At 42.1% G+C, this 144179-nt stretch overlaps 1 protein-coding gene across 1 annotated transcript; it reads left to right on the top strand.

Moving 5' to 3' along the window:
- Nucleotides 1-75934: 75934 nt before the first annotated feature.
- LOC121540521 (barH-like 2 homeobox protein) lies at nt 75935-79957 on the top strand. The gene is made up of 3 exons (XM_041849456.2): nt 75935-76522; nt 77574-77799; nt 78982-79957. Exons 1-3 carry the CDS (start codon nt 75964-75966, stop codon nt 79292-79294), a joined length of 1098 nt encoding a protein of 365 aa, XP_041705390.1. The 5' UTR covers nt 75935-75963; the 3' UTR covers nt 79295-79957.
- The last annotated feature ends 64222 nt before the right edge of the window (nt 79958-144179 follow it).

Below are 144179 nucleotides of genomic sequence, written 5' to 3' on the forward strand. Positions count from 1 at the left end.
ATTCGCAAATGGAAGAAACACAAAATAACTGTCAATCTCCCTCGGCCTGGGGCTCCATGCAAGATCTCACCTTGTGGAGTTGCAATGATCATGAGAACGGTGACGAATCAGCCCAGAACTACACAGGAGGATCTTGTCAATGATCTCAAGGCAGCTGGGACCATAGTCACCAAGAAAACAATTGGTAACACACTACGCCGTGAAGGACTGAAATCCTGCAGCGCCCGCAAGGTCCCCCTGCTCAAGAAAGCACATATACAGGGCTGTCTGAAGTTTACCAATGAACATCTGAATGATTCAGAGGAGAACTGGGTGAAAGTGTTGCGGTTAGATGAGACCAAAATCGAGCTCTTTGGCATCAACTCAACTCGTCGTGTTTGGAGGAGGAGGAATGCTGCCTATGACCCCAAGAACACCATCCCCACTGTCAAACATGGAGGTGGAAACATTATGCTTTGGCAGTGTTTTTCTGCTAAGGAGACAACTTCACTGCATCAAAGGGACGATGGACGGGGCCATGTACCGTCAAATCTTTGGTGAGAACCTCCTTCCCTCAGCTAAGGCATTGAACATGGGTTGTGGATGGGTATTCCAGCATGACAATGACCCAAAAAACACGGCCAAGGCAACAAAGGAGTGACTCAAGAAGAAGCACATTAAGGTCCTGGAGTGGCCTAGCCAGTCTCCAGACCTTAATCCCATATTAAATCTATGGAGGGAGCTGAAGGTTCGAGTTGCCAAACATCAGCCTCGAAACCTTAATGACTTGGAGAAGATCTGTAAAGAGGGGTGAAACAAAATCCCTCCTGAGATGTCTGACCTCTGTGATTGCCAACAAGGTTTTTGCCACCAAGTACTAAGTCATGTTTTGCAGAGGGGTCAAATACTTATTTCCCTCATTAAAATGCAAATCAATTTATGACATTTTTAAAATGCGTTTTTTCTGGATTTTTTTGTTTTTATTCTGTCTCTCACTGTTCAAATAAACCTACCATTAAAATTATAGACTGATCATGTCTTTGTCAGTGGGCAAACGTACAAAATCAGCAGGGGATCAAATACTTTTTTCCCTCACTGTTTATGCAAATTTCCATCATATATACTGAGGCAGCAGACTTTATTTGTGTAATTCTCAAAACTTTTGACCACGACTGTACATACATACACATACATATACACATATATACATATAAATACATATACCTACATATACAGTTGAAGTCAGAAGTTCATATACACCTTAGCCAAATACATTTAAACTCAATTCACAATTCTTGACATTTAATCCGAGTAAAAATCCCTGTCTTAGGTCAGTTAGGATCACCACTTTATTCTAAGAATGTGAAATGTCAGAATAATAGTAGAGAGAATTATTTATTTCAGCTTTTATTTCTTTCATCACATTCCCAGTGGGTCAGATGTTTACATACACTCAATTTTGTTTTTGGTAGCATTGCCTTTAAATTGTTTAACTTGGGTCAAAACATTTCGGGTAGCCTTCCACAAGCTTCCCACAATAAATTGGGTGAATCTTGGCCCATTCCTCCTGACAGAGATGGTGTAACTGAGTCAGGTTTGCAGGCCTCCTTGCTCGCACACGCTTTTTCAGTTCTGCCCACACATTTTCTATATGATTGAGGTCAGGGCTTTGTGATGGCCACTCCAATACCTTGACTTTGTTGTCCTTAAGCCATTTTGCCACAAATTTGGAAGTATGCTTGGGGTCATTGTCCATTTGTACGACCCATTTGCGACCAAGCATTAACTTCCTGACTGATGTTGAGTTTGAAGGTAGGCCTTGAAATTCATCCACAGGTACACCTCCAATTGACTCAAATGATGTCAATTAGCCTATCAGAAGCTTCTAAAGCCAAGACATCATTTTCTGGAATTGTCCAAGATGTTTAAAGGCACAGTCAACTTAGTGTATGTAAACTTCTGACCCACTGGAATTGTGATACAGTGAATTATAAGTGAAATAATCTGTCTGTAAACAATTGTTGGAAAAATTACTTGTTTCATGCACAAAGTAGATGTCCTAACTGACTTGCCAAAACTATAGTTTGTTAACAAGAAATTTGTGGAGTGTTTGAAAAACAAGTTTTAATGACTCCAACCTAAGTGTATGTAAACTTCAGACTTCAACTGTATATACATATCCGTTAAAAAAATTACTTTCCAACCCCACCACCCCTTACCTAATTGGAGTGAACTAGTGAACAACAACGCTTAGGCCTCTACTTCCAGCTTATACATACTATATACATTTTATGGACACAGTCAATTTTACAATAATTCTATTTTGTTTGTTTTTACTCCTCTACCCTCAACCTTTCTGATCATTTTCATGATGTCCATCCGGTTTGCTTCTATATGCCATATCTTTCAAACTGCTCTCTTTCACCAAAGTTCTCAACCTATAACCTATATACTTATTATGGACACAGTATGCTTTACATTAGTTATCTTGTTGTTGTTAGTTGTTATTAGTCCTATCCTTCAGCTCCATTCAACACCTCCCATCTATCTCTTAATACGGTCCATATTGGATTTCTATTTGCCATATATTTTTCAACTGTACTGTTCTGTTTCACAAAAGTTCTGAACCCTTCTATTCTCATTGTTTATACAGATTGTAAATTGAAAATAAACATTTTTGCTAAAAGTATTATTATATTATTGATCGATTGACTATGACTTTTCAGATCACCCAGTAGTGCTATCTGCAGGGTCAGCTCCAGGTAAAAATTGCAATCCTTCAGCCATTCCTGGACCTGTGACCAAAAACAAGCTACAAATGGACAGTACCAAAACACATGATCTAATGATTCTGTCTCTTCGCAGCAAAATCTGCAGAGCTGGGAAGATTGTATGCCCCATATAAATAACCTTCTATTGGTAGCAAGAAATGTGTATAATAATTTAAATAGAAAAATTATAAGTTTTTAATCCGGCGTCGTTTTGAGTATCCGTTCATTTTTTAAAACATTTTTTTTACATTTTTTGTCATTTAGCAGATGCTCTTATCCAGAGCAACTTACAGTTAGTGAGTGCATACATTTTTCATACTGGTTCATAAAAACTATGCCATGGAATCGGTACGTCAAAAATCTCTTCCCAACTATTTTGCAATCTATATGGGATGGCTGTCAATCCTTTGGTCCTTAAATGAAACTGGTATACTTTTTTATTTATCACAATGTTCTTTAACCAATTATGTTCTTTAATGCGGGGCCAACAGACAAGTTCCTTACTTTCTCCCCCTTCCACTGTCCTCCTCCATTTTTGCGGTAATGCTGCAATTATTTGGTTGTAATTTTGGGTAGAGCAGACATTTCCATGTTTTTGTTAGCTGCATGTGCGACATAACTCCACCAGTCCCACCTATGATATAATTTATGAAGATTTGCGAAACATTTATTCAAAAAATAATGTTTTTTTAATCAATTAGAATATTTGGGTTTAACCACAATATTTGTTGCATTATTTGTTCTGTCGTTTCTGGATGATTAAATTGAAATTGCAACCAACTTTCTATGGCCTGTTTTAGAAATAGTGATATTTGGGAGATGATTTCCTTTTCAAATAACTGAAAGTGAGAGGTTGTAATCTGAATAAAGGGAAAAAGGCCATTCTTGAACATGGGTGAGACAATCTTACTAATTTGCTAGAGAACCAGTTCAGATTTAAGTATACATTTTGTATGACTGAAGCTTTTAGTGGTAGGTCTAATGCTTTAATATTTAATTATTTATGTCCTCCGAATTCATATTCATTACATACAGTGAGGGAAAAAAGTATTTGATCCCCTGCTGATTTTGTACGTTTGCCCACTGACAAAGACATGATCAGTCTATAATTTTAATGGTAGGTTTATTTGAACAGTGAGAGACAGAATAACAACAACAAAAAACGAGATAAACGCATGTAAAAAATGTTATGAATTGATTTGCATTTTAATGAGGGAAATAAGTATTTGACCCCTCTGCAAAACATGACTTAGTACTTGGTGGCAAAACCCTTGTTGGCAATCACAGAGGTCAGATGTTTCTTGTAGTTGGCTACCAGGTTTGCACACATCTCAGGAGGGATCTTCTCCAAGTCATTGAGGTTTCGAGGCCGACGTTTGGCAACTCGAACGTTCAGCTCCCTCCACAGATTTTCTATGGGATTAAGGTCTGGAGACTGGCTAGGCCACTCCAGGACCTTAATGTGCTTCTTCTTGAGCCACTCCTTTGTTGCCTTGGCCGTGTGTTTTGGGTCATTGTCATGCTGGAATACCCATCCACGACCCATTTTCAATGCCCTGGCTGAGGGAAGGAGGTTCTCACCCAAGATTTGACGGTACATGGCCCCGTCCATCGTCCCTTTGATGCGGTGAAGTTGTCCTGTCCCCTTAGCAGAAAAACACCCCCAAAGCATAATGTTTCCACCTCCATGTTTGACGGTTGGGATGGTGTTCTTGGGGTCATAGGCAGCATTCTTCCTCCTCCAAACACGGCGAGTTGAGTTGATGCCAAAGAGCTCCATTTTGGTCTCATCTGACCACAACACTTTCACCCAGTTCTCCTCTGAATCATTCAGATGTTCATTGGCAAACTTCAGACGGGCCTGAATATGTGCTTTCTTGAGCAGGGGGACCATGCGGGCGCTGCAGGATTTCAGTCTTTCATGGTGTAGTGTGTTACCAATTGTTTTCTTGGTGACTATGGTCCCAGCTGCCTTGAGATCATTGACAAGATCCTCCCGTGTAGTTCTGGGCTGATTCCTCACCGTTCTCATGATCATTGCAACTCCACGAGGTGAGATCTTGCATGGAGCCCCAGGCCGAGGGAGATTGACAGGTCTTTTATGTTTCTTCCATTTGCGAATAATCGCACCAACTGTTGTCACCTTCTCACCAAGCTGCTTGGTGATGGTCTTGTAGCCATTTCTTTGTCTTGTAGTCATTTCTTTGTATGTGGGCAAACGTACAAAATCAGCAGGGGATCAAATACTTTTTTCCCTCACTGTAAATAGGCCTGTTTAATTTTGTCTGGCTTGCCGTTCCAAATAAAATGGAATATGTTTTTCTCATATAATTAAAAAAACTGTTCGCTAGGCGTAGGCAAGACCATAAACAAATAGGTAAACTGGGATAATACTAAAGAATTAATCAGGGTGATTTTTCCACAAATAGACAGGTATTTACCTTTCCATGGTAGAAAGATCTTATCTATTCTTGCTAACTTTGTATTAAAATGTATTGGCATGAGATCATTTATTTAATTTGGGATATGTATTCCGAATATATCCACATTACCATCAGACCATTTTATTGGTAAACTACATGGTAATGTAAAATTTGTATTTTTCTGTGATCCAATACGTAATATAGTACATTTATCATAATTTGGTTGTAATCCAGAGAGGTTAGAAAATGTATCTAGATCCTCTTTGAGTCTGTGGAGGGATTCAAGTTGTGGATTTAAAAGAAAACATGAATCGTCAGCGTACAATGACACCTTTGTTTTTAAGCCCTGGATTTCTAATCCCTTGATATTATTGTTGGATCTGATTTTAATAGCTAACATTTCGATGGCCATAATAAATAGATATGCCGATAGTGGACAACCTTGTTTAAAACTTTCGGAGAAATAGCCATTAGTTACTATTTTACACCTAGGGTTACTATACATGATTTTAACCCATTTCATAAGAGATTATCCAAAATTGAAATACTCCAGGCATTTATATATAAACTCCAGTTGTACTTTATCAAAAGCCTTTTCAAAGTCAGCTATGAATAGCAGGCCTGGTTTCTCAGATTTTTCATAGTGTTCTATTGTTTCCAGTACTTGTCTTATATTATCTCCAATGTATCGTCCATGTAAAAAACCTGTCTGATTAGAATGAATGATGTCTGACAATACCTTTTTAATTCTATGCACTATACATTCCGCTGTATATTTTGCATCACAAGAATTTGGTGCATTTATCCCCATATTCCATCCAGTTTGCTTTATTTTTATAATAAATTACACTTTCTCAATTTCTTTTTGTTTTTCCTCTAATTAATTCTGAGCCTCTATGTTACAGTTGTTATTGCTATCTATCTGTTCTGTTAGACCTTCTATTTCCTTTGTTAGTATGGACTCTTTTGACCTGAATTGCTGTTGTTTTCGATATGTGTACTGAATTGCATGGCTTCTAAAGGCACATTTAAAAGTGTCCCATACAATAAGGGGATTTGCTGTACCTATGTTATTTCAGAAAAATTCAGTTATAAATTCCTCTGCCTAGTTAAAAACAAGTAATCATCCAATAGGCTTTGATTACATTTCCACTATCCTCGCCCACGTGGAAATTCAGTAAGAGTAATGTATATGCCAATTATATGATGGTCCGTCCGCATTCTGTCCCCTATCAACACTTTTTAAACTTTTGGTGCCAACGAGAATGACATAAGTCAAGACGACTAGCTTGATTGAGTCTCTGCCATGTATATCTCACTAGGTCAGGATATTTAAGCCTCCATATATCTACTAGTTCTAATGTATCCATGACATTCATGATTTCCTTAAGAGCATGAGGTTGATCGTTTGTAGTGTGATTTCCTTTACGGTCCATTGAGCTATTTAAAAGAGTATTATAATCTCCCACAATAATAATGTCTTGTATTGCTTGCAGGGTTGATAATTTATTATACAGTGGGGAAAAAAGTATTTATTCAGCCACCAATTGTGCAAGTTCTCCCACTTAAAAAGATGAGAGAGGCCTGTAATTTTCATCATAGGTACACGTCAACTATGACAGAGAAATTGAGGAAAAGAAATCCAGAAAATCACATTGTAGGATTTTTAATGAATTTATTTGCAAATTATGGTGGAAAATAAGTATTTGGTCACCTACAAACAAGCAAGATTTCTGTCTCTCACAGACCTGTAACTTCTTCTTTAAGAGGCTCCTCTGTCCTCCACTCGTTACCTGTATTAATGGCACCTGTTTGAACTTGTTATCAGTATAAAAGACACCTGTCCACAACCTCAAACAGTCACACTCCAAACTCCACTATGGCCAAGACCAAAGAGCTGTCAAAGGATACCAGAAACAAAATTGTAGACCTGCACCAGGCTGGGAAGACTGAATCTGCAATAGGTAAGCAGCTTGGTTTGAAGAAATCAACTGTGGGAGCAATTATTAGGAAATGGAAGACATACAAGACCACTGATAATCTCCCTCGATCTGGGGCTCCACGCAAGATCTCACCCTGTGGGGTCAAAATGATCACAAGAACGGTGAGCAAAAATCCCAGAACCACACGGGGGGACCTAGTGAATGACCTGCAGAGAGCTCGGACCAAAGTAACAAAGCCTACCATCAGTAACACACTACGCCGCCAGTGACTCAAATTCTGAAGTGCCAGACGTGTCCCCCTGCTTAAGCCAGTACATGTCCAGGCCCGTCTAAAGTTTGCTAGAGTGCATTTGGATGATCCAGAAGAGGATTGGGAGAATGTCATATGGTCAGATGAAACCAAAATATAACTTTTTGGTAAAAACTCAACTCGTCGTGTTTGGAGGACAAAGAATGCTGAGTTGCATCCAAAGAACACCATACCTACTGTGAAGCATGGGGGTGGAAAATGCATGCTTTGGGGCTGTTTTTCAGCAAAGGGACCAGGACGACTGATCCGTGTAAAGGAAAGAATGAATGGGGCCATGTATCGTGAGATTTTGAGTGAAAACCTCCTTCCATCAGCAAGGGCATTGAAGATTAAACGTGGCTGGGTCTTTCAGCATGACAATGATCCCAAACACACCGCCCGGGCAACGAAGGAGTGGCTTCGTAAGAAGCATTTCAAGGTCCTGGAGTGGCCTAGCCAGTCTCCAGATCTCAACCCCATAGAAAATCTTTGTAGGGAGTTGAAAGTCGGTGTTGCCCAGCGACAGCCCCAAAACATCACTGCTCTAGAGGAGATCTGCATGGAGGAATGGGCCAAAATACCAGCAACAGTGTGTGAAAACCTTGTGAAGACTTACAGAAAACGTTTGACCTGTGTCATTGCCAACGAAGGGTATATAACAAAGTATTGAGAAATTTTTGTTTTTGACCAAATACTTATTTTCCACCATAATTTGCAAATAAATTCATTAAAAACCCTACAATGTGATTTTCTGGAAAAAAATTCTCAGTTTGTCTGTCATAGATGACATGTACCTATGATGAAAATTACAGGCCTCTCTCATCTTTTTAAGTGGGAGAACTTGCACAATTGGTGGCTGACTAAATACTTTTTTTCCCCACTGTACTTGTAGCATACATGTACATTTTTTTGGTGGAAACCACTTTTCTTGTGTGAAACGCTACAAAACAAACTGCAGATACCCACGTTGCCCTTTAATTAAACCCATTAAACCCCATATGAAGGACAATAAAAGCCATACTACTACATACTATATACAACTACTAATACTACAACATACTACTATATTGATAATTAAAGTACTCATACGGTGCATTCGAAAAATATTCAGACCCCTTGACTTTATCCACATTTTGTTACGTTACAGCCTTATTCTAAAATGGAATAAATAACAAATTTGCCTCATCAATCTACACACAATACCCCATAATGACAAAGCGAAAATAGGTTTTTAGACATTTTTGCTAATTTATTAAAAATAAATCACAGAAAAACCTTATTTATTTAAGTATTCATCACCTTTGCTATGAGACTCAAAATTGAGCTCATGTGCATCCTGTTTCCATTGATCATCCTTGAGATGTTTCTACAACTTGATTGGAGTCCCCCTGTGGTAAATTCAATTGATTAGACATGATTTAGAAAGGCACACACCTGTCTATATAAGCTCCCACAGTTGACAGTGCATGTCAGAGCAAAAACCAAACCATGAGGTCAAAGGAATTGTCCGTAGAGCTCCGAGACAGGATTGTGTCGAGGCACAGATCTGGGGATGGGTATCAAAACATTTCTGCAGCATTGAAGGTCCCCAAGAACATAGTGGCCTCCATCATTCTTAAATGGAAGAAGTTTGGAACCACTAAGATTCTTCCGAGAGCAATCGGGGGAGAAGGGCCTTGGTCTGGGAAGTGACCAAGAACCCAATGGTCACCTGGACAGAGCTCCAGAGTTCCTCTGTGGAGATGAGAGAACCTTCCAAAAGGTCAACCATCTCTGCAGCACTCCACCAATCAGGCCTTTATGGTAGAGTGGCCAGACAGAAGCCACTCCTCAGTAAAAGGCACATGACAGCCCGCTTGGAGTTTGCCAAAAGGCACCTAAAGGACTCTCAGACCATGAGAAACAAGATTCTCTGGTCTGATGAAACTGAGATTGAACTCTTTGGCCTGAATGCCAAGCGTCACGTCTGGAGGAAATCTGGCACCATCCCTACGGTGAAACATGGTGGTGGCAGCATCATGCTGTGGGGATGTTTTTCAGCGGCTGGGACTGCGAGACTAGTCAGGATCAAGGGAAAGATGAACGGAGCAAAGTTTAGAGAGATCCTTGATGAAAACCTGCTCCAGAGCACTCAGGACTTCAGACTTTGTCGAAGGTTCACCTTCCAACAGGACAACGACCCTAAGCACACAGCCAAGACAACACAGGAGTGGCTTTGGGACAAGTCTCTGAATGTCATTGAGTGGCCCAGCCAGAGCCCAGACTTGAACCTGATCAAACATCTCTGGAGAGACCTGAAAATAGCTGTACAGCGATGCTCCCCATCCAACCTGACAGAGCTTGAGAGGATCTGCAGAGAAGAATGGGAGAAACATCCCAAATACACGTGTGCCAAGAAGAGTTGAGGCCGTGATCGCTGCCAAAGGTGCTTCAACAAAATACTGAGTAAAGGGTCTGAATACTTATGTGAATGTGATATTTCATATTTATTTATTTTATTTATATTTCTTATTCTAAAACCTGTTTTTGCTTTGTCATTATGGGGTATTGTGTGTAGATTGATGAGGGGAAAAAACTATTTAATACATTTTAGAATAAGGCTGTAATGTAACAAAATGTGGAACAAGTCAAGGGGCCTGAATACTTTCCGAATGCGCTGTATTATACATAGTAAAACACATTTTACTGGTTTTCTTTTTGTGGAAAACTGTGAAACTTTTCTTATGTCAAATCAGCAGATACTTTCCTTACGCTACCAAACAGCAGATACCCAGATATGTTGCCCCTCAATTAAACCCATTAAAGCCCATATGAAGGGCAATCAAAGCCATATGAAGAGTTTGTCACCGCTGTACGTCCCAGATCTGTGGCTTTTTCCCATATCACACCCTATTCACAATATAGTGCACTACTTTTGACGACAACCCTATGGGGCCTGTTCAAAAGTAGTGCACTATATAGGGAATATGGTGCTATTTTGGACGCATTGTGTGTGTTCCTGCTGAATGTTTACGGAGGTAATTCAGGTTAAGGACCTTGGATACACAGCACAGGCCCACCTGGGAACACAACCTTCTGGTCACAAGTCTACTGCTGTGCTCTATTAAGCAGCCCTGTGCTAATTGGGCTGGGGTATAACTCATAGGATTTTATATGTAATTAAATCTACACCACAGGCTTCTGCTAATGACTCCCATGGTTGTATGTAAGGTGGATGGCAAATACATAGTAAAAAGCAGTATATATGCAGTATAAAAACATCGTTACTGCTCATCACTGCTTGTATATTCAAAACAATGCTTATGGAAAAAGACATACCCTGTAATTATTTTGTAAATATGTACAGTGGGGGAAAAAAGTATTTAGTCAGCCACCGATTGTGCAAGTTCTCCCACTTAAAAAGATGAGAGAGGCCTGTAATTTTCATCATAGGTACACGTCAACTATGACAGACAAATTGAGAAAAAAAAATCCAGAACATCACATTGTAGGATTTTTTATGTATTTATTTGCAAATTATGGTGGAAAATAAGTATTTGGTCACCTACAAACAAGCAAGATTTCTGGCTCTCACAGACTTGTAACTTCTTCTTTAAGAGGCTCCTCTGTCCTCCACTCGTTACCTGTATTAATGGCACCTGTTTGAACTTGTTATCAGTATAATAGACACCTGTCCACAACCTCAAACAGTCACACTTCAAACTCCACTATGGCCAAGACCAAAGAGCTGTCAAAGGACACCAGAAACAAAATTGTAGACCTGCACCAGGCTGGGAAGACTGAATCTGCAATAGGTAAGCAGCTTGGTATAAGAAATCAACTGTGGGAGCAATTATTAGGAAATGGAAGACATACAAGACCACTGATAATCTCCCTCGATCTGGGGCTCCACGCAAGATCTCACCCCGTGGGGTCAAAATGATCACAAGAACGGTGAGCAAAAATCCCAGAACCACACGGGGGACCTAGTGAATGACCTGCAGAGAGCTGGGACCAAAGTAACAAAGCCTACCATCAGTAACACACTACGCCGCCAGGGACTCAAATCCTGCAGTGCCAGACGTGTCCCCCTGCTTAAGCCAGTACATGTCCAGGCCCGTCTGAAGTTTGCTAGAGTGCATTTGAATGATCCAGAAGAGGATTGGGAGAATGTCATATGGTCAGATGAAACCAAAATAGAACTTTTTGGTAAAAACTCAACTCGTCGTGCTTGGAGGACAAAGAATACTGAGTTGCATCCAAAGAACACCATACCTACTGTGAAGCATGGGGGTGGAAACATCATGCTTTGGGGCTGTTTTTCTGTAAAGGGACCAGGACGACTGATCCGTGTAAAGGAAAGAATGAATGGGGCCATGTATCGTGAGATTTTGAGTGAAAACCTCCTTCCATCAGCAAGGGCATTGAAGATGAAACGTGGCTGGGTCTTTCAGCATGACAATGATCCCAAACACACTGCCCGGGCAACGAAGGAGTGGCTTCGTAAGAAGCATTTCAAGGTCCTGGAGTGGCCTAGCCAGTCTCCAGATCTCAACCCCATAGAAAATCTTTGGAGGGAGTTGAAAGTCTGTGTTGCCCAGCGACAGCCCCAAAACATCACTGCTCTAGAGGAGATCTGCATGGAGGAATGGGCCAAAATACCAGCAACAGTGTGTGAAAACCTTGTGAAGACTTACAGAAAACGTTTGACCTGTGTCATTGCCAACAAAGGGTATATAACAAAGTATTGAGAAACTTTTGTTTTTGACCAAATACTTATTTTCCACCATAATTTGCAAATAAATTCATTAAAAATCCTACAATGTGATTTTCAGGATTTTTTTCTCATTTTGTCTGTCATAGTTGACGTGTACCTATGATGAAAACTACAGGCCTCTCTCATCTTTTTAAGTGGGAGAACTTGCACAATTGGTGGCTGACTAAATACTTTTTTCCCCCACTGTATTTATTTCATGACACACTAAAATCATAACCAGAGGATTGTTCTGTTTCATATGGATTTAAGATATATTATGCATGAAGATTCAGGAAATGTATGTGTCTTGTTATAATCATGTTATATTATTATATTATTTTATAGCACAGTAAAATAATCTCATCAGGAGGCTACTGCTGGCAGATGAGAAATTTGTTGTGTAACTATGTAGAATTGAATCCCCGATTTATGTTAAATAGTTGTAATACCAGTCTGGAAATGAGCAAGCCATGCATTGTTATGGACTTGTCTGTTTAACATTGATGGTGCCTTTCAATTGTCTCCGACAGGTTATCTAACATTACTCACAAAACAGTACGTGTACAGGAGCTTGAATATCGTCAAAATGCACCCTGTTGATGTGTTCGCTCAACTTATTACATAAGTCTTTGTGATATTTGTGAGTACAGTACCATATGTCTGTACTCACTGTCACTGTATGTGTGACACCCGTGTTACAACTCTCATTTGTATAATGTTTAGATTGTTTCCTATGCGTGTCATGCAGCATCAGGGTCTGCTTTAACCTCTGAATGTTGACTGAACCGTGAGTAATTGGGTGGTCAGTTCCTTGGCTAATTAGTGTAGTGTTAATGTGTGATGCTTCCCTGGGGTCTCTGTGGTTTGTGTGTGTGGTGGGGGCTGGCATGGCTGTGTGGTTAAGCCGCTGCTGACATTAGCCCATGGGCAGCCTGGAAGGAGGTGGTAGCTAGCCTTTATCTACCACTCAGTGAAGCAGACCCATCACCCATCCACTCAGTCCCTACCAGGCTGGTGGGTGTGGTACAGTAGACTGAGGGCTCCCCCCATTCAAGATCCTCAATGTCCTAGTAAAGACGCAATGACGCAGACCACACAGGGAATTCATGAAGCTATAGAGAGAGAGGCTGCATCACAAATGGCACCCTATTCCCTATGGGCTCTGGTCAAAATTAGTGCACTATATGGGGAATAGGGTGCCATTTCAGACCCAACCCTTAGTTTCTCCTCTCCTATCCTCATCCCTAAACGCATCAGCTCTATGATATCCTGACAGGCACATAGGCCACGCTCCGTCCTCCCAGCATGCTCTGCTCTCTGACCGCTGGCAGACCGAGCGAGTAGAGCCCAGAGCTGAGGGCAGGCAGGCTGCAGTGGCGCGCAGACAGCCGGATGTTGGCGTGAGGTGCCTTGCCAAGTGCCCTTGCTTGTACCATCATGGATGTTGATTTCAATTAGCTCAATCACATGTTCCCAGATTGACCTTTTCGTTAGGACAGCCAGGGCTGCACTCATTTATTCCAGTTCTCTCCACATTCACCACCAACGCCTTGGGGGGCTAGCAGTGTTAAGTTGTGTGGATGGTTGGTATTTGTGTGGCTGCCGGCGATGGTATCTCCTCTCTCCTCCTCCGATCCTCAGTTAGGTTGGCCAAGACATTTCAGCATTTCAGCTGCGGTTTTCCAAGGCTTGTTGGTCAGCTTGACGACCACCAGAGGGGAAGGATGGAGGGTGAGGATAGTAGGCTAATGATGTAAAGGACTAGGCTGGTAATCAGTCTGAGCAGTGGCTGGTCCTCTCCTGGCGGGCTGTGTGGTTAATGACTGGTGCTGGCAGGATGGTGGTGGCGGATTGATTGATGTGGCCTGTTCTCACATGCAGAGCGCTGTCATGTAGACCCCACTGTGTAAACACAGTCACCGTGGCGATTATCTTAGCTCCTTAGACCCTGGATTGGTCAATGGCCAGGATTGGCTAGCTGAAACGTTGCCCAGAAACAGACAGGTAGGTTGGCTAGCTGAAATGCTGCCCAAAAAGCAGACAGGTAGCCTAGCATGTAGCTAGCTCACTGCAGCTAATGAAATGCTGCCCTAAAACAGACAGGTACAGGGTTTCCATTAGCCGGCAATAGCCAGCTTTTGGCTGATATTTTTTTTTAAAGCCAATAAAATAAACTGTTGCAGCCAAAATGACAGGGAGAAAAAAAATCCCATTGCAAAATAATGTAAATACCAGTCGATGGAAATACATTTGACCATTATGCTTATCGGTCTATAGGTTCATTTGCATAATTTAGTGGAATTAAATTGGCCTGTGTGTATTTTCGTTAGTCATCATGTATCTTATTTATCCAGCACAACTGTCACAAGTGCACAGCATACAGAAACTATTTTGAGCTGGATTTCTCCTGCAGCTCCTCAGCTGGTTGCTGCTGGAGCAAAACATCTGCTTTTATAAGCCCAGTCATTGAGCAACAATTCTAAATACAATTGCGTGTTAAAAACAATTTTGGTGCATGATTAAAAATAGCTACTATTTTTATTTCTCAACTGGTAATTGGAGCACGCTTCCCATTCACAATTCAAGTGCAGGCAACAGGCTATCAGCGAGTCACCCACCACTTTACAATGTGAACTGGAGGCAGTATTCGTTTTTAAAACATACTTCATTGTTTGAAACCTGAATGTTTTATTTCATATTATGAGGCATGTCTTAACTTGCTTCAAAGTAGCCTTTTGGCAAAATCCGACCAAGGAAACGTGGAGGCAATTATTTTATAAAGACTTCATAGGCGCGTGAGTTTCAAGTTTAGGGAAGCTTACATTTTATCCTACAATTTCTACCATTCTGCGTGCCAGTTATGATTTTCATATGTGCATTTCTGTGGAACAGTTTCATTTCAATAATAACATTTTAATTTGTCAAAATCATTGTCACGTGGTTAATCATAAAAATCTGAATTCAAATGATCAAAATTGAAAAGTTAAAAGTAAACTAATGCAAGATCACCAGCCTTGGCCATAATGGACACATTGATACATCGTGATCCATTGGATTGGTGGCTAAAGAAATGAGCGCATGCAACTCAAAGCCTATAGGCAAATGCAGCAGTAGGGTTATAACGTCCATTGCTCTTTCACACTGAGGATGGTGATTATCGAGGGGGAGATTATTGGAAATACTTTTCAAATAGTTTACTGTGAGGAACTATAGTTTTACTGTGAGCAACTATAGTTTTAATATATTATAATTCGCAATGGATGTTTAAAAACACTTTCTTACATTTCCGCGCAGCAGGCCAGGTACTTCTATGCATGCTCCCTCAACATTATCAGGACAGAGAAACCAGCCACATGTGCATTGCTCACATGGAACACTCCAAACAAAAGACAATAAAAAAATTGACAAATCTCGTAAAAGATGGTTATGAAATAAACCAAAACTTGTTTCTTACAAGTGTAGCAGGTTGTGGACCCTGCAAACAACGTTTCCACTCTGAGAATGAGAACGGTAAATGACTGTAATTAATACATGCTTTAACAGAAATGAATGTAACCAAATTATGAGGATTAATGGTACACTTACTACTGGTGACATATGTAATTGGGAATTAATCAAAATAAAAAATCTAAGGGCAAACAATTCACACAATGAAATAATGACAGCTGAGCCATTCTGGAGAGAGACTTACCTATATCTTTGCCACACACCAATCCCCTTCTTGTCTCAACTTTTTAAATTATACTCAAGACACATTATCTTCACACATATTTTAGATGCTTTTCACTGATAGCCGCAACTCAATAATCAGCTAGGCCTATTGCTACGCGCACTGCCAAAGTTGAGGGCTTCCCAAGTACGCATAGGCGTCCTAACAATCCACAGCAAAACTATTTAAGAAGCTAATGATCTTTGATTCCTCTGTGGCTAAGTCATGCTTCTGGTGAATTATTTTGAACGATTTAATTTATTTCTGTATAGACAGTAATTACATAATTTTGGCATACAGTGAGGGAAAAAAGTATTTGATCCCCTGCTGATTTTGTATGATTGCCCACTGACAGTCTATAATTTTAATGGTAGGTTTATTTGAACAGTGAGAGACAGAATAACAACAAAAAATTCCAGAAAAACGCATGTCAAAAATGTTATAAATTGATTTGCATTTTAATGAGTATAAGTATTTGACCCCTCTGCAAAACATGACTTAGTACTTGGTGGCAAAACGCTTGCTGGCAATCACAGAGGTCAGACGTTTCTTGTAGTTGGCCACCAGGTTTGCACACATCTCAGGAGGGATTTTGTCCCACTCCTCTTTGCAGATATTCTCCAAGTCTTTAAGGTTTCGAGCCTGACGTTTGGCAACTTGAACCTTCAGCTCCCTCCACATATTTTCTATAGGATTAAGGTCTGGAGACTGGCTAGGCCACTCCAGGACCTTAATGTGCTTCTTCTTGTGCCACTCCATTGTTGCCTTGGCCGTGTGTTTTGGGTCATTGTCATGCTGGAATATCCATCCACGACCCATTTTCAATGCCCTGGCTGAGGGAAGGAGGTTCTCACCCAAGATTTGATGGTACATGGCCCTGTCCATCGTCCCTTTGATGCAGTGAAGTTGTCCTGTCCCCTTAGCAGAAAAACACCCCCAAAGCATAATGTTTCCACCTCCATGTTTGACGGTGAGGATGGTGTTATTGGGGTCATAGGCAGCATTCCTCCTCCTCCAAACACGGCGAGTGGAGTTGATGCTAAAGAGTTCGATTTTGGTCTCATCACCCAGTTCTCCTCTGAATCATTCAGATGTTCATTGGCAAACTTCAGACGGCCCTGTATATGTGCTTCTTGAGCAGGGGGACCTTGCGGGCGCTGCAGGATTTCAGTCCTTCACGGCGTAGTGTGTTACCAATTGTTTTCTTGGTGACTATGGTCCCAGCTGCCTTGAGATCATTGACAAGATCCTCCCGTGTAGTTCTGGGCTAATTCCTCACCGTTCTCCTGATCATTGCAACTCCACGAGGTGAGATCTTGCATGGAGCCCCAGGCCGAGGGAGATTTACAGTTCTTTTGTGTTTCTTCCATTTGCGAATAATCGCACCAACTGTTGTCACCTTCTCACCAAGCTGCTTGGCGATGGTCTTGTAGCCCATTCCAGCCTTGTGTAGGTCTACAATCTTGTCCCTGACATCCTTGGAGAGCTCTTTGGTCTTGGCCATGGTGGAGAGTTTGGAATCTGATTGATTGATTGCTTCTGTGGACAGGTGTCTTTTATACAGGTAACAAACTGAGATTAGGAGCACTCCCTTTAAGAGTGTGCTCCTAATCTCAGCTCGTTACCTGTATAAAAGACACCTGGGAGCCAGAAATCTTTCTGATTGAGAGGGGGTCAAATACTTATTTCCCTCATTAAAATGCCAATCAATTCATAAAAATTTTGACATGCGTTTTTCTGGATTTCTTTGTAGTTATTCTGTCTCTCACTGTTCAAATAAACCTACCATTAAAATTATAGACTGATCATTTCTTTGTCAGTGGGCAAACGTACAAAATCAGCAGGGGATCAACTACTTTTTTCCCTCACTGTATATATTTCCATTTACTTCCCTTTTGGATCCACCACTATGCCATTTCTCTCCTGTTCAATTGTATTTCATATCAACTTTCTTTTGTTGTCCAGAAGCCAAAGGCACAATCCATTAGCAAACCATTCTAATTGTTGCATCTTTAGATTCCCCCTCTTTCTAAGTTTCTTACAGACATTTTCATCTCTGTCACATATGGAACCTCTATTAGGTGCACTGTTTAGAATGGTGTTTTCCAGGTGCACTGTTTAGAATGGTGCTTTCCCGCAAATTGCATTTTGGCAAATATTCAAAAAAGATGTTTTATTGGCTGCTTCATTACATGAGTTGCATGTTCTGTTAAGACTCATTACCATAATCTAAATGTGATTTCTGTCATTCTGAGCACCCTGGTTGGACACCCTAATGGGTTATGCACCCAATGCAAATGGGTCCGGTACATTTCTCAAATGGCCGGTAAATTAAAATGTTCCTGGTCACGTTGTCCGGCGCCACATTTTCCTAATGGAAACCCTGACAGGTAGCTAGCATAGCTCAAAGGAGGGTTGTTAGCTAGCTACCTGTAACACTGCCAAACACAGATGGGTAGCTAACTATTTGATTGAATCAGCGGCTGTGGTTGGCTACCTGAAACGCTACTCAGAAACAGACAGGCAAGTAGCTAGCTCACAGGACTGTTCTTATAGGGATGGCTACTTAAAAATAGATAGTTAGCTAGCTGTATCAGTCACTAGGGTTGACTAGCTGAAACACTACCTAAAAACAGACGGGATAGCCTAGCCAGGTAGCTACAGTATAGCTCACAGGAGCTGCTGAAACACTACCCAAATACAGGAAGCTAGCTAGCTCACTAACACATGCATTAAATACTAACCAGTGGCGGTCGATGCCGTTTAAGATGAGGGAAGACGCTAAAGTTTTTGGTGAGCATGACTTTATTTCTATTACAGCATATTGGATGACTGTCATTCATATTCCTAGGTTTTGTATTGAAGTCAATGTACACAGAGGAGGACGTAAACTAGCTGTCCTCCGGCTACACCATGGTGCTACCCCACAGAGTGCTGTTGAGGCTAATGTAGACCTTCATTGGAAAACAGTTAGTTTTAATCAATTATTTGGTGACATGTGAATATCTGTTTTATAGTTTTATCTAAAAAGGATAACTTTTTTTATGTTTCACTATTTTTATTTTTATGAAATTCACTGAGGAGGATGTACATGTTTTAACATGGTCACCATTAATCTCAAGGAGTCAATTAAGACATCAGGAGCCCAACCAATGGCCACGGGGGCCACAGGAGCCCCCAACCCAAATGAAAATGCGTCCTGGGTCGTGTTCAGTAGGTACAAAATAGAAGGAAACACTCCGAATCTGAAACATTATTGGGTAAAAAAAAACATTGACAGCACCCCTTTTTATGTGAACAAATCTTTCCATACATATTTGCCCATTGTAGATGTGCTCAGAACGTTACTTTTTGTACCTGAATGCCAACATATTGCTGAGATAAAGGTACTCAAAGTTGACCTATTTTGCATACTCCAAAATACTATGAGACATCCATGTCTTCATCACTGGAAAAGATAAACGGTTGATCATTTAAAAGCTTACAAACAGGGTTGTCAAACTATTTTTCAAATTTGTTTCATATTCTCATTTGTTGTAGCTTACCCTATTTTACATCATCTGAGGTTTTTGTATTGTGCCCGCCATCGGTTGAGACAACATGCTCTTGAATACTGGTTGGGTGTCATGTTTTGGCTGGTAAATGTGCTAAAATGGGAATAAAATTGACATTCCTACTTTCAAATGGTACCACAAAGATGGTTGGAGGTCCACACATCATAGAATGTTGACTTGAATGGGAATATCTGTTGTTTAAAATTATACTGTCAATCCTCCATAGGAAACCTATTGACATCATAGAAATATAGATAATGGAATAGACATGACCATTTAAGTTGACATTTAACTGTGGGTGGACCGACGGCCATCTTTGTGGTAGTTATTAGAAGTAAACATTTCTATTCAATTAAAAAGCTAAATTGCAGTGGTCTGAAGAGATAGATCCATTCTATGAATTATATTTATATGATTGAAATGACACCCACCCTGTATTCAAGGGCATGTTGTGTCTCAACCAATGGCAGGCACAACACAAAAACCTAAAGTAGGGTCTACTCAAAGCTACAACATATGTGAATATGAAACAAATCTAAGTTTACACGCTTTTAAATAATTGACATTAAAAGTTAAAACATTTCAGAATTTGCATAGAAAACAACATTTTCTTCCAAGATATCAGGACATATTTTGACAACACTGTTGGTAAGCTTTTAAATTATATCAAACTCAACCGTTTATCTTTTCCAGTGATGAAGACATGGATGTCTCATGGTATGGTGGAGTATGCAAAATGGGTAAACTTTGAGCACCTTTATCTTCTGAATGTTTTGACATTCAGGTCCACTTCTTCCATGGGCAAACATATATGGAAAGTTTTGTTTAAATCAAAAGGGATGCTGTCAAAAAGTGATTGAATTCAAATGGATTCACCCTATTGTTAAAGAAAATGTTTCTCAATGACTTACCTGGTTAAAGGCAATAAATGAAACCGATATGAAACTGTTTTGTCCAATAAGAAACTGGTGAAATAGAACATGAAGAAAGATTGAGGCGCCATTAGAGGAGATCTCATATTAGCATTATCACAGTTATTCAGCAGCACTTCAAGGTACACATAGCATGGCGAAGATCTTACTGTAGCCAATAGGGCATTAATGGACGGATAGCATATCTGTTGTTAGAGATGCAGAGGTTATTGCAGTGTTTTTTACAGAAATATATTAATGAACCCAGGTGGTTATTCAAAACACATACAGCAATTTGGCTTGATGATGAAGATGTTACCACTCCATAATCCCCTAGCAGATATCCGTTTACTTGTGTGAAATAGTATCCTTCTCTTTCTTTCCTTTTCTTTCTGTCACTAGTGCCTTTGTCATGGGCACAGCAGGCTGTAGATAGAGATGTCAAATTGGACCTCTGAGGTCGTAGGGTCAGAGAACCTCTTCACTACTGTTGACCTAAATCCAGACAGATTTAGCCACTGTCAATGGCACACACACACACACACACACACACACACACACACACACACACACACACACACACACACACACACACACACACACACACACACACACACACACACACACACACACACACACACACACACACACACACACACACACACACACACACACACACACACACACACACACACACACACACACACACACACACACACACACACACACACAGACTGTCAGCTTCTCTCTGACTTGCCCCCACTACTCCCCTTTTGTGATTGCAGACAGACATAATGAAGATATCACTTTCAGATTTTTGACCCCTGTCATCTTTTTATTGGTTAATATTCAATAATTATAATTATTTGGACAATGAGTAAGGTCAGGATATTGAGGGCTCAGCCCCACCAACCTCTTTTGTGATCATCACAGACAACCATAATGAAGAGATCCATTTTTGATTGTTGACCCACGTCTTTTTTTATCTAATAGCCAAGTAATACTCAATATTCAGATTCAGGAATAATCCTTAGGACAAAGGAGTGAGATGAGGACATTGAGGGATAATTATTTTTTTCTTCACATTGTCAAAGACGGGCTGTTTAAAAAAAACAAGTCTATCCATTTGCCTGTGTAATCACATTAAATTGCTTGTAGCTCATTTGCAGATTGTTTGTTGGACGAGACAGAGCTGAGACAGTTTACCAATTTGACAGCTTAGTTAGTGTTCCGGGGAGCTGTGAAATATCACACTTCATGTTTTTCAATTTGAAAGCCACACATAGAGATGTGAAAAGGAGAATCATCAAATAAGAAACAGGCTTATTTTGTTCTTCAGTGTACACCTCCTTACATTATCTCTTAAATCTAGTAAAACAAAATGCACTAAATCACCACATCAACACTATGTACGAGGTAAGGATACATTCTTTGTATTTTACCTTTATTTTACCAGGTTGTCCTATTGAGGTCAGAAGGCCTTTTTTTCAACAAAGACATGCTACACTATCAGATTCACAAAAATGCAAGAAGTGTGTGACAAATCGCACACTGTCACGTCGCAAAAAACAACCTCTTGCTTCCTCACCACCAGGTTTTTCCTCCTCCATCCCCGCCTATGTCTGAATGTGTTCCCCAGACGGTGTGGGTGGAGGTCAGAGGTCATTGTCACTGTGTACCCAGGTCTGCAAACAGCTCATTAGCCAGGCTGTAGTCTCACTGGGGACAGGGACAGAGCTCCTGGGAGGGACTCTCTACCACACACAAACTTGCTACCCCGCCGCTGCGCTGATACCTGGTTTGTTTAAAGCCCTCACAGGGGACTCCTTCACTGTGTTATTTCTATTGTTTGTCTGTCTCATGTTTAATTAATAACTAACTCCTGTCAACCAGGTGTTTACACACATGCTGTAACATCATGAAAAAGACAGAGGAAGAAAAGGCAATGTCATGATGATGAGCTTTGTTTGTTTAAATGGTGCGATCTGATTATTCTGTATTATTCTAGCCGATTAACGGATGTCCATATAAAGCAAATAATGCATATGACTGCAAATATCTATTATTTTTTTCCTCCATTAAATGTGCATACAAATTGTGGCCAATAAACAATGATTTAAGAACAACTATTGAATCTAGTTGAATGTACACTACCAGTCAAAAGTTTGGATACACCTACCCATTCAAGGTTTTTTCTTAAATGTTTACTATTTTTGACATAGTAAAATAATAGTGAAGACATCAAAAATATGAAATAACACATATGGGGGTGGGGTGGGGGTGAGGGTGTATACAAAAGATAGCCCTATTTGGTAAAAGACCAAGTCCATATTATGGCAAGAACAGCTCAAATAAGCAAAGAGAAACGACAGTCCATCATTACTTTAAGACATGAAGGTCAGTCAATACGGAACATTTCAAGAGCTTTAAACATTTCTTCAAGTGCAGTCGCAAAAACCATCAGGCGCTATGATGAAACTGGCTCTCACGAGGACCGCCACAGGAATGGAAGACCCAGAGTTACCTCTGCTGCAGAGGATAAGTTCATTAGAGTTACCAGCCTCAGAAATTGCATCCCAAATAAATGCTTCACAGAGTTCAAGTAACAGACACATCTCAACATCAACTGTTCAGAGGGGACTGTGTGAATCAGGCCTTCATGGTCGAATTCCTGCAAAAAGAAACCGCTACTAAAGGACACCAATAATAAGAAGAGATTTTTGGTTCCAACCGCCGTGTCTTTGTGAGACACGGTGTGGGTAAACGGATGATCTCCGCATGTGTATTTCCCACCGTAAAGCATGGAGGAGGAGGTGTTATGGTGTGGGGGTGCGTTGCTAGTGACACTGTCTGTGATGTGATTAGAATTCAAAGCACACTTAACCAGCATGCTACCACAGCATTCTGCAGCGATACGCCACCCCATCTGGTTTGGGCTTAGTGGGACTATCATTTGTTTTTCAACAGGACAATGAACCAACACACCTCCAGGCTGTGTAAGGGCTATTTGACCAAGAAGGAGAGTGATGGAGTGCTGCATCAGATGACCTGGCCTCCAGAATCCCCCGACCTCAACCCAGTTGAGATGGTTTGTGATGAGTCGGACCGCAGAGTGAATGAAAAGCAGCCAACTAGTGCTCATCATATGTGGGAACTCCTTCAAGACTGTTGGAAAAGCATTCCAGGTGAAGCTGGTTGAGAGAATGTCAAGAGTGTGCAAAGCTGTCATCAAGGCAAAGTGTGGCTATTTGAAGAATCTCAAATATTAAATATATGTTGATTTGTTTAACACGTTTTTGGTTACTACATGACTCCATATGTGTTATTTCATAGTTTTGATGTTTTCACTATTATTCTACAATGTAGAAAATAGTAAAAATAAAGAAAACCCTGGAATGAGTAGGTGTGTCCAAACTTTTGACTGGTACTGTATATAAAATCTATTTAGGAAGTAATAATACATCATTCTTGACTTAATTCAGGCCATAAAGAGAGGAAATGCAGAATGACCACAGAATGAATGTAATACCGGGATTTCCTCCCATGCTCCCCATCTCTTGCAAATTACCACAATTAGAACCAATGTTTCTCACTATTAGGGATGGGCGGTACACCGTATTTTACTATACCGTATTGATGCATGGACCGGTTTGAGTTTCTACTTTATCTTGTACAATGGTATTTCAAACCTATCGACTGTGTGATCACGCTCTCCGTAGCCGATGTGAGTAAGACCTTTAAACAGGTCAACATTCACAAGGCCGCAGGGCCAGACAAATTACCAGGACGTGTACTCCGAGCATGCGCTGACCAACTGACAAGTGTCTTCACTGACATTTTCAACCTCTCCCTGTCTGAGTCTGTAATACCAACATGTTTCAAGCAGACCACCATAGTCCCTGTGCCCAAGAACACTAAGGTAACCTGCCTACATGACTACCGACCCATAGCACTCACATCTGTAGCCATGAAGTGCTTTGAAAGGCTGGTCATGGCTCACATCAACACCATTATCCCAGAAACCCTAGACCCACTCCAATTTGCATACCGCCCCAACAGATCCACTGATGATGCAATCTCTATTGCGCTCCACACTGCCATTTCACACCTGGACAAAAAGAACACCTATATGAGAATGCTATTCATTGACTACATCTCAGCGTTCGACACCATAGTGCCCTCAAAGCTCATCACTAAGCTAAGGACCCTGGGACTAAAGACCTCCCTCTGCAACTGGATCCTGGACTTCCTGACGGGCTGCCCCCAGGTGGTAAGGGTAGGTAACAACACATCCACCACGCTGATCCTCAACACGGGGGCCCCTCAGGGGTGCGTGCTCAGTCCCCTCCTGTACTCCCTGTTCACTCATGACTGCATGGCCAGGCACGACTCCAACACCATCATTAAGTTTGCCGATGACACAACAGTGGTAGGCCTGATCACCGACAACCACTAGACAGCCTATAGGGAGGAGGTCAGAGACCTGGCCGTGTGGTGCCAGGACAACAACCTCTCCCTCAATGTGATCAAGACAAAGGAGATGATTGTGGACTACAGGAAAAAGAAGAGGACCGAGCACGCCCCCATTCTCATTGACGGGGCTGTGGTGGAGCAGGTTGAGAGCTTCAAGTTCGTTGGTGTCCACATCACCAACAAACTAACATGGTCCAAACACACCAAGAAAGTCGTGAAGAGGGCACGACAAAACCTATTTCCCCTAAGGAGACTGAAAAGATTTGGCATGGGTCCTCAGATCCTCAAAAGGTTCTACAGCTGCACCATCGAGAGCATCCTGACTGGTTGCATCACTGCCTGGTATGGCAACTGCTCTGCCTCCGACCGCAAGGCACTACAGAGGGTAGTGCGTATGGCCCAGTACATCACTAGGGCCAAGCTTCCTGCCATCCAGGACCTCTATACCAGGCGGTGTCAGAGGAAGGCCCTAAAAATTGTCAAAGACTCCAGCCACCCTAGTCATAGACTGTTCTCTTTGCTACCACACGGCAAGCGGTACCGGAGCGCCACGTCTAGGTCCAAGAGGCTTCTAAACAGCTTCTACCCCCAAGCCATAAGACTCCTGAACATCTAATCAAATGGCTACCCATACTATTTGCATTGCCCCCCTTCCCCACCCTCTTTTACACTGCTGCTACTGTAACGATCCCGGCTGTCTGAGTCGGGTCCTGTCTGGTGACTAGTGTTCCGGTTCGTAATCTCCAGTTTCCCGAGGGTTCGGGAACGCTCCGGGGAGCGCTCTTGTTTTCCGCACCTGCATCCCATCAGCAATCTGCACACCTGGTCCTGATCATCACCCTTCTTAGGCTCTGGCCTAACATCCAGTTCCTGCCGGATCGTTAGCTATGAACAGTATGTTTGTCAGCGTATCAGCCTCTGAGCCATTAGTGTTAGTTTTGTTGTTTTGCACTTTGTGACTTGCTGTGTACTGACCTCCGTTTTTGTTCTGTCTGCAGTCTCTCACCCGGAACCTTCACCCAACCTCTGCCTGATGGTCGGCGGCTGCCGAGCCAGTACCGGACCAACCACTGCACCCTCAACAACCCATCCACGCCACCCGCTCTGTTCCCTGGATTATTCAGCCTCACTCGGAATCTATTAAATAAACACTCACCTTTCTCTCAACGTACCTTGTCCTGGTCTGCTTCTGGGTTCTGGCATAGTAAACCGTGACAGAACGATCCGGCCAGTAATGAACCCAGCGGACCTGGACTCTGTTCGCCATGCTATTACCCAGCAGGAGAAGATGTTGGGCCATCATAGCACGGTACTACAGGAGATCGCGTTGTCAGTTCGGAACCTTTCTACCGGTCTGACGGAGGTCCAGAACCAACGTAAGTGTCCGGTGGAGGATCCACTACCGGTTTCACCCATCTCGCCTGCCGCTTCTGAAGCTGTGTCCATCCGTGAGCCCAAGGTTCCGACGCCGGATAAATATGAGGGGGAGCTGGGAAGATGCCGTTCCTTCCTTATGCAGTGTGGATTAGTGTTCGATCTACAGCCCTACTCTTATGCCACAGACAAGGCTAGGATAGCCTTTGTGATTGAGTTGCTGCGTGGTCGAGCGCTGGAGTGGGCTTCAGCCGTTTGGGAACGACAGGATCCCTGCATGGCTTCATACCAGGGGTTCACGGCCGAGATGAGGAAGCTCTTCGACCATTCCGTCCGAGGGAGGGACGCAGCTAGGCGCCTGTTTTCGCTTCGCCAAGGAACTCGCAGCGTGGCCGACTTCGTGATCGAGTTCAAGACGTTGGCTGTGGAGAGTGGGTGGAACGAGGAGTCTCTGCAAGCGGCCTTTTACCAGGGTCTGTCGGAGCAGCTCAAGGATGAGTTGATCTCCTATCCGGAGCCTAGTGACCTGGACAGCTTGGTAGCCTTGTCTATTCGGGTGGATAATCGAGTCCGAGAGCGAAGGAGGGAGAAGCAATGGGGTCCGTCCAATCGATCAGCTTCTCAGTTCCCAGTCGGGTCGGGTGGTGGACCAGAACACGTCGATCATTCTCCACCACAATGGATTAGTGGAGAGGTCCTCTCTCCCGATTCTGAACCCATGCAAGTGGGGCGGCACGGGTTAACCAAGGAGGAGCGTCAACATAGACGTAAGACCAACTGCTGCCTCTACTGTGGTAGCTCGGGACATTACATCTCCACTTGTTCCCGGCGGTCGTCAAACTGCCCGGCTCGCTAAAGTTGGGAGGACTTTTAGCGAGCCAGTTTCAACCTCTCAGTACCTCTGTCAGACCCCCGTTTCCCGGCTACCCTTGTGAACAGGAATCAGAGCTTAGCGCTTAACGCTTTTATCGATTCAGGTGCCGATGGAAGCTTTCTTGATGCCGAGTTGGTGGAACAGCTGGGGCTTTCCAAGGAGCAATTGCCGGAAGCCATTGAAGCGACCACTCTGAACGGCAGTAGTCTGGCACGTATCACGATGAGGACTGAACCGGTTAAGATGCGGTTGTCGGGGAATCATTCTGAGATGATTTCATTCTTCATTCTGCCGTCTTCCCATGTTCCTCTGGTCCTTGGATACCCCTGGCTGAAGGAACACAATCCCACGTTCGATTGGGTGACGGGCAAGGTAACGAGTTGGAGCCTTGATTGTCATGCTAACTGTCTCAAGACTGCCTGCCCCCATTCGGTTCCCAGTCAGGTGATTGAGGCTAAACCCCCAGATTTGTCCCTGGTTCCCGAGACATATCACGATTTGGGGAAGTTTTCAGTAAGCAGAAGGCTCTGTCACTCCCTCCCCACCGACCATATGATTGTGCCATCAACCTGGTCCCTGGAGCTGTCTACCCCAAGGGAAGGTTATACAGTATCTCCCGACCTGAACGTGAGGCGTTGGAGACCTACATCAAGGAGTCCCTAGCTGCTGGTCTCGTTCGTCCCTCGTCATCACCCCTGGGGGCAGGATTCTTCTTTGTGGGTAAGAAGGATGGCTCTCTTCGACCGTGTATTGATTATCGGGGGTTGAATGACATCACGGTCAAGAACAAGTATCCCCTGCCCTTGATGAGTTCTGCCTTCGACTCCTTACAGGGTGCTACGGTGTTCACCAAGCTAGACCTACGCAATGCGTATCACCTGGTCCGGATCAGAGAGGGGGACGAGTGGTTGACGGGTTTCAATACACCGATGGGTCACTTCGAGTATCAGGTGATGCCGTTTGGACTGACCAATGCTCCAGCGGTATTCCAGAGTATGGTGAACGACGTCCTGAGAGATATGATCGGTCTTTTTGTGTTTGTTTACCTGGATGACATTCTGATCTTCTCGAAGGAACCTTCCGACCACGTCCAGCATGTCCGGCAGGTTCTGCAGCGATTGTTGGAGAATCGCCTGTTCGTGAAGGCCGAGAAGTGCGAGTTTCACGCCCACACGACATCCTTTCTCGGGTACATCATCTCCAGGGGAGAGATTAGGATGGACCAGGAGAAGGTTAGAGCGGTTCTGGAATGGGCCCAGCCCGGTACGAGATTGCAACTCCAGAGATTTTTGGGGTTTGCGAATTTCTACCGCAGATTCATCCGGGATTACAGCCGTGTGGCCGCTCCGTTAACTGCCTTGACTTCCAGTATCAGGACCTTCAAGTGGAATCCGGAGGCGGATCGAGCGTTTCTGGATTTGAAGAGGCGATTCACCAACGCACCGATTCTCTCTCAACCGGACACGGCCCGTCAGTTCGTCGTTGAAGTGGATGCGTCTGATGTGGGAGTTGGCGCCATCCTGTCGCAGCGATGCTCCACGGACAGTAAACTCCATCCCTGCGCCTACTACTCTCGTCGCCTTTCGCCTGCGGAGAGGAATTACGATGTGGGTAACCGGGAGCTTCTCGCGGTGAAACTTGCCTTGGAGGAGTGGCGCCACTGGTTGGAGGGGGCGGAGCAACCGTTTATTGTCTGGACTGACCACAAGAATCTTGCTTACGTGCAATCGGCTAAACGTCTCAACTCCCGTCAGGCCAGGTGGGCGTTGTTTTTCGGGACGATTCAAGTTTGCCCTGACGTTCCGACCTGGATCTAAGAACGGCAAGGCGGACGCCTTGTCCCGGATGTTCTCCAAGACGGAGGAGAGTGGGTTCAAGACCGAGACAATCCTCCCCCGGAACTGCGTCGTGGGAGCAGTTATGTGGAAGATTGAGGAGGAGGTGCTGGCGGCCCTTCGGACTCAGCCCGGTCCCGGTAACGGTCCACCCGGTCGGTTGTTTGTGCCTGAGTCGGTTCGTCCTGCTGTCCTCAAATGGTCCCACGCCAGCAAGATGGCTTGTCACCCTGGCGTGGCTCGGACAATGGCGTTTCTTCGCAGACGTTTTTGGTGGCCTGCCATGGCCGAGGATACTCGGGGGTTTGTTGCTGCCTGTCCAGTGTGTGCGCAGAATAAGAGTACCAATCGGCCCAGCTCTGGACTACTTCACCCCCCTTCCTATTCCCCGGCGACCATGGTCGCATCTGGCCCTGGACTTCGTCACTGGGTTGCCCGCTTCTGAGGGGAACACGGTCGTTCTGACTATCGTGGACAGATTCAGCAAGTTCGCCCACTTTGTGCCTATTGCCAAGCTTCCCTCTGCCTCGGAGACGTCCGAGATCCTGGTTAGGGAGGTTTTCAGGGTCCACGGTTTGCCCAGTGATATCGTTTCCGACCGTGGCCCTCAGTTTACCTCTGCTGTCTGGAAGTCCTTCTGTTTGGCCATTGGAGCTACAGTCAGTCTCACATCTGGTTTTCACCCCCAATCCAATGGTCAGGCGGAGAGAGCCAACCAGAAGATGGAATCCACGCTACGCTGTCTGGTCTCTTCCAACCCCACCTCCTGGGTCTCTCAGTTGCCTTGGGTTGAGTATGCCCACAATACTCTTCCTACATCTGCCACTGGGATGTCTCCCTTCCAGTGCCTGTATGGCTACCAACCTCCCCTGTTTCCTTCTCAGGAGAAGGAGCTCTCAGTGCCTTCTGTTCAGGCCCATATTCGTCGTTGCCACCGGACCTGGCATCGGGCCAGAAAGGCACTCCTTAGGAGTTTCGGACCGGTATCAGCTCCAGGCGAATCGTCGCCGGATCCCCGCTCCCACCTATACCATCGGAGATAGGGTTTGGTTGGCCACACGGGATCTTCCGTTACGGACTGAGTCTAGGAAGTTGTTACCGAAGTTCATTGGTCCGTTTGTGGTGGAGAAGGTGATCAATCCAGTGGCAGTTCGACTCAAACTACCGAGGACGCTCAGAGTCCATCCCACCTTTCATGTCTCCTGCCTCAAGCCTGTCTTCCTCAGTCCTCTGTTGCCTCCTCCGCCTCCTCCTCCTCCTCCTCGGATGATCGGAGGTGGTCCTGCCTACACGGTGCGTCGCATCATGGATTCCAGACGGCGGGGCCGGGGTTTCCAGTATCTCGTGGACTGGGAGGGGTATGGCCCTGAAGAGAGGAGTTGGATTCCGCGGCGACAGGTCCTGGATGCGGACCTCATCAGTGACTTCTACCGCCTCCATCCTGGCGCTCCGGGAGTCCGCCCGGTGGCGTTACGTCGGAGGGGGGGTACTGTAACGATCCCGGCTGTCTGAGTCGGGTCCTGTCTGGTGACTAGTGTTCCGGTTCGTAATCTCCAGTTTCCCGAGGGTTCGGGAACGCTCCGGGGAGCGCTCTTGTTTTCCGCACCTGCATCCCATCAGCAATCTGCACACCTGGTCCTGATCATCACCCTTCTTAGGCTCTGGCCTAACATCCAGTTCCTGCCGGATCGTTAGCTATGAACAGTATGTTTGTCAGCGTATCAGCCTCTGAGCCATTAGTGTTAGTTTTGTTGTTTTGCACTTTGTGACTTGCTGTGTACTGACCTCCGTTTTTGTTCTGTCTGCAGTCTCTCACCCGGAACCTTCACCCAACCTCTGCCTGATGGTCGGCGGCTGCCGAGCCAGTACCGGACCAACCACTGCACCCTCAACAACCCATCCACGCCACCCGCTCTGTTCCCTGGATTATTCAGCCTCACTCGGAATCTATTAAATAAACACTCACCTTTCTCTCAACGTACCTTGTCCTGGTCTGCTTCTGGGTTCTGGCATAGTAAACCGTGACAGCTACGCTCTGTTTATTATCTATGCATAGTCACTTTAATAACTCTACCTACATGTACAGTTGAAGTCGGAAGTTTGCATACACCTTAGCCAAATACATTTAAACTTAGTTTTTCACAATTCCTGACATTTAATCCTAGTAAACATTCCCAGTCTTAGGTCAGTTAGGATCACCACTTTATTTCAAGAATGTGAAATGTCAGAATAATAGTAGAGAGAATTATTTATTTCAGCTTTTATTTCTTTCATCACATTCCCAGTGGGTCATAAGATTACATACAATCAATTAGTATTTGGTAGCATTGCTTTTAAATTGTTTAACTTGGGTCAAACGTTTCTGGTAGCCTTCCACAAGCTTCCCACAAAAAGTTGGGTGAATCTTGGCCCATTCGTCCTGACAGAGCTGGTGTAACTGAGTCAGGTTTGTAGGCCTCCTTGCCTACACACGCTTTTTGAGGTCAGGGCTTTGTGATGACCACTCCAATACCTTGACTTTGTTGTCCTTAAGCTATTTTGCCACAACTTTGGAAGTATACTTGTGGTCATTGTCCATTTGGAAGACCCATTTGCGACCAAGCTTTAACTTCCTGACCGATGTCTTGAGATGTTGCTTCAATATATCCACATCATTTTCCTTCCTCATGATGCCATCTATTTTGTGAAGTGCACCAGTCCCTCCTGCAGCAAAGCACCCCCACAAGATGATGCTGCTTCATGGTTGGGATGGTGTTCTTCGGCTTGCAAACAACCCCCTTTTTCCTCCAAACATAACAATGGTCATTATGGCCAAACAGTTTTATTTTTGTTTCATCAGACCAGAAGACATTTCTCCAAAATGTATGATCTTTGTCCCTATGTGCGGTTGCAAACCGTAGTCTGTCTTTTTTATGGCGGTTTTGGAGCAGTGGCTTCTTCCTTGCTGAGCGGCCTTTCAGGTTATATAGATATAGGACTCTTTTTACTGTGGATATAGATACTTTTGTACCTGTTTCCTCCAGCATCATCACAAGGTCCTTTGCTGTTGTTCTGGGATTGATTTGCACTTTTCGCACCAAAGTACGTTCATCTCTAGGAGACAGAACGTGTCTCCTTCCTGAGCGGTATGCAGGCTGCGTGGTCCCATGATGTTTATACTTGCGTACTATTGTTTGTACAGATGAACGTGGTACCTTCAGGCGTTTGGAAATTGCTCCCAAAGATGAACCAGACTTGTGGAGTCTACAATTTATTTCCTGAGGTCTTGGCTGATTTCTTTTGATTTTCCCATGATGTCAATTAAAGAGGCACTGAGTTTGAAGGTAGGCCTTGAAATACATCCACAGATACACCTCCAATTGACTTAAATGATGTCAATAAGCCTATCATAAGCTTCTAAAGCCATGACATCATTTTCTGGACTTTTCAACGCTGTAAACAATTGTTTGAAAAATTACTTGTGTCATGCACAAAGTAGATTTCCTAACCAACTTGACAAAACTATAGTTTGTTAACAATACATTTTTGGAGTGGTTGAAAAACGAGTTTTAATGACTCCAACCTAAGTGTATGTAAACTTCTGACTTCAACTGTACAAATTATCTCAATTACCTCGACTAACCGGTGCCCCCACACATTCACTCGGTAATGGTACCCCCTGTATCTAGCCTCGCTATTGTAATGTCTACTTCTGCTCTTTCATTATTTGTTACTTTTATTTCGTATTATGTAATATTGTATTTTTTGTGATTTTTTTGTTGGTATTCTTTCTGAAAACTGCATTGCTGGGTAAGGGCTTGTATGTAAGCATTTCACTGTAAGGTCTACACCTGTTGTATTCGGCGCATATGACAAATAACATTTGATTTGATTTGATTTGATACATCTACACTGATTGTAGTGGATTAAACAGGTGACATCAATAAGGGATCATAGCTTTTACCTGAATTCACCTGGTCAGTCTATGTCATGTTAATGTTTTGTATACTCAGTGTATATAGACAGTGCATTCGGAAAGTGTTCAGACCCATTGACCTTTTCCACATTTTGTTTCGTTACAGCCTATTCTAAAACTGATTGGATTGTTTTTTCGCCTCATCAGTCTACACAAAATACCCCATAATGACAAAGCAAAACATTTATTTTTATTTTTATCTTTGCTAATTCATTAAAAACAAAAAACTTAAATATCACATTTACAGAAGTATTCAGACCCTTTACTCAGTACTTTGTTGAAGCACATCTGGCAGCGATTACAGCCTTGAGTATTCTTGGGTATGACGCTACAAGCTTGGCACACCTGTATTTGGGGAGTTTCTCCCATTCTTCTCTGCAAATCCTCTCAAGCTCTGTCAGGTTGGATGGGGAGTGTTGCTGCTCATCTATTTTCAGGTCTCTCCAGAGATGTTCTTTCGTGTTCAAGTCCGAGCTCTGGCTGGGCCACTCAAGGACATTCAGAGACTTGTCCTGAAGCCACTCCTGCATTGTCTTGGCTGTGTGCTTAGGGTCATTGTACTGTTGGAAGGTGAAACCTCGTCCCAGTCTGAGGTCTTGAGTGCTCTGGAACAGGTTTTCATCAAGGATCTCTCTCTGTACTTTGCTCCGTTCATATTTGCCTCGATCCTGACTAGTCTCCCAGTCCCTGCCGCTGAAAAACATCCCCACAGCATGATGCTGCCACCACCATGCTTCACCGTAGGGATGGTGCCAGGTTTCCTCCAGAGGTAAAGCTTGGCATTCAGGCCAAAGAGTTTAATTTTGGTTTCATCAGACCAGAGAATCTTGTTTCTCATGGTCTGAGAGTCTTTAGGTGCCTTTGGGCAAACTCCAAGCGGGCTGTCATGTGCCTTTTACTGAGGAGTGGCATCCATCTGGCCACTCTACTATAAAGGCCTGATTGGTGGAGTGCTGCAGAGATGGTTGTCCTTCTGGAAGGTTCTCCCATCTCCACAGATGAACTCTAGAGCTCTGTTAGCTCTATCAGGTTCTTGGTCACCTCCCTGACCAAGGCCCTTCTCCCCCGATTGCTCAGACTGGCACGGCGGCGAGCTCTAGGAAGAGTATTGGTGGTTCCAAACTTCTTCCAATTAAGAATGATGGAGGCCATTGTGTTCTTGGGGACCTTCAATGCTGCAGAAATGTTTTGGTACCCTTCCGCAGATCGGTGCCTCGAAACAATCTTGTCTCGGAGCTTTACGGACAATTCCTTCAACCTCATGGCTTGGTTTTTGCTCTGACATGCACTGCCAACTGTGGGACCTTACATAGACAAGTGTGTGCCTTTCCAAATCATGTCCAATCAATTGAATTTTCCACAGGTGGACTCCAATCAAGTTGTAGAAACATCTCAAGGATGATCAATGGAAACAGGATGCACCTGAGCTCAATTTTGAGTCTCATATTTAAAGGGTCTGAATACTTATGTAAATAAGGTATTTCTTATTTCTATTTTTAATAAATTTGCATATGTTTCTCTAAACTTATTTACGCTTGGTCATTATGGGGTATTGTGTGTAGATTGCTGAGGATTATAAAAAAAAAATCCATTTTAGAATAAGGCTGTAACGTAACAAAATGTGGAAAAAGTAAAGGGTTCTGAATACTTTCTGAAGGCACTGTATATATATATATATATATATATATATATATATATATATATATATATAATGGTGTGTATAGACAGTATGGACAGTATATGAACAGAAAAGGTGTCAACGGCAGTAGTTTACAGGATTAGCCATGACTAGAATACAGTATATACTGTACATATAAAGTGGGTAAAACAGTATGTAAACATTATTAACGTGACCAGTGTTCAATGACTCCATGTACATTGGGCAGCAGTCTCTAAGGTGCAGGGTAGACTACTGGGTGGTAGCCGGATAGTAACAGTGACGCAAGGTTCAGGGCAGGGTACTGGGCAGAGACCGGCTAGTGGTGACTGTTTAACAGTCTCATGGCCTGGAGATACAGTGACATGCGAAAGTATTCACCCCCATTGGCATTTTTCCTATTTTGTTGCCTTACAACCTGGAATTAAAATAGATTTTTTGGGGGTTTGTATCATTTGATTTACACAACATGCCTACCACTTTGAAGATGCAAAATATTTTGTATAACTTGCATAACTATTCACCCCCCCACAAAGTAAATACTTCGTAGAGCCACCTTTTGCAGCAATTACAGCTGCAAGTCTCTTGGGGTATGTCTCTATAAGCTTGGCACATCTAGCCACTGGGAATATTGCCCATTCTTCAAGGCAAAACTGCTCCAGCTCCTTCAAGTTCGATGGGTTCCGCTACTGTACAGCCATCTTTAAGTCATACCACAGATTCTCAATTGGATTGACTAGGCCATTCCAAGACATTTAAATGTTTCACACGAGTGTTGCTTTAGCAGTATGCTTAGGGTCACTGTCCTGCTGGAAGGTGAACCTCCGTCCCAGTCTCAAATCTCTGGAAGACTGAAACAGGTTTCCCTCAAGAATTTCCCTGTATTTAGCGCCATCGATCATTCCTTCAATTCTGACCAGTTTCCCAGTCCCTGCCGATGAAAAACATCCCCACATCATGATGCTGCCACCACCATGCTTCACTGTGGGGATGGTGTTCTCAGGGTGATGAGAGGTGTTGGGTTTGCGCCAGACATAGCGTTTTCCTTGATGGACAAAAAGCTAAATTTTAGTCTCATTTGACCAAATGTGTTTGCTTATTTTTTTTGTTAAGCAATGGCTTTTTTCTGGCCACTCTTCCGTAAAGCCCAACTCTGTGGAGTGTACGGCTTAAACTGGTTCTATGGACAGATACTCCAATCTCCGCTGTGGAGCTCTGCAGCTCCTTCAGGGTTGTCTTTGGTCTCTTTGTTGCCTCTTTGATTAATGCCCTCCTTGCCTGGTCCAAGAGTTTTGGTGGGCGGCCCTCTCTTGGCAGTTTTGTTGTGGTGCCATATTCTTTCAATTTTTAAAATAATGGATTTAATGGTGCTCCGTGGGATGTTCGAAGTTTCGGATATGTTTTTATAACCCAACCCTGATCTGTACTTCTCTACAACTTTGTCCCTGACCTGTTTGGAGAGCTCCTTGGTCTTCATGGTGCAGCTTGCTTGGTTGTGCACCTTGCTTAGTAGTGTTGCAGACTCTGGGGCCTTTCAGAACTGGTGTACAGACTGGTATTACAACTATTTAACATAAATCGGGGATTCAATTCTACATAGTTACACAACAAATTTCTCATCTGCCAGCAGTAGCCTCCTGATGAGATTATTTTACTGTGCTATAAAATAATATAATAATATAACATGATTATAACAAGACACATACATTTCCTGAATCTTCATGCATAATATATCTTAAATCCATATGAAACAGAACAATCCTCTGGTTATGATTTTAGTGTGTCATGAAATAAATACAGTGGGGGAAAAAAGTATTTAGTCAGCCACCAATTGTGCAAGTTCTCCCACTTAAAAAGATGAGAGAGGCCTGTAATTTTCATCATAGGTACATGTCATCTATGACAAACTGAGAATTTATTTCCAGAAAATCACATTGTAGGGTTTTTAATGAATTTATTTGCAAATTATGGTGGAAAATAAGTATTTGGTCAATAACAAAAGTTTCTCAATACTTTGTTATATACCCTTTGTTGGCAATGACACAGGTCAAACGTTTTCTGTAAGTCTTCACAAGGTTTTCACACACTGTTGCTGGTATTTTGGCCCATTCCTCCATGCAGATCTCCTCTAGAGCAGTGATGTTTTGGGGCTGTCGCTGGGCAACACCGACTTTCAACTCCCTCCAAAGATTTTCTATGGGGTTGAGATCTGGAGACTGGCTAGGCCACTCCAGGACCTTGAAATGCTTGAAATGGTGTTCTTTGGATGCAACTCAGCATTCTTTGTCCTCCAAACACGACGAGTTGAGTTTTTACCAAAAAGTTATATTTTGGTTTCATCTGACCATATGACATTCTCCCAATCCTCTTCTGGATCATCCAAATGCACTCTAGCAAACTTCAGACGGGCCTGGACATGTACTGGCTTAAGCAGGGGGACACGTCTGGCACTTCAGAATTTGAGTCCCTGGCGGCGTAGTGTGTTACTGATGGTAGGCTTTGTTACTTTGGTCCCAGCTCTCTGCAGGTCATTCACTTGGTCCCCCCGTGTGGTTCTGGGATTTTTGCTCACCGTTCTTGTGATCATTTTGACCCCACGGGATGAGATCTTGCGTGGAGCCCCAGATCGAGGGAGATTATCAGTGGTCTTGTATGTCTTCCATTTCCTAATAATTGCTCCCACAGTTGATTTCTTCAAACCAAGCTGCTTACCTATTGCAGATTCAGTCTTCCCAGCCTGGTGCAGGTCTACAATTTTGTTTCTGGTATCCTTTGACAGCTCTTTGGTCTTGGCCATAGTGGAGTTTGGAGTGTGACTGTTTGAGGTTGTGGACAGGTGTCTTTTATACTGATAACAAGTTCAAACAGGTGCCAATAATACAGGTAACGAGTGGAGGACAGAGGAGCCTCTCAAAGAAGAAGCTACAGGTCTGTGAGAGCCAGAAATATTGGTTGTTTGTAGGTGACCAAATACTAATTTTCCACCATAATTTGCAAAGAAATTCATTAAAATCCTTCAATGTGATTTTCTGGAGATTTTTTTTTCTCATTTTGTCTGTCATAGTTGACGTGTACCTATGATGAAAATTACAGGCATCTCTCATCTTTTTAAGTGGGAGAACTTGCACAATTGGTGGCTGACTAAATACTTTTTCCCCCACTGTATATATATATATATATATATATATATATATATATATATATATATATATATATATATATACTGAGATCATGTGACACTTAAATAAAGTCCACCTGTGTGCAATCTAACTAATTTTGTGACTTCTGAAGGTAATTTGTTGCACCAGATCTTATTTAGGGGCTTCATAGCAAAGAGGGTGAATACATAAGCACCCACCACTTTTCCATTATTTATTTTTTAGAATTTTTTGAAACAAGTTATGTTTTTCATTTCACTTCACCAATTTGGACTATTTTGTGTATGTCCATTACATGAAATCCAAATAAAAATCAATTTAAATTACAGGTTTTAATGCAACAAAATAGGAAAACATCAAGGGGGATGAATACTTTTGCAAGGCACTGTATTTGGGAGACATCCCATAATAATAATCATGTTTCAGCATTACTATTTCAACCTGTTTCAGATTTTCTGATTCAGCCTGATAACATTTTACATTTTAGTCATTTAGCAGACGCTCTTATCCAGAGCGACTTACAGTTAGTGAATACATTTTTTTTTTTTTTTATACTGGCCCCCCATGGGAATCGAACCCACAACCCTGGCGTTGCAAACGCCATGCTCTATCAACTGAGCTACATCCCTGCCGGCCATTCCCTCCCCTACCCTGGCGGCTGGGCCAATTGTGCGCCGCCCATGAGTCTCCCGGTCGCGGCCGGCTGCGACAGAGCCTGGATTCGAACCAGGATCTCTAGTGGCACAGTTAGCACTGCGATGCAGTGCCTTAGACCACTGCGCCACTCAGGAGACTTACCTAGCAGCTTCATCTGTGGTCTGGTGTATTCAGCTCCATTCTCCATCCATCGATAACAATAGTTCACTACATAGGGAATAGAGTGCCATTTGGGATGCAGACACTGTCACTGCCTTGGCACCGTTGTGGTGACCGTACAGTACCACTGCCCAGCACCCGCCATCCTCTAACGGAAATAATGTTTGTTTCACAATAAAAAATATTTTGCATCTTTAAAGTGGTAGGCATGTGTAAATCAAATGATACAAACCCCCAGAAAATCAATTTTAATTCCAGGATGTAAGGCAACAAAATAGGAAAAATGCCAAGGGGGGTGAATACTTTCGCAAGCCACTGTAACACCCTATTCCCTATGTAGTGCAGTACTTCTGACCAAGACCCATGGGGCTCTGGTCAAAGTAGTGCACTGTATGGGGAATAGGGTTCCATTAATTTGGATACAGTCACAGTACAAACCCTGTTAATTAACCCTCCTGGTATGACATCAGGTGATTAAATTATTCTGATCTGTCCCCCTCTGGGTCTGCTGGCCCTGCTAAAAACAGACCATAAGTATGTTCCAAATGGCACCCTATTGCCTATATATTGCACTACTTTATGGGCCCTGGTCAAAAGTAGTGCACTACATGGGGAATATGCTGCTATTTTGGACATAGGCCATAATAATAATAATCTTTTTCAGCTTTACTACTTCAACTTGTTTCAGGGTCCCTGATTCAGCCTGATAATTACCTACTAGCTTCATCTGTGGTCTGGTGTGTTTAGCTCCAACCTCATCCTATCTTCATTAATAACAATACGGGTTAAAAACTAATTTAATTGCCTTTATGTTAATGATTATGAATAGCTGGAGCGGCTGGGGCGGACTGCAGAGGAGAGAGCTAGAGAGGCTGTATCCCAAATGGCACCTTATTCCCTACATACTGTAGTGCACTACTTTTGACCAGAGCCCTCAGAAGTAGTGGACTATGTAGGGAACAGGTGCCATTTGGGACATAGCAAGAGAGCAATTCTGTCCAGCAGCTACTTTCAACATTGCATTGCCTCCCTGGAGGCCTGTTAATTTTGCCAGCATTACAGATGCACAGCTCTGCTCTACTTAACTCTCCCCTTGCAGGTGGGTTTGTCTGCTCTGCAAAACTAGCATTAATGTGCAGCACACTGTACCAGCAATGACAAACATGCTCTCCATTGAGGAATAATCTTGAAAGATTGGTTGAGCACACTCACACACATGTGTTTCGTACACACATACATGCACATACACACACACACTCCACCTCCTCCCCCCCTCCACACACACACACTACCCTTGCGCCCCTCAATCTAACTCGTATAGATTCAATCTTCTCCCCCTACTGTCTCCCTCCCAGGCCCCACATGTGATTAAAGTCTCTACATCATTACGTCCTGTTGAGGAACATTCCTTTCCACCTCCTGAAGTGTGTAACCCAGTTGGGCTCTGATGACAAAATTAGCCAGCGTATGTCTACTAAGTTTAGGAATAATGAATATGGAAATGACTCTCAGGGAAGACGCTTTTTTTACCCATGTACGTTGCAGAGAGATGATTTCAGAAGAGCTTTGGCATTTTAACTAATTCAAATTCCCATTAGCTGAGCAGCCGCTGAGAAAACCTGTTTAGGATTTGTGGGGCTGGTTTTTATTAGCTTAAAGGAATATAGGTTTTTGTGTTTTGTGTTTATTGTTACTTACAGTGCCTTCAAAAAGTATTCATACCCCTTGACTTATTTCACATTTGTTGTGTTACAGCCTGAGTTCAAAATGGATTAAATAGATTGATTTCTCACCCATCTACACACAATAACCCATAATGCCAATGTCACGCCCTGACATAGAGATCTCTAGTTGGTTTGGTCAGGGTGTGAATATCTATGTGTAGATCTCTGTTATCTATTTCTATGTTGGCCGGGTGTGGTTCCCAATCAGAGGCAGCTGTCGATCGTTGTCTCTGATTGGGGATCATACTTTGATTGGGGATCAGGCCATTTTGCCTACCTATGTTGTGGGATCTTGTTCCAGTTTGGCTTGTTGGATGTTTAGCCTTTTGAACTTCATGTTCTGTTGGATGTTGTTATTTTGTCTGTGTTTAATATAATAAACGACTATGTACGCATACCACGCTGCACCTTGGTCCAATCCTTTATACAACGAATGTGACAGAAGATCCCACCACTAATGGACCAAGCAGTGTGAACAGGAAGAGCAGACAACATGGACATGGGAGGATATTTTGGACGGTAAGGGATCCTGGACTTGGGAAGAGATCCAGGCAGGTATGGATCGCCTTCCTTGGGAGCAGACGGAGACAGCGAGGGAGGAGAAACGGCGACTCAAAAGGTCCCGATCACTAAGGAAGCCAGAGAGGCAGCCCCCCAAAAAAATGGGGGGCACACGGGGTGGTGGGCGAAGCAGCAAGAGGCCCTGAAAGACCTGCAGCTGAGCACTCTGAGAGAGGAGACCACCACCTTACGGGGGCTGATAGAGAAGAGGGAGCAGGAGCTCTCCATTCAGAGGGAGGCGCTGCAGGAGGCCCACAGGGAGAAGGAGTCAGTGGATGCACGGAGAGAGGAGCTGGCTAGGCAACTGGAGGAGCTGAGAGAGGAATTAACCCTAGAGAAAAGGAGAATGCAGTCCGTAGAGCAGAGGCTGGCGGAGCAAGGTTTCAGAGTAGAGCCAACTCCCCGCACTCGTGTTAAGGAGCGTGGGACCATACAGGCATCCTGTTATGCTGTGATACACACTGTATCTCCTGTGCGCATTCACAGCCCGGTGCGCTTGGTGCCCACGCTCCAGCCTGGTACGCCCCATACCTGCTCCCCGCACCAAACCAGTGGTGCATGTCGCCAGCCCGGTACGCCCTGTACCTGCTCCTCGCACCAAACCAGTGGTGCGTGTCGCCTGCCCGGTGCTCCCCGTACCTGCTCCTCGCACCAAACCAGTGGTGCGTGTCCCCAGCCCGGTACGGCCCGTGCCTGCTCCTCGCACCAGACTAGTGGTGTGTGTCCTCAGCCCGGTACGGTCCACTCCAGTGCCAGAGCAGTCCGCTCCACCGGTGCCTAGTCCAGCCCCGGTCAGCTGCTCTAGTCCAGAGCCAGAGCAGTCCGCTCCACCGGGATCCAGTTCAGCTCTGGTCAGCGGCTCCACTCCAGTGCCAGAGCAGTCCGCTCCACCAGTGCCTAGTCTGGGTCTGGTCGTCTACTCTCCCACACCAGGGTCCAGACAGGACTTGGTGCATCGCGGGAGGACTGCAGAGCCAGAACCAGACATCAACCCCTCTCCAGGGTCGGGGCCTCCCACACCAGGGTCCAGACAGGGCTTGGTGCATCACGGGAGGATTGCCGGTCCAGGCCCAGACGTCAGCCCCTCTCCAGGGTCGGTGCCTCCCACACCAGGGTCCAGACAGGGCTTGGTGCATCGTGGGAGGACTGAGAAGGGAAGCATCGCGCCGGGGTCCAGACCGGACCAGGTGTGCAACGGGGGGCCAGAAAAGGAGAGGACAGTAAGGTTGACGTTGCGCCCGGAGCCAGAGCCGCCACCGAGGCTAAATGCCCACCCGGACCCTCCCCTAATGAGTCAGTTTTGCGGCCGGAGTCTGCACCTTTGGGGAGGGTACTGTCACGCCCTGACATAGAGATCTCTAGTTGGTTTGGTCAGAGTGTGAATATCTATGTGTAGATCTATGTTATCTATTTCTATGTTGGCAGGGTGTGATTCCCAATCAGAGGCAGCTGTCGATCGTTGTCTCTGATTGGGGATCATACTTAGGTAGCCATTTTGCCTACCTATGTTGTGGGATCTTGTTTCAGTTTGGCTTGTTGGATGTTTAGCCTTTTGAACTTCACATTCTGTTGGATGTTGTTATTTTGTCGGTGTTTAATATAATAAACGACTATGTACGCATACCACGCTGCACCTTGGTCCAATCCTTTATACCACGAACGTGACAGCCAAAGTGAAAACATGTTTGTAGACATTTTTGCAACTTTATTGAAGATGTAATACAGAAATATCTCATTTACATAAGTATGCACACCCCTGAGTCAATACTTTCTAGAAGCACCTTTGGCAGCGATTACAGCTGTCAGTCTTTCTGGGTAAGTCTCTAACAGCTTTCCACACCTGGATTGTGCAACATTTGCCCATTTATTATTTTCAAAATTCTTCAAGCTCTGTCAAATTGGTTGTTGATCATTGCTCGATAGCCATTTTTAGGTCTTACCATAGATTTTCAAGCAAATTTAAGTCAAAACTGTAACTTGGCCACTCAGGAACGTTTACTGTCTTCTTGGTAAGCAACTCCAGCGTAGATTTTACCTTGTGTTTTAGGTTATTGTCCTGCTGAAACGTGAATTCATCTCCCAGTGTCTGGTGGAAAGCAGACTGAACCTAGGTTTTCCTGTTGGATTTTGCCTGTGCTTAGCTTTACATTTTACATTTTAGTCATTTAGCAGACGCTCTTATCCAGAGCGACTTACAGTTAGTGAATAAATCTTTTTTTTATACTGGCCCCCCGTGGGAATCAAACCCACAACCCTGGCATTGCAAACGCCATGCTCTATCAACTGAGCTACATCCCTGCCGGCCATTCCCTCCCCTACCCTGGACGACGCTGGGCCAATTGTGCGCCGCCCATGAGTCTCCCGGTCGTGGCCGGCTGCGACAGAGCCTGGATTCGAACCAGGATCTCTAGTGGCACAGTTAACACTGCGATGCAGCGATACAGTGCCTTAGACCACTGCGCCACTTAGCTCTATTCCATTTATTTTCTATCCTGAAAAACTCCCCAGTCCTTAACGATTAGATGCATACCCATAAAATGATGCTGCCACCACTATGCTTGAAAATATGGAGAGTGGTACTCAATAATGTGTTGTGTTGGATTTGCCCCAAACATAACACTTTGTATTCAGGACAAAATGTTAATTGTTAGATGTTTTGCATTTTTTTCAGTATTACTTTAGTGACTTGTTGCAAACAGGATGCATGTTTTGGAACATTTATATTCTGTAGAGGCTTCCTTCTTTTAACTCTGTAAATTAGGTTAGTATTGTAGAGTAACTGAGCATTTCTCCTTTGCCAAGACAATCCATCCTCCTGACACATGTGGCATATCAAGAAGCTGATTAAACAGCATGATCATTACACAGGTGGACCTTGTTCTGGGGATAATGAAAGGCCACTCTAAAATGTGCGGTTTTGTCACACAACACAACCCAGCTAACAAGGAACGTAACTGAGACTTTTGTAACATTCCCCTTAAGTCTTCCAGAGGTACTGAATGTCATAGCCCGTTTGGGACATTATAGGCACATTCATAACGTTTCTAATAAGTATTATAGAGGTTATAAATATCCGGTCGCTATACAGACATCATGGGAACATTAAAAACGTTCCTTGGTAGTCGATGAAAGGTTCTGAATATCATGTTATTTTGGAGATATCCTAGGAACATTTCATAATGTTACATTTAGAGCTATGGTTTGTCTTCATATAACGTTACAATCGGAATGATAGAAATAAATGTTGGAACATTGTCTGTAAGTTTCACAATAACGTTATCATGACTTACAGTGAGGGAAAAAAGTATTTGATCCCCTGCTGATTTTGTACGTTTGCCTACTGACAAAGACATGATCAGTCTATAATTTTAATGGTAGGTTTATTTGAACACCGAGAGACAGAATTACAACAAAAAAATCCAGAAAGATGCATGTCAAAAATGTTATTAATTTATTTGCATTTTAATGAGGGAAATAAGTATTTGACCCCCCTCTCAATCAGAAAGATTTCTGGCTCCCAGGTGTCTTTTATACAGGTAACGAGCTGAGATTAGGAGCACACTCTTAAAAGGAGTGCTCCTAATCTCAGTTTATTACCTGTATAAAAGACACCTGTCCACAGAAGCAATCAATCAATCAGATTCCAAACTCTCCACCATGGCTGAGACCAAAGAACTATCCAAGGATGTCAGGGACAAGATTGTAGACCTACACAAGGCTGCAATGGGCAACAAGACCATCACCAAGCAGCTTGGTGAGAAGGTGACAACAGTTGGTGCGATTATTCGCAAATGGAAGAAACACAAAAGAACTGTCAATCTCCCTTGGCCTTGGGCTCCATGCAGGATCTCACCTTGTGGAGTTGCAATGATCATGAGAATGGTGAGGAATCAGCCCAGAACTACACGGGAGGATCTTGTCAATGATCTCAAGGCAGCTGGGACCATAGTCACCAAGAAAACAATTGGTAACACACTACGCCGTGAAGGACTGAAATCCTGCAGCGCCCGCAAGGTCCCCCTGCTCAAGAAAGCACATATACAGGCCCGTCTGAAGTTTGCCAATGAACATCTGAATGATTCAGAGGAGAACTGGGTGAAAGTGTTGTGGTCAGATGAGACCAAAATCAAGCTTTTTGGCATCAACTCAACTCGCTGTGTTTGGAGGAGGAGGAATGCTGCCTATGACCCCAAGAACACCATCCCCACGTCAAACATGGAGGTGGAAACATTATGCTTTGGGGGTGTTTTTCTGCTAAGGGGACAGGACAACATCAAAGGGACGATGGACGGGGCAATGTACCGTCAAATCTTGGGTGAGATCCTCCTTCCCTCAGCCAGGGCATTGAAAATGGGTGGTGGATGGGTATTCCAGCATGACAATGACCCAAAACACACGGCCAAGGCAACAAAGGAGTGGCTCAAGAAGAAGCACATTAAGAACCTGGAGTGGCCTAGCCATTCTCCAGACCTTAATCCCATAGAAAATCTGTAGAGGGAGCTGAAGTTTCGAGTTGCCAAATGTCAGCCTAGAAACCTTAATGACTTGGAGAAGATCTGCAAAGAGGAGTGGAACAAAATCCCTCCTGAGATGTGTGCAAACCTGGTGGCCAACTACGAGAAATGTCTGACCTATGTGATTGCCAACAAGGGTTTTGCCACCAAGAACTAAGTCATGTTTTGCAGAGGGGTCAAATACTTATTTCCCTCATTAAAATGCAAATCAATTTATAACATTTTTGACATGCGTTTTTCTCGTTTTTTTGTTGTTGTTATTCTGTCTCTCACTGTTCAAATACAGCTACCATTAAAATTATAGACTGATCATGTCTTTGTCAATGGGCAAATGTACAAAATCAGCAGGGGATGAAATACTTTTTCCCCCTCACTGTATAGGGAATAGGTTGCCATTTGAGAGACAGCCTTAGTTTACAACAACGATGGCCAGACGGAAATGAGGCCAAGGGGGGGTGGATGGATCTCCTCAAGCTAAAAGATGACCTGGATACAGCTTTCTCCCTCGCTCTCTCGCTGTCCTAGTATCTCTCTCTCTCTCTCTCTCTATCTGTCTCTATCTCTCTCTCTCTCTCTCTCTCCCTCTCTTTATCACATTTAGCCATGGACAGGCTTCCGGCTTGGGCCCCTCCTCTCCTCCTTACGGTAGTCCTGACCCGCAGTTTGCATACATACGCCTCCTCCATCCTTCCACCTCCCTCCTTCCTCCCTTGTTCTTCTCCTCCTTCCTCCTCCAAAAAACAGTAATCCTTTCTCCTAGCTGGGCTCTGTAATTTGATCAAATAGCATGCGCCTTTCCCTACCACTTATTGGCCAATTAAGTCAAGTTCTCACGCAGGGGGTCCAGCTGTCTGGGTGTTATCTGGGGATGAATTGATTGAAGCCATTCCATGTCTATGAAGGCCTGCTTTAATGATCTAGGTGATAACACTTGTAATTCTTCTCAGTCAGGGGACTCACAGGCCCCAGCTGTTGCCACAGTAATCCTTGAGTGCATCCCAAATGGCACCCTATTCCCTATATAGTGCACTACTTTTGACCAGAGCCCTATGGGCCTGATTAAAATGAGTATACTATATAAGGAATAGAGTGCCATTTGGGATGTAGCCCTTGTCCTGATACACTGAAGTACCGGCAGAGCATTAATCTGTTCCTCAGATACGAGAAAATCTTGCTTGTAGCTGTTTCTTTTTTGTAGTCTTTCCCCACTCCTTTCTCACTTTCCCCCTTTCTCTTTTTTGTTTTACTTCACCCCAAACCTCATCACTAAGACTAGCTACATCTGTGAAATGTGACATTAAATGATTAATAATATAATTAAATATTTTATCATATAATTAAAAAAAATGACAAAAAGAGGACACCATTGTGAGGGATTCGTAGAGGCTGAATTTAAAGTATGAACATGTCAACAGTAGACTTCCAGATTAACCAAGCCATACCTACAGTCCATTTCATACTAAAAAATACCTTGAACCATGACAGCCCAGTTAATTTAAGGAGGTAAAAGATTTAAGCCTAAAAAATCAATACATACATGCATCATTTTCAAAGGCAGAGCATTAACATTGTAAAACAGGCTTTGGCTTTAATCCTGCCTCCAGCCATCCAGCCAAAATATCTCATCACCATAATAAGCTCTAAATGCATATAAATGTTAAAGGGATAGTTCACTCAAATTACAAAATTACACATTGGTTTCCTTATCTTGTAAGTAGTCTATGGACAAGGTATGACTGCAATCCATGCTTTGGTTTAGTTTCCATGGCAATTTTTCCACATGCTAACGTTTTAGCATTTGTGGCACAAGTCCCATTCAAGTCATGGGACAGATATGATCATTTTTCATGCATCATGTCCAAATCATCCAAAAGTATCTACAATTTATTGTGAAGCTCAACAGTCACTTATAGATGATTTGAACATGATGCGTGAAAAATGCTAATATTGGTCCCATGACTTGAATGGGATTCATGCCACAAATGCTAAAACGTTAGCATGTGGAAACAGTGCCAGGGAAACTAAACCAAAGCATGGATTGCAGTCACACCTTGTCCATAGACTGCTTACAAGGTAAGGAAACCAATATGTCATATTTTTATTCGGTTGAACTATCCCTTTAAGCATTAAAACGTTTTTCTGATATAGTTTCCTTCCTTTTCCTAATACATGCAGGTATTCTACAGAACATCACATCTTCCATTTTGCAGTAAGTCAATTCTATTTAATCATATTTTAAATATAACTTTAATAACGATGAGAATGAATAATAATGGCTTCGTAATATAATCTCTTTATTTCTTTAACACATTTCTTCAGAATGGTGAAAACTTTAATTTCTAGTGCCCAAATTAAAGATACAACAGTCTAGGGGAATTTCAAACATATAATGCACAAAAAAGGCAGATTTCTTTAAAGGGTATATGTGTTGGCTTTTAACTTGACATCAGAGGGGGAGAATTACATAGGAAATAGTCTGAAAATGGAGCCTGCTAGATGGTAAATAATTTTTTTGCCAGAATCAGAGAGAAGCCACATGGAAGTAGCAGTAAGGCTCTGATCAGCCACTGGGATCTTCAACAGGGTCATTTTATCCAGTTAAACCACTAGTCTATGGAGTGAGATTTGTTTATTTATTCTGTAAATGTGTCTACCACGATCTGTGCGTGTATTCAACATAACTCACAAATAAAACTGTGATCTGTGAATATATACAAATATTTTGTAACTAAAACCATAATCCGTAAAAATGTATAAATATTTTACAAATTAAACCATAATCCGTGAATATGTAAACATATTTCACAAATATTCACCATAAGTCACAAATAAATTGATCTGTAAATATATTTAAGATAGCTCACAAATAAAACTAAAATTTTAACAATTTTTTTGCAAATGTTAAAAAATCCCTAACATTTGGAATGTGCATTTGCGCATTCAAAAAGTGCTTGTGGATCTGTATTCTGTACTTACAGAATTTTGAGACATTATTTCCGCCTGTTGATGTATTACAATCCACAAATGTGGCTTCAGATGAGTCGGCTATCTCCATTCATTGGGACAATCTCTGTGTCACGTGACACGAAGAGTGAAGCAAAGTGCCTAATTCTTGGGAGAATGCTTTCTAGCTAGAAATATAAAGAACAACTTCATGAAATATGAGTATAATGTTTATTTATGCAAAAAATTATGTTAACATTTTCAATAAATGACTTTCATATGAATGTTAAATTCGACCATTGGGGCATGCAACGGCGAGTGTGTGCTTTCGACATCAGCCCACTACCGATAGCTAGCAGGTGATCTTGTCAGCTTTGTTAATTCAGGAATGTGTCAATTATGAAGAACCACTCAGTTTTAAAATCCTGAATTGGTGATCTGGCTAGCCAGCAAATGACAAATGTTGCAAATCAATTAATGCTTTGGCAGGAGAAAGCACTCTTTCCCGACTGGTGTGGAGGTAAGAAATTGTACATTATCTGATTAAAAACGTTAGAAATTCAGCTAGCTGTTTTCTGTTACATGCAGGCTTGCTAGCTAGCTAGCCAACTAGCCATCCAAGTCATTTGTTGTGCATTCTTAGCTACATTTATTAATATGTTGTTTCCTAGTCAATACATGCATTCCGTGTCTGAATACTGTCAGTACCCTCCCTCTAGTCTCTGTATTGTGTTGCACCATTGGGTTGAGGGGCTGGGCAATGTTACCAGTTAAATAAAATGCAAAGTTAGTCTACTCATACTGTAAAGATTTGATCAGTAAAAAGTATTAACCTGACAATAATAACGTGGGTTTAATTACCACTGACCAGCTGCTTTTGGACCCTACTGCAACTCCCCACTAGTCAAGCTCTCGTTTCTTTCAGGCCTTTCCTGAGTATTTTGACTGCTGACTCGGCCAAGGACCTATAACAGCGTTTCCCAAACTCTGTCCTGGGGACCCAAAGGGGTGGACATTTGGGGGTTTTGCACTAAATTAAATTAAATCAAAGTTTATTGGTCACTGATGTCGAAAGCACACTCTTGCGTTGCATGCCCCAATAGTTGAATTTAACATATGAAAGCCATTTGTTGAACATTTGAACATAATTTGTTGAATAAATAAACGTTATACTCACATTTCATGAAGTTGTTCTTTTTTCTTCTAGCTAGAAAGCGTTCTCCCAAGAATTAGACACTTTGCTTCACTCTTCGTGTCACGTGAGACAAAGATTATCCCAATGAATGGAGATAGCCGACTCTCATCTGAAGCCACATTTGTGGATTTCAATACATCAAAAGCACAGAATACAGATCCACAAGCACTTTTTGAATGTGCAAATGCACATTCCACAGTTGTAAATGTTAGGGATTTCTGAACATTTGCTCACAAATCATTCTACATTTATTCAAATTTTAGTTTTATTTGTGAGCTATGTTGAATATATTTACAGATCATCCATTTATTTTTGACATGGTGAATATTTGTGAAATATGTTTACATATTCATGAATTATGGTTTAATTTTGAAATATTGGTACAAATTCAGTGATTATGATTTAATTAGTGAAATCTTTGTTACATATTTATGGATTATGGTTTTATTTACGAAATATTTTAATATATTCACAGATCATAGTTTTATTTGGGAGTTATGTTGAATATACGCACAGATTGTGGTAGACACATTTACAGAATAAATAAACAAATCTCACTCCATTCAGATCTTCTCCCATGGAGCAGAGCAGAGCCTGGGCCTGTGTGCCCAGTGTTTCTTACCCAGATACTCCACTGGAAAACACACACATGCAGAAAAGCATGCATGCAGGCAGACAAACCAAATACACATGCACACACACACACACACGCACACACACACACACACACACACACACACCCTCTAGACCGTTGTGGGTTCAGTGTGAGGATCCTCAGGGGTGCTTTGTTTTACAGGGGTCATCAATAGTCGCCAAATCCAGGTGGAGTCTGGGAGAAATGTATCAAGGGAATGAGAACATGTAGACTTTTAAGTGTCGTCAACAAGGGCAAACCCAGGCAAGCCAGCTGGTGCTTTGTAGCAGAGACAACACTCACCTGCCAATAAATAATAAAGATGCTCTCCTCTCACTACGTACTAGGGCAGGGATGGGCAACTTTGATGGGGGTAGGGGCCACAAAAAATATGAACTCATTATGAGGTGCCACAGTGGCTTGCAGGTCTGCACATTGGGGAAAAAAAGTATTTAGTAAGCCACCAATTGTGCAAGTTCTCCCACTTAAAAAGATGAGAGAGGCCTGTAATTTTCATCATAGGTACATGTCATCTATGACAGACAAAATGAGAAATATTTTTCCAGAAAATCACATTGTATGATTTGTAATGAATTTATTTGCAAATTATGGTGGAAAATAAGTATTTGGTCAATAACAAAAGTTTCTCAATACTTTGTTATATGCCCTTTGTTAGCAATGACACAGGTCAAACGTTTTCTGTAAGTCTTCACAAGGTTTTCACACACTGTTGCTGGTATTTTGGCCCATTCCTCCATGCAGATCTCCTCTAGAGCAGTGATGTTTTGGGGCTGTCGCTGGGCAACACCGACTTTCAACTCCCTCCAAAGATTTTCTATGGGGTTGAGATCTGGAGACTGGCTAGGCCACTCCAGGACCTTGAAATGCTTCTTACGAAGACACTCCTTCGTTGCCCGGGCGGTGTGTTTGGGATCATTGTCATGCTGAAAGACCCAGCCACGTTTCATCTTCAATGCCCTTGCTGATAGAAGGAGGTTTTCACTCAAAATCTCACGATACATGGCCCCATTCATTCTTTCCTTTACACGGATCAGTCGTCCTGGTCCCTTTGCAGAAAAACAGCCCCAAAGCATGATGTTTCCACCCCCATGCTTCACAGTAGGTATGGTGTTCTTTGGATGCAACTCAGCATTCTTTGTCCTCCAAACACGACGAGTTGAGTTTTTACCAAAAAGTTTCATCTGACCATATGACATTCTCCCAATCCTCTTCTGGATCATTCAAATGCACTCTAGCAAACTTCAGACGGGCCTGGACATGTACTGGCTTAAGCAGGGGGACACGTCTGGCACTGCAGGATTTGAGTCCCTGGCGGTGTAGTGTGTTACTGATGGTAGGCTTTGTTACTTTGGTCCCAGCTCTCTGCAGGTCATTCACTAGGTCCCCCCGTGTGGTTCTGGGATTTTTGCTCACCGTTCTTGTGATCATTTTGACCCCACGGGATGAGATCTTGCGTGTAGCCCCAGATCGAGGGAGATTATCAGTGGTCTTGTATGTCTTCCATTTCCTAATAATTGCTCCCACAGTTGATTTCTTCAAACCAAGCTGCTTACCTATTGCAGATTCAGTCTTCCCAGCCTGGTGCAGGTCTACAATTTTGTTTCTGGTGTCCTTTGACAGCTCTTTGGTCTTGGCCATAGTGGAGTTTGGAGTGTGACTGTTTGAGGTTGTGGACAGGTGTCTTTTATACTGATAACAAGTTCAAACAGGTGCCATTAATACAGGTAACGCGTGGATGACAGAGGAGCCTCTTAAAGAAGAAGTTACAGGTCTGTGAGAGCCTGAAATCTTGCTTGTTTGTAGGTGACCAAATACTTATTTTCCACCATAATTTGCAAATAAATTCATTAAAAATCCTACAATGTGATTTTCTAGAATTTTTTTTCTCAATTTGTCTGTCATAGTTGACGTGTACCTATGATGAAAATTATAGGCCTCTCTCATCTTTTTAAGTGGGAGAACTTGCACAATTGGTGGCTGACTAAATACTTTTTTCCCCCACTGTATATAGCAGAGTATCCATTTATAATTGTCATTACATTTACATTGCCCGACTTTTGTAATATTAATTTCCCTTAAAGCCATTGCTGTGTCTTGTAGGGAAAACATCTAAAAATCGTACATTTTGCATTATGTGTGTAAACATAAGTATACTGATATGATTTGCAAAGCATTCTAAGATACAATGCATTGAAGAGGAATTCATTACAAATGAAGACCTGAACAAATTATGATGGTTTCAGATCCAACCTCACCCCTCCTTAATTGTTACACAGAGTATATATCCCAAATGGAAGCCTATTCCTTATATAGAGCCCATAGGGCCCTGATCAAAAATACTGCACTATAAATGGGGACAGGGTAACATTTGGGACACAGACATGCAATGCCACAAAAAATAGTGTTATTAAGGATGAAAAATTGGGCTAGTAAGCAGTCCTGGCAGAGCGGATCAGTCTCATGGTAAACAATTTAGCTAGTGAGGGGGCGTAATTACTATCTACTGTCTCATTTAGAATGCCTGTTGGCGTCTCGCAAAGATGTCACTGGTGCCTGGTGGTCTCCCCATTGATGATGTATGTGATTTGAGGCGTGATTGCAGTGACAGGACATTTTAGCTGCCACCCTGCCACAGCGCGATGCCTCTTTCTCTCTGAAAGCCTTCCTTCGTTTCTGCTCCCTCGGGGGGGGGGGCTTGTTATGTGTGCTGAACTGATGCAGGGGGTCACTGGGCAATCAAATGTAGAAATACATTATGAACATAAATAGGGTTAGTTGTTTTTCTTCTTCCTGCATGTGTGTGTGTCTCATGCATGCATGTGTGTGTCCCTCGTGCATGTGTGTTCATGCTGTGTGTGTGTGTGTGTGTGTGTGTGTGTGTGTGTGTGTGTGATGCTGGTGGGTTAAAATAACGCATCAAGCAAATCATGTGGCCTGTAAAAACAACATGCACACAGGCTTATTATTTTGGCATGGTTGCATATGTTCCCTGTGCTGGGTAGTAGTGTGATTACCATCCCAATCAGCAGAGAGAGGCGGAGAGAGTCACATTAATCTGTAGTAATTAATAGCAGCGATGCATCTGACAGCATACACTAACGAGGATCAGCCTTTGATTGTTTGGATCTCTAAGTACGCCTCTCCTTGTTTGCATCACCTCAGAGGAATTCATTATATCAAAGCTTAGCAGCTATCTGATACTTGTCAAAATGCAATTTATAAAAGTGTAATTCTTTTATTGATTTAGTTTGGGTTTGATGCCTGCAGTGTAAGCTCCCCTGGTAGGACTTAGTGGATTCAAATGCTTGTCAGCAGCACGGCCTCCTTTTTACTCAGAACAATCGCCATAGGCCAGCCCAACAGGCATGCTTTAATTGCCTTTAATTAAAAGCATAAATCTTTTTTTCTTCACTTGCTCTGCTCTTAATAAATAGGGGCTTTACGTATCTGCTTTTTTCCTGCTCTTGTCAGAATCCCTCCTGGCTAGTGAGGGTTCACCCGCTCCCCCTTCTCTTCCCATCCTCCCTCTCTCTCTTCCTCTCTCTCCTGCTCACTCTCTCTCCCTCTTTTTCTCTCTTCACCAGACGTTTCTGGAATCATCTTTTTAGCACACTCCTCTGAATGATCTGAAATGGCGTGCGGCTGTGCGGGCGGCGTGGTGATATTTAGTCAACCGGGTTCCTTCTTTATTGCAGTATAATGAGGTCAAATGAATCGCCTCATACGCATGCTTAGATGGCTCCTTGCTTCAAATCCGTGCTGACACCCAGTAAAACAGCCGGCAAACACAGTGCAGGCTCCCACAGACATGGCCATAAAAAATCATGCAGCTAGTGCAGAAGAAAAAGAAAGCTTTTATACCCTGACAACTTCCCTCCTCTCTCTTTCTTTAATTAGGCATTTTATTAGCCTCTGTTTTCCTCTCTCTTCCTCTGAGACTCTGATACTGGAGATAGCTAAATACCCTCTGTATAATGAAATACTGCTACATACTGGCTGTAGAGCTGGGTTGGACATCAGAGTAGCTAGGCAGTTGAGTCCACATCATCAGACAACTCTATAATTTTAAATAAAATGATCCTCGGCTTGGCCATATTGATTTGTAATAGGCTCTTGTTGTTGTTCAGTGTTTTGTGTGTAATAAATAATAACGCCTTTTGATTTTGTAGCAAGCTGTTCACAATCACAAATCCATCTCTATGGGGCAGACGAGTGATGGTGGGACAGATGGATTGGGTGACGCTCATATCCGTGTAAAGCGAGGGAGGGTTCCACGGTTCCAAAAAAAGGGATCAGTGAGTGGTGACTTGGGTTCATCAGTCGCTGCCAAGCCTCGCCCCCTAGGCCCTCAGCCCCAGTCATTCCCAGGGCTCTGGGTGGCCATTTCACTGTCAGCGGCTCATCCGAGCTGCACGGCCGTTTACGCATATTAGCTATTGCCGCATCTGCCAGCATTCGCAGCCATTCCCCCCGTGCAGACGTACAACAGGCCATGTTGAGGGCTGAGGCCGCCAACCAAACACACACACACACACATCCTCCCACCCAGGCCTTACTGCCTTATTAAAAGCAGTTAGTGATTTGAGTTCAGGGTCGCCGAGAGAGTACAGAGCATAATAAATACGTGATGGCAGCAGCACTATGAGCCGGTCAGTTTACGGAGTGTGATCGATGATAGCCCCAGCCGGCACACTCCCTACAAACATCTTAAGCGGATGTGCTTTTGCCTAATTGGGTGCTTTGCAGCACAGATCAAATTCAGCCTTATTTGATGCTGATCATGAAGTCCCAGGAAACAGCCTGGTAGATTTCTGTAAACTAAATGTGTTTTGATGCTCGCTGTCTTCATTTGTAGGCTGGTCACAGCTCTAACCTGCCAATTTGACCTACATATTATTATACAGTACCTGAAAGATAATTTTCTCCATCCAGGGGTTATGAACACAAACACGCACGCACGCACACTCACACATACACACTCACACACACTCTCTCTCTCTCTCACCGAGGAGCTGAGCTCCTATTTTCATCCTGGCGGCTCACTGTGAAGGGAGGAGGACGTTCCAATTAAAATTAAAATAAGCTCTTTTAACGGTCTCTTAAATTGACAACTGAACAATGATTTTCGTATTGGTATCTGTCAAAGGTCTTGGAAAATCCTCGGTTGATAAGGCCCAACGCATCCAATTAGGAGCAGAGCAGGGCCTCAGCCAGTAATGATTTCCTCCAGGTCCCTGAAGATGTGACGCGGACACTTATTGCAAATTACTGACAAAGAGTCCTGCTGTATTGATGAGGAGGAGAACAGACCGCTCGCCATGTTCCCATCAGGTAGAGGAGGTCCTAGTCTAGAGAAGTCTCTCGCCTGTCTCACTTTCTAACTATTTCTCTCTCTCTCCCTTTTGCTCTCTCTCTCTCTCTCTCTCTCTCTCTCTCTCTCTCTCTCTCTCTCTCTCTCTCTCTCTCTCTCTCTCTATCTCTCGCTTTCTCTCTCTCTCTCCCCCTCTCATTGGTCTCTCTCTATAACTATAACATAACCATGGCCTTGCTATTCTCCCTCTCTCTCTCGTTCCCTGGTTCTTTCTTGCTCTCTCTCTATCTCAACCCATCTATCTCCAACCATAATACTGTAACTGTGGCATTGCTATGCAGCTCATATATGAGCCCCCCGCTGGCTCTGACACTGCCAGACTAGACTCTGTTGACGTGTGGGAAATGCAACCCTGGGAAATGCACATGCTAATAGGAGGGAGATGTCCTGAGTGGCTCATCAATAACGTACGTTAGCTGGGCTGCTCCTGAGTCTTACAAGGCCATGGAAGGCAGTAGTGAAGCTACATTATTAGGGTTTGAGACCTTTATGATATGTGAAATCCCATTGTTTACTGTCCTTGAAAATGAATGAACATGAACATATTGATGCTAATGCAAATCCAACTGAATGAGGAATCAACCAAAGGGCTGATTGGAGTTGGTCAAATCAAGGCCAGTGTGCTCTAGCTAGCTAGGGGTCATATAATGTATTCCTGGAAACCAATACTGTTTTGTTGTGTTGTACTATGCTTTGCATAACAAAAAAAAAACAATCTATACTGTAGTCTTCCAGCAGGGTGTTTGCATGCTTATGTTTAGCTACAAATGCTTTCGGAAACTCACCTCAGTTCACTAAACCACCAACCACCTGCCAACAACCTTTCTCTCACTTATAGTACTTGATGGTGAGATATAAAAGCACACTATATACAAGATCTATAGAAGTAACATTGGTGACATTGTGCATTTCCTCCATACTGATCCAGCGTCTGTAGGGAGTGCAGCTGCAGGGCCGGTACAACAGAGCTCTCTGGCCATTTCAAGTCCCTGGGTGGCTGGAGAAAGGCTCTGAGTCCCAAATGGCACCCTATTCCCTATATAGTGCACTACCTTTGACCAGGGCCCATAGGGCTCTGGTCAAAAGTAGTGCACAATGCAGGAAACAGGGTGTCATTTTGGATGGAGCCTAGAGCTCCCTCCCTCCCATCGCACTGTAGCCTCTAGCACGCTGTAGGCTGGGTAAGGAAGGTGTTGACCACTGGTGACCTGTAGCTTGGCTTCCGTTGGTGGAGAGAACACTGCTCCATCCTCACTGCTTCAGGGTCAAATGATTGGTAGTATGTAGTTTCCTTCAGCTTCGGTCAGATGGGACTAGAATGGGGAGAGTTCAGGTGTTTTCATATATTTTGTCATGGATGTGTTTTTTGACGGTTAGCGAAATGAGATGATTATGTTTTTGTTTTCCTAATGGTTATAATGTTGTTTTGTTGCAAGAAATCATTTCAGTTGTATGTTGCATATAATGATATGATATACCTAGGTTATTTTGTCTGTTTTGTTGTTGTTGGATATTACAATAAACGTCCAATTGATTTAGTAAATATATGACAAATATCAGTGAAGAATATGTTACCACAATATGCTTTACTCCTTTCCACATTTGTCATGCCTCAGTCTTCCTCTGTCTTCTGTAAGAAGAGAAATCATCCTGTGTCCTCCATCCTTTGATTCCTACCATCTTTGTGTCACTCTGACTGACACGCTCTCTGACAGGTGGGTTTAAATTGTGAAAATTGTGGATGAGAATCCAGTCAATCTCAATCTCTAGCCCAGGGCAGTAGAACGCCAGAGACAGAAACACAGCGCTTTGTGTCAAATGTTTATCAAAGGGCCTGATTAAATGCTGCTTTCAAAGTGTGTCTGAGTCCCAAATGGCAGCCATAGGGCTCTGGTCAAAAGTAGGGCACTAAATGGGGAATAGGGTGTCATTTTGGATGCAGATAATATCAGCTCCAGTTGAAGAAGAAAAACATAAAACCCTGATAAAGTAAAATGGTCGCTGATGGCGAAGACTGCGAGAGAACAAATACAACATACAAAAACCTCTACCCTTTCAATACAGTGCCTTCAAAAAGTATTCACACTTCTTGACTTTTTCCACATTTTGTTGTGTTACAAAGTGGGATTAAAATTGATTTAATTGTGTTTTTTTCCATCAATCTACACAAAATACAATTTCATTAAAATAAAAAACGAATATATCTTGATTAGATAAGTATTCAACACCCTGAGTCAATACATGTTAGAATCACCTTTGGCAGCAATTACATCTGTGAGTCTTTCTGGGTAACTCTAAGAGCTTTGAACAAAATATTTGCCCATTATTAATGTTTTAACTCTTCAAGATCTGTCAAGTTGGTTATTGATCATTGCTAGACAGCCATTTTCAAGTATTGCAATAGATTTTCAAGTAGATTTAAGTCAAAACTGTAACTAGGCCACTCAGGAAGATTCAATGTCATCTTGGTAAGCAACTACAGTGTATATTTGGCCTTGAGTTTTATGTTATTGTCCTGCTGAAAGGTGAATTTGTCTCCCAGTGATTGTTGGAAAACAGAATGAACCAGGTTTTCCTCTAGGATTTTGCCTGTGCTTAGCTCTATTCAATAACAAATTTTCCTAACAATGACAATTGCAGATGACGCATATCCATAACATGATGCATCCACCACCATGCTTGAAAATATGAAGAGTGGTACTCAGTAATGTGTTGTTTTGGATTTGACCCAAAAGTTAATGCTTTGTATTCAGGACAAAAAGGTTATTTCTTTGCCACATTTTTTGCAGTATTACCTTCATGCCTTATTGCAAACAGGATGCATGATTTGTAATATTTTTATTTAATTTTTTATTCTGTACTGATTTCCTTCATTTTACTCTGTCATTTCGGTTAGTATTGTGGAGTAACTACTAATCAGTTTTCTCATATCTCAACCATTAAACTATGTAACTGTTTTAAAATCACAATTGGCCTCATGGTGAAATCCCTGAGCGGTTTCCTTCCTCTCCGGCAACTGAGTTAATAAGGATGCCTGTATCTTTGTAGAGACTGGGTGTATTGATACACAATCCAAAGTGTAATTAATAACATCACCATGCTCAAAGGGATATTCAATGTCTGCTTTTTTTAATTGTTACCCATCTACCAATAGGCGCCCTTCTTTGCAAGGCATTGGAAAACCTCCCTGGTCTTTGTGGTTGAAATTCACTACTCGACTGAGGGACCTTAGAGATAATTGAATGTGGGGTACAGAGATTGGGTTATCATTCAAAAATCATGTTAAACACTATTACTGCACACAGAGTGAGTCCATGCAACTTATTATGATTGTATTTAGGCTTTTTTTTTTATTTTATTTTTATTTCACCTTTATTTAACCAGGTAAGCCAGTTGAGAACAGGTTCTCATTTACAACTGCGACCTGGCCAAGATAAAGCAAAGTAGTGCAATAAAACAACACAGAGTTACATATGGGGTAAAAAAACATAAAGTCAGAAATACAACAGAAAATATATATACAGTGTGTGCAAATGTAGCAAGTTATGGAGGTAAGGCAATAAATAGGCTATAGTGCAGAATAATTACAATAGTATTAACACTGGAATGCTAGATGTGCAAGAGATTATGTGCAAATAGAGATACTGGGGTGCAAAAGAGCAAAATAAATAACAATATAGGGATGAGGTAGTTGGGTGGGCTAATTTCAGATGGGCTGTGTACAGGTGCAGTGATCGGTAAGGTGCTCTGACAACTGATGCTTAAAGTTATTGAGGGAGATAAGAGTCTCCAGCTTCAGAGATTTTTGCAATTCGTTCCAGTCATTGGCAGCAGAGAACTGGAAGGAATGGCGGCCAAAGGAGGTGTTGGCTTTGGGAATGACCAGTGAGATATACCTGCTGGAGCGCAGACTACGGGTGGGTGCTGCTATGGTGACCAATGAGCTAAGATAAGGCGGGGATTTGCCTAGCAGTGATTTATAGATGGCCTGGAGCCAGTGGGTTTGACGACGAACATGTAGTGAGGACCAGCCAACAAGAGCGTACAGGTCACAGTGGTGGGTAGTGTATGGGGCTTTGGAGACAAAACGGATGGCACTGTGATAGACTACATCCAATTTGCTGAGTAGAGTGTTGGAGGCTATTTTGTAAATGACATCGCCGAAGTCAAGGATCGGTAGGATAGTCAGTTTTACGAGGGCATGTTTGGCAGCATGAGTGAAGGAGGCTTTGTTGCGAAATAGGAAGCCGATTCTAGATTTAACTTTGGATTGGAGATTCTTTATGTGAGTCTGGAAGTTGAGTTTACAGTCTAACCAGACACCTAGATATTTGTAGTTGTCCATATTTGTAGCTTGCCATAACAAAGGGGTTGACTACATATTGACTCAAGACATTATAGCTTTAGATTTGTTATTAATTTGAAAGAAATTCTAAAAACAAAATTCCACTTTGACATTGTGGGGTATTGTGTTTAGATCAGTGGCACAAAATCTCAATTTCATCTATTTTAAATTCAGGCTGTATTAACAAAATGTGGAAAAAGTAAAAGGGTGTGAATACTTTCTGAACGCACTGTATACTAAAATAAGGTAAAAAATGAAAAAATAAGGTAAAGGCCTCTGTGTAAAAGGGGCTATAGGCTACTGCCCTAATGTGTCAGGCAGACAGCAGCAAGAAACCTCTGACCAACCAACAAACCAGTATTTTGAGAGCGCATAGAGAGGGGGAATATCATGTGCCCTTTGTTGTCGCACTAAAGAGACACAGACAGGGTTTGAGATCTGTTGTTGTTCTCACTTTCCTCTATCAACCATTCACGCTTTCTTTTTCTTTCTCCCTCTTTTAGCCAGAGGTGATAAACATGGCCTCCTTTACAGAGCTAAAGCTGACCGGCTAGCTCATTCCCATCTTCCTTTGGCCGCTCTTGCCTCTCCTCTACTGTGTGCCTCCCAAATGGTACCCTATTCCCTATATAGTGCACTACTACAGGGTGCCGCACTGGTCAAAAGTAGTTCACTATAAAGGGAATAGGGTGCCATTTGGAACGTACACTCCCCTCTGTTGTGTTTCAAAAGGGCAAAGCGGCTGAGCAGTCTCCGAGTTGGCTGAACAGTTTGCCCTGCAGTGCCACGCCGTGCCAGGGGCCATGACTGCTTCAGCTGCTCCATCACCAGGGGAGTGGGCTAACGCCGTCTGACTTCACTTAGCTGTGTTTCTCTGAAACAGTCATATCACATCAACCTGGACACTGGGACATCACAGATCACAGATCACATCCCCCTCACTACTTTAAGCAGTTTTGTATGCATCCCAAATGGCACCCTATTCCTTACACCCTATTCCTTATTCCCCTATGGGCCCTGGTCAAAATCACTTCACTACATAGAGAGTAGGGTGCCATATGGGACGTAGCCTTTGTTGCCATCTTGCAATGTTTTTTTCTTTTATCTTCTCTGTCTTTGAGTGATCTTATGATTTGCTGCAATATTTTCCGCCATCGCTGCTGCCACACGTTTGTGTCAGGTAACAGGGTCCTATTACAACTTCTATTCTACCTTGATCTGGCCAGTTTTGTTTTCTTTCCTATCCTACAGGAAAGAAGAACTAGACCTGTCTCCTACTCCCTACTCTCCTAGGTTCTTCCCCTCCTCTTCTTCATCCTTATCCCTGCATTTGAATCATTCAGATAATAAGCTTTGACTTCTGGCTGCACGTTTATGGGTCTTTTCATGTTATCAGCTTAGCTCATAGCGTGGAGCGGCTGAACACAGAGTCCTAGTGACAGGCCAGCCAGTCAGCAAGGCCGGCCTGTCAGGCAGGAGCTCTCATACACTAATGATTTCCCTTTAGTCTATTTTCTGTCTCATTGGCCGTTTCCTTCAAAAACAAAATTGCTCATTTAAATTCTCATGCCTGGGGCATTTTGGTCTTCAAATATTGTTGGAAAGTGAAAGGATTAGGCAAAATATGCTTTTTTTAAATGTTAATATATTTTCTGGTTCACTTTCTCCTCTGAGGCCAATTAGGGCGTTTCTGCTGGCTGTATTAATGTCAAATTGACATCCCCCTGCTGTAATTACACAGTGCTTGAAACCTAACTTTTACTGGCGGGGAGATGAGGAGCGCGCCTCACAGTGACACACACATTCTCTCTGCCAGCTTTTGATCATTTAATCATTGCTTGCTTTCTTTCCCTCTTTTCTCATTTCTTCCCCCTCTTCCTTTTGCTCATTGTATGATTCCACCTTTATTCTCTCTCTCTCTGTTGCAAAATGCAGTGTTGTTTCATTATTCACAGTTGTGTTTTGCCCAGGTTCATTAGTGACATCGTCTCTCCACTTTGCTTCTGCCTGCTAAGAAAGATCCGATGGTCCCTTCAGGTGCAGATACCATATGTACATTGTTTACTCACAATTTACATTGTGTTGTTTGTGTTTTCCCCTTGTTTTCACCACGGCAGCCAGTACGGAGTGAGCATGCTGTCAGTGGGTTGAGGGATGGGTAACGTGTCGCGCCATGCCGATCCTCCCTCCTTGTGCCGGCGTTGTGTGTCAGGAGAAGGGAGACAGGTAATGATGGTTAACGCTTCTTCACCATGAATATGAATGCTCCCACAATGCACCCCTGTACAGCTACAGGATGGCAGCCTCATTAGTGATGTGATGGCGCTCTATCCTCTCCTCTCCATCCCTGCCAGTTGCCATGGAATCACAGACAACCAAAGATGCATTGAATCAAATGTAGACATATCCAGATTGAGTTAATTAGTTAAGGAGTTAGGGCCGTTTTAGTCAAACATGGTGTAAATGCTAACTACCACTGAGAATGATGGGAATCTGCTATTAGACACTAATTGGACAACTGGACCCAGTTAATAAAAAAATAATAAGTTATGTTTAGTGATATTACCTATATTTCTATTGTGGATACATTTTGACAGTTTTTGAGCGGACATGTCAGATTGTAAAGTATTTTTCTTTATTTTCTGACTTATATCGCATATATAAATACATAAAGACTATGGCTGCAATTCACTCAAACTCACCATAGCAATGTTTATGCAGTGTCTTTAATTTCCGCATCCAATATTCATATGAACAGCTTAAACAGAATTTAAAAATATATAGTTCTACAGTAATTAGTTAATTTATAAGTAAATATAAATTACTGTTATTTATAAGTAAATATAAATGAATGATGTAGAGAATAATTCTAAGCCTGCATTTTTTCCCTCATGGATAATAGCAACTTCTCCATAATTTTTTTTGTTTCCAGAGAGCAGTGCAGGATGTGGCTTTAGGTGATAGAGATGGTGATCTGAAACACAACACTGAGAGCAGCTTGAAACATTGAACATCCCATCAGCAAGTCTTGGTGTGGTATTACGATTAGCACACATTTTACTGTATGGAGCCTAATGGTTAGAGCGTTGGGCCAGTAACCGAATGGTCGCTGGTTCGAATACCCGAGCTGACAAGGTGAAAAATCTGTCCATGTACCAAGGCACTTAACCCTAATTCGTACTACTATGTCTTACCCTGTAAAACAACACATTTCACTGCACCTATCCGGTATATGTGACAATAAAATATACAAAATACAAAACCAACAGCTTCGCTTTCTATTAGAGTCATGTATGGTCAGAATATAATTTGTTTTAGTAACATGTAGCCTATCCTGTGTTGTCGTTATAGGACATTTATACAGTATGATTGCCTATAGGCCTACCTGGTAAAAAGTACATCCATGTCTAAGCATCTAAGCACTAGCAACCAGGTTGAATGTCTCAACTGGTTTTGAGGAAGCAGATCTTTGCTATTGGTGTCTGTCTATATTTAGTCTAGATGACAGCAGTAGAGACATATCTCTGGTAAACACGACATATCCCCCATTTAGCCTCCAACGGCCTGTCTATCAAGCTATGATGCCAATCTAGAAAATAACCCATAGGGATTTGACTAAACCTGTGTTGGACAAAATCAAGCTGCCATTTGTTGACTCGGGTGAAAAAAATCACTTGCACAGTTTTGACGAAGTGTGCGTGTGCCCCTCCAGCAATTCGTAATGTCCACTGCCAACACCTCCCCCTCCTCCTCCTCCTCTTCATCCATAGCTCCTCCTCCTCCATCTTTCCTACCTCGCCTCTCTCCTCTCATTTAGCATTGTTTTACCCTTTTGCTTGAACTTCAAGCAATAGGAAATGGCACTGACTTCTTCTGAGCCCCCGATTACCTTTGTGAAATGTCAACATGTTATGGAATCACACATCAGGAGGCGTGCTGTAATTATTTTGCAATGCCATCAGCATGGATCAATCACGCGAGGAGGTTGGTAGTGGGATGGCGCAGCCATTCCCTCTCTGAATGACAGATTAGATTATGAAGTGATTAAGTGCTGTGGCTGTGGACATGATGCAGGACAGAATGGAGAGATGGAAGCTCACTCAAATCAATGTGCACTCCACTGCTTAAGCATCTCTGACCATTAAGCATCTTGTACCTAAAGACTGGATGAATGTGGAAAACTAACAAAGAGGAAAAGGGAGAGAACAGGGCCCACATGTCTTTTGATGACAGTGACGTTGTCCGAACAAAAAGTATCAAGGCAAAACTGTATGGGGAGCCCGCGCACACACACACACGCACACACACACAATAAATCCACAAACACACACTCAGGAGGCACACACATTTTATTTACGAATCAGATTTCAAATGTGCATGATGTCTGTCTCATTCATGGCCCTAGGCGTCAGTACAGTATCTCTTCTCTTCTCTCTCTTATTATCTTTGTTCCATGTATACCTTAGATTAATACTTGGCCGCTCTTCAAATTAAACTTGAATGTCACATGTTTTTTACAGAGTAAATTCAGGCACAGAAAATACTGGTACAGAATGAAGAAACATATTATACTGGGATCTGGAATGAACGCATTGTAAATGCCACATTGCACTGAAAGCTCAATACCTTTAATACCACAGCTCCTAAGAGATGATTTCAAGTTGAATGTTGATGCACATAACAATTTCATGTTAGCCTTGTCCAGCCTGCTCACATGGAGGATGTTGTACATATTTTATAAAAAGACAGATAATTTTTCTATTGACGGGTTGGCTGACAACGTCACAAAAATTGAGCATCAAAAGGTCCGGAAGCCGTGCATTGTTATGATTCTGAACGGTCATATAGCTAGCAACAATGACAAGAAGCTGCCATGTGGGTAATCGTAGGTTGCTAGTTTCAGCTAGTTTTATCTTGTTCTTGATATCAAGTCTTGTTTTGAAGTGTTTTGACTGATTTCATGTCAATGCTAATATGGCTAAAATTAGCTAGCTAGCTAAATAACAACTCTAACGATATATTTCAGAGACAACAAGTGCTCATTGTGCAAATTTATGTATGTTTTCAATAGACATTTGGTTGAAATATAGTTAACATGTTGTCAACAATCTAAGCCAATTTTGTTGCTAAACAACCAACCCGTCTATAGTGTGGTTACTGTAATAATCTCACTGATAATACTTGTATAAATTAGTTATTGGTGTGTGGATGTCTGCCAAGCAACCGCTAGCTCGCTGTCACACAATATCCACAGATCCACATTAAACATGGTTCCTTCCTTCAGACATTAAAGCGGCAAAACAAGTTAATGTTTTATTGAGCATCAGGGGTCAACAACATATTAGTGAGGAAATATAAAGGTCGTAAAAGTATTCAGAGATTTATTGACCGACCCTTGACCTTTCCCCTCTGGTTGGTAATTGGCCCATCTGAAAGGAACGTCTCTGACATCTTGTCAATGTCACAACAAGCCTAACCACACAACTGTCATGTCATCCCCTGCTTCATGTCAACATGCTGTCATTGAGACAGCACTGAGAGCTTGTTTTAAAAAGTAAACACTCATTAAATAATCACATTGTTGCTGGAAATGTAATCTATTTGAACTGTCATGAAGTATTAGAGTGGAGTGCCACTTAATTTATGCCACTTAACTATTACAAGCATTATTAGTCATTTGTAACACTAATTAAGCATCCACTACTTCTAACTACTTCTAATTACTCTAAGAATACAGTAGCACTCACTGGTGGTAGAATTCAAGGTGTTATTTTCCATAATACTATCACACCCACAACCAAACATGTATCTACTAGAGTAGCTATCAGGTCTCCTGTAAATCTAATCTACAGACTACTCTTTGAGGTCTGAATCTGTCCACTGTCAGTTGCTTTATGATTATATCAGTATTTTGTCCAAGGGAGAAGGGACACACCTGTGTTATATAATATCCTGTTAAACAAGTGTGTTGTGGCTACTCCAGTATACTATTGGCTACTTCTTCAAGTTTGTAGAGCTATTTGATGATCGTGATAGTAGCCTATTTCTGTATTTATTTGTCTGTATCTTTTAAAATATTTGTATATATATATATATATACAGTACCAGTCAAAAGTTTGGACATATCCACTCATTCCAGGGTTTTTCTTTATTTTTACTATTTTCTACATTGTAGAATAATAGTGAAGACATCAAAACTATGAAATAACACATATGGAATCATGTAGTAACCAAAAAAGTGTTAAACAAATCAAAATATATTTAATATTTTAGATTCTTCAAATAGCCATCCTTTGCCTTGATGACAGCTTTGCACACTCTTGGCATTCTCTCAAACAGCTTCACCTGGAATGCTTTTCCAACTGTCTTGAAGGAGTTCCCACATATGCTTAGCACTTGTTGGCAGCTTTTCCTTCACTCTGCGGTCCGACTCATCCCAAACCATCTCAATTGGGTTGATGTCGGGGGACTGCGGGGGTCAGGTCATGTGATGCAGCACTCCATCACTCTCCTTCTTTGTAAAATAGCCCTTACACAGCCTGGAGGTGTGTTGGGTCATTGTCCTTTTGAAAAACAAATGATAGTCCCACTCAGCCCAAAGCAGATGTGATGGCGTGTCACTGCAGAATGCTGTGGTAGCCATGCTGGTTAAGTGTGTCTTGAATTCTAAATAAATCACAGACAGTGTCACCAGAAAAGCACCCCCAGACCAGAACACCTCCTCCTCCATGCTTTACGGTCAGAAATACACATGCGGAGATCATCCGTTCACCCACACCGCGTCTCACAAAGCCAAGGCGGTTGGAACCAAAAATCTCCAATTTGGACTCCAGACCAAAGGACAAATTTCCACCGGTATAATGTCCATTGCTCGTGTTTCTTGGCCCAAGCAAGTCTCTTCTTATTATTGGTATCCTTTAGTAGTGGTTTCTTTGCAGCAATTTGACCAAGAAGGCCTGATGTGTCTGTTACTTGAACTCTGTGAAGCATTTATTTGGGCTGCAATTTCTGAGGCTGGTCACTCTAATGAACTTATCCTCTGCAGCAGAGGTGACTCTGGGTCTTCCATTCCTGTGGCGGTCCTCATGAGAGCCAGTTTCATTATACCGCTTGATGGTTTTTGTGACTGCACTTGAATAAACTTTCAAAGTTCTTGAAATTTCCGTATTGACTGACCTTCATGTGTTAAAGTAATGATGGACTGTTGTTTCTCTTTGCTTATTTGAGCTGTTCTTGTCATAATATGGACTTGGTCTTTTACCAAATAGGGCTATCTTCTGTATACCCCCCTACCTTGTCACAACACAACTGATTGGCTCAAACGCATTAAGAAGGAAAGAAATTCCACAAATTAACTTTTAAGAAGGCACAACTGTTAATTGAAATGCATTCAAGGTGACTACCTCATGAAGCTGGTTGAGAGAATGCCAAGAGTGTGCAAAGCTGTCATCAAGGCAAAGGGTGGCAATTTGAAGAGTCTCAAATATAAATTATATTTTGATTTGTTTAACACTTCTTTGGTTACTACATAATTCCATATGTGTTATTTCATAGTTTTGATGTCTTCACTATTATTTTAAAATGTAACGAATAGTAAAAATAAAGAAAAACCCTTGAACGAGTAGGTGTGTCCAAACGTTTGAATGGTAGTGTATATACAGTGAGGGATCCCCTATTGCTTTTGTACGTTTGCCCACTGACAAAGAAATGATCAGTCTATAATTTTAATGGTAGGTTTATTTGAACAGTGAGAGACAGAATAACAACAAAAAAAAAGAACCTTCAGCTCCCTCCACAGATTTTCTATGGGATTAAGGTCTGGAGACTGGCTAGGCCACTCCAGGACCTTAATGTGCTTCTTCTTGAGCCACTCCTTTGTTGCCTTGGCCGTGTGTTTTGGGTCATTGTCATGCTGAAATACCCATCCACGACCCATTTTCAATGCCCTGGCTGAGGGAAGGAGGTTCTCACCCAAGATTTGACGGTACATGGCCCCGTCCATCGTCCCTTTGATGTGGTGAAGTTGTCCTGTCCCCTTAGCAGAAAAACACCCCCAAAGTATAATGTTTCCACCTCCATGTTTGACGGTGGGGATGGTGTTCTTGTGGTCATAGGCAGCATTCCTCCTCCTCCAAACAAGGCGAGTTGAGCTGATGCCAAAGAGCTCGATTTTGGTCTCATCTGACCACAACACTTTCACCCAGTTCTCCTGTGAATCATTCAGCTGTTCATTGGCAAACTTCAGACGGCCCTGTAAATGTACTTTCTTGAGCAGGGGGACCTTGTGGGCGCTGCAGGATTTCAGTCCTTCACGGCGTAGTGTGTTACCAATTGTTTTCTTGGTGACTATGGTCACAGCTGCCTTGAGATCATTGACAAGATCCTCCCGTGTAGTTCTGGGCTGATTCCTCACCGTTCTCATGATCATTGCAACTCCACAAGGTGAGATCTTGCATGGAGCCCCAGGCCGAGGGAGATTGACAGCTATTTTGTGTTTCTTCCATTTGCGAATAATCGCACCAACTGTTGTCACCTTCTCACCAAGCTGCTTGGCGATGGTCTTGTAGCCCATTCCAGCCTTGTGTAGGTCTACAATCTTGTCCCTGACATCCTTGGAGAGCTCTTTGGTCTTGGCCATGGTGGACAGTTTGGAATCTGATTGATTGATTGCTTCTGTGGACAGGTGTCTTTTATACAGGTAACAAACTGAGATTAGGAGCACTCTCGTTAAGAGTGTGCTCCTAATCTCAGCTCGTTACCTGTATAAAAGACACCTGGGAGCCAGAAATCTTTCTGATTGAGAGGGGGTCAAATACTTATTTCCCTAATTAAAATGCAAATCAATTTATAACATTTTTGACATGAGTTTTTCTGGATTTTTTTGTTTTTATTCTGTCTCTCACTGTTCAAATAAACCTACCATTAAAATTATAGACAGCTCATTTCTTCGTCAGTGGCAAACGTAAAAAATTAGCAGGGCATCAAATAATTTTTTCCCTCACTGTATATACAGTTGAAGTCGGAAGTTTACATACACTTAGGTTGGAGTCATTAAAACTCGTTTTTCAACCACTCCACAAATGTCTTGTTAACAAACTATAGTTTTGGCAAGTCAGTTAGGACATCTACTTTGTGCATGACACAAGTCATTTTTCCAACAATTGTTTACAGACAGAAGATTTAAATTATAATTCACTGTATCACAATTCCAGTGGGTCAGAAGTTTACATACACTAAGTTGACTGTGCCTTTGAACAGCTTGGAAAATTCCAGAAAATGATGTCATGGCTTTAGAAGCTTCTGATAGGCTAAATGACATCATTTGAGTCAATTGGAGGTGTACCTGTTGATGTATTTCAAGGCTTACCTTCAAACTCAGTGCCTCTTTGCTTGACATCATGGGAAAATCAAAAGAAATCAGCCAAGACCTCAGAAAAAAATGGTAGACCTCCACAAGTCTGGTTCATCCTTGGGAGCAATTTCCAAAAGCCTGAAGGTACCACGTTCATCTGTACAAACAATAGTACGCAAGTATAAACACCAAGGGGCCACGCAGCCGTCATACCGCTCAGGAAGGATACGCGTTCTGTCTCCTAGAGATGAACGTACTTTGGTGCAAAAGTGCAAATCAATCGCAGAACAACAGCAAAGGACCTTGTGAAGATGCTGGAGGAAACGGGTACAAAAGTATCTATATCCACAGTAAAACTAGTCCTATATCGACATAACCTGAAAGGCCGCCCAGCAAGGAAGAAGCCACTGCTCCAAAACCGCCATAAAAAAGCCAGACTACGGTTTGCAACTGCACATGGGGACAAAGATCGTACTCTATGGAGAAATGTCCTCTGGTCTGATGAAACAAAAATATAACTGTTTGGCCATAATGACCATCGTTATGTTTGGAGGAAAAAGGGGATGGCTTGCAAACCAAAGAACACCATCCCAACCGTGAAGCACGGGGGTGGCATCATCATGCTGTGGGGTTGCTTTGCTGCAGGAGGGACTGGTGCACTTCACAAAATAGATGGCATTATGAGGAAGGAAAATTATGTGGATATATTGAAGCAACATCTCAAGACATCAGTCAGGAAGTTAAAGCTTGGTCGCAAATGGGTCTTCCAAATGGACAATGACCCCAAGCATACTTCCAAAGTTGTGGCAAAATGGCTTAAGGACAACAAAGTCAAGGTATTGGAGTGGCCATCACAAAGCCCTGACCTCAATCCTATAGAAAATGTGTTGGCAGAACTGAAAAAGCGTGTGCGAGCAAGGAGGCCTACAAACCTGAATCACTTACACCAGCTCTGTCAGGAGGAATGGGCCAAAATTCACCCAACTTATTGTGGGAAGTTGTGGAAGGCTACCCGAAACGTTTGACCCAAGTTAAACAACTGAAATGTAATGCTACCAAATACTAAATGAGTGTATGTAAACTTCTGACCCACTGGGAATGTGATGAAAGAAATTAAAGCTTAAATAAATAATTATCTCTACAATTATTCTGACATTTCACATTCTTAAAATAAAGTGGGGATCCTAACTGACCTAAGACAGGGACTTGTTACTAGGATTAAATGTCAGGTTTTGTTAAAAACTGAGTTTAAATGTATTTGGCTAAGGTGTATGTAAACTTCCGACTTCAACTGTATATATATATATATATATATATATATATATATATATATATATATGTTTATTTCAAAACCTTATTTTAACAGTATCTTTACACCCCATATAAAAATGTAAGACGACTTGTAAATTAACGTATTGTATGTGTGTGCTGCTGAGAGAAAAATCAACAAATTATACAGGAAATCATATAACCTGGCAACTTTTTTTAAAAGAATAATAATTTGACAGAAAATTGTGTAAAACTTGAATCAGTATCGGCCTATAAAATGTCACCCTGGTCATGGACTAACTGAAAGATTGTAAGAATGCTGATCCATTTCACTTATTTTGGGAGACTACAATTTCATTTATATTAATTTGTCTAATTAATTGATAATGTCCCATATCTATATATATATATATATATATATCTCTATATATATATATATATATATATATATATCTCTATATATATATATCTCTATATATATATATATATATATATATATATCTATATATATATATATATATATATATATATATATATATATATAATTAGCTGGTGGAGTTCCATTTTTAATAAAATGTGTGGGGAAAAGGTGAAAGAGTCAATTTGATGAGTAGGTCTATTTGGCATCTCAATTTGAGCTAATTTATACTGGAGGGTTGAAGCAGAAATATTGGATGTTTTGAATGGAGCACTGACTGATAAAAAATAATTGTACTTTTCTACCTCAATAGCCTATCCTCTACTGTAATGCAAATGGTTAAATGCATAATTTGTCATTTGTACCTACATGTAAAGTGTGATATTTGTTGACTGGATGTTGATCAACTGGAAGTGAGTCAACAGAATAGATACATAATATCACCTAATGTATACGTCATTTTCTATACTTCAGCGGCCTATACTCTTTTGTCATGTAAATGGTTAAAGGCAACAATTGTCATTTCAACTGTCTGACCCTGCCACTTTGTTTGGTATAGACTACTGAGGGGGCTGGGTAAATGTAAACCCTCTCAACAATGATAACGAAACATTGTGGATTATCATATGGTAAAACAGTTATATGAAGGTTGTACTCAAATTATACATTTTAAGGCTAGTGTGCCTATACTTTAAATGACTACTGAACAGGAGGACATTTTAAAGATTGTGCAGTCAAAACGTCAACCAACATTTTTGGAGATCGTTTGAGTTTTAAGCAATATTCACAACATACTGTTATAAAAAAAAATACCTATATTCGGCACTATGAAAGTCTGAAGGTTCAGATAATGCAATTAAAATGTTTGTTTTAGTTAGTTGGCCCGGCTTTGGTTGGCCTTGCTTGCCTGGAGTGATTGACACCCTAATGTGGCTTGTCTCCATATGAATGCTGCAACTGGCCAAAGCAAAAGACGTCAGATCGGCAGTGGACTGGAGTGACAGCTTCGACGCAGAGCAGCGAAATAATCAATATGGTGCAAACTACTATTTCACTGTCCCATCATCGACCATCAGCCGAGGCTAATAAGATGATACCCTAACTGGTAGCATTCAATTTATTTGTTCCTGCAGCGCCCTTAAACCTAATAAAGCGATTGATTGTTGCCATTTCAATTAGTTGGCTGTTAATGAACATGCAATGTTCCCTTCAACAGATTGACTGACATGTTTTACCATCGCTTTCATCGTCTGTAGTGATTTGTACTAGAGAAGGAAAGCTAAATAGAACAATAAATTGCTTATGGATTGTTCTTCTCCCACACCGTTGTTGACTTAAATAGGCTACATGAAAACCCATGAACTAGGCCTATGTGTTCTAGATCATTCGTATTCTAAAACTGTTGCCTAAATCAATACACACCACAACAAAACCGTGTGTTTGACATAATGTTATCCATTTTGGACTTACTTATATACTCAAATCAAGTTAAACTTGAACAAGTTAAAATTGATTTAGGCTAATAATAATGTTCTTGTTTGTTTTTTTTCACTTTTATCCTATACACTGAGTATACAAAACATTAAGAACACCTGCTTTTTCCATAACATAGTTTGACCAGGTGAATCCAGGTGAAAGCTATGATCCCTTATTGATGTCACTTGTTAAATCCACTTCAATCAGTGTAGATGAAGGTGAGGAGACATGTTCAAGAGGATTTTTAAGCCTTGAGACAATTGAGTCATGGATTGTGAATGTATGCCATTCAGAGGATGAATGGGCAAGACACAACATTTAAGTGCCTTTGAATGGGATATGGTAGTAGGTGCCAGGCACACTGGTTTGTGTCAAGAGCTGCAACGCTGCTGGGTTTTTCAGGCTCAACAGTTTCCCGTGTGTATCAAGAATGGTCCACCACCCAAAGGACATCCAGCCAACTTGACACACAACACGGGCCAGCATTTCTGTGGACATCGACAAATCCTAACATAAAAGTTTCGTTAATGATCATATTTTATTCATTATTTTATCAATTAGAAATCCACCTGACATATAGCCAACCTTTATTGGGCTACAAAACGAGGCATTATTAGCCTATTGTGCATAATAATCTGGTATCTTTGTCGCCGCCTTGTGACGAGAATTCGTTTTATCAAGCCTGTACTGTCTTTGGCGCATGAGAGGAGCGCATTCCAAAAGAGCCCCTCCTTCTCAAGGAATCACTATCGATATTGTATTTCATCAAAATCGTTGTAAATATTACATTTTACTTTCTACATATTTCCATTTTATTTGATAAATCTCGTAACCCTGTCATGGTAAATCATTGTTAATTCCACCTATGCAACATTATCTTATTGTTGTTAAATGTAAATCATTTCAAAATATATGCTATAGCCAGCAACAAAATAGCATATAGGCCTACCGAGAAACTGAATACAGCAATACAGAATACGTAGCCTGTATGGCACTTGGATTGGATAGAAATGGCTACAAATATTGAAAATGTTAACGAGAGCTTATTTTCCAACGATATCCATTTTGTCGATATCCTGTTTGTGTCAGTGAACAACATTAGCTGAGTTCCATCGATCACCTTCGTTGCAGTTGTCGATAATATTCATAAACCGAGCAATTCATCAACTCCCCCAAAGTTTAAGCCGTTTCATGGATGAAATGAATAAATGTATGATATTAATAATTCATTAAGAAATACATTAATGTACATATTTTTTGTAATTATTAATATTTGTAACAGTGTAATTTATACGTGTTAGATAGTTTTTAAATTAGGCCCATGAACTCTCCCTATCGTTGTTAACCCAAACACACAACAAATCACATTTTAGGTTCGAATGTAGGCCTACTAACAAAGTTATAATAATATTTTGGTTTAAAATGTCTATATCCAAATAAACATAATAAAATAAAATGAATGTTCTCGTTATCAATGCATTTAATTTGAAGTCAGAGAACAAATATCAAAGCACTACCAACCTAATGATGAATCCCACGCCGGTCTGTCAGTGGAACCCTACCCGAGCACCAAATCTCAGCGTGGTCAGTTGCAGAATAGTGTTTAACCGGTCTGGTACCACCGCAGCCAGCTCGGGAAAACACCACCACCATCACCACACTACAAACCTGCTACAGAGAGAGAGCGAGAGAGAGAGAGCGAGAGAGAGAGAGAGAGAGAGAGAGAGAGAGAGAGAGAGAGAGAATCTGCAGGCGAAAAAATGCCAATATTGACATCTCGTCGTCAGACCCAGGTGTAACGTGTTGCTCTAGCAGGAAAAATACCAGAATAAGAATTTCAGGAATATTTTAGAGCACAAATGGAACACAATAGAACCGACTAGAAAATATATAGAGCATGTACGCACAGCATGCCATTCTGTCGAGGCAACTAATTTCAGAAAGGAATATATAACGTTCTCGCTCTGTCCTTCAATTCCACATCAGAAAGTAGTGAAATTCTAATACCTTTGATCGTTCATTAGCACCTCATAATTACTGTACTAATTAGAGTGGATAACTGTGTGCTGTCATGACAGTTACCAGTCCTCCCATTTACCAACATATGTACCGCGCTAGGTCTTATCACTATCTCTCGGTCTCCATTCACATCCCTGCAATGTGTTACCACTGGTATAATACATATAATAGGTTAGGTGTATGGTTTGTGATTATAGAAAACTTAGCAATACAATTCACAATTGATTAAATAAGATTACATTTTATCTGGAAAATAGTCTACACCAATATGTGGCTAGGCAAATGCACAATATTCACTCCACAATTTCCCTCAAGTTATAAGCTATACTGTTAGAAATGCCTGACACAAAAAATACAACCATGCATTCTACACTCTTAGAAAATAGTTAGAGTTATATGAGCTATATTAAAATAGTTAAATGCTTGATTCATATATGGTACCCCTTAAGGTTCAATATAGAACCGAAATTGGTTCCATATAGAACCCTATATTGAACCCAAGGGTTCTATATGGAACCAATTTTGGTTCAGTGAAGAAGAACCCCTGGGGTTCTTATCAAAGACCCTACAAAAGGGTTCTACAGCATATAGAGCCTTTAGGGGTGTCAAATATGAAGCAAGAAATATAACCCTTTTTGGTTCTATCTATAACCTTTTTGTCTAAGAGTGTGAGATTCTATGAGCCTGTCTCATGCATTCCATATCACGGAAATAAACCATTAACATATTAGACATGTCATGCATTTTATTTAGCAGACACATATTGCATTAGCTATGTTATTTCGATAGGGTTGTAGACATTCTTGTATTTTGCAATTGTGTAGCTGGAAAAAAATATAGTAAATTGTTTTAAGTTAGATTTTTTGTTGTTGTTGATAAAAACAAATCAACTCGTGCATAATACAAATAGTATATAACAACACATACTAATGCAAGTGAATTTCCAGTGCTGCATTTTATTTCCTTTCTATTCATCACTACATTTTAAACATAGCAATTTCGGTTTTTATTTTTCTGCTTACATGAAAAAGGATTATGTCAAGGCATAGTCGAATACGCATGGCTCAAAAGATCATCCAGAATTCAATGGCTGGCTCGAGATTGTCAAGATAAAGAAACAACTCCCTGATTGGTGAGGTGCGGGGGGCGTCACCCTGTAACCAATGACAGGAGAGGAAGAGAAAAACGCGGAGAGTGTTATGATAAAGTAGAAAATATTAGTTCCCCTCACCGTGGGCCGTGACGTCAGTATAGGAAGTAATTGTAGAGCAACACTAGAACGATTACAAGCAAAAGGGGAGCGTGATGTCGAGGAGTTAGCCGTACGAATCTCCACACCACAACTTTGAGAGAAAGTTCAATACCCATAACAAAAGGACGTGGACTACACAGACAGACCCACTGGTCTCCAGATTTACTATTGAATGTAACAACATATTATTGGACCATATTTTTTCTTAGCGTTTTAAAGAAATATAAAACGTGGATTTCGGTTTTGTTTATTTTCCTGACAATTTCAACTCTTAAATTCGTTTGACTTTTAGGAGTACATGTGCCTCTGTTCGTGTTGTCTTATAGTTTTCGTTTAGTTTTTAATTGTATGGAGGATAAAACTTAATGTTGTTATGAAGACCTAAATCACCGTATTTATTTCCTTTTCTTACTATGGAATCCTCCAGCGGATCGAACTTTGGAATAGACACTATTTTATCCAACGCTACTAATTCTGTTAACACTGCGCTAATGAACGGAGATTTCCGCCTCGGTGACAGCAGGACAGCGGATTTCAGCCGGAGCCAGGCCACCCCGTCACCTTCATGTTCGGACATAGACACGGTGGGAACGGCCCCCTCTTCCCCCATCTCGGTCACCATGGAGCACGCCGAGCCGCATCTGCTCCAAGACAGCCTACCGCACCACCACCACCACCACAACCAACCAGGGCGTTTGCAGCTATCGCCCCAACCGCAGCAGCTAGGGGCCGGGGCCGGGGCCGGCTGTGCCCCCAGGACTGCCACCTCTTCGTTTTTAATCAAAGACATTTTAGGCGACAGCAAACCCCTGGCAGCGTGCGCACCTTACAGCACCAGCGTACCGTCACCCCATCACACCCCCAAACCAGAGAATGCCAGGGACGGTGGGGACGGCTTCAGGCCGAAGTTGGAACAAGATGAAAACAGGAGCAAGTTGGACAAAAGAGACGATATGGAAATGAAATGCAACGGTAAGCGAATATTTAGGTTACACTTAGGCCTATATGGAAATGTTTTGTATGCTTTTTTATGGTTTAGTTATTGGATGACATAAGTGAGGTTTTCAGTGTACCTAAAAACGTGCTTTTTATTGGGTAGGCTGTCATAGTAGGCTAATGTTGTGCAAAATACATACAAACCTCACATACAAAGCCTATTTGTGTTGAATTGTCTTTGCCTAAAAAAGTTGATAGTAGCCTAGCCTACATAAATATTTTATTGGAAGATAACCATTAAATTGAATTGCGCCAATATGCCTAATAGTTCAACAGTAATAGTAACAAGAAGAATAATAATTTTATTTGTCATATATATTTTACGCACATGGAAATTCAAAGTCACATTATAATGCTATTTAGTAGGCTTTTTAGGTTGGTATAATTATTTTAAAGCTAAAACACAGTGTACAATATAGGCTAACTGCCTTGAATGTAGACCACGTTGTGTATATCTTTCAAAGGCTGTCTTATTAGACAATGATATTAAAGGGTTGATTTTCAGTTGCCCTTTTTTATTAGCATAACAGAATCGAAAACAGATGTAAGGCTGGCGCGAGATGTTCCCGGTGCGCTAGCCTCCCTTGTGTGTCAATTAGAGAGATTATTGTTCTTCCTAGAGGGCGGATCACGAGCGCTGCAGAAACTGCTACAAATAGAGATGGATTGACATATCGATTTCCCAGTTTTACTGCTAAAAACTTAAGTTGACAAATACAGTCCGGATTTCTTATTGGCCGTAGATTTTTTTTTTTTTGCTGGCTGTCTGACAAATGAAGTGCTTCAGTTTCAACTCGATTGCTCAGCTTTATAAAATAGTATTGTAAGAGGTTCAAAGTTTTAAACCAACTGTTTATTTCAATTGATTTCTATTTTTCATACATATTTTGACCTTATTTTGGCTCAGAACTAATAGGACATTTATTTGTTGCTAATTTATTTTCATTGATCCATTGAACCATAAAGGCTTAAATTAGGCCTATATAAAAACTGAAATTATTATCCACTTATTATTTTTCCCATTCAGGAACAAAAGAAGAGCATGAACGGGAAATTTCAAGTAGCAGAGATAGTCCTCAATCACGGTCAAAAAAACCTCGTAAAGCACGGACGGCCTTTTCAGACCATCAACTCAACCAACTCGAGCGAAGCTTCGAGCGCCAAAAATACCTCAGTGTGCAGGATCGCATGGACCTCGCCGCAGCACTCAACCTGACCGACACACAGGTGAAAACCTGGTACCAAAACCGACGGTATGTCACACCTATTATAGAACATCATTATCTTCACAATGTTTTTGTTTTTTAATCATCTCTATTATTATTAGGCTATTATTATTAGGCTATTATTATTAGCTTATGTTTTTATTATTACTCTCGTTTTATTGGTGGTGATGTTATTTACATGAATATAGCCTACTAATATTAATGTTATACCATTTTAATAATTGTAGTAATGTAAGCCTATAATAATACTATATAAGGTGGATGCATGTGCTGTCTTTTACTTAATTTCGTCAGACTGGAATATAATTAATAGGAGTTGGCCTGTGGTTGATGTGCAGTTAAGTGTATTTTTTTGTATTAGGCTTTTGTTGTCTTTAAATGCAGGCCCATAACGTGCATGGATTTCAGACAATTAGGACTACTGAACAGATAGAATCGAATAGAATAGAATACAGTACAATAGAATAACTTTAGAACAGATCAAGAGGAATAGTTAAACAGGTCTAATCAAAATGGTTGCCATGGACCCAGACACATAAGGATATTTATTTACAAGATTAACCCACACAGTTTTATTACATGGTATTGGTTATTGAAATACACATCAATCTTGGGTTATAAAAGTCTGTCTGAACAATCGCTACATGATGTTGACAATGCACAATTTGCCTCTCCGGCATCATTGTTAAGATATCCCCAAATGTCAGCCAAGATTAGTGTTAACAGCGCCGGCGCCGAGATAGTAGCCAAAAAAATACAGACACAACCCAATATAATGACAAAATATGGTATGACTGCAATCATTTTAAAATCCTGCAGTTTTCTTTCTCCTTCAATATAGCCAATATTAATACAACGCCTACGTTTTTATAAATTATTGTATAGGCCTAAATAGGCTATAGCCTACCATCTTAAAGTTAGCCTGCCAATGTTTACAGTGCACTTGGTGAGGCCTAGCGAGAAGGATCAAGTGAGGGAGTAATGATCTGAAATTAATCTATAATCTTATCAACTAAATATAGGCACTGCACTGTGCACTTGAAGTAGCCTAACTTTTCTTGGATGTGTCCTTTCCTAGGCTAATTAAAGGCATAACCACCGATTCATGCTGCAAATAATTAGACCTCACCAATTAAGGGTCCGTTTGGGGAATTCTCAGAGTCTGAACCAGTTAAATAATTGATTTGTTGTATTTTGATCTGATTTCAGGACCAAGTGGAAAAGACAGACAGCGGTCGGATTAGAGCTACTGGCTGAAGCCGGAAATTATTCCGCCTTACAAAGAATGTTCCCGTCGCCCTATTTCTACCACCCGAGCTTGTTGGGCACAATGGACAGCACAACAGCAGCCGCCGCGGCCGCAGCAATGTACAGCAGTATGTACCGGACTCCGCAGCAACCACATCCCGGTCTCCAGAGGCCTCTTGTCCCGAGAGTACTCATCCATGGCCTTGGGCCGGGGGGCCAACCGGCATTGAACCCGCTGGGTAACCCCATGCCCGGCACGCAGCATCAGCGGTAGAAACAACAACAAGACGATTCCATAAAAACAGTTTTAACCTGGTCCACATGTGATGTGACTAACTGCGCTGAACGAACGATGAAAAATACATTTGAAAAAGACAATATATAAAAGACAACTTTACAGAAGAAGTAAAAGGAGGTAATATTGAATATGACGGAGAGCCAGTATTGACGTAGGCCTAACCACGAACTGTCTGCAGCATCGAGTCGAGGCCATGACAGAAAAAGGACTGTTCATATGTCTGATTGAATGTTTGTTAGTTTTTTTTGTACAAATACACTTATACTAGCGAATAAACTTATAAAGTTTATTAGATGGAGAGAAAGGGTTGAATAAAGACGGAATGATACTAAAATGATTCTTCTCGGATACTTCTATGGGAAAGATGTCCGGGGCAGCCAGACTGAACTTCGAACTTCATTGTCATCCAAACATTCAAAACGCCATGTGGCATTAATATTTCTGCAGGCTGAAAGCTTAAGGCCTATAAGGTTAATACGACATACCAATAAAAATATTTGTTTACATTCTGATAATGTGCAGTTAATTAGGTTAAAAGAGGCCTAGCATACAAGTCCAAAGCGATTGCTCCTGAAATAACCTCTGTAGCACGAATTATAAAGATAATAGGCCTATTTTAATTTTTAAAAATTTAAGTAGCCTACATAACCAATTATCAGACGTCACATTTTTGGGGGATTTAGCCTTTCATCTGAAATCTTCATCTCGAATCCCCGGATTTAAAGTTTTACAATTGATATATTTCCTAAATAAATGTATTTCCTATAGATTTAAAATCACCTATAGATTCAAAGTTAGGACTAGGCCTACATGTTTATTTAATCGAACATGAGGCTATGTATGTGAATTGGCAATGCATAAGGGACTTTCTTTAGGCTACTTTTCACTTTATCATGTGACCGCATTAATTTGTCGAGAACTGTCGCCTACCCTCCGTCGCCTATATGCATATGCAGCAGGCAGCTCTCTCTATGTGATGGTGAGAATTAATGGTTTGATTAGATGCTGGGTTGGTACCATGGGAATCGGGAAGGTGGTCTTCGCGCAGCAGCTGTTCTATGGGAGCACAACGCTCGAGACAAGCGCACCGGACAGACAGCAAGCGCGAGGCTTCTCAGCGTGAGAGATTAAAAAGTCCACTCACATTAAAACTAAAGAAAAAAATAGTAAACAAACAACATTTCACTGGAAATGTTATATTGTTCGTTGTCCATATTTTGGCATTATCCGTTGATTTAAAAGTGAAAACGGAACATTTATTAAATCGTCTTGAAGAAAAAATTACAATATTTAGGCTAGGCCTACTCAAACCAGACTCAGATAGGCCTTAATGCTAGTGGTAGACTAATAAGCGAAAACGTTTTACTTATTAGGGCCAGAGAGGGCAGTGATTTACAACAAGATATAAACCTGTGCAAAATATCAAAGCCATTTTTCCTCTTAAAAACATTTATCAGCTGGATTGTAGGCCTTTTGCGCCTGTCTCGGGTCTTGCATACTCTTATCATTTTCTATCTGGGACAACGTGTATGTTTGCTATCGGTGACAGAGCTAAAAAAAATATATATATAACGTAGGACTATAATTAAATGAACATTAGAATAGTATTTTTTAAAAGTATAATCACGCCCCCTGGAGAATAGTGGCGAGGGGGCGCATTCAAGTGAATTGACTCTCGGATAGAAGCGCCTTGGGGCACGTTTGTTTGGGCTTCCCTAATTGGTGAATCGTTTGCTGATTTCTGTGTTATTAAAATCCTGTTCCAGCCAAGTTGACCTTTGCTGGTCTCAACAGTGACAAGGGAACACTAGGCTGATTTACGTAGGTTTTGCCCAATTGCAGTTCCCTCGCAGTTTAGCAATGAAATAAGAAAATAACCTGGACTATTGTCTTTATTAGGCTATAAGTGACTGTCCCAATGAAATGTAAACTGTAAAACAAAACGTAGCTCTTGAAAAAAGAACGAAAATAAATATAAATTGACGATGCCTCAAATATAGGGATTATGTGTCCCATAAACAAATAATTTGTTCTCATATTTCCTGCAGCGTTATTTGCATATGTATTAATTGGTGTTCACAACAGAGACTGCAGAGCATGTAAACACAAGAAGCGTCAGACGTTCTTCCCATTTGAGGATAGAAAAGCGGGATAGTTCAGTGGTCCACCATTAGATTGCCTAATTAAAAGCTAACAAACAGATAAAACAATGTATGCTCCCCCAGGTGAGGGACCAAGGAGGTATTCACACGAACACTGTATGGCAAATCAGATTTGTATTGATGCACACCATCATTATTGATATTGCAACATTTTGATGAGTTAGGCTAGTATTAGGCTATACATGTTATTTTTCGTATAATTTAGGCTATTGGGGGGGCAGGCTATTAGGAACAATTAGCCTAAATGCCATCGAATTGCACGATGCACAAAATCATTGTTTCTTTTTTTTTTACTTTAGGACTGATTGGTAATTTGGTAATCGTTCATGGAAAACAAATGAACTTGACTAAATATGATCTGCTTTTACATGAGCTGTCTGCTCATCAACAGTATTGCACAAATGTCCAATTTAGCACCAGTAAGGAGGCATTTTATCGTATGCATGGATTCTAAACATTATTTATTTATTGCTCTGGGCAAAGGATGGGTGCGCCATTCCAATTCATTAATAATAAGCCATTCAACCGCTATGTGAATTAATAGGCAGTTGCCCCTCATATTCATATGACTATAGCCGTGGCCCCCGTTCTCATGTCGGATCGTTTCAGATTATCCCAACATTGACAAAAATATTCAACATTTACAACAAATAGCAAGAAATCATAAAGTCAACCACTTATGCTGACCTAACTAAAATATAAATCAATGTTGATTAAAAATCATATTTTTGTGCATTTTTAATTGAAAAAAAAAAATAGGCCTCCCAATTTTCACAATAATTTGAGATGAAAATCACTGTCCGTGAGTGTGTCATGCAGACAAAATACTTAAAGCTAGAATCCTTAATTGAAACAATAACACAGTGGATACCCCGCCTGTGTTTTGGTAAAAAGCTGAGGGATGGGCCTAGAGAAATGTAACCACTCTCAAATTCATACAGAAAGCAAAGGATGCAAGGACTGGCCATCCGTTATATCAAAATTATAGTTTTAACCATGTTTTGAGGCTATACAGTGTTTGTATACATTTAATTTGTTTACAAACATTGGAGTAAAACAAACGTGTATTTTGGGTTCTGTTGGGGTACGACAGTTAACCTAAGCTCATGAGGCATTTATAAGTTATATTCTTCAAGAATCAATGGGTTGCCTATGTATCATCCATTTATATGTAGCAACTAGGATTCTAGATTTAAAGCTCGCAGAATAAAATTAACCAGCCGAAGTTCCCCATGTGGTAAAAAACAACAACTTCAAAGATCAAACTGTACATTCAACATTTGCATGGCTCAAGTAGTCATGCTTTGTTGATTTAGTGTTATTATTTTGATAAATATATTACACTCTATAGGCAGAACACGCATATGAAATCAGCTGCACACATGGGGCATTGTAGGCCAAACATATTGATACCAATTACAATATCCCCAGAAATATTCTGAGTATTACCTGATTTATAACCTTGGCAATTCCGTCCATGCAGCTTTTGATAAAGGTATGGGAGCCTAGACTATTTTCTTGAGCACTTATTGTTGAGAATACCAAGCGGTTGGTTGGTTGATTGGAGTAGGCGAAGGGAATGGGTGTTAAAAATTAAACGAAGATGTTCAGGCCTTTCATTGCCATGACACACATTACCCAGAACAGAACAGACGGGCTTCAGAGGGCTGGTTTGTTCTCGTTGCCTCGAGGAACCAACCGTGTAGGCCCTCTTTAATCGCTGCTGCATTTTCCAACTGATGTAATGGCTGCGATATCTTAGTCATTATCAAAATGAGGTAACACTTACACTCTCCTCCGCACTCTCATTACTACGCCACTTGCGTCACTCTCTTAACACGAATATCATCAGATCGTTTTTATCCCAAACAATACAAACACTTCTACAGTAATTATGCGCACGAGACCCGCGAGGTGACATGGTTGGCTCTTGGATGGTGGCGTGGTTGGCTTGGGCTATTACGCGCACGCTTTTACCCGCACAGTTGCACAAACAGAGAGGCCGGATGGGTGGTGTATTTTACGCATTTGAGTATCCTCCCTTAATTATCATTGGTTGGATCCTTAATCTTGCCCCGTGGTGATGTCTGGGTGTCAAAGTGATGCTTTGATAGACGGTGGGTTGTCAACATGTGCGTTTTCAAAGCTTATGAATTTGGGAAAATAGTAATAAGGTTAGAATCATGCAAAGTGCAAATTGGGATTTGTGCAGAGGCTGTGATTGTTGGCAGGCGTTGTGGTGTAGGACCTGTCGCATACACTCAAACCATACAATTACTGCTAGAGGCGTGAAATGAACCAATACTGCCCCTATTAATAATTCAAATATGCACTATTGTGTATAGGGTACGTAGCATAGCCTATATAACCACGAGTGCCAATAATCTGCACTTTGTAGGCTATATCCTTTGAAATATAATTTAGGCAGGGAGGGATTTTTTTAACTTGTTCAACAGGTGCAGTTGGACATAGTCCTACACCAGACATACCACAGTTTAGCCTTGTGTTTTCCTTTTACATGGTTAATCTATGATATTAACAATATTGATATTTTCAGAAACTCTGACATTGTCAAATTGTGTCAGACTGATTAGCCTTTTTGTAAAAAGAAATAGTCAAAAACAATTATTTGAACCAATTTACAATTGAACCCTATAGTCAAACAGTAATATAGGCTTGACTACGAACAGCGGTATATCTACTGTATACCTGGGCCTCGTTTCCCATAGCCTTCGTAGTGTTAATATAATTGGGGAGTTATTACTCAAATGCAAACCTTCGCACATCTGCGAGTGATCCAGACCACTCACAAAGCAGCCAAAGTGCATCACTAAATTATTGTTTTTCCGTTCCGCCGCACTTTATTCACAGATCTCCGCTAAACATAGAGTCAAGATGTTTAGGCTATCTGTCTGACTGTGACTGCGGATAACTTCAGAACACGTTGACTACAAATGCAAAGTTGCCAAAGTAGGATAATTACAATTGTTACAAACAGGTGAACGATAAAATGATGCTTCAAATGAAAACCGAGATGACTGCGTTGAAAGGTCCCCTACATAGGCTACATGGGCCTACAGTGCCTTCAGAAAGTATTCATACCCCTTGACTTATTCCATATTTGTTGTGTTACATCCTAAATTCAAAATGGATTAAATATATGTTATTTCTCAACCATCTACACACAATACCCCATAATGAGAAGGTGAAAACATGGTTTTAGAAAATTTTGCAAATTTATTGAAAAGTAAATATATAAATATCTCATTTACAGAAGTATTCACACCCCTGAGTCAATACTTTGAAGAAGCACCTTTGGCAGCGACTACAGCTGTGAGCCTTTCTGGGTAAGTCTTTAAGAGCTTTCCACACCTGGATTGTGCAACATTTGCCCATTATTCTTTTCAAAATTCTTCAAGCTCTGTCAAATTTGGTTGTTGATCATTGCTAGACAACCATTTTCAGGTCTTGCCATAGATTTTCAAGTAGAACATTCACTGTCTTCTTGGTTAGCCACTCCAGTGTAGATATGGCCTTGTGTTTTAGGTTATTGTCCTGCTGAAATGTTAATTCATCTCCCAGTGTCTGGTGGAAAGCAGACTGAACAGGTTTTCCTCTAGGATTTTGCCTGTGCTTAGCTCCATTTTGTTTCTTTTTTTATCCTGAAAAACTCCCCAGTTCTTAATGATTACAAGCATACCCATAACATGTGCAGCCACCACTATGCTTGAAAATATGGAGAGTGGTACTCAGTAATGTGTTGTATTGGATTTGCCCCAAACATAACACTTTGTGTGAATACTTTCTAAAGGCTGTTTCAATCATATCAAAATCAATTTCATGTTCAATCAATTGAGTTCTATTGGTGACTATGGCGAATGTCTGTAATTTTTGCCTCAATGTGTTTCATGATGTGTGACAACATGCAATGATGTGCCCAATCTGTGATTTAGTGCATTATTATTGGGTAAGCAAAATAAGCTGCCGTCAGCTTTGTTCAATTAGGCCTATGTGAGATAAACGGCCTGACTTTGATTAAGCTGCGGTTAATTCGAATTGACAAGCAAGTGTGATAAGTGTTTAACATAAGGTGTGTTTCAGTCTATTCATGTGCACTTAGATTTACACCTCCATCAAGCAGTCCTTCCATCAGAAACTGATTGGTTGGAAATATAATAGGCCCAGATGCAGTTGAAGCCCGCTTGTATGACCTTCGGCTGAGAATTTACATTTTGTCACCTTGAGTCAAGTAGACTTCTAAGTAGTCTGTAATATAGGCCCAGGACTCTATTCAATCCATATTGCTGGAAGTCCAGCATTACAGCGTGATGAACATTTATAGGCAATGTTCCCGCATTAGAGGAGACTGCATTCACGATAAATGTAGCATATGTCAGCTCAATCGGAAATTACCTTTACATTTCAATCGGCAACCTGTAAAGCTTCAGCGATACAGATTGAATAGAGCCCCTGGATTCAATCAGATCAAGCGTTAACCGGTGATAGCAGACACCTGCATAGCGGATGTCTTGGCTGTGTCAGAGGTGGAACTGCATTGGAGCCATCAAAATGGTGAGCAGCTGCTCTTGCGATCATTGTCACGAAGCCACACCAGCCCCACTTGCATTAGAAGTTCAAAACAAGAAAGTGTAGGCTATACATACATAATTAGGCTCAAATAGAAAAATCATTAAACTAAATAATGAGGATAATAATAATAATAATAATGAGAATCTAAATGTAGATTACATCTCACATTCCAGTGTTCAAACTTGTAAACAAGGCTGCATGGGATTTCTCTTAATGCGACCAATGACAATGTCCGCTTTAAGTATATAGTTAGAGAGCCACTTGTGGATTTGACAGCTCTCCAGGTCGCAGTTGTAAATGAGAACCTGTTCTCAACTGGCTTACCTGGTTAAATAAAGGTGAAATAAAAAAATAAAATAAATAACACAGTTCCACCTCTGACACCGCCAAAGCAATTTGTATTAAATGGGTCCATACCATGATATGCATGTTTATCTGCAGATGGCATATAACCTACTGAATATGAGTGTGTTTGTGTCTTCATCATGATCACAGACATGTACCACACAGGTTTAAACATATCATCTCATAAGCTATACTGTATGTTACATTTCAATGCGTTCGCGTGTATTGCATGTGAATGTTTTTTAAAATGTTGTACAACGTCATTTATAGAGCCACTGAAGACACCCATTGGTACGTTTGTTTTTCTGTTGCTCATTAGAAAAACAAGATTTCAGTCTTGGAGGTCTGTTTCCTGACCGATTCCGCGTTTGGTTAATTATGTTTGTCCCCCATGAGACACTGTAGCCTATTTCACTTCCTCAAAATTCTCAGAATGAATCTAAGATAACTCAAGAAATCAGTAATTAATTTAGTCGTTTTGCAGAAGATGTTTTAGTTACGCAATTTTACATCTAACTTAAGATGTTTGGTGCAGTATTTCTCAAGTAAAAAAATGTGCCACATGTCGTCTTATTTAAACAAAGTCGGAGCTGCTGGGCAGGTCTGTCTCACTGTCTATGCTATTGATATAGAGCAATCACCACAGCTGTTCACCCCATGTTAGCGAGCAAATGGAGATCGTAAAATCAAAACCCAACCTTCATTTACCCGTTGTGACGCATGGATGTTCTAAACTCAGTTTTAGACGAGACTGACTATATGACCAAAATGATCCTATTTACACTTTGTGGCCAATTTTGACACTAGAATAACAGTTTTTGACTCTATTCGATGCCACATAGGCCGTTTTGAAAGGGATCCGTTGCTTTTTAAAGGCAGTCACGGTCACAAGGGTCACCTGTTCCTGAATTATTTTAATTAAACTGGGCACAATAACATTTCACTGTACATCCCTGTCACTTGGAGGAGGTGTTATGTGTAGGAGGAGATCACCCAATTTTTGGTTATTCATAATAGTTAGGTCTCTGTGTTTTGGTTGATCATGTCACGACCAGGATTTGAACCTTTAATTAATCACACTTTCCCCTTTTCTTTTGATGTCAGATGGTCCAGCACCATCCTCAGACAATTGTTTAAATTTCTGGTGTAATTCAAATTTCTGGAAAAGGCTTTAAATAAAGGTCAAAATCCATGTGACATGATCAACCAAAAAACAGGGCCCTAACAATAGTGAATAACCCTGAAGAGACAACAATCTCGGTCCTGTTCCAAACATAGGCCATACAGTGCATTCGGAAAGTATTCAGACCCCTTGACCTTTTCCACGTTTTGTTACTTTACAGCCTTATTCTAAAAATGTAAAAAATAAAAAAATGGAATCCTCATCAATCTACACACAATACCCCATAATGACAAAGCAAAAACAGGTTTCTAGAAATGTTAGCAAATTTATATAAAAAAAAACTTTAATATCATATTAACATAAGTATTCAGACCCTTTACTCAGTACATTGTTGAAGCACCTTTGGCAGTGATTACAGCCTTGATTCTTCTTGGGTATGACGCTACAAGCTTGGCACACTGGTATTTGGGGAGTTTCTACCATTCTTCTCTGCAGATCCTCTCAAGATCTGTCAGGTTGGATGGGGAGTGTCGCTGCACAGCTATTTTCAGGTCTCTCCAGAGATGTTCGATCGGTTTCAAGTCTGGGCTCTGGCTGGGCCACTCAAGGACATTCAGACACTTGTCCCGAAGCCACTCCTGCATTGTCTTGGCTGTGTGCTTAGGGTCATTGTCCTGTTGGAAGGTGAACCTTCGCCCCAGTCTGAGGTTCTGAGCGCTCTGGAGCAGGTTTTCATCAAGGCTCTCGCTGTACTTTGTTCCATTCATCTTTCCCTCGATCCTGACTAGTCTCCCAGTCCCTGCCGCTGAAAAACATCCCCACAGCATGATACTGCCACCACCATGCTTCACCGTAGGGATGGTGCTAGGTTTCCTCCAGACGTGACGTTTGGCATTCATGCCAAAGAGTTCAATCTTGGTTTCATCAGACCTGTCATGTGCTTTTTACTGAGGAGTGGCTTCCGTCGACCACTCTACCATTAAGGCCTGATTGGTGGAGTCCTGCAGAGATGGTTGTCCTTCTGGAAGGTTCTCCCATCTCCACAGAGGAACTCTGGAGCTCTGTCAGAGTGACCATCGGGTTCCTGGTCACCTCCCTGACCAAGGCCCTGCTCCCCCGATTGCTCAGTTTGGCCGGGCGGTCAGCTCTAGGAAGAGTCTTGGAGGTTCCAAACTTATTCAATTTAAGAGTGATGGAGGCCACTGTGTTCTCGGGGACCTTCAATGCTGCAGACATTTTTCGGTACCCTTCCCCAGATCTGTGCCTCGACACAATCCTGTCTTGGAGCTCTACGGACAATTCCTTTGACCTCATGGCTTGTTTTTGCTCTGACATGCACTGTCAACTGTGGGACCTTATATAGACAGGCATGTGCCTTTCCAAATCATGTCCAATCAATTGAATTTACTTCAGGTGGACTCCAATTAAGTTGTAGAAACATCTCAAGGATGATCAATGGAAACAGGATGCACCTGTACTCAATTTCGAGTCTCATAGAAAAGGGTCTGAATACTTATGTAAATATAGTATTTCAGTTTTTTATTATTATTACATTTGCAAAATAACAACAACTGTTTTCGCTTTGTCATTATGGGGTATTGTGTGTAGATTGATGAGGCATTTTTTTATTTAATCAATTTTAGAATAAGGCTGTAACATAACAGAATGTGGAAAAAGTCAAGGGGTCTAAATACTTTCAGAATGCACTGTTTATAGTGTCCTTCCCTGTGCCAGGGACTGAATCCCAAATGGCACCTTATTCCCTATATAGGGCTCTGGTCAAAAGTAGTGCACGATATAGAGAATAGGGTGCCATTTGGGACGCATCCAGCCATTCATCCTCCATCCCAAAACCACAACATAGTCTCCTGATCTATACGCTTTAGCATCCATAGTACTTCCTCAAACCAGGGTGGACGTCTCTGACAGTCCTGTTGAATGACACTGTAGGTAAGTCCCATCATGAGGCTTAAATGGCCTCATCATTTCAGCACATCCAGCCGTCTCTCTCTCTCTCTCTCTCTCTCTCTCTCTCTCTCTCTCTCTCTCTCTCTCTCTCTCTCTCTCTCTCTCTCTCTCTCCCTCTCCCTCTCTCTCTCTCTCTCTGTCAAGAGACGGGACAGCTGATGGCGGTGAAGCTCCTCTACCTTTCAAGTAAAAAAAAAAAAAAACTTTGTGCTGTCACATGCGACTGCACGAAGGGAGAGATGGGGGGAAGAGACGAAGAGAAAAAAGTCTGTCAGCAGTGATGTCAAAAGCTTCAATTTTCTCCGGAGCAATTAAGGGTTTCATCACAACGGAGTGATGTCAGGATTCATTACAGCTCAACAACAGCTAATTGGTTCAAGGTTAAAGAAACGGATCTGACAGCATTATATTTTAAGTGACAGACTTGGTTTCTGGTGCTGGTGTTTTCACTGAGCAATGCACTGACATTAAGGGTGGGATGGCGGGAGGAGGATGAGAAGGATTTGGGCTGAGAAGCAATTGAAATTACTGCACATTAGGAGTGTGATCAGTCAGAACTAACATCTGCATAGCTCTCAAAAGGAAACTGCATAGGGACTGGCGGCTGGGTCTATGTAAGTGGAGAAATAAGACTGTGGCAATGAAGTATGCACCTTGTCAAGTTCTAGTAGCCTAGTACAACTATAAGGTAGATTTACATTGAATGGGATGCAGGATGACTAAGTACTGTCAATTATATGGGAATTAGAGTTGGGAGCAGTCTGACAGTGCATCCGATGTCTTTCTATCCTATTCCCAAAGAGGATCTTGTCGCGCGACCTGCAATTACTACATTTGTCTGCTAATGACCATTCATCGCACTGGTAAAACATTTTAGTCATTTAGCAGACGCTCTTATCCAGAGCGACTTACAGTTAGTGCATATTATTTTATTTTTTCATACTGGCCCCCTGGGTTTATTAAAATTCAGCTTAACTGTGTTAGTTTCTATGCTGCTGCATAGTCTCAGGGCACCAATGGCATTAAGTCCTACAGTCCCACTGTGATGCCAGACTTCTAACCTGCTGGGTTGTTGCATTGGATTTGTCTATGTCTTATGCGTCCGCTGATGCCAACCATTTCTCTGTGTGATTAACGGGGGCTGAGCTAAAGCTGTGTTTGTGATACAAGGGTGGATCCCAGAGACGGTTCTTCTCACAAAAACGTCTGTAAAGTCTGAACTCTCACGAACATGCACATGTAACCTGTTTTGCTCTATGACGCTCACAAGCCACGCACGAGTCGTTAGAAGGTAAGGGGTTCTTCTACATAGAAGATCATAGGAAATCCCAGGACACAGTGTCTATAACACTGTAATAAGCTCACACAATTGCTGTCACAAACTCCAAACTCCAAACAGTTGTCCCTGACTAGTTGGATATTAATTTCCCACTGAGCAAACTATTTCTGTACTTACAGCATTCTTATAAATGATTTTCTATCAGGTTTCTGCATGGCAGACCTTATTTTTTTATTGACATTTGTCAATAAAACTCATGAATGCAGCTATTTATTTCAAATGTTTTGTATTCTACTTGTAGCCATGGCTGTCCTGAAAATAAAATGGAAAAACACTTCAATGTGAGGTTAAATATGAGGGCAGAGCAAGCAGATGACTGAAAGTAGTGAATTTCAACTTTTTCACTGTGGAATTTACTGGGACTGATGTATTGTGAATTAGTAGACTCAGTATTGTGAATGAATTACTGGGAGCCTTAGCTAATTGTGGAAAAGACTTTGGCCCCAGAGGGCCCGGAAAACAGTTAAGCTGGTCAGCACCTTGGCCTGTTGGCCATATCACTACTGCCAGGCTCTACGCTATAGGAAATACATTGGGATCCTTTTCCCTGTATAATGAGCTACTTTTGACCAAAGCCCTATGGGCTTTTGGGATGCGTACATTGTTACAATGGTCAGTGCCTCTTTCCCTCTTTAATCAGTCTTATTATTATTATTATTATTAGCTCAGAGCTCAGCCAGACTATATCATTTAGACTTTTCTTAAATTACGGGGCCTCAATTTGAGAAGAGAAATTGACCGTTTTTGAGTTAAATTAATTATAGATTGGAGCATCCATGCTGTGAAACTGCAGGAACCGTTTCTTTCAAGTGAACAGTTGTTTACCCTTTGCTTTAATTTTTTTCAATGTTTTTCTCTCACTCCTCTTAAAGTGGAATACCTGATCCTTTGAACTGATCGTTTGTTTAACCGCTATAGGGAGCACAGGATCCCCGAGGTCTGAGCAAGTGTTGATCTAAGATTGGATTTCAAATCGCCTAATGACGAACTCTTTGGATAATTAGTGATAGCTGGAATGCTTGTGGATAATTTGAGTACTAATTTGAGTACGGCGGTATGAAGAGGAGGGAGGGAGAGAGGGGGATGATGAAAGAAGAGAGAGATCAGGGTTAATGAACATTATCACGTTGACTTGGTCTCTACCTTTCTGTTTTTATCCTTTGTTCTTCCCAGGGCTGCGTCATTATTGGTGTAACGGAACAATTCGTTTTGTAGTTTATATCGGGGAGGGAGGGTGCTGTTGGGGAGGAGAAGGGGAGGAGGGGAGGAGGGGGTTAAGGGAGGGCTGCTGTTGGGACTGTGGTAATATGACTGTATGAAAGTGGTCCAGCAGGGATTGAGGAGACAACAGTGGCCTGTGGGGAGATGATGGCTCTCCCTCCTCTCCCCCTCTCTCCCTCTTCCGCCTATCTCCCTTTCTCCTCCATCTCCTCTCTCCCCTGCTCTCCCTCCTCTCTCCCCCTATCTCCCTCTCTCTCCTCCGTCTCCTCTCTCCCCATTCTTCCTCCACTCTCCCCACTGTCTCCCCCCCCTCTTCCCCGTCTCCCCCCTCTGTGCCCACTAAACAGTCAGCAAGAGACCATAAACAAGAGCTGTGCCCGGTTTAGACAATCATACAAGTCCTGACTGGTCCCCTCACTCCCCTGTAAACCGCTGGTAATAAACTGAAAACAGTTGCTATTTTCCTGTTATTTTCCTTCCATGATTGATCCATCAGGACTGTGTGAAGATGGGTGAAGACTACTACCACCGACTAGTGTGGCTAAGTGGTATTTTAAAACAATTGAGTTTATAATACAAGGGATCTGCATTGAGAGTTTTGTTTGTTTCTCCATGGTGTGATACAACATTATTAGCCATCCATTCAGAGGGCAATTGCATCGCTTGACAAGTGATTGCTATCTGTTGTATAAAATGTTTGATTGTAAAATCAACATGTTGCATGAGTTCGTGATGCTACATGATTGTATTGCTGCATTGTTCAATGTGAAAAACGAAAACCCCATGTCGTTTATCTAATTTTCATTCCTCCATTGCTTGTTTTCAGGCTGGAACCAGAGTAGTGAGAAAGGCCCTTTACTGGAACTAGCCTGTGTTGTGTTTGAGTTCATTACATTTAAAAATTACGGTTGACACCAGTCTCCAGTCCAGATCGACTTCTGGCGAGGACAGAGTGACAAATCCAGGCTACTAAATGCAATGAGGGTGTGAAGAGATGGGCAATAAGATGTTAGCAGATACCTGTGAGGTATACAAGCCTGGACCTGCCTCCTGGTGAAATGTTATTAACAGCTAGCTGGGGCTAAAGCATTATTGCCACGGCCCTCTTCCCACTCCTACCGCTGCTGTGGGCATCAGGCCAGAAAACAAGTTGTTGATTACTGCTGTATCACTAGCTAGCAGCTATTTCATGACATGCAACAATCAAGGCCTGTAAAGACTATCAGGGAGACGTGTTCTTTTAATAAACTCACTCACACAAGTGTTGTACGTCGAAGACAAAGGCACGGGCGGATGTCGCACGTACGCAATGCACGCACACACACACTCACCCACTAAGATATGGACAGAAAGAATGGTACATCCAATGGAGGACCAGGGTTTGCAGACTGCAGAGTTTTGGAGCCACAGCTCTGCCCCTTGAGAGGCTCCTGCCTCCTAACACAAGGCACGGTAGTCAACTTAATCCTCATTATGGTTCAATGTACTAGTAAACACCACAGCATTTGTTCCCATTTCTCCCAGGCAGTGGGAAAGAGGACTTACCTCCAATGGACTAGCCTGGAAACAAAACTGGTCTGTCTCTACGTAAACTATGGGGATGCTCTTTTTATTACGAGGTTTATTATCTTCTGCGTAGCCACACACACAAAGCAACCCCCCTCAGTTGAAGCGATTTGCTGTTCACAATGCGTCAGCTTAACCAGCCAGGTCAGGTCAAGTTGACTCAGACAATAGAGACTTTAGTGTCTCACCCACCCAAGACTGCACAACTAGGTTGCGTCCCAAATGGAACCCTATTCCCTATATAGTGCACCACTTTACTCTGGTCAAAAGTAATGCACTATATAGGGAATAGGGTAACATTTGGGATGCAGTCCTACAGCTCTACAGCTCTCTGTGGTGGCTACCAAGCCAAGGCACAAAGTGGCGCAGAGACAAAGCGCCTCTCATCAAGTGGCTGGTTGCTCATTATGTGCTACAGCTTATGTTCCTCCTCTTTGTGTTGAATGTAAATGTTACTTTTCAATAGTCTAAATCATTTAAAAAATACTTTTCCCTATTATTTGCCATCCTAGTCTTGCTGTCTTTTTGCATTGTCCAAACGGGGCCCCAACTCGGTCACTGGCTAAAGAACATTGGCAAAACACTTACACCTACCAACACAAGGATACTCTGCCATAGGTATTGTAAGTCAGAACACGCATATACCATCATTTGTACACAAACACATACTTTATGGATGTGCACACATGCTCACGCAAACCTACTCACACACACACGGATCCTCGGGGAACCAACCACAATGGTGTCGGTTGAGCGGGATGCAGAGAAGGAAGACGAACATCTGATTTGTCACATTTGAAACTCTAATGTTTTAACCAAAAGGAAGAGCACACAGTAATGTGTTCATTCATCTGCATAAACACCACCTGTCCCGGCGCAGACAGATCCTCAAGCACTAGAAAGTTTACTGGCAGACTGTGCAGAGAGCCAATCAGTGTGGGCCCAGCTGTGGTTTCATGAAACCACATCGTTTTCAAGTGTCTGAAAGCGGTGTGAGTACTTCTGGTGGTGCTGGAGAGAGAATACTTTCATTTCATGTTATCCACCAATGTGCAGCGAGACGAAGAGGCGACACGATTACAAAAGGAAAACAGGATGCACTACATTTGATTGACATCCACCAGGTAATTTATGCTGCCCCTTTATTTTGTATACTCACTCCAGCGGCTTCAGTGTAGACGCTGAGGAGTTATTTTTGAAGGGTAATTTGGAGCGTATTTGGCATATTGCAGGCCCTCTTTGCTTAAGAAATTTCATCATTTGTCTCAGACACAAGCATGCAATGATTTAGTTATCAAAATCCACAACAGCATTGATCAGCGTGCCTTTCTTTTATAATGTTATCATCTCTGGAACAGCTCTTTAATGCCAAAGACCTTGCTTATTTTTTGTCGTTGTTGTTTTCCTTACACTGAGGCTGGAATAACACTTTGTACATTTTCTTTCTTAACTTCATCTCCAGGAGTTAAATATGTAAATATGCTGTGTTTGGACTGAAAAGGAAAGCTTGCCTCGTAGGACAAACACACTCCAAGACAGGATGAGGAGCCGATACATTTGCACAGGGAACTTTCAGGATGGGTGAACTCTCAATTTTTGTAAAACTGATAAATAGCTGGGTTGCCAGCTTGAATGCAAGACCCAAGATGGTTAGTAAATCTCCTTTAGATGAACAAAATAAGAACGCATATGCTGAAATTATATCTCTTAACAATCATCCTCTTTTCTAAGGGAAGTTGTATATTGTCCACAGTTTCCTGTTTTGTTTTCAAGTGATCAAATATTTCAAAAAGAAACATCCAAACATCCTATTGTCGACCCCAAATCAGGCGTTTTGGGGGCACTGTATCCATTACCTTGGGGCTCTGCTTCCCCAACACACTTCGTTTTTCTGTCCTTCAAAGACATCACATCAATTACCCAGTGCACTTGATAATAATAATCCAACTAGGACAATCATTTTTGTTGTTATACAAGTGTTGTTAAGGTAATAGGGCTCTTCTTTCAAGCTGTCTACTTTCAAGGGTAGTGGCTTTTAAAGGTAGAAATTATGGCGGGCTAAGTAAGTCATCCTCCCGTCGCTGGAGAAATCATACTAGTGATCCAACAAGGAAGAAAGAGAACAATTAGAGATAATTTGTCAAAGAAGCTTTCCATTGCTCTCACTCTAGTGCCTTTTTGTCTTTTGTGACCCCTTCTTTAAGAGCAAAGGGAGGGGGGAATCTCTGAGAACCAGGATAGGGGCCTCACTGCCTAGTCTTTCATCTAGCATCACAGTGCAACACAAGTGCCAGTGTCCGCCAGGCCAGGCACTTTAATCAATTTAATGCAACCGATGCTGGTGGTGGTGGAGGCTTGCCAGGCCCCAGGTCAGATTAAAAAAGAACCACAGATGGATGGCAACGATGAACACTGAGTGGATACTTTTACTTATAACTGGATGGGCTCTGTCTGTGGCCAGAAAGGAGTATGAGTTTGGGAATGGAGGGATAGAGGGATGAAGGGATGGAGGGATGGGGGAGACAAGGGTTGGGTCGTTGGACATGCAGTCAGACAACACTCAGACAACCTATCAGCCAGGCCATGCCAGGCAGGTCCCCCATCCCCTCTAACCCTATCCTCATCTGTACAAGGGGCTACACAGTCCTTCTGATATGAAACCTGGGTGATGGACCTTTGTTTAGTTCAAAGGTTTTTACCTCTATTCCACAGTCCCTTTGTGGAGCCTTGGGCCTGAAATATGTATCACTGTCCCTTTCATTCCAGCCTTCTGAGGGAAAAATTTAAGCTTGAGGTTTCTCCCAGAGAGTCGGTTTGAAACGGAGAGTCCATCCACACAGTGTCATCATCCTGCTAACCTGATTCCCAGTGCTAGGAGGTGGGAAGGGAAAGGCCAGTAATGATGTCTGACCTTCGGACATGGAGATAGATCAGACCTTTACACAGCACGTTGATACCAACAGGTTGTGTACCACTATGGCTACTACCCTTATCGGACATATGTATCATGAAATATTTTAGGATATGTTTTTGTTAGCTTTTTTTGATATTTTGATATATTGTTAAATGTTTTGTTTTATGTCAACTTAAAGGTATACTTTGTTTTTTTGGCAATGAAAAAACCCCAAAGTATACCCTTTATCTATTTCCCCAGAGTCAGATGAACTCGTGGATACCATTTTGATGTCTCTGTGTCCTGTATGAAGGAAGTTAGAGGTACAGTAGTTTCGCAAACCAATGCTAACTTGCATTAGCGCAATGACTGGAAGTCTATGGGTATCTGCTAGAGTCACCTGAAGGGCCTCGTAGCCAAAGTTACACATCCACCTTACTTTCTCCAATAACATAGTTTAGTCATCGAGAGAGGGACCAATACCTTGATTTTCTAACACAAGGGGGATGATCCTTCAGTTCTCCTTCATTGTATATCAGTACTGTCCTTTAATAATATAAACTAATAAGTAAAGATATGTTTCTTTTCAACACCAATAATTCAGCTTTTGCTTAGTTGGAGAGAGAGAGCGAGAGAGAGAGAGGGAGAGAGAGCTTTTTTTTCTATTCACTTGAACTAGCGTTTTGTTTTGTTGTTCCTGGAACAACACAATTGTTATCATCTTTAGGTAGGTCTTCTTTGGGGAGTTTCTCTCACAGGGGTCAAACCACAGATTAATAGGGCTGGGTAATGAGTTCCCTGGGGTGTCCGTTCTCCACCTCCACCTCAACCCCCCTTTTCCCCATCCTCCTCTACATCATCTCCTCCTATCCTCCTGTGATGGATGGGTGGTGGCAAGTATCATTCACACTCACACATCTCAAAGCAAATTGACTAGGATGCCACTTCTGTGAAGGAGACACATCAGTTATACTACTGCTGTATTTACTCAGATGCTGCGTTTTTCTTCTTTCTATTTGTGTGTTTCTTGTCATCCATGTTGAACTGTCACAGCTGTCCCAAATGGTACCCTATTCCGTATATAGTGCACTACTTTTGATGTCAAAAGTAGCACACTGAATAGGTTGCCATTTGGGATGCAAACTATGAAATAAGGGCAACAGGAAGGAATGTTAAGTTGCTCCTCTGTTTTTTCTGAGGTTCTTAAAACAGCAGCTTAGCGTAGTTCCATATCTGGTGGATTCCTTGCCTTTGATGTAATCAAGCCCTTGATGCTCAGACCAGAACCTTGAGTTGAAGATAAAACAAGTCAAGAGCAATATGAATGAAAAAGTATGACGCTTGCAGATTGATAAGGCCTAATGGAAGCACAGCATTATGCAATGATACAAGTCTGTATTCCTGGAAGAGCAATAGTCTTCCAGGAATATTTTATGTAGGAACACTGACAATTGTCTGTTGAAAAGTATTAGGCCATGCTGAAGACTGTGCTGAGGTTGTACTGTGAAATCTTCAACAGAGTATTGACGAAGATGGAGGTTGGATGATAGAGTATTTGGCCCCATATTCCTTGCACTCAATGACTACATTAAGATTGTGACTCTACCGACGTGTTGGATGCATTTGCAGTTTATTTTGGTTGTGTTTCGGATTATAGGTAGCTCAATGGGAACTGAGTGGTGAATAATGTATTGTGTCATGTTGGAGCATCACTCTTATTGTTAGTAAGGATAGAAGATATTTCTGAACATTTCTACATTAATATGGACGCTACCATGATTATGGATACAAGATACATAAAGTGCTTTTGTTTCTAAATGGTAAAACCAATATGTATGAAAATACCTTCAAATAAAAGATGACGCTGTAGTAACATTTGAAATCCAATATTAAACATTTACGCTTAACTGTCTAAATGCATATGGAGGTGAGTGCTGGGGTGTAGTGGAGGGTTAACGCAAGTAAATGCAGTTTACCCACTTTTTGCAGAAAAAATGCATTGAAAGTATGGGCAGTGTAACGTTTATCACCGCGACCGGCGATCAGAGTTTACCCACCTATTTTTTACTACTACATCACTGGGTGAGTGTAAGTGATGATCAAAATGTAAAAAGCACCCACACAGTAATGGTAACTTAAAATGTAGAAATCTCTCTGATGAGCAGTGCCGACCCCTGAGATATGTCTAAAATCCATAACAGTGTATTGTCTCTGATTAAGAGGTGTGGGGAGCGAGGTTATAATCAGGGTGGTGGAGTAGACTCCCGTGGTCAGACGTCTTTGTCCGGCATCATTAGCTGACCGTCCACGTGTAGGGAATAACCACAGGGAGCAGGACAGCTAGGCCACCCATCACAGGAGACACAGGATACAGATCCTGGTAGGTGATTGGTTTATGCTACACCATGGAGAGATGCTAATGACCTCTGTGCTTTTGCATTAATGGACACTGGGCAGATAGGCTGCAGACTACACCACCTGTCCGTCATAATGTCTGCGTCCCAAATGGCAGCCTATTCCATATGTAGTGCACCACTTTTGACCAGAGCCCTATGGGCCCTTGTAAAAAAAATGGCACTATAAAGTGAATGAGGTGCCATTTGGGACACAGCCATTATCGTGCAGTAGAGCTAGATGTCTAGGGAGAGATTTCTACAGAACATAGGCAGTTTAACCAGGGAATGGGAGGCTATTGGTACTCTGTAGAGGGAGAGTTAGGGTTATTTTAGGGGACAAACCAGTATATTAATGAATATAGCGTTGATCACAAATGTTTCACGTCATTGGTTCATCATCATACTAGAACTGAAACAACTCTTTGTCAAGTCATTGTGGCTGCCCTTTCCTTCTGTCCCTCCCTATAAGAACCATTTATGTGAACCATTTTACTTTTCGTCCTTAGTAACGAGGCCCTTAGTCTTTCTATTTCGATCTCCTGCAATGGCTACTAGAACCTTCAGTAGATAGATCTGAAAGAAAACACCACCGCTCACCCAAAATACTGTTCTTAATTCTGCCAAGTCCACCTCATTTAAAGTCCCAATGTACTGTATCTCCTGCAGAGATGCAAAGCCATCTGTATAATAGCTTATGACCCTTTTTTTCTGTGTGTGAAGTGAGCTTAATGTCTTTGGATCGTTGGAGCCCATCACCTTTCTCTCCAGTTGAACCCCTGCTAGAGAGAATGCAAATCATGGTAGATATATTAATGGACATCTCCCTCGCACTATGATTCATCATCCCACTAAATTGTTTGTCTTGTGCTCCGAGCTGATCTCTTTATTATGCGGCTCTTGGAGGATTACAATAGGATTGGTGAAGATAGATCTCTCTCACTCATAATTTGAATGAAGAAGTCCAATCTCGGTGCCATATTTTCAAGTGTCATAAGAGCAAAGGGAGTGGCAGAATGGGAATTAAGGCATTCTGGTTCCAATCACTTCACATATCCAATTTATGGTCCACTTTTTCTCATGGTCATACTGTATACTCCAAATTGTTCTGAGATATTCAGTCTATCTACAAAATCTGCTAAATATTACTTGTAGATTTGTGAAAATATGCATTTTCCATGCATTTAATTCAATTTTAATGATGCTGGTATCAATAACGCTAACTAACAGATATTTGGGTATTAGTAAACTTTTTAAATGAGTTCTGTTTAACTTGTTTTCTTTCTAATCATTTAGAATATGATACTGTTTTATTTAGATGTGTAAACATGAAGGCAGATAAGCAATATTTTCTCTGCAGCATTTCGTTTCACACTTTCCAGTCAAGTGGGGACACAACTTGTGTATATGGGTTGACCGAGGATCGGCCCTACCAATGTTGATGTCAACAAGGCTCTGTCCCTGTGCTTTGTTTGTTTGTGTGTTCCACAGTGGAACCACCATGCCCTGAGGGCAGCTGTGCCCGATGTGCCCTCACATTCAGGGGGTTCAATGGCTAAGGCTCTCTGGGTGCATGGAACTGATGTACACACAATTCAAAAGAAAGTTGCAGTAGAGAAGGCTTTTTAACCACACTTCTTCAGTTAGGTTTTCCTCAGATGTGTTCAGTGTATACCACTTACATTGCAGTGGTGTGAAGTGTTTCAAACACACTACATGTGTGCTAGTTAATTATTTTCAATAGATTTTTCTTATTGCAAGGATACCCACAGTTTTTTTGGTAATAGATGGACCTCTCTCCATCCTTCCATCTTCCCATCACCTTCCCTTCTCTCCATGTCTCAGTGACAGACAGCAGCAGCAGTTAAATGACCGCTGTGTGATTCCTGCGTCGTTAGCAGACCAGACCAGACCAGACCCCGGCCTGAAGGAAAGTGTCGCCTTTGAATTCCGCTGCCGAGACTCTGAGAGACTCAGGCCCCCTTTTTCCTCCTTCTCAACTCCTCTCAACTTACCCCTTGAAGTTTTTTTTCTCTCCTATGCTGAAAAGAGAGAGCAGGATCCTGAAAAAAAAAAATGAAAAAAAAGGGTGTTTTTTTAATCTGGGGAATGAGTGCTTCACCATGGAGCGGGGCTCAACAGAGTGCCAAGCAGGGCCGCGGAGTGTATTAATATTTAAATTCCCGTCCAGATAATCAATAGAAAAGGGTACTTCTGTGCGCTGTTACCCTCAGACGGAAGGCGGTAATAGGGAGAAAACCTGCTGATTAGCCTCCTTAGAAGCTCTACTCTATGTACTGCTCAATACTTTAGCAGTGATTATAACCTATTGAGGCAGAAAACTTGATCGAACATAACCTCTTTTGAATTCCTTGTTCCCTCAATGGTGTGTCAAAAAGAGCATTCAGTGGTTCATGTAACAAAATCGCCGCCTGTCTAAATTATTCTAATTTCTTCCTTGCATATGGTGCGCAAGCATAAAATGCAGTGCCCTTTATGTAGTAACATAATGCTTTGATATGGGTCCCATTGCCATAACGGGCGCCAATAGGGAACTTATATTTTATTCTTCTTTTCAGTGTACATAAAAAAATCCCAGCTTAGTCCTTTTTGTCTTTTGAATGCTTTGAACTCTTTTCAGCCTTTAGGGGGACTTTTTGTGCTTTGGACTGTGGTGTGCATTCACTGTAAAAGCACTCAATTCCGCAATAAGACCACAAGCAAAACTGTGAGTGTCTTAAGCGAGACCACACATCTAAGGCATTTGCATATTTTAAGGAGAAAAAAACAACCCTCTTCATTTAAGATTTGAAGAATTGAGGCAACGCTGCATACCTCTCTCGACCTATAGGGTTAACCTCTCCTTCGACGGTCAAACTCAGTCAACAAACGATTGGTCCAAAACTGCTGGGAGTTTAAAGATTTTTTTGAACGGCAGTTCCCTTTTCGCTGAGTGAAAGTATTATTAAGAAGCCATCAAATGATATCAATTATCATATATATAAAATATATTAAGATGAATGAACGTCTTAAGAAATCCTAAATGTTTTAGAGAGAAAGGGGTCAGGATTTTCTGCCTTTTTCTTGGCTTAGTTAAGGCATCATAGAGAAAGAAAGAGGGAGGGGCCTGTGCGTGAGCTTGGGGATAATATCTTGTTTGAAGGGCCAGTGGAAAGAAAAGCAGAAGGAGCTGAAGTAGTGGTGGTGAGGATCTTGAAAGAGAAGCAAGGCCAAAGCTGAACTGCTCAGTTCATTTTCCACCTGACTGGCTGGCGTAATCCATCGCAGCCAGCTGCTAACAAGATTGGGTCTGAAGTTTACCTCCACAATGACATAATCAGATTAAGAGCCACAAAGATCAAATAATGACCCGGCTTCAGGGCAAGTTCACCAGGCCCATGATTGCAATGTGTGGTCCTTGAGATTTATTAAAGAATTAAGTGTGGGTTCTCGCAGAAATGGTATGATGAAATCACCATAGTGGTGATAAGCTATCTGAATTTGTTAAGGTTGGATCACTATTCTGGACATTTGGATGGGGCATCCAAAATATATAACTATGCTAACTCCCTGTTTCCAAATCTGTAATAGCTCTTGAGCTGGGCTTAGAAACAAGACGTCTTTTGAGAGAAACATTTATTTTTGATGGGAGAGGGGCTGTAAATAAATGCTGCACAACAATTTTGAGAGATCAAGCAGTTCAATTTGGGTAATTTTCCAGGGAGGGAGAAAAAATACATTAGGCGATGTTCCTACAGATTATGGTTTGCTAGCTTTCTCAGAATTGGATATGATGATTTGGAAGTCTCTCTTTTTTCCCTGCTGATCTCTCTCTATGTGTACTGCCAATCTCTCTCTCTCTCTCTCTCTCTCTCTCTCTCTCTCTCTCTCTCTCTCTCTCTCTCTCTCTCTCTCTCTCTCTCTCTCTCTCTCTCTCTCTCTCTCTCTCTCTCCACAGCCCTGTGCTTAAATAGAGTAAGGGGATTATAGGGAGAGGCATAGTAATGTGATTGTCTCCCAGCAGATGGTGCGCACTGCTTCACCTTTGAGAGAAGTTAATTAAGCCCACCATATTGTGTCTATCCAGGGGAAAAATGTAGATGAATATTGAGCAATCGAACTCTGTGTCTCCTCTTCAAGCCTCCGTGCAAGGACAGAGAAGGCCATTGAGGCAGAATTATGTACAGAGTTAAATTAATTCACGTCCTGCCTCCCTTCAACTCCCTTCCCACGTTTCCACGGTGCAGCGCAACAGGACTCTGAAAAGTTCAGCCCCCAATAAATGAACCACACCACGGAGTCCGCCAAATTAAACGAATCTAGACACTAAAATATCTTGTGGGATACTAAATGGGTCGGTAGGAGGGGTGTTTGCTTCATTCGAATGGTGACTTCGAATGGAGACTTACTCTCTCGCCACCGTCAACAAAGTACCTTGTAAGTACCCAACATTAAACTGAATTTTCACACTCATAATTATTTTTAGGGGGAATCATAAAAATTGGCAGAAATGGAGGGGGACATAATTGTATGTAAAGAATGAAAATCTAAAATACAAATAAGCCTTTAAGGATAGACTTCTGTCGATTATAACAACCAAAACTACAACAACGAGCAACGAGAAAAGTAGCTATTTCATGTATTCTACAAAATATCAAAGAAGAAATGTGCTGTAGAGTTTTAGAAGGAAACTGGTTCAGGAGAGCTCCGGATGGATTATGAAGTCAGAATAACAAAATAGTGTTCAAAGTGCACAACATGGTGGGAAAGCCTGCTGGGCGCAATATAAAAGTAGCAGTTAAGCTTATTGTAAACTCCCTCTGCTACGTTCCAAAGGTAGATGTTACATATGATTAGAGAGCCCTACTCTGTGGCGGTCTCGGCGAGGTACTTCCGTTCCAGTTGAGCATTATTTCTTAAACCCCTGACCACAGCTAAGGCTATGTGTGGCTCTACTTTTTCACTCTACCCCTTTTTTCTTATTTTTTAAATCTGTTTTGGGATTGGAGGATGGTGATTTTATGGTAAAACTCCTACCTGAGTTGTTTCCTTTAATCCTGCTTAGCCGCACACAAAATGTGTAATAATATTCAGATTGGTTACGAACTCTCACATTTAAGTGCTACAGCACTTGAAAAGGAGTAAACTTTATTTTTTGCAGAAGTTACTGTTTTTCAAACTTGCAGGTGATTTAATCGATTCTCCACAGCTGAAGTGCCTAAGGAGTTTTGTTTTACACCTTCACTTTGCTGCAAAGTCATAGTTTTGGTGAGTTTAAGAAGATGCCTATCAATTACTCTACATGTTTTTGTGTTTTTTGTCGATATCCTCAACAAAACAAAGGAGAATCCAAATGTGTTATAGTGTGTGTGTGTGTGTGTGTGTGTGTGTCTAAGGGCTTGATGTTAACCAAGTCACTTGTTCTCTTCGTTGAATGCTACTCATCCCTTTGAATGTGTTTAGGGAAAGCTGCTTGGCTCTCTGTCCGTCTGTCTGTTTGTGTGCACAGTCAGTACTCCACTCTATAGAAATGGCCTCCTCGCAGAGATCTTGGAGAGTGTACTACTGCTTAATATAACTACGCCAGACTTAAACTTATCTTTGGAATCAATTTTTTCCGACGGTATCACTTTATTTGGATAGTCCCAAATAGATCATTTGTAGATGTTCATTAGATGTTCAACTAACTGTCAACAACATTTCAACTAACTATCCACTAATCTCTCGTGGACAGACTACGTAAACATAAATGGTACCATAGATCTGTCATGAAACAACAGGATGCGTGAGATCGAGCAGCATTAGTTCAAGTGCTTGAGTTTTTCATCACTGGTTATTTGGACAAATCACGATTTCACAGGTGTTAGCATCTTTCGAATTTCGGAAGGGGAGGGGACATTTTTGGCCCATAGACTTGCCCGTAACTTGCAATGAGAGAGGGTGGAGCTCTTCTCTTAACACGCATGGACCCATAACTTAATCGAGCATCTGACCAATTACGCAAGACTTTAGTTCAGGTTTAACTGAGATTGACTATCCACTAACCCTAACCCTAGATCTGTTCTGTTTGTTTTCTAACTTATCTGAATCTCTTTTATTTGAATACCTACCTATACATTAAAGCTGCCTGTTTCCAGTGTATTTATAGCTGGCTAGGAGCCTCCAGGAACATATATCACAGGTGAGGTGAACGTGACCTTTCCATGTGTGAAAATTACAACACGCTCTGTCTTAACTAAAACACATAATTCAGTCCAATTAAAACATGATATCACACAAGAAGTGACTATTGTATTTTATTACCAGTACACACATAGTTTATACCTGAACACTTAATTAACATTAGGAAAGACAATAAAGGAGAACAGACAGTAACAATTGACCAGCTGTCTAGACAATTTTATTATACCACATTTTTGTTTAGATATTTGTGTGTAAATGTCTTCACATCTCATCTATGGGCATAAAATACACATGAAATGAAGACCAAAGGCTGTGGGAGCAAAGAGGATTAGGCTAGATGACGAGATATCTCCCGAGTGGCGCAGTGGTCTAAGGCACTGCATCGCAGTGCTAGCTGTGCCACTAGAGATCCTGGTTCGAATCCAGGCTCTGTCGTAGCCGGCCGCAACCGGGAGACCAATGGGGCGGCGCACAATTGGCCCAGCGTCGTCTAGGGTAGGGGAGGGAATGGGAGGTAGCTCAGTTGTTAGAGCATGGTGTTTGCAACGCCAGGGTTGTGGGTTCGATTCCCACGGGGGGCCAGTATAAAAAAATAAAAAATGTATGCACTAAATGTAAGTCGCTCTGGATAAGAGCGTCTGCTAAATGACGTAAATGTAATGTAAATGAGATAGATAGGCGAGATCTCAGCAATGACCATCCTATTTGAGTCATTGAGCTACGCTCTCCTCAGTCGCAGCCCTCATTAAAACACGAAAGGTGAATAGTTCTACAAGGTAGCCGTCTGAGGTTAGACACTTTGCTGCTCTGTCAGCAGTACATTGACAACATGGAGTTGTCCAAATGTCTAATTGACGTTCTGTTATCTGCAGTTACGCTGGCTAATGATGGAGGAGAAACTTGAAGGCTCGTCTCTTGGCTATATTGTTTTAATGAGACCCCCTCTTCTTTTAAAGACCACAAAATGCCACCAATTGAAGTTGAGCCAATTTCCTCCATTTCAACTTGAGAAGCACCCAGAGAGAGGATGACATCACTGCGGTGGCCGGTAGAATGCAGACTAAGGCGGCTGAAGACTCGGGCAGCTGCAGATACAGAGGACCACAGCATGGGGGACCCTCCTCCCACGGTGAAGGATGATAACGCTAGATTAAAATCATCCAGGAATAATGACTGTCTGTCATGTGCTCATCATGATGTTGCTCAAACTTTTAATTAAAGGCAAAAACAGTAACTCTTTATGTGGCCAGTATAACATTTAGTTTGAGAGGAAAGAGAAAGGAAAGGAAAGGAGATACCTAGTCAGTTGTATAACTGAATGCATTCAATTGAAATGTCTTCCACATTTTACCAGACAGGGTGTGCATCCCAAATGTCACCCTATTGCCTTTATAGTGCACTATTTTGGCCAGGGCTCTGGTCAAAAATAGTGCACTATATAGGGTATAGGGTGCCATTTGGAACACAGTGGATTGTAGAGAAGACAGGAGAAGATAGGAGAAGGCTGCCTTTAATGATCTTCAACAAATTTGTCACCATTAGCTAACTCTTCCAAACGAAATGTGTTCGCATTTACTAAATATAATATTTGTCACTTAGCAGACGCTTTTATCCTAACTTCACCTGATTTTGAGTGTAAACAGCACTTTGTTAAAATGGCCATATTTTATGTTGCACTACAATTTCATTCTGGATCCTGTGTGTACTGCCAATCTCTCTCTCTCTCTCTCTCTCTCTCTCTCTCTCTCTCTCTCTCTCTCTCTCTCTCTCTCTCCCCAAACCCCCTGTCTATCTCCACCATGTTAGAGAAACAGTATTGTAGTCAGTATTGTAGTCGCAAAACTTAAAACCATGTATTTGGAAGCTACATAACAGCATGTGTTATGGGAATAAAAGTTTTCACATATTCTGAAAATGAACATTTTGCAGAAAAAGTAAGCAGCTCTTTAAATAAGAAAAGCATGACATTGGACTGATTTTATTTATGCTAGATTCAAGAGAGCAATTAAAATTAATTTTGCACACATCACCAAGGTGGGGTTCACTTCATTACATACATTTACTATAAATGCAAAATTGAATGAACACATCTTCAACTCCTCTTCTCATATTTTGTGCGGTGGCCTAAAAATCTCTCCCGTTCGGGAAATACATGTAAATGAGCGTTGCATTGTGGGAATTATCCTCGCCACATTAGCGTATTAAGCCTGCTTCGGTATTCAGCCATGACACTGAAGACTCTTCTCTATCTCTTCTGCTGAAACAATAGGACCAACAAGATATGTTTAGCTCCCCTGAACACTGACCCATTGGCTAGCCACATCACCATGAGGGAGTGAGGTGAGGTGAGGGATGCATCCCAAATGGTACCCTGTCGCTTATATAGTGCGCTACTTATTATCAAAGCCCTATGGGTCCTGGTCAAAAGTAGTGCTCTATAAAGGGGAAAGGGTGCCATTTGGAACACAGCTAAGGACTGAGTGAAAGGGATGGATCCACTTGGGTCGTTCTCCTCACTTGATTCCTCCCAGGCAGAACCACCCATCCAACCCTGATGATTGGGTTGATCCATCCTCAGCCCAATTGGTTCTGTGCGGGGATGATCAGTGTATAAAACACTAGTGAGCAAAGTGTTTGATAGGTGCTTGATATTGTTGTTAACTATTTTATATTTGTATGCAACTTGCAGTTTTCATATTTTTTAATTTATATTTGGACAACATAGTGTGGGGTTACCCCTAGTGGCCGGAAACCGGAAATCGGCCACATGGGGTAACAGTGAGTGCTGTTACCTTCAAGTAGGTTTCGGGCCTCCCGAGTGGCGCAGTGGTCTAAGGCACTGCATCGCATTGCTAGCTGTGCCACTAGAGATCCTGGTTTGAGTCCGGGTTAGGGGAGGGTTTGGCCGCAGGGATGTTCTTGTCCCATCGCGCCCTAGCGACTCCTGTGGTGGGCCAGGCGCAGTGCATGCTGACATGGTCGCCAGGTGTACAGTGTTTCCTCCAACACGTTGGTGCGGCTGGCTTCTGGGTTAAGCAGGCATTGTGTCAAGAAGCAGTGGGGCTCGGTTAGGTTGTGTTTTGGAGGATGCACAGCTCTCGACCTTCGCCTCTCCCGTGTCCGTACGGGATTTGCAGCGATGAGACAAGACTGTAACTGCCAATTGGATAAAATAATAACAAGTAGGTTTCATAAGCCTCTGATTCGAAAGGTTGCAGTTTTGAATTCCATAATGTAGTAAATTATTATACAAGTGTATTTTTCTAATGTTGGGAAGTGGTAGATAGATAGACTAAATGCGGAGTTATTTGGCTTTTAGCTCACAACCTCCCTTCCCCCGGTCTCCGCTTTTTCAGAAATGGCAAGAGAAGTGCACTTTTGTAGCTTGCAGGTAGTAGTGGACTGGGGCTACAGATTGAAGCTATGATATATGACATGTGTTGCAAGCAGTCTGTGTATGTTTCTCAGGGATCTGTCACAGCTCCAACCCAGGCTTCTAAAGGCTCTGTTATACTTTAATCCTCTAATTAGGACAAGGTGTATGGGCAAACATGCAGTGCCAATATTATACTTGCAATAATTACAACCTTCAAATTAATGTTGAATCTCGGTACTTTGTAAATGATCAGTTACAAATACTAAAGGAGTTAAATGCCCAATGCAGCCGTTTGTATCTCATCATTTCTGGGTTCCAATTAAGTACCTTACTATAATAGTTGTCTATTAAAATGGTCAAAAAGAAACAAAAATACATGTAGCTATTTAAAAAAGCAAGAATTTAGCTGGGAGTGGTCTGAGTGGGGAGGGGAAAGGCACCAAATCGGTGGAGGGGCTAATGAGAGGGATATGTAATTTGAAAACTAGCTGTTATTGGCAGAGAGGTTTGTTATTGGTTTACTAATTTATACCGCCTGGTGATGTCACCAGGCAAGGCAAAACGTCACCCTTGCAAAACCTGCTGATTAGAAGGTCCTGTGTGGATTTTGTTTTCAACCAGCAACTATCAGGAAATAATAACGATCCAACTTTTTCATTAGCTGTTATACAATATGATTTTTTAAAAAAACAGGAAAATCTAAATCTTGACTGCACTGGGCCTTTAAGCATTTGCCAGTGTAATGTTAAAATGTGATTTATATATTACTTGTTATAGACCTCTATGCTTATGAACATGTACTGCTTATTTGTGTGGACAAAAGGTTATTGTGCTTTTGTAGTTTTTCATGTGTATACATAATTCCGATAATTGCAGGTAAAACATAAGGGATATCCCCATATAACATTACTATACACTCCAGTGCATTAGCCATACACAATTAAGTAGCCTAATTCGTCTCTGTTACATGTTAAGCAGGTTCTGGTTGTCCCCCAGGTTGCTAGCCCTTTGGTCCTGTCTGATGGCTGATGATTGGGGTTGTGTTAGTCCTCCAAGGTCGTGTCATTGCTAGGAGCCTCTCTGAGCGCAGACCTTGTCCAATACACTTTTACTCAACAGTTAAATGCACATGCACACACACTAAATAGCACATAGCACATAGAGTACAGACACACACACACACACGCACGCACGCACACACACAATCAAAATCAGATCTACACAACCCTATGCACTCTCAGAGGCTCAGATGTGATTAATCTTAGTACTTCTGCTAGAAACCCAGACAAAAATATTACAGCACACTATCCCTGTCTCTCGTGCTGCCAGCCTAGCTTATATTTCCCAGTGACACCCGGGTTCCAGCTATTTATAAATGATGTGCAAAGCAAGTCTGGGGTCTTTCCCTCTTATGGCATGGCAGGTCGAGAGGAGGGGAGAGGGGGGCACATCCTCTGGAATGCAGTCTGAAGGTGTCTAATGTGACTCTGAGGGCACAACGGTCTGCAACCCAAATAACACCCTATTCCCTTTATAGTGCACACCTTTTGACCAGGGCCATGTGGGGCACTATATAGGGAATATGGTGCTATTTGGGATGCACACAACATGTATACATGACATTCCACCAGGCTATCGCCCTCCGTGCTGGCACGGCAACCTCTGGGCTGGGAGGGCTGGGCATTAGTGGTGGAGCTGGATGAGGGCATAAGGCTCTAGATCTCCTCCACACCACCATAGACTCAAGGCCATCTTGGAGAAGTAGCTACAGTAAACAGAGCTATAGCAGAGCGTCTTCCTCCTTTCTCCTGAGCCCTGGGCCTGCTGACGCTGAGTAAGACCAAGCAGCAGTACGATGCCCTGGCTCTAATACTCTCCGACAGTAAATGTCATCAACATTTAAATTACCCTAGGCCTGCTCTCTCTCATAACCATGAGAGGCTTCTTCCCTTAACCTATATCGGGACGCCAACATGGTCAGAGGAGCCTGTGGGGGGAAATGTTTTTGCACTGCAAGATGTCTCAGCCAGCCAGGGAGGGAAGGCTCTGGAGGCGTCAAAAATGGCACCCTGTTCCCTACATAGTGCAGTACTTTTGACAAGAGCCCTATTGGCCCTGGTCAAAAGTAGTGCACTATATATGGAATAGGGTGCCATTTGGAATGCAGCCTCTGAAAGCGACCAGTTCAGTGTTTCTGGTGGCAGATCTGGAACCAGTGGAGGATCCATCAGGCAGATATACATGTTGGCTAATTAGTGGGATTCAATTAGGATGATCGTTAGTGTTGTGGACAGATTTGCTGTGCTCTCAAACAGCTAAAACACACACACACACGCACACACTCACCCTCCCCTCCAATCCCCTCTCCTGGCCAGTGGAGCATATCAGTATTCATTAGAGTAGGGCAGAGATGATAGAACAGACTGGCTGTGCTGTTATGCTTCATACCCACAGCAGCACAGCAGCAGTGTTAACATCACAATTAACTCTAATTTAGAAGAACATCAGTTACACTCATAACTACATGGGCTTGCTTCATGGGAGAAATTATGATTTTGTGTTCACATAGTTGGAGTTATGTAGACAACAAATGAAATAAAAAGGTGTGTTATACATTTAGCTGGATGACAAATAAAAATTAATGTTATACAAATGTAATACATCTCATGAACACATTTCTAAAAGAGCACAGGCCATCGTAAAACAATATATAAGTAAGTCGCTTTGGATAAAAGTGTCTGCTGCGAAATGGCATATATTATTGTTATTATTATTATTATTATTATTATTATTATTATTATTATTAATATATGTACAACAATACTGCACTTACATTACAAATGTAATACATCTGATGCAGACATGTTGTAAAAGAGCACAGCCTAAAGTCTAACAGTGTCAATGTGTTGACCTTTATTTCCCATATTCTGAGGTGTTTCTTCTTCTCTGGTGTTTTTACCCTTTCCTCCATTCTCCTCCATTCTCCTCCATTCTCCTCCATTCTCCTCCATTCTCCTCCATTATCCTCCATTCTCCTCCATTCTCCTCCATTCTCCTCCATTCTCCTCCGCTCTTCACCTTGCCATGATTTATCCCTGGTATGTCACACAATGTTGTAGTAACACAAATAACATTGATTCCATGAACACCTAGAAAGCCAACAAGCCAACACTCCACTTCCCATTGTCTGCAAAATATAGGTAACTTTTCAGGCCTTACATCCATTTAAAAATGTCATACAATATGTTATGATTCATTGACAATATCAGGGCTTGTTATAAGGTAAGGCAAGGGTTGGTATGTCTCAGTTTTATAGAGCTGATTGGCTATTGTATGTCGGTATGTTGCATTGATCTTCACATTTGGCATATGCACAAAGAACCAAATCAGCTACTTGATTCTGATGTTAAGGCACGTTTTGGCACAATGTGCAACATGTAACTTTAAAGATAATGAGAGCAAAGCTTCAATGTGAAAATTGTTCTGGAGCAGTCAAATATGGGAGAGGAAAGAGTATTAGATGTCAGCAGCATGAAATCACCTTTAGCAGAATAAGCAGTAATAAGCTGAATGACCTTTTCTCACTGACTGCTGACTGGTCCAAGGCTTTTACTGAGGCTCAGAAGGAGTCTGGACTCGAGAAGTACAGCAGATGCATTTCTCAATGTCAGCTGTGTTTGTCATAGATAAACAATAGCTGACGTGGAGTGAAGGGCAGATGTTTCGTCAAGTGATTTAGACATGGGTGTTTAAAGATAAATGAGCACTCTTGTCTTATGGTTTAATCAGTTTTGAGGACATTGTTCAAGTCTGGAGTCTTTTATCACAAGCCCTCCATATCAGATGCCATTCTTACACAAATAAATTGTCCTTCCTTCCTCTGTGCTCCTAGGAGAAGGAGGGCAAATGTCTCTTCTCATAATACTTCTGAGTAATAACATTTTAGAGTGGGAGAGAGTGGGATATTTATTAAGCTATTTATAAATGGAGCTGGAATGTAGACGCGTCAGATGGGATTCCATTCCAATTCCGATTCCATGTGTTCCAGCAGTGTTTCACAGCGTTCTACAAGAAGGCTGCATTATAGCCTATAAACATCAGAAAACATTTAAAGAAGGCTTCCCGCAACGGCGGTGTTCAGGAAAATGCATACGTGACACCCTTTGGTTTGAGTTCCAAAATGTATTTGTTTAATGCTCTTTAAAGCTTGTCTCTAGAGGTATTCACATCTGTCGGAGTTCCCCATCCGACAAATATTGTGGCGCTAGAAATGTCAAGACGGATCTGAACTCCTCCTCCATCCCAACCCCCTCTAACACCACATAGCCATGCTGAAGTGCACTATGTCTGTAACTAGATATAAAGGCCTTTGTTTTGCCACTGCTGTTTGGAAGAATAGAAGCCGTGATGTCCGAAGCATTGAGTGTAAAGCTCACTTCTCCTTGTATTTGTAATTTTCTGTGCAAATATGTGTTTTGTTTACAGAAGGAGAAAAGGTTAATTAGGAATCCAAGCATGAAGTGGAAAAAATATGATTCTGATGGAGCATGAGTATGTATGTTTTCCTCTCCCCATTTAGACTACTGTATCCTCAGGTCATTTCTTTTATTCTGTTAATTTCCCTTCCTCCGCCTTCCTTCCTTCCTTCCCCCTCCCCATTATTTCTGATCGCGTTAAGGTCTTCTTTGTGAGCAGACACATAAGGTAGCCTACATGAATGCAGTTTTTGATATCAACACAATAGTTGTCTCACTTCATCTTTGCGTCTTTGACATGGGGTCCTTATACTTCTTTTGGGACTGGAGAGCATAGGACAGATCCATACTTACGAAGCATTTGCAAATTGACTGCCCAGGGGGGAAAGGATGATGCCAGCCCTTAATGGAGGCCTATAGTGTTGTCATCATACAGATGTAAGTAGCATATGATCGGATGACTCCAATGGCACTGAATATGTTCCTATGTGTATGGTATATTCAGTATGTAGAGACTACTGCAAGGGTGGATGCAATGCAAACTCCCCCTTCCCATCCCTGAGGCGTTTAGGCCCCAAGCTTTCTCCAAAAGGAAAAGGAGCCAACACTCGTAATCTAGCGCATGTATCCAAGTTGTTTATTAGCAGTAGTAGTAGCATAACATCATTACAGCAGAACCACATTAGGGTAATCAAATATGTGTGGCATGTAAACAGTGGTGTAAAGTACTTAAGTAAAAATACTTAAAAGTACTACTTAAGTAGTTTTTTGTGGTATCTGTACTTTACTATTTATATTTTTGACAACTTTTAATTTTACTTCACTACATTCCTAAAGAAAATAATGTACTTTTTACTCCATACATTTATCCTAACACCCAAAAGTACTCGTTACATTTTGAATGCTTAGCAGGACCGGAAAATTGTTAAATTCATGCACTTATCAAGAGAACATCCCTGGTCATCCCTACTGCCTCTGATCTGGCGGACTCACTAAACACAAATGCTTCATTTGTAAAATGTGCAATGATATCTGAATGTTGAATTGTGCTCCTGGCTATCCGTAAATAAAAAACAAACAAGAAAATTGTGCCGTTTGGTTTGCTTAATATAAGCAATTTGAAATGATTTATACTTTTACTTTTGATACTTAAGTATATTTTTGCAATTACATTTACTTTTGATACTTAAGTATATTTAAAACCAAATACTTTAAAACTTTTACTCAAGTAGTATTTTAGCGGGTGACTTTCACTTTTACTTGAGTCATTTTCTATTAAGGTGTCTTTATGAAAATTGGGTATATTTTCCACCACTGCATGTAAGAAGAGTATCCAAACTCCTAATGCAGATATTCACGTAATGTTGAGTTTTCAACAGTGTAAATGTCAGGGTATTACAGCAGTAAACTATGTATCAGAGAGAGTAAAGTCAGAAAAGTAGGGTAACACTAGCTTTTATCCTCTGTCCTCCTGATGCCACAGCCGGCCTACGTCCCAAATGGCACCCTATTCCCTATATAGTGCACTACTTTTGACCAAAGTCCATAGGGCTCTGGTCAAAAGTAGTACACTATAAAGGGAATAGGGTGCCATTTAGAATGCATTCCTGGTGTTGTCTCGAGGTCATCTCTGATTACCTGAGAGCCTGGTGGTAGGTGAATGGTACCCGGACTAAATAGCTCCTTTCCGGCAGGCCCCAGCTGCTGAGACAGAAGAGGAAGTGAGAACAAACAAACATCCTATATTTTTCCCCCTTCTGGAGCTTCCAGAGTTGGCGTAGCATTGGTTCAGCAGGTTAATGCCCTCGTACAGCATTACACACATACAAACACGTACGCACACACACACACACACACACACACACACACACACACACAGGTTAATGCCTCTGTACAGCATGTCAGCAGCAGCTTCTCTTGTTGACGGGCGCTCTGCTGTGACTGGCTGCAATGCGACGCCTGGCCTGTTTAGGCGGGAAAACGTTCTACTGGATCTGTGCCAGAGGAAGAGAATATGCCCTCCTTTCTAATTGTGTCACCATGCTCACAGAGATATGCTATATTGCTCAAAGGCGCAAAATGTCACATTAAGGTTTTTTGTGTCCATGGAAAAGATGTAGGCCTGTATTACACTGTAACAGTTAGCAGCCATTTCCTTTCTCATTCGCTTGTCTTTCCCCTGAATGAGCTGATGGCAAACAAGGCCATTGACACAGTGTAAGAGCATGATAACCACACACTATCAGCATCACATGGTTGAGGAACTTCGCTCCTTTCACAGGTACTTAGTTTAATTCAGAGCAAACAGTGGAACTTTTAGAGAAATCAAGGAGGGAGAAGGGAGTTGTTTATCTATTTGAACTGTATTTTCAGTTTGTTGAAGAGTATCACCCCATTCTGTCCATTCTCCAGAGTCCTATCCCTCCCTGTCTCTGTACTGTGTGGCAGAATATCAGACCCAAGTCTGCTTATTGGGAGTAATGACTGGTTTTTAGACTCAACACATTTAGGCCATTTTGGACGAATGGCTTTGTGAAGGTCAGTCATTCTCAGGGTTTGCCGCACAAATGCACCCCTTTATGGATTCGTTCATTCGGCAGACTGTACGCTCTGCTCTTTTGAGGGGAAGCAAGCACTCATTTTGTCCTAAGTAGATTTGGTATGGTTGTGTGGCAAGGAGGCATAGGCCATTTTGCCTCGACTACTCAACGCCTTCGTCTGACTATGCGTCTGCCGTGAATGGACACTTAGTCTACATATGGAACTGAATTGTTGCAGAAAGAATCGTTGTGTATGTGCTTTGCTGAATGTGAAATTGCATGCAATTTGTTCACTGTTGCTCTGTTGTTATGGCGAGAGTAGGAAACAGTGTAAAATGGAGATTAAATGAAGCCTGTCGTTGCGTGCTATCGTTTATCCAGGGACAATATCTCAGCAGTGTTATAATAGTGTTCTTGTGTTAATTTAATTGAATAAATGGAGCTTGGGTGGGTTTCTGATATCTGTCTGTTTATCTTTGGCCAGTGAAGTGCCTGCCTGTGTCGGACTCCCCCCAGTCCTTGGGCCTGAGCATATACGTACAGTATGGTAAACCACGCACGCATGCACACACACCATAGGAGGTGGTTTGAGGTTATGATGGCTAAAGCATCCAACGAGCAAAAAACATGGCCCGACTGGCCGCTGCACACATTACCTCACACTTTCTGGACATTTATGCCACACTCCGTTAAAACCCATCGGCTTATTACTGAAATTGTTTAAAAGACACAAGCTGCCATGTCCTTATTCTTTATAAATATATAAATATAAATATATTATCTTCATTGTTTGGGTTGAAATTGACTAAAGCTCCCAGTCATTCAGTAAGAGACCTGGGTTCAAATACATGTGTATTTGAGTATCTGGTATTTAAAATACTTTTTCTATGTATGTGAGTATGTTGAAATACACAGCCCAAAACAACTACTTTTATTTGAGTTAGTATTTGACCTCAACCACAGTGTTCATTGGGGTTGAGGTCAGGGCTCTGTGCAGGCCAGTCAAGTTCTTTCACACCGATCTCGACAAACCATTTCTGTATGGACCTCGCTTTGTGCATGGGGGCATTGTCATGCTGAAACAGGAAAGGGCCTACCCCAAACTGTTGCCACAAAGCTGGAAGCACGGAATCATCTAGAATGTAATTGTATGCTGTAGTGTTAAGATTTCCCTTCACTGGAACTAAGTGGCATAGCCCAAACCATGAAAAACAGCCCCAGACCATTATTCCTCCTCCAACAAACTTTACAGTAGGCACTATGCATTGGGGCAGGTTGTGTTCTCCTGGCATCCGCCAAACCCAGATTAATCTGTCGGACTGCCAGATGGTGAAGCTTGATTCATCACTCCAGAGAACGCTTTTCCACTGCTCCAGAGTCTAATGGCGACGAGCTTTACACCACTCCAGCCGACGCTTGGCACTGCGCATGGTGATCTTAGGCTTGTGTGCGGCTGTTTGTCCATGGAAACCCATTTCATGATGCTCCCGATGAACAGTTCTCGTGCTGACGTTGCTTCCAGAGGCAGTTTGGAACTCGGTAGTGAGTATTGCAACCGAGGACGATTTTTATGCACTACGCGCTTCAACACTCGGCGGTCCCGTTCTGTGAGCTTGTGTGGCCTATCACTTCGCAGCTGAGCAGTTGTTGCTCCTAGATGCTTCCACTTCACAATAACAACACTTACAGTTGACTGGGGCAGGTCAAGCAGGGCAGAAATGTAATGAACTGACTTGTTGGAAAGGTGGCATCATATGACGGTGCCATGTTGAAAGTCACTGAGCTCTTCAATAAGGCCATTCTACTGCCAATGTTTGTCCATGGAGATTGCATGGCTGTGTAAATGATTTCATACACCTGTCAGCAACGGGTGTGGCTGAAATAGCCGAATCCACAAATTTGAAGGGTTGTCCACAAACTTTTGTATAAACGGCGCATTCTGAAAGTATTCAGACCCCTTCACTTTATCCAAACTTTGTTACGTTAAAGCCTTATTCTAAAATGTATTAAATTAATATTTTCCCAATCTACACACAATACCACACAATGACAAAGTGAAAACAGGTTTTTTGACATTTTAGCAAATGTATTAAAATTTAAAAATATAAATACCTTATTGTGTCGAGGCACAGATCTGGTGAAGGGTACCAAAACATTTCTACAGCATAGAAGGTCCCAAAGAACACAGTTTGGAACCACCCAGACTTATCCTAGATCTGGCCACCCGGCCAAACTGAGCCATCGGGGGAGCAGGGCCTTGGTCAGGGAGGTGACCAAGAACCAGATGGTCACTCTGACAGAGCTCCAGAGTTCCTCTGTTGAGATGGGAGAACCTTCCAGGACAACCATCTCTGCAGCACTCCACCAATCAGTTAATTTTAGCAAATTCATAAAAAAACAACAACTGAAATATCACATTTACATAAGTATTAAGACCCTTTACTCAGTACTTTGTTGAAGCACATTTGGCAGCGATTACAGCCTCGAGTCTTCTTGGGCATGATGCTACAAGCTTGGCACACCTGTATTTGGGGAGTTTCTCCCATTATTGTCTGCCGATCCTCTCAAGCTCTGGCAGGTTGGATGGGGAGTGTCGCTGCACAGCTTTTTTCAGATCTCTCCAGAGATGTTCTATCGGGTTCAAGTCTGGGCTCTCTCTGGGCCACTCAAGGACATTCAGAGACTTGGCCCGAAGCCACTCCTGCGTTGTCTTGGCTGTGTGCTTAGGGTCGTTGTCCTGTTGGAACGTGAACCTTAGCCCCCAGTTTGAGGTCTGGAGCGCACTGGAGCAGGTTTTCATCAAGGCTCTCTCTGTACTTTGCTCCGTTCATCTTTCACTCGACTAGTCTCCCAGTCCCTGCCGCTGTAAAACATCCCCACAGGATGATGCTGCCACCAAGAGTGTGCAAAGCTGTCATCAAGGCAAAGGGTGGCTACTTTGAAGAATCTCAAATATAAAACATATTTTGATTTGTTTAACACTTTTTTGGTTACTACATGAGTCCATATGCGTTATTTCATAGTTTTGATGTCTTCACTATTATTCTACAATGTAGAAAATAGTAAAAATAAAGAAAAACCCTGGAATAAGTAGGTGTGTCCAAACCTTTGACTGGTACTGTATATATAATTTTTCTTCCACTTTGACATTGGAAAGTATTTTGTGTAGATTGTTGACAGAAACATTTAAATTAAATACATTTTAATCCCACTTTGTAACACAACAAAATGTGAAGAAATCCAAGGGGTCTGAATACTTTTGCAAGGCATTGTATGTGAAAGTAATTAAGATATTTGAAATAGGATTTGAACCCTGGTCTGTTCAGTAATCTGTTCAGTGTAATGAAAAAATAAAAATAAACTGTAAAGCCTGCATCAGAATCGTTACAGTTTTGTGTTTAGCAGTGGTGTGAAGTACTTAAGTTAAAATACTTAAGTCATTATTTTGTCTGAGTGTTGAGTTGTACCCCTGGCTATCTGTAAATTAAAAAAAAAACAAGAAAATGGCACCATCTGGTTTGCTTAATATAAGGAATTTGAAATGATTATACTTTTACTTTTGATACTTAAGTATATTTTAGCAATTACATTTACTTTTGAAACTTAAGTATATTTAAAACCAAATACTTTTAGACTTTTGCTTTTACTTGAGTCATTTTCTATGAAGGTATCTTTACTTTTACTCAAGTATGACAATTGGGTACTTTTTCCACCACTGGTATTTAGATACAGTATGTATTTCGTAATATCTAAATAAAGTAATGGATTTATAACATCTCATTGCCTTTGTGTCAAAATCAAAGTGTTTTATTCATTTTCTCTCATGGATGTGTTATTTCTCCCCAGTTAAAGCCTAAACGGCAGCCATTCTTTGTATTAAATATGTCTCCCTCGCTCAGAGCTGACAGCTTCTGAACATCTCACAATGCAAAAATACATCTGCCGTTGCTAGTTCTTGTTTGTAACTGATGTTTGTCAATGCAGAAGTTGTCGACAGAAGCACAAAAGCACATTATGTTTTTGTGCTGTACCGTCTAGGGAATCCATCTGCTATACAAAAGGGAATGTATCTGAAACACAATTAAAACAGAAGACAACATATTAGCCTTTAAATGGGACTACTATACGGAGTCAAATTGCTCAAGGGATCAAGGCTGGTCGGTCTCGTCAGAGAGACGTTGTGTGTTGCTCATTCCTCATGAAGGACATCGGAGGTCTTCGATGGCCGGTGGTCTCAGCAGTGTGTGAGGTGTAAATAGAGAAATATATGCCGGGGTACAGGCACTCAGATCCAGCCATGATTAATAGTTTAGAGGATGCTTTGAAAGTGAGATTCCTCCTCCCTTTAACTCATTGTCACGTTGTTTTGCAGGTCTATAGATCCCTGCCTTAATCTCTTTAGCTCGACTCAAATTGGCGGCATTGGTCTACACCTCGTTGCTTTAACGCTGGAGATTTCTATTTGCTCCTGCTCCGAATCCCCCTTTCACGTAACTTAACATGCCATCTTGGTTTCTCTGGGACAATAATTGAGTTTAGGGAGAAGTTGGAACAGCTTTAAAGGACGAAGGGGACTACAGATGGGAAGGCATCTCTGTGATTAGCACACAGCTCCAGTCAGCCCCAGAGCCCTCTGTGTCCTGCCCAGGATTAGGACATTACGGAGAGAATGACAGAGCTTTTTGGCACTTTATACCCTCTCAATAACATTCTTTGACATATTAAGTTAATTCCACCCCTAGGTAGCTACTTTATCATGCAGAAGACCTTAATCCAGTGTTGCTGAGTCCATCTCGCCCAGGCTTTGATGCGGCCCCCCTTGCGTGGTGTGTGGGTGCACTGGGCTGCACTGGGGCCTGTGTGTAAGACAAAGCACCCGTGACGGGGACAATGAGACGCAGCAGCTCAACCCACAACAAAACAAGAGAGGCTTCATCTATTGGAGTGGAGAGGAGAAGACGAGAGGTGTCGCTCATTGAAAAAACGTTATTAAGTTAAACCCCCCAAAAATAACATCAAAGGAGAAAGGGGAAAAAGAACAATTCACAGCCACAACAAGACTTAACACCTCTTCTGGAACGAGAAATGTATCGGTTTCAATTTCAAAAAATGTGTTTTTTGTATGTTGTCGTCCTGAAGAGCTCCACCCCTCTGATCTCCTTGTACACCACTTTATCTGAGAAGTTCCTTTGACCTCCTATTGAAAAGACCCAGGAGATATGATGAGCGTAAGCCCTCAGTGGTCTTTAGATGTGGAATTTCTGTTATCTATCCCCTATGCAGGGTTTAAGGAGGAGTGTTTGTGTTATTAGTAGCCAAGCCATCCTCTGGCTTCTGCTTCTCTCCATGGGAAAAGAGATTAGGAGTCAGTTCTCCCCAACGAGTATACAACTACTTACAACCACTTTTGATTCTCCAGAAGTGTACTTTTTTTTGTAAGAAATGTGTACCGATTTCTTTTGGACCCCCCTCCCCGACAAAGAAAGCATTGGGAGAAAGATGGTGGAGTGGTGCAGTTTGATGATGTGATTTTAATTATGGAGGTGGAGATTTGATTGCTTCTAGACTGTTCACTCAAAGCATATACCTTTACAATTTGTTTATTTCAATAAACAATAACAAGTGACCTACATCATTTATTCAAAAAGCAAACCTCAAAGGATCTGACAAACTGTGGAAGAGGTGTCCTTTTAGTACATTGCAGGTTTCAACAACATCTACCCAACTAGACAAGAACACCAGCAATATGTGGACATGGCGAGAAGTCCAAGTCAGGCCTGGATATGAACAGTAGTGGAATCTGTTGACAGATGCATTGGGACCCATTTCTGTGTTGTGTTTCAGTCCTGAATGGTTTAATTAATGCAGTCACCTGTCTGAACTTAAGCTGTCCATTTGATTGTCGTCGCTGCTGAGCGCCTCAGAAGGTTTTGATCCTCCTATCGCTAACAGATGGCTGGATGTGGCTTGGCCAGGGAGCTATAAGGCCAGGGAATACTGGGGAGCTGGGGCCAGGGCTGGGAATCAGGACTCCCCAGCAGCAGCAGACAGAGAGAGTGGTCTGAGGGGGGAGAAATCCCTTAAGAAGACCATAAGCTTGAGCAGAGAAACAGAAAGGGTCTGCTACTGCTGCTAATTACCCAGAAACCACACAGAAAGTGCCCACTGTCACTGACTGAAGAGGTTCACATCCCTTCCTCCACACATAAAAGGCGTAGTATGAAAACATTTCGCGGGGGACAAAGGAAGTAAGATTAACATAATCTTTTGGTTTGTATCCCCTGGAAGCTGTCCATGTGTGAGTCTCCTCCCCTCTCTCTTTCTCCTCCTCCACCCTCCCTACTCCTCCCTCTCTCTTTCACTCCCTTCTCCTATGCTCACTCTGCTTCTTCTCCACTTCTCTAATGTTTGGTTTTAAGGAATAGGCACTGCGGGAATTGGCTTTGTCACCTAAGACTGACAGTTGTGTTTTTCCCGCCTTCCTGTGATCATCCCTGTCGATGGTGGGCTGCTGTGTGGGGTAATCAGACAATGGCAGGCGAAACGTGGTGTCACTGCGCTGACAGACCCCTCTTCATGTTATGTCATTGTTAATCCCCAGCCCCTCAGCGTCCTGTTCCTTCCTTCTCCCTCCTTCTCTCTTTCCGCTACTTTCATCCCTCCATTCCCAGCTGAGGGGTGGGGGGTAAATAAGACGCCTTCATATTTCTACATATCAAAGCTCCGCTCTCAAGCGGGCTGTTTTCTCCCTAAGTGGTGAGGGGGATTGTACAGCACACAACTCGGAGCGAGAACTTAAGGATATCACAGCCAGCGACGGCAGAAGCAGCAGCGGCTGCTTCTCGCGTCATATTGGCTCCCTCCGTTTCTCAGTCTCTCAGTCTTCTCAGTCACAGGAAGGAAGCCTGGACCAAAGCCAGCCACACAGGCAGGAAAACAGCTGGTACAGTGACGTCGTGTAAACACTGTTCTTTCTATCTCTCCTGCCATCCATAGATCACTCCTCCTAAAGTCTGATCCTTTCAGCTTGGCGTCTGTCTGCCTGCCTCAGGGCCTTTCAGCAGCACCTCATGGATCTCATAGGAGAGATAGGAGGGTGGAGGCGAGGTGAATGCTGTAACATTGGCGGTGGAGGAAATTGTTTCAATTAAGAGGCAGAGAGTGACGGGCGACACTGGGAACACGGTCTCTCAGTGGGAACAATGGAGAGTGTGAGAGAGTCTACCGGCAATCATTAACTGTCACTTTCATATTATATCTTCTGAAAATCCCTAACCACATTGTTGTGGAGAGAGAGTACTGTGTGGCTGGTTCCTTCCATGTCTGAGACAAACAGGCAATAAACTGCTTAGCTTTTCACCTCTTCTCCCGTTCTCTCTCTCCGTCTCGTTCACAGTCCTCTCTCCTAGGCCTCTCTCCCTCTCTCTCTTTCCTGCTTTCTTGTTCTCACCTGCTCTCTTGTTCTCTCTCACAGGCCTTGTTTCCTTTCTCTCTCTCCATCTCTCACAGGCTTCTTTTGTTCTCTCTCCATCACTTTCCTGCTCTCTTGTTCTCTCCATCTCTCTGTCTCTCCTGCTAATGTTCTCCTGAAAGTGACAGAGAACTTGCTGGTTTTAGTGAAATCTGACATTTAGAGTATTTAGGTGACTTCCCAGCAGAGGTAAAAGACAGAACAGTTATTCCGTTTTACATTTATACACTGCTCAAAAAAGGGAACACTAAAATAACACATCCTAGATCTGAATGAATGAAATAATCTTATTAAATACTTTTTTCTTTACATAGTTGAATGTGCTGACAACAAAATCACACAAAAATGATCAATGGAAATCAAATGTATCAACCCATGGAGGTCTGGATTTGGAGTCACCCTCAAAATTAAAGTGGAAAACCACACTACAGGCTGATCCAACTTTGATGTAATGTCCTTAAAACAAGTCAAAATGAGGCTCAGTAGTGTGTGTGGCCTCCACGTGCCTGTATGACCTCCCTACAATGCCTGGGCATGCTCCTGATGAGGTGGCGGATGGTCTCCTGAGGGATCTCCTCCCAGACCTGGACTAATGCATCCGCCAACTCCTGGACAGTCTGTGGTGCAACGTGGCGTTGGTGGATGGAGCGAGACATGATGTCCCAGATGTGCTCAATTGGATTCAGGTCTGGGGAACGGGCGGGCCAGTCCATAGCATCAATGCCTTCCTCTTGCAGGAACTGCTGACACACTCCAGCCACATGAGGTCTAGCATTGTCTTGCATTAGGAGGAACCCAGGGCCAACAGCACCAGCATATGGTCTCACAAGGGGTCTGAGGATCTCATCTCGGTACCTAATGGCAGTCAGGCTACCTCTGGCGAGCACATGGAGGGCTGTGCGGCCCCCCAAAGAAATGCCACCTCACACCATGACTGACCCACCGCCAAACCGGTCATGCTGGAGGATGTTGCAGGCAGCAGAACGTTCTCCACGGCGTCACCAGACTCTGTCACGTCTGTCACGTGCTCAGTGTGAACCTGCTTTCATCTGTGAAGAGCACAGGGCACCAGTGGCGAATTTGCCAATCTTGGTGTTCTCTGGCAAATGCCAAACGTCCTGCACGGTGTTGGGCTGTAAGCACAACCCCCACCTGTGGACGTCGGACCCTCATACCACCCTCATGGAGTCTGTTTCTGACCGTTTGAGCAGACACATGCACATTTGTGGCCTGCTGGAGGTCATTTTGCAGGGCTCTGGCAGTGCTCCTCCTGCTCCTCCTTGCACAAAGGCGGAGGTAGCAGTCCTGCTGCTGGGTTGTTGCCCTCCTACGGCCTCCTCCACGTCTCCTGATGTACTGGCCTGTCTCCTGGTAGCGCCTCCATGCTCTGGACACTACGCTGACAGACACAGCAAACCTTCTTGCCACAGCTCGCATTGATGTGCCATCCTGGATGAGCTGCACTACCTGAGCCACTTGTGTGGGTTGTAGACTCCGTCTCATGCTACCACTAGAGTGAAAGCACCGCCAGCATTCAAAAGTGACAAAAACATCAGCCAGGAAGCATAGGAACTGAGAAGTGGTCTGTGGTCACCACCTGCAAAACCAGTCCTTTATTGGGGTTGTCTTGCTAATTGCCTATAATTTTCACCTGTTGTCTATTCCATTTGCACAACAGCATGTGACATTTATTGTCAATCAGTGTTGCTTCCTAAGTGGACAGTTTGATTTCAAAGAAGTGTGATTGACTTGGAGTTACATTGTGTTGTTTAAGTGTTCCCTTTATTTTTTTGAGCAGTGTATATTCCCCCACTGACAGAGGGAATTAAGTTACAATTTGAGTCTTTTTACTTGCCTCAGCTTAGCTCAAGGAAAGCTCTGTAGGCCAGTTGGTAAAGCATGGCGCTTGCAACACCAGGACAGTGGGTTCGATTCCCGTAATCACTCTTATGTAAAATGCATGTACGCATGACTGTAAGTCACGTTGGATAAAAGGATCTGCTAAAATTGCATATATAACTATTCAATTAAGTTTTGGGCAATTCCACAGTAATAGTATTACACTTTGACTCCGTTTTTTTCACTTTAAAACATATGACAAACAAAACCCATTGATTTCAAAGTTCAACTAACCATATAACTCTATGCACAATAACTGCTTTTAACAATGTACACTGAAAAATGTACAAAAACTAATTTAGTGGATTTACATCCAGTAAAGGAATTACAGTAACAGAATTACATCATGGGTCCCTGATCTGTACTACACAGAAATGCACAATTATGGATATGAATGTCATTCTTCTCATGTTTGGACATCACAGCGCAGCACAGCAGAGCACAGTACAGTACAGTACAGTGCAGTACAATACATCACAGAAGAGCAGGGTAGGGTAGAGTTCAGTACAGTGCAGTAGAGTACAGTACAGTAGAGTTCAGTACAGTACAATAAAGTAGAGTATAGTTCAGAACAGAACACTACAGTACAATATACTGTACTTTACGCTACTTTACTGTACTGGACTATACGCTACTTTTCTTTACTATCCATCTGTGAATGTTAACATCAAGGCTAGGGTGGACTGACCAAATTTCAACTACTTTTCAACTTCCATGGACGTCTGGTGTTGGTCCGTGCTCAGTGGGAGAGGATGCTGGTACAGTAAATGGAAAGAGGGGTAGGTGTCAGTAAGAGCTGAGAGAGAGAGAGAGAGAGAGAGAGAGAGAGAGAGAGAGAGAGAGAGAGAGAGAGGGGGTTAAAATTGGCAAAAAACACACACATTTCTTTCCACAGGGCCGTGGGGTGAGACAGGGATGCAGTTTAAGCCCCACCCTCTTCAACATATATATCAACGAATTGGCGAGGGCACTAGAACAGTCTGCAGCACCCGGCCTCACCCTACTAGAATCTGAAGTCAAATGTCTACTGTTTGCTGATGATCTGGTGCTTCTGTCACCAACCAAGGAGGGCCTACAGCAGCACCTATATATTTTGCACAGATTCTGTCAGACCTGGGCCCTGACAGTAAATCTCAGAAAGACAAAAATGATTGTGTTCCAAAAAAGGTCCAGTTACCAGGACCACAAATACAAATTCCATCTAGACACCGTTGCCCTAGAGCACACAAAATACCTCGGCCTAAACATCAGCGCCACAGGTAACTTCCACAAACCTGTGAACGATCTGAGAGACAAGGCAAGAAGGGCCTTCTATGCCATCAAAAGGAACATAAAATGTGACATACCAATTAGGATCTGGCAAAAAATACTTGAATGAGTTATAGAACCCATTGCCCTTTATGGTTGTGAGGTCTGGGGGGGTCCGCTCACCAACCAAGAATTCACAAAATGGGACAAACACCAAATTGAGACTCTGCATGCAGAATTCTGCAAAAATATCCTCTGTGTACAACGAAAAACACCAAATAATGCATGCAGAGCAGAATTAGGCCGATACCCACTAATTATCAAAATTCAGAAAAGAGCCATTAAATTCTATAACCACTTAAAAGAAAGTGATTCCCAAACCTTCCATAACAAAGCCATCACCTACAGAGAGATGAACTTGGAGAAGAGTCCCCTAAGTAAGGTGGTCCTGGGGCTCTGTTCACAAACACAAACAGACCCCACAGAGCCCCAGGACAACAACACAATTAGACCCAACCAAATCATGAGAAAACAAAAAGAGAACTACTTGACACATTGGAAAGAATTAACAAAAAAACAGAGCAAACTAGAATGCTATTTGGCTCTAAACAGAGAGTACACAGTGGCAGAATACCTGACCACTGTGACTGACCCCACCTTAAGGAAAGCTTTGACTATGTACAAACTCAGTGAGCACAGCCTTGCTATTGAGAAAGGTGAGGAAACAGTTGACCGGGGCAGCTCTAGCATGGCAGAAATTTGACATACTGACTTGTTGGAAAGGTGGCCTCCTATGACGGTGCCACGTTGAAAGTGACTGAGCTCTACAGTAAGGCCATTTTACTGCCAATGTTTGTCTATGGAGATTGCATGGCTGTGTGCTTGATTTTATACACCTGTCATCAATGGGGTGTGGCTGAAATAGCCGAATCCACTAATTTGAAGGGGTATCAACATACTTTTTTATCCCGTTTCAAGAGAAGACCCAGATGCAGACAGTGTCGAAGTTACAAACGTTTATTACAAAAACAGGGGGCAGGCAAACGACAGGTCAAGGGCAGGCAGAGGTCTGTAATCCAGATCAGAGTCCAAAAGGTACAGAACGGCAGGCAGTCTCAGGGTCAGGGCAGGCAGAGGTCAATAATCCAGGGTGCAGAACGGCAGGCAGGCTCAGGGTCAGGGCAGGCAGAATGGTCAAAACTGGGAAAACTAGAAAACAGGAACTTAAGAAAGACAGGAGCAAGGGGGAAAACTGTTGGTAGGCTTGACGAAACAAAACGAACTGGCAACAGACAAACAGAGAACACATGTATAAATACACTGGGGATAATGGGGAAGATTGACGACACCTGGAGGGGGGTGGAGACAATCACAAGTACAGGTGAAACAGATCAGGGTGTGACACTTTTGTATATATAGTGTATGTGGGTAACGGAATTACGAGGCAAAACCATGAAAAAAAAACGAATTACGAGGCAAAAGGCAATATTTCTTAAACTTACAGACAGTAAAATATTTATCCAAAATCAAATATATGCATTGATATTAGTTGGCAGGGGTCTTTACATGAAGATTATTGTGTTTTGATGTATTTCTGAATAGTGATGGGCATGAGTGAATGATGTCAAAACTCGATTTTTAACCAGGCTAGAGATATACACTTATATAAAAAACATATATACTGTACTACTATTTCATGGAATGTGGTTTGAAATTTTGGAATTTTGTCTTGAAGACAACATTAATTTGCTTTGACTCTAGTGTTCCATTTGTACATCTGCATTTGTGGGGCACAATAAAAAAGAAACAAGCCAAGCATCAGTTCTCTCTACATTTATTTTCCCCTCCGTGTCTCACTCACTCAATTGTGTTCCAAGCTCCCGTTAGACCTACGGAAATAAATACCTATAAAAACGTATCTAACTGATGGGATACAGAAGCTACATTCCTTGCCAAATGACGACAGTTTTATCACAAATTCAAAATGGACTGATTGATTGAAGTAGCGAAATATGTGACCGACCAGCTCGATTCGGTCTTATGTAGCAAAATTTGAAATGGTGTTTTTAACATTGGTTAAAAGTAGGGACTCAGAGCTAGAAAATGGTGTATCACACACTACAGTTGAGGAACAATGGAAAAGTAATTCTGCTTTGAAATTTGATAAACTTGTAACCTCACTTTTGAGAAAATGGCCTTTGAATGTTTTTGCACACCTACTGGAGACCTCTTCTTTGTCTACACCCATTCAGCATCATTCACACCCTCTTAAGCTTTAGCCACATCCATCTCTTTAAGGGTTGATCCGAGCGTTCTGTTCTAACAACAGCAGTCAAGCAACCAAGCTAACTGGCTAACGTTGGCTAGCTTGCTAGCTTCTTTCTGACACAAATGAGAGAACAGCTCACTCTGACCATTTTACTCGCCCTAGCAGAGCTGGTTAGGCTGTGTTTATGTTATCCAGAGCGTTGGTGACTGCAACTGTGCTGCTGGCAACAATTTACTCTTTATTCAACAGGTGTTGAGCGTTCGTAAATTCATCAGTTATTCTGTGCTCTGGCACACTCAGACGAGAGTGTTCTAAAATCGGAGTAGATAGCCAGAGCGAATTTACCAGCTATGTCTATCAACAGTTGTCGCAGTGACATCATTAACATTCTATTGAAATAGATACTTGCATAGTGGAGTCTTTTGTTAAGACATGTAACTAGCTAGCTAAACAATGAACCATAATCCCAACTCATGACGTTACTACCCTGCATGAATCTGCAGGTAGCTAACCAACCAGGTTCAATGTTAGCTAGCTAACATTAGGCTATAACTAGCAAAGCAAATGACTCTGAGATACGAATAATATTACTACACAGATCATACACGTTACGCTATCTAGCTGACATAACAACAGCAGTCAAGCACCCAAGCTAACTGGCTAACGTTGGCTAGCTTGCTAGCAACCTCCAGACACAAATGAGAGAACAGCTCACTCTGACCATTTTACTCGCCCTATTGAAATTGATACTTGCATAGTGGAGTCTTTTGTTAAGACATGTAGCTAGCTAGCTAAACAATTAACCATAATCCCAACTCATGACGTTACTACCTGCATGAATCTGCAGGTAGCTAACCAACCAGGTTCAATGTTAGCTAACTAACATTAGGCTATAACCAGCAAAGCAAATGGCTCTGAGATATGAATAATATTACTACACAGATCATACACGTAATGTTAGCTAGCGAGCCAGCCAGCCAGCTAACGTTAGCGAGCTAGCTAACAGTACACTTTAACTTAGAAACGTGTAATATCTGAAAATGTAGCTAGCTAGACTATCTTACCCGTATACACAGAATTTCCAAGATGGCGAAGTAGTGCAGTTCTGTTTTTGTCGTGTGTCTGTAAATAGCCTGTAAATAGCCTGTTTTTTGTATTTTTTGTACATATTTCCCTATCAGACTTTTCATCCTTCTACAAAATATACTTTCCTGCAACCCGCCTCACTCAATGTGGAACGGATTCTATTATTGACTTACCTTTTATCTAGAATCTCCAGTTGAATCTAGCTAGCCAGCTAACTAGCTACTTGCTATTAGCCACTGTTAGCGGTATTTCACCCAGAACATTGGATTTTTTTTTCTGCAGGATTTATTTAATCACTGGATATTAATCACTGGATATTCGGCCAGTCTGCACAGCGCGTTATCGACCCAGAACATATCAGTTTTTCTGCCGGAATCACTGAATCACTGGACCTTTAACTCCGGATTCATCGCTACCAGCTAGCTTAAACTAAATGGACGCTGTGGTCTGGCTAATCATCCTGAGCTAGGCCCATCTCCCGGCTATCTACCTCTCTGTCAACCAGACGGGACCACCTAGTGTTGACACGGAGCCCCGCCGATCCTACACGACTGGTCTGCCGACGAAATCGTCTGATGTGGTTACGACGATGTCGACCACGAAGATTCCATCTGCTAGCCCCGGCCCGCTAGCACACGCTAGCCGTGGCCTCTTACCTGCTAGTGCTTTAGCAGCCTCCGAACTATCCTATTGCTGTTCACCGGACCTTATGATAACTCAGCTATACAGCTGATGTCTGCTGGACTGTTCCTTTTTACGGTACTACATCCTGTTTATGTTTAGCCTCAGCCCAAACATGGTTAGCTTATTGTTGTTTCGGTTATTTCTAATTGTACTATTTCACTGTAGATCCCCCAGCCCAGCTAAACCTGCCTTAGATAGCTCCTTTGTCCCACCCCCATACACGCAGAGACCGACTCAATTGGTGCCTCTAGTGATACTATCTCTTTCATTGTTACCCAACGCTTAGGTTTACCCCCACTTTACTCATATCCTTCCATATCCTTGTCTGTACATAATGCCCTGAATCTTTTCTACAACACCCGAAATCTGCCCCCTTTATTCTATGTACCCAACGCACTAGAAGACCAGTTCTTAAAGCCTTTAGCCGTATCCTTATTCTAGTCCTCCTCTGTTCCTCTGGTGATGTAGAGGCTAACCCAGGCCCTGCAGCCCTCAGTATCACTCCTACTCCCCAGGCGCTATCATTTGCTGACTTCTGTAATCGCAAAAGTCTTGGTTTCTTGCACGTAAACATCAGAAGTCTACTTCCTAAGTTTGAGTTATTCACTGCGTTAGCACACTCCGCCAACCCTGATGTTCTAGCAGTGTCTGAATCCTGGCTCAGGAAGGCCACCAAAAATTCTGAAATTTCCATCCCCAACTATAACATTTTCCGTCTAGATAGAACTGCCAAAGGGGGTGGAGTTGCAATCTACTGTAGAGATAGCCTGCAGAGCTCTATCATACTATCCAGGTCTGTGCCCAAACAGTTTGAGCTTCTACTTCTAAAAATCCACCTTTCCAGAAATAAGTCTCTCACTGTTGCCGCTGCTACAGACCCCCCTCAGCCCCCAGATGTGCCCTGGACACCATATGTGAATTGATTGCCCCCCATTTATCCTCAGAGTTCGTACTGCTTGGTGACCTAAATTGGGATATGCTTAATACCCCGGCCATCCTACAATCCAAACTAGATGCCCTCAACCTCACGCAAATTATCAACGAACCTACCAGGTACAACCCTAAATCCGTAAACATGGGTACCCTCATAGATATCATCCTGACTAACATACCCTCTAAATACACCTCAGCTGTCTTCAACCAGGATCTCAGCGATCACTGCCTTATTGCCTGCGTCCGTAACGGGTCCGCGGTCAAACGACCACCCCTCATCACTGTCAAACGCTCCCTAAAACACTTTAGCGAGCAGGCCTTCCCTAATTGACCTGGCCCAGGTATCCTGGATGGATATAGATCTCATTCCGTCAGTAGAGGATGCCTGGTTGTTCCTTAAAAGTAATTTCCTCTCAATCTTAAATAAACATGCCCCATTCAAAAAATACAGAACTAAGAACCGATATAGCCCCTGGTTCTCCTCAGACTTGACTGCCCTTGACCAGCACAAAAACATCCTGTGGCGTACTGCAGTAGCATCAAATAGCCCCCGCGATATGCAACTTTTCAGGGAAGTTAGGAACCAATATACACAAGCAGTCAGGAAAGCAAAGGCAAACTTTTTCAAACAGAAATTTGCATCCTGTAGCACTAACTCCAAAAAAGTTTTGGGACACTGTAAAGTCCATGGAGAATAAGAGCACTTCCTCCCAGTTGCCCACTGCACTGAGGCTAGGAAACACTATCACCACCGATAAATCTACAATAATCGAGAATTTCAACAAGCATTTTGCTACAGCTGGCCATGCTTTCCATCTGGCTACCACTACCCCGGCCACCAACTCTGCACCCTCCGCTGAAACTTGCCCATGCCCCCCCGCTTCTCCTTCACACAAATTCAGACAGCTGACGTTTTGAAAGAGCTGCAAAATCTGGACCCCTACAAATCAGCTGGGCTAGACAATCTGGACCCTTTCTTTCTAAAACTAGCCACGAAATTGTCGCAACCCCTATTACTAGTCTGTTCAACCTCTCTTTCATAACGTCTGAGATCCCCAGAGATTGGAAAGCTGCCGCGGTCATCCCCCCTCTTCAAAGGGGGTGACACTCTAGATCCAAACTGCTACAGACCAATATCAATCCTGCCCTGCCTTTCAAAGTATTTGAAAGCCAAGTTAACAAACAGATCACCGACCATTTCGAATACCACCGTACCTTCTCCGCTATGCAATCCGGTTTCGAGCTGGTCATGGGTGCACTTCAGCCACGCTCAAGGTCCTAAACGATATTATAACCGCGATTGATAATAGACAGTACTGTGCAGCCGTCTTCATCGACCTGGCCAAGGCTTTCGACTCTGTCAACCACCGCATTCTTATTGGCAGACTAAATAGCCTTGGTTTCTCAAATGACTGCCTCGCCTGGTTCACCAACTACTTCTCAGATAGAGTTCAGTGTGTCAAATCGGAGGGCCTGTTGTCTGGACCTATGGCAGTCTCTATGGGGGTGCCACAGGGTTCAATTCTTGGGCCGACACTTTTCTCCGTGTATATCAATGATGTCGCTCTTGCTGCTGGTGACTCTCAGATCCACCTCTACGCAGACGACACCATTTTGTATACATCTGGCCCTTCATTGGACACTGTGTTAACAAACCTCCAAACGAGCTTCAATGCCATACAACACTCCTCCAGTAGCCTCCAACTGCTCTTAAACACTAGTAAAACTAAATGCATGCTTTTCAATCGAACGCTGCTGGCACCCGCCCACCCGACTAGAATCACCAGTCTTGACGGGTCTGACCTAGAGTATGTGGACAACTACAAATATCTAGGTGTCTGGTTAGACTGTAAACTCTCCTTCCAGACTCACATAAAGAATCTCCAATCCAAAGTTAAATCTAGAATCGGCTTCCCTATTTCGCAACAAAGCCTCCTTCACTCATGCTGCCAAACATGCCCTCGTAAAACTGACTATCCTACCGATCCTTGACTTCGGGCGTTGTCATTTACAAAATAGCCTCCAACACTCTACTCAGCAAATTGGATGTAGTCTATCACAGTGCCATCCGTTTTGTCTCCAAAGCCCCATACGCTACCCACCACTGTGACCTGTACGCTCTTGTTGGCTGGTCCTCACTACATGTTCGTCGTCAAACCCACTGGCTCCAGGCCATCTATAAATCACTGCTAGGCAAATCCCCGCCTTATCTTAGCTCATTGGTCACCATAGCAGCACCCACCCGTAGTCTGCGCTCCAGCAGGTATATCTCACTGGTCATTCCCAAAGCCAACACCTCCTTTGGCCGCCATTCCTTCCAATTCTCTAATGCCAATGACTGGAACGAATTGCAAAAATCTCTGAAGCTGGAGACTCTTATCTCCCTCACTAACTTTAAGCATCAGTTGTCAGAGCACCTTACCGATCACTGCACCTGTACACAGCCCATCTGAAATTAGCCCACCCAACTACCTCATCCCTATATTGTTATTTATTTTGCTCTTTTGCACCCCAGTATCTCTATTTGCACATAATCTCTTGCACATCTAGCATTCCAGTGTTAATACTATTGTAATTATTTTGCACTATAGCCTATTTATTGCCTTACCTCCATAACTTGCTACATTTGCACACACTGTATATATATTTTCTGTTGTATTTTTGACTTTATGTTTTTTTACCCCATATGTAACTCTGTGTTGTTTTTATCGCACTGCTTTGCTTTATCTTGGCCAGGTCGCAGTTGTAAATGAGAACTTGTTCTCAACTGGCTTACCTGGTTAAATAAAGGTGAAATAAAAAAATAAAAAAATACATGGATGGACGCTTCTCCCTCTCTCACGGATGCCATGGTTGCCCTTAGTTTGAAGATGTAATCCAGAGACAGGTGTTTTCTCCATCTCCTTAGCTATCATTCTCAAATTCCACTGATTTCAAAACTCGGTCCTCCAGAAAGTAGAGAGCAACACTTATGCAATTCTACTACGAGATATATATATATTTTTTAAAGCCACTTTAGACAAGATTACCTACACATACTGACCAGCTCAAATAGACAGAAGCGTGCTACATGGCAGACCAATCCGAACTCATCTCTCGGCATGTCCAGCTCACTCATTATCTCAGCCAATCATGGCTAGCGGGAAGGTTGCTTTCTTTATCTGTGGCTAGACCAACTAGGCTCGTAATGTAACAATTTTATTCGTATTTACAGATGGCATTCAAGTTTGTTATTAAGGAACTTGAAAGTTTATATGTTCCAGAAGGCATTTCTGCCAAAAAACGCATTTTGATTTAAAAAAAAGTTAACGTTCAAATGGCTCTCCTGTGAAGTAGTGACGTGCGACATATGCCTAGTTTCCTGAAATTAGTCACATCTGTGTTTCAACAACGAGTTGCAGTTTTTGAATAATTTTCCATTTAGGCTACTTTGTGAACTGCTAGTTCCTTTTATAATTGGTTAGCCTAGCCTATAACCCCCTAAACATAGACAGGTTCCACACTGAAAATAGGCCAAAATATTAGTTTGATAAAGGCAGAGTGTATTTTCATCAGAATCATTAAGCCTAGGCCTACTCACCAAACATATGTCATGGCCATAATTCATCACCATGCAGTGTTCAATGTAGAAAATTCTAAAGAACAGGCAGAATAAACTAAATCGAACTTCTGTATATTGAAAAGAAGACAGATTTTGGCCAAACTGAGCCCCGTTTCAAATGATCACTCTTTGAGAATAACTGTTCCAGACGTGAGATGCGCATCACTTCACACTGTCAACTTTTTTCATTTGGAAAAATATTCTGTTATATTTTATTCTGTTATAGTACATCATGTTTTTTTTACTATAAAATAGGTGTGTCTTGACTGTGATAAGGGTTTGTGAAATAAATCAAATCAAATCAAATCAAATTTTATTGGTCACATGCGCCGAATACAACAAGTGCAGACATTACAGTGAAATGCTTACTTACAGCCCTTAACCAACAGTGCGTTTATTTTAAACAAAAAAAGTAAGAATAAAACAACAACAAAAAAAAGTGTTGAGAAAAACAAAGAGCAGAAGTAAAATAAAGTGACAGTAGGGAGGCTATATATACAGGGGGTACCGGTGCAGAGTCAATGTGCGGGGGCACCGGCTAGTTGAGGTAGTTGAGGTAATATGTACATGTGGGTAGAGTTAAAGTGACTATGCATAAATACTTAACAGAGTAGCAGCAGCGTAAAAAGGATGGGGTGGGGGGGCAGTGCAAATAGTCCGGGTAGCCATGATTAGCTGTTCAGGAGTCTTATGGCTTGTGGGTAGAAGCTGTTGAGAAGCCTTTTGGACCTAGACTTGGCACTCCGGTACCGCTTGCCGTGCGGTAGCAGAGAGAACAGTCTATGACTAGGGTGGCTGGAGTCTTTGACAATTTTGAGGGCCTTCCTCTGACACCGCCTGGTATAAGAGCGGCTTGTCTGATAAATTAACTAAACAAGCAATCGCCACTGCTGAGGTTACTAACTTTTTGAAAATTGTGTACCACAGTATAATATAACCAGTTGATATCACAGTTATAAATTCATCTTAAATGGCACTTGTTTTTTTATTGACTGGATATACTGTATATGAGGCAATTTAGCAATCAGGATTTGTTATCTGTAATGGATATGATAAATTAGGCGTGGATGCGCTCTGTTGACATATAGAAAAATGCGCACATATTTTTTTTCCAGTGTGGGACTTGTGTTCTAAAAATAGATTTTCTTTCTCCAGTCGAGTACTTGAGTACTCAAAGAATCAAATGCCCATCCCTATTTCTGATACCTTTTAAGACTTTTTCTGGTAGATGTTTTGTAAGACCCCTTTTCAATCTGTTTATACAGAAATCAAAGCCTTTACTTATGCCTCATTTTTAAGATGGAGAATGAATGAAAAATGTATCTAGCCTTCATTTCCCCAAAATAAAGACCCTTAGCGTTCAGTTGACACCCAATTTAATATGCTCTTATGAACTTCACATGTTGGTGCTCATGGGTCCTTTTCGAAGAAAATGCCCTCTTCCCATTTTTCAATAATGACACAAACCCCCCACGATTTGTCACATTAAATTATAGTAGGCCTAATTAGCTTGAATGGTTGGACCACTTGACTTATTTTGGGAGATAAGACCTTAAATTACCTATGTTTGAGTTTGTTCTTCTTAAACTTGAGACATGATTTTAATTCATACGACCCCCCCTCCCCCGCCCCCCCACACACACACACACACACTCCTGTTTTGGGTGCTGTGAGGATGTGCTGTGAGGCTGCTTCTCCCTGTATTTGACAGTCTCAGTGTGAGACGGAGGTATCAGAGGGTTCGACACGTGTGCTCCCTGTAACGTACCCTGTAACTCTGTTTACACAGCATCCCCATCAAGACTCCTCTCTCTACCCTTTATATGTTACATGGAGGAGCACACAGGGCCCTGGTGAGAAAACACTCCCCTCTGCTGCTGTAAACAGTATGTCCCCAGTGTGTGTCAGAATCAGGGAAAAGGCATGAACTAGGTCTAAACACCCGTTTTACCAACCTTACTGTAGGACGGAACTGGTGTCATTGATTGGGGTTTAGATTTGACCACATTTACATGGATTAATACAGATATAGTGACATCACAATCTCTTGAAAACGAGGAGTTGACTGTATCTGGCAATGAAGCAGCATCACTTGCAACACAGTTGAATTGGAGCTACAGCAATGAGATGGAAGCTATACAGGACATGATACTAGTAGATGTACAAGGCCTTTGGATGGGTTGCACAGTGTACGGTTAGGAGGCTGGATTGCCCTAAATTAAATTGATGTTTTGCCAAAATTATATAATTACTCCTGTCTAAATAAAATAATTCAAAATACAAAACACCAGTGAGCAAGTCTTAGCGACATAGGATCATTAGCTGTGGATTGTTTCAAATCACAGGTATGCAGGTCTATGCCCGCAATTTGGGTAGTGCACGTGGCAATAGGTCTAGCTGATTGAGTTCCGGCTGTCAGTGAAAAGAGTCTAAATTATCTGTGAAGATAATGTGTCTTGAGTATAATTAAAAATGTTGCATCAAGAAGAAGGGAGGGGTGTGTGGCGAAGATATGGTGCGTCTCTCTCCAGAATGCATGCATATGTAGGAAAGTGTACCATTTGGCAATGTCTGATTTCTGATTGTCTTAACTCACCATGTACACCACTACTAAGCTGAGCTTCTCAGTTATTTTCTCCTCACCTCACACAAGTCAACAAAGTCTGTTTTTTTAACATCCATTGCGAATGATAGTTCCTCAGTATTTGAAAAATCTTTCCAACACTCCCGGTCTCGATAAACACCAAGCCTCAGTGTGAAAGAGGAAAATATCATGATCTGATGATCCCATACATCCAGGGTAAACTTCATAAAATACAGCTGTCTGTCCCGAGCTCACTGGCGCAAAAAACTCGGCGGGCCCAGAATAGGCTAGTTGATACAATGTTGCAAGTTCGCTAGCGACTTCGGGCTGGACCCAGTGATGATTTGATACAATGTTGCACTTCACTATCAATAGCTCAAGTCAAGACAGATAGAAAGGGAGGTAGACAGGCAGAGTAGAGAGATTAATGTGATAGAAAGAACCTGATGTTTCATCAGGATATCTTCTACTGCTTTTATTTGTCGGCTTTATGCCTATGTATTTTACTTTGCTGACGATGGAAGTTATAGGCCTACTGCTGCATTGACCTACAGGCTATGATTTTGAGAAACGAAAATGTTATTATTGAAATTAAACTGTTCCACGAAAATGTGCATATAAAAATAATCCTAACTGGCACGCAGATCGGTAGAAATGGTAGGATACATTTTAAGCTTCCCCAAACTTCAAACTCACACACTGCCTATGGTCTTTACTTTTACACCTGCTAAACACATAGGAGGTCCCGTGAAAAAACACGCCTGCCTATGGAAATCAAAGGCCCTTCCAACTGATTCGTTTTGGTGCCTGCCCTGTTTAGAAAACGAAGGGCTCTACTCAATCTGTATCGCTGAAGCGTTACAGATTGCTTGCTAGAAATGTAAAGGCAATTTCCGATTGAGCCGACATACACAGCGCTTACCCTGAATACAGTGAGAGATACTTAGATAGGAGGATAGGAATCCCATTGTCCAATAATTGGAGAAACGTATAACGCCCCACCCAGCAGACTGTCGACCAATCGTGTTCACTTTGTCATGCTGCAACATGCAGTTGCTAAGCTAATCATCACGCAATCCCTTCTAAAAGTCGACAAACCTGATTATTTTCCTCGAAAGTACGTAATGTCACGATTTCAAAGCTATACGATATTACAGAGAACAAATTAATCATCTCACATCTCGGAAAATATGTGTAATGTTGTACTTCTTGTTCACATAATTTATTCTAATGTTGGGTTTTTGAGCTAGCGCCCAATTGACTCCATTCAATCCTTGAATGAGTGATCTCCTTGTCCCAGAATCGCCCAGAATGCACCACGTGGCCCATTGCCGACTCATGGGCAACATACACAATGGGCTTTAATACGATTCCAATGGAGTTTCCCATCTCCTCGAAAGTATCTCTGATACAGTCTCCACTAACGCAGGAACATTGCCTTTAAATTTAAATCACACTGTAATGCTGAACCTTCGCGATACGGATTAAATAGAGCCCTAAAGGTTCCAAAATGGAGTGAACATTGCTGGTCCTTCCAGGGTTCTGGATAACAAATGAAATACTAAAGACAAAATCCTGCAGGACTAACTATACCACCAGCTCTGGAGAGTACATTAGTTTGATCTCATTTTCGCTAATTGCACCCAGATTATCTGTGAAACATTGTTGAATGCAGCAGTGGTAAAAAGGGAACTAAGTGGCACTGTGGGATTTTGTTGTATAAGTGTTTTTCACCATTAGTGAGACACAGAGTAGCTTTGGAAAGTGTATAAATACGCACGTATGCATGCACACGCACGCATGCACGCACGCACGCACGCACGCACGCACGCACGCACGCACGCACGCACGCACACACACACACACACACACACACACACACACACACACACACACACACACACACACACACACACACACACACACACACACACACACACACACACACACACCTCTGATATATTTGTTATTGTTCCCAAACAGTAATAGCAGTGAACAGAAGTTCAGTGTTTGGGATCCATCTGAATTAATTAAGCTCAGTATCCATAATTGAGAGGCAAAAGCATGGAAAATGGTTGTACATCACATTTCATTTCAGTGATAAAGCATTTCAGGCAGGTGGCTTGTATTATGTCCTAGCTGAAGTTGGGGTAGTGTAGTGCTTGATTCTGTGACAGAGTTTATTGAACTGATTTAGTTTGTAGCAGGAGGTACCCTGGGAATTGCTGTCCGAAGGTGTGTTGAAGTTGAGAAGCTTATCTAAGTGCTCCGCTATCTCTTTGTTCTGTGTTCTAGAGTAGTGCTGTGTGTGTGTGTGTGTGTGTGTGTGTGTGTGTGTGTGTGTGTGTGTGTGTGTGTGTGTGTGTGTGTGTGTGTGTGTGTGTGTAATTGCCATGCCTGGCTGCTATATATTAATCTGAACATACAGTGGGGAAAAAAAGTATTTAGTCAGCCACCAATTGTGCAAGTTCTCCCACTTAAAAAGATGAGAGAGGCCTGTAATTTTCATCATAGGTACACGTCAACTATGACAGACAAATTAAGGAAAAAAAATCCAGAAAATCACATTGTAGGATTTTTAATGAATTTATTTGCAAATTATGGTGGAAAATAAGTATTTGGTCACCGACAAACAAGCAAGATTTCTGGCTCTCACAGACCTGTAACTTCTTCTTTAAGAGGCTCCTCTGTCCTCCACTCGTTACCTGTATTAATGGCACCTGTTTGAACTTGTTATCAGTATAAAAGACACCTGTCCACAACCTCAAACAGTCACACTCCAAACTCCACTATGGCCAAGACCAAAGAGCTGTCAAAGGACACCAGAAACAAAATTGTAGACCTGCACCAGGCTGGGAAGACTGAATCTGCAATAGGTAAGCAGCTTGGTTTGAAGAAATCAACTGTGGGAGCAATTATTAGGAAATGGAAGACATACAAGACCACTGATAATCTCCCACGATCTGGGGCTCCACGCAAGATCTCACCCCGTGGGGTCAAAATGATCACAAGAACGGTGAGCAAAAATCCCGAACCACACAAGGGGACCTAGTGAATGACCTGCAGAGAGCTGGGACCAAAGTAACAAAGCCTACCATTAGTAACACACTACGCCGCCAGGGACTAAAATCCTGCAGTGCCAGACGTGTCCCCCTGCTTAAGCCAGTACATGTCCAGGCCCGTCTGAAATTTGCTCGAGTGCATTTGGATGATCCAGAAGAGGATTGGGAGAATGTCATATGAAACCAAAATAGAACTTTTTGGTAAAAACTCAACTCGTCGTGTTTGGAGGACAAAGAATGCTGAGTTGCATCCAAAGAACACCATACCTACTGTGAAGCATTGGGGTGGAAACATCATGCTTTGGGGCTGTTTTTCTGCAAATGGACCAGGACGACTGATCCGTGTAAAGGAAAGAATGAATGGGACCATGTATCGTGAGATTTTGAGTGAAAACCTCCTTCCATCAGCAAGGGCATTGAAGATGAAACGTGGCTGGGTCTTTCAGCATGACAATGATCCCAAACACACCGCCCGGGCAACGAAGGAGTGGCTTCGTAAGAAGCATTTCAAGTTCCTGGAGTGGCCTAGCCAGTCTCCAGATCTCAACCCCATAGAAAATCTTTGGAGGGAGTTGAAAGTCCGTGTTGCCCAGCGACAGCCCCAAAACATCACTGCTCTAGAGGAGATCTGCATGGAGGAATGGGCCAAAATACCAGCAACAGTGTGTGAAAACCTTGTGAAGACTTACAGAAAACGTTTGACCTGTGTCATTGCCAACAAAGGGTGTATAACAAAGTATTGAGAAACTTTTGTTATTGACCAAATACTTATTTTCCACCATAATTTGCAAATAAATTCATAAAAAATCCTACAATGTGATTTTCTGAATTATTTTTTCTCATTTTGTCTGTCATAGTTGACGTGTACCTATGATGAAAATTACAGGCCTCTCTCATCTTTTTAAGTGGGGGAACTTGCACAATTGGTGGCTGACTAAATACTTATTTTCCCCACTGTAAGTGCTGTCTGCTTTAGAGTGCAATATAATATTTAACCAGAATATTTAGAACGCTAAGACATGTACGAATATGAAGTCTATTTCTGTTGTTTGATCATAATGATTTCAAAAACATACTGTTATAGGGCATAATCCAATAAGGACAGTAAAGTATAATATGCTTTGTTTGAGTTTAACAGTTGTTTTATTGTAACTCCAGCTTATTCATTAGCCAATTGACTTGTAATCCTCTGTTAACTACTATAAATGGAACCTGTGTCTTCTCATCATTAGCAGTTGAACCTCCCTTGATCTGTATCTGGTGTAAGTACAACCCTAGTATTGATCTGCAGTGTGACCTTGTAAGCACATACAAAAGGGGGAGTTGATTTAAACCTCAACAAAAGACAATAAGCTCAGGGTGAGTGAGGGGGTGTATGGGGAGGGAAGGGGGTGTTTTTGTCTTGTTCACTAAGGCACCCTATTCCCTATACGGTGCACTACATTTGACCAGAACCCTATGGGCCCTGCTCAAAAGTAGTACACTATATAGGGAATTGGGTGCCATTTGGGACGCTACCTAAGTCTACTTTCACCAGATGGGGTGTTTTGTTGGTTGGATCTCTGTCGCTTTGTAAAGAAACAATGACAATTTGACCCTTTACCCCTCCCTCTCAACCTCTTATTGTTTGGCTGGTAACAAGATTGGAATGGCATTTATTGCTTCTGTAGCGCTGTCATCTTGAATATGATGAGTGTGTGTTGTGTCATATAGCACTCAGTCTCACAGAGTGTCTGGTCGAGTCTGTGCTCTCTTATGTAGACTACTGTATACCCCCTGATCAAAGAATAATGCACAGACTGTCGCTTGGCCTCCCCTGGGCCCTGACAGTTGGATGCTTGGCCCCCCCTGGGCCCTGACAGTTGGAGGGAAGAGTCTTGCATAATTGAAAAGTCCCAGGCTAAAGAGCTTTGCTGGTGCACAGGATTGTTGTTGATGACAACTACTGTAGCATTCACCTCAATAGAACACCTAAAAGGCATCAGTTAATGTGTCAATCAATGCATTAGTGTCAATACCAGTTGGTATTGTTGTGTGTATTTCTTTCACCTCTCAACCACTCTGCTGATCAAGGGGAAGGTTGATTGTAAGAGAGAAAGAGCGAGAGTTAAGGAGGGTCACGGTTCATCAAGAAAGATGACTTGGAGTGAGAATGGGTTCAGCCCCTTAGCCCCCCATGGCTGTGTCATTCTGATGGGGAGTGTTTGCTGTCAAGGACCGTGATCAGCTAAATTGTTCACAAAAGTGAATTTGTTCTACCTAGGAGTGAACCTGCCCATCATATCCAGATTACTGAACCAGCCTTTAGTCTCTGGGAGGAGGGGCAGTAGGAGGACCTAGCCAGGAGAGAAGAGAGATCAGTATATCGCTCCAGTCCACAAAGTAAGAGCCCATAGATCCAAGGAGCCCATAAAGCCAAAGAGCTGGGACCAGACCTTCATCATTAGACTGATAGTTGTGGAAATTAGGATTAGATTAGGATGAGCACTATGATCAAATTACAGGAGCAACAAGGGTTATTCTCTGGTAGTCATACACTAATGCACAAATGTCTCGACAGGTTTTATAATTGGTTAAAAGATACCTCGTGATAATACCTTGAAACAGATAGCAATAACTTTCACTTTCGATCCTAGTTTGTTGATGTTATCAATTGTCATTCCAGCGATGATCTTGGGCCCCCTCTGACTACACTCCACCAACCCTACAATCATAGTTCTGCAATTACTTACAGAACCATCATCGAAATCTGACCCATTTGTTCCCTGTAACCGTCCATACAAACCCAGCCGCGGTACGGTTTGTTGAGATGGAGTGTTGAGATGGAGAAGATGAATATTTCAGCAGTCGAGCGGCGGCTTCAGCGCCAGTACCTGCTAACTCCCGCTTACTGCAGCCATTAAGTTAACAAGCAGCATTTGTATTTATCAGCAGGTCTGGGTGTTTAGCAGCAATCAAACCCCAAACACGCAGACAGACAGACAGACAGGAGAGAGAGTGAGGAGGGAGACAGAGTCAAGGTAGCAGGTTGATATGTCAAGAAAAACTGAGGTGAAGTGCTGACAGGCCAACATCTTAGCAGGTAACGCTTAAATCATTTTTCCTCCAAAACTTCACTGGTAAAGGTTCAAAGAGATATAGCCATAATACAAATTTTCGGAGTAAGTAGTGGTGTTTGAAGTTATTTTATGGGATTTCGCTGTAAGGCCCAGAATTGATTTGCAGAAGGGATAAAAGGGAGATACTTTTCCTTCGGAGCTTTGTCGGAAAAAGCTTAGCATCCATTGGTAGTTCCGCCAATATGTCTGCAGGCTATGGAGGTAGAGTGAGGGGGGGTTGTTGGCATTGACATTATATACCAGAATGAATTGTGCTGAGTTTACACCTCCCGCTGCTTATGCTCTGCTCTTTCATAATCTTTCATGAACCATACAATGTTTTATTTAATGTCCTGGGTCAGACAGAAACTTGAGAAAAAACATATTAATAATGAAACGTGTAGTACTGGCGAGTAAGAGAGGAGGAGAAGGAGAGGAGGAGAAAGAGAGGAGAAGAAACAGAGGGAAAAAACTTGGTTTGATGCTTCTCAGCAAACAGGTCAGTGGGATCTTTTGAAGTCTGCAGCTTCAGTGCAGTCAATAGTTTAAAAACGTGTGTTATTTCTGAATGTGAGGCTAGCTAGCTTGGACTTTTTCTTCTTACCTGACAAATGCCAAATATCTCATCCTTGCTGTCCAGTGCCTTGCTGCTGTGGTTGACTATTCTAACAGAAAGACAAGAAAATAGGAATGTTTCTAAGATCCTATACAGTTAAAACAATATATAGTTTTACTATACTGTTCTATTTTGA

The sequence above is a fragment of the Coregonus clupeaformis genome, chromosome 26 (assembly GCF_020615455.1).
Source record: "Coregonus clupeaformis isolate EN_2021a chromosome 26, ASM2061545v1, whole genome shotgun sequence".
NCBI lineage: Eukaryota > Metazoa > Chordata > Actinopteri > Salmoniformes > Salmonidae > Coregonus > Coregonus clupeaformis.

Coding starts and splice junctions, on each gene's coding strand:
- LOC121540521 (XM_041849456.2), top strand. CDS start 75,964: ATGGAATCCTCCAGCGGATCGAACTTTGGAATAGACACTATTTTATCC. Junction 76,523..77,573: donor TATGGAAATGAAATGCAACG/GTAAGCGAATAT, acceptor TTTCCCATTCAG/GAACAAAAGAAGAGCATGAA. Junction 77,800..78,981: donor ACCTGGTACCAAAACCGACG/GTATGTCACACC, acceptor ATCTGATTTCAG/GACCAAGTGGAAAAGACAGA.